We start from the raw sequence: 139,564 nt of genomic DNA on the forward strand, positions 1-139,564 counted from the left end.
TAAGAAAAAGTCGTAGGGTGTTTTTGTGTGTTTCTTCTGCATGTGTGTTTCGGGACCACGTTTGTGAATATGTTAAGGTAATTCCAAGTGTTCATGGCTCTGCTGGAGATCCAATGTGAGTGCTCTGTCGTGAGTGTGACTTTTGTGTGTGTGTGTGTGTGTGTTTGCAGGAAACCATTGTGTATGCCTGCAAGAAAAAGTCGATGGGTGTTTGTGTGTGTTATTTGTATATGTGTGTGTCAGGACCATGTTTGTGATTATGTTAAAGCAGTTCCAAGTGTTAACGGCTGTGTTGGAGACCCAGTGTGAGTGCTGTGTTGTGAGTGTGATAGTGTGTGTGTGTGTGTTTGCGGAAACCATTGTGCATGACTGTACGTAAAAGATAGTGTGAGTGTGATAGTGTGTGTGTGTGTGTTTTCAGGAAACCATTGTGTATGCCTGTAAGAAAAGGTCGATGGGTGTTTGTGTGTGTTATTTGTATATGTGTGTGTCAGGACCATGTTTGTGATTATGTTAAAGCAGTTCCAAGTGTTGACGGCTCTGTTGGAGACCCAATGTGAGTGCTGTGTTGTGAGTGTGATAGTGTGTGTGTGTGTGTGTTTGCGGAAACCATTGTGCATGACTGTACGTAAAAGTCAATGGGAGTTTGTGTGTGTTTCTTGTGTATGTGTGTGTCGGGACCACGTTTGTGAGTATGTTAGGGCAGTTCCAACTGTTGATGGCTATGCCGGGGACCCAGTGTGAGTGCTGTGTTGTGCGTGTGATAGTGTTTGTGTGTGTGTGTGTGAGTGTGTGTTTTGCTGGATACCATTGTGTATGTCTGTAAGAAAAAGTCGTAGGGTGTTTTTGTGTTTCTTCTGCATGTGTGTTTCGGGACGACGTTTGTAAATATGTTAAGGTAATTCCAAGTGTTCATGGCTCTGCTGGAGATCCAATGTGAGTGCTCTGTCGTGAGTGTGACTTTTGTGTGTGTGTGTGTGTGTGTGTGTGTTTGCAGGAAACCATTGTGTATGCCTGCAAGAAAAAGTCGATGGGTGTTTGTGTGTGTTATTTGTATATGTGTGTGTCAGGACCATGTTTGTGATTATGTTAAAGCAGTTCCAAGTGTTGACGGCTGTGTTGGAGACCCAGTGTGAGTGCTGTGTTGTGAGTGTGATAGTGTGTGTGTGTCTGTGTGTGTTTCAGAACCCCCTGTGTACACCTGTAAGAAAAACTCAATGGGTGTTTGTGTGTGTTTCTTGTGTATGTGTGTGTCGGGACCACGTATGTGAGTATGTTGTGGCAGTTCCAAGTGCCAGTGTGAATGCTGTGTTGTGAGTGTGGCAGTGTGTGTTTCTGTGTGTGTTTGTGTTGGCGGGAAAACATTGTGTATGCCTGTAAGAATAAGTCGATGGATGTTTGTGTGAGTTTCATGTGTATGTGTGTGTCGCAACCACATTTGTCAATATTTTAGGACAGTTCCAAGTGTTGATGGTTCTGTTGGATACCCATTGTGAGTGCTGTGTTGTAAGTGTGACTGTGTGTGTGTGTGTTCGCGGGAAACCGTTGTGTATGCCTGTAAGAAAAAGTCGATGGGTGTTTGTGTGTGTTTCTTGTGTATGTTTGTGTCGGTAAAACGTTTGTGAGTATGTTAGGGCAGTTCCAAGTGTTGATGGTTCTGCCGAGGCCCAGTGTGCGTACTGTGCTGTTAGTGTGACAGTGTGTGTGTGTGTGTGTGTGTGTGTGTTTGGGGAAACCCCACTCTGTCTGCCTGTAACAAAAAGTTGATGGGTGTTTGTGTGTGTTTCTTGTGTATGTGTGTGTCGGGACCACGTTTGTGTGTATGTTAGGGCAGATTCAAGTGCCAGTGTGAATGCTGTGTTGTGAGTGTGATAGTGTGTGTGTGTTTGCGGAAACCATTGTGCATGACTGTACGTAAAAGTCAATGGGAGTTTGTGTGTGTTTCTTGTGTATGTGTGTGTCGGGACCACGTTTGTGAGTATGTTAGGGCAGTTCCAACTGTTGATGGCTATGCCGGGGACCCAGTGTGAGTGCTGTGTTGTGCGTGTGATAGTGTTTGTGTGTGTGTGTGTGAGTGTGTGTTTTGCTGGGTACCATTGTGTATGTCTGTAAGAAAAATTCGTAGGATGTTTTTGTGTGTTTCTTCTGCATGTGTGTTTCGGGACCACGTTTGTGAATATGTTAAGGTAATTCCAAGTGTTGATGGCTCTGCTGGAGATCCAATGTGAGTGCTCTGTCGTGAGTGTGACTTTTTTTTGTGTGTGTGTGTGTGTTTGCAGGAAACCATTGTGTATGCCTGCAAGAAAAAGTCGATGGGTGTCTGTGTGTGTTATTTGTATATGTGTGTGTCAGGACCATGTTTGTGATTATGTTAAAGCAGTTCCAAGTGTTGACGGCTGTGTTGGAGACCCAGTGTGAGTGCTGTGTTGTGAGTGTGATAGTGTGTGTGTGTGTGTTTGCGGAAACCTTTGTGCATGACTGTACGTAAAAGATAGTGTGAGTGTGATAGTGTGTGTGTGTGTGTTTTCAGGAAACCATTGTGTATGCCTGCAAGAAAAAGTCGATGGGTGTTTGTGTGTGTTATTTGTATATGTGTGTGTCAGGACCATGTTTGTGATTATGTTAAAGCAGTTCCAAGTGTTGACGGCTCTGTTGGAGACCCAATGTGAGTGCTGTGTTGTGAGTGTGATAGTGTGTGTGTGTGTGTGTTTGCGGAAACCATTGTGCATGACTGTACGTAAAAGTCAATGGGAGTTTGTGTGTGTTTCTTGTGTATGTGTGTGTCGGGAATACGTTTGTGAGTATGTTAGGGCAGTTCCAACTGTTGATGGCTATGCCGGGGACCCAGTGTGAGTGCTGTGTTGTGCGTGTGATAGTGTTTGTGTGTGTGTGTGTGAGTGTGTGTTTTGCTGGATACCATTGTGTATGTCTGTAAGAAAAAGTCGTAGGGTGTTTTTGTGTGTTTCTTCTGCATGTGTGTTTCGGGACGACGTTTGTGAATATGTTAAGGTAATTCCAAGTGTTCATGGCTCTGCTGGAGATCCAATGTGAGTGCTCTGTCGTGAGTGTGACTTTTGTGTGTGTGTGTGTGTGTGTTTGCAGGAAACCATTGTGTATGCCTGCAAGAAAAAGTCGATGGGTGTTTGTGTGTGTTATTTGTATATGTGTGTGTCAGGACCATGTTTGTGATTATGTTAAAGCAGTTCCAAGTGTTGACGGCTGTGTTGGAGACCCAGTGTGAGTGCTGTGTTGTGAGTGTGATAGTGTGTGTGTGTCTGTGTGTGTTTCAGAACTCCCTGTGTACGCCTGTAAGAAAAACTCAATGGGTGTTTGTGTGTGTTTCTTGTGTATGTGTGTGTCGGGACCACGTATGTGAGTATGTTGTGGCAGTTCCAAGTGCCAGTGTGAATGCTGTGTTGTGAGTGTGGCAGTGTGTGTTTCTGTGTGTGTTTGTGTTGGCGGGAAAACATTGTGTATGCCTGTAAGAATAAGTCGATGGATGTTTGTGTGAGTTTCATGTGTATGTGTGTGTCGCAACCACATTTGTCAATATTTTAGGACAGTTCCAAGTGTTGATGGTTCTGTTGGATACCCATTGTGAGTGCTGTGTTGTAAGTGTGACTGTGTGTGTGTGTGTTCGCGGGAAACCGTTGTGTATGCCTGTAAGAAAAAGTCGAAGGGTGTTTGTGTGTGTTTCTTGTGTATGTTTGTGTCGGTAAAACGTTTGTGAGTATGTTAGGGCAGTTCCAAGTGTTGATGGTTCTGCCGAGGCCCAGTGTGCGTACTGTGCTGTTAGTGTGACAGTGTGTGTGTGTGTGTGTGTGTGTTTGGGGAAACCCCACTCTGTCTGCCTGTAACAAAAAGTTGATGGGTGTTTGTGTGTGTTTCTTGTGTATGTGTGTGTCGGGACCACGTTTGTGAGTATGTTAGGGCAGTTCCAACTGTTGATGGCTATGCCGGGGACCCAGTGTGAGTGCTGTGTTGTGCGTGTGATAGTGTTTGTGTGTGTGTGTGTGAGTGTGTGTTTTGCTGGGTACCATTGTGTATGTCTGTAAGAAAAATTCGTAGGATGTTTTTGTGTGTTTCTTCTGCATGTGTGTTTCGGGACCACGTTTGTGAATATGTTAAGGTAATTCCAAGTGTTGATGGCTCTGCTGGAGATCCAATGTGAGTACTCTGTCGTGAGTGTGACTTTTGTGTGTGTGTGTGTGTGTGTTTGCAGGAAACCATTGTGTATGCCTGCAAGAAAAAGTCGATGGGTGTTTGTGTGTGTTATTTGTATATGTGTGTGTCAGGACCATGTTTGTGATTATGTTAAAGCAGTTCCAAGTGTTGACGGCTGTGTTGGAGACCCAGTGTGAGTGCTGTGTTGTGAGTGTGATAGTGTGTGTGTGTGTGTTTGCGGAAACCATTGTGCATGACTGTACGTAAAAGATAGTGTGAGTGTGATAGTGTGTGTGTGTGTGTTTTCAGGAAACCATTGTGTATGCCTGCAAGAAAAAGTCGATGGGTGTTTGTGTGTGTTATTTGTATATGTGTGTGTCAGGACCATGTTTGTGATTATGTTAAAGCAGTTCCAAGTGTTGACGGCTGTGTTGGAGACCCAATGTGAGTGCTGTGTTGTGAGTGTGATAGTGTGTGTGTGTGTGTGTTTGCGGAAACCATTGTGCATGACTGTACGTAAAAGTCAATGGGAGTTTGTGTGTGTTTCTTGTGTATGTGTGTGTCGGGACCACGTTTGTGAGTATGTTTGGGCAGTTCCAACTGTTGATGGCTATGCCGGGGACCCAGTGTGAGTGCTGTGTTGTGCGTGTGATAGTGTTTGTGTGTGTGTGTGTGAGTGTGTGTTTTGCTGGATACCATTGTGTATGTCTGTAAGAAAAAGTCGTAGGGTGTTTTTGTGTGTTTCTTCTGCATGTGTGTTTCGGGACGACGTTTGTGAATATGTTAAGGTAATTCCAAGTGTTGATGGCTCTGCTGGAGATCCAATGTGAGTGCTCTGTCGTGAGTGTGACTTTTGTGTGTGTGTGTGTGTGTGTGTGTGTGTGTTTGCAGGAAACCATTGTGTATGCCTGCAAGAAAAAGTCGATGGGTGTTTGTGTGTGTTATTTGTATATGTGTGTGTCAGGACCATGTTTGTGATTATGTTAAAGCAGTTCCAAGTGTTGACGGCTGTGTTGGAGACCCAGTGTGAGTGCTGTGTTGTGAGTGTGATAGTGTGTGTGTGTCTGTGTGTGTTTCAGAACCCCCTGTGTACGCCTGTAAGAAAAATTCAATGGGTGTTTGTGTGTGTTTCTTGTGTATGTGTGTGTCGGGAAAACGTTTGTGAGTATGTTAGGGCAGTTCCAAGTGTTGATGGCTCTGCCGAGGCCCAGTGTGAGTGCTGTGTTGCGAGTGTGAAAGTGTGTGTGTGTGTGTGTGTGTGTGTTTGGGTAACCATTGTGTATGCCTGTATGAAAAAGTCGATGGGTGTATTTGTGTGTTCTTGCGTATTGTGTTTCAGATCCACATTTGTGAGTGTGTGAGGGCAGTTCCAAGTGTTCATGAGTTTCCTGGATATCCAGTGTGAATGTGTGTTGTGAGTGTGACAGTGTGTGTGCGTGTCTGTGTGTGTGCTTGCAGGAAACTAGTCTGTATGCCTATAAGAAAAATTCGATGGGTCTTTGTGTGTGTTTCTTCTGTATGTGTGTGTCGGGACCACATCTGTGAATATGTTAGGGCAGTTCCAAGTGTTGATGGCTCTGCTGGAGACCCAGTGAGAGTGCTGTGTTGTGAGTGTGACAGTGTGTGTGTGTGTCTCTGTGTGTGTGTGTTTGGGGGAACCCCACAGTGTATGCTTCTAAGAAAAAGTCGATGGGTGTTTCTGTGTGTTTCTTGTGTATGTGTGTGTCGGGACCACGTATGTGAGTATGTTGTGGCAGTTCCAAGTGCCAGTGTGAATGCTGTGTTGTGAGTGTGGCAGTGTGTGTTTCTGTGTGTGTTTGTGTTGGCGGGAAAACATTGTGTATGCCTGTAAGAATAAGTCGATGGATGTTTGTGTGACTTTCATGTGTATGTGTGTGTCGCAACCACATTTGTCAATATTTTAGGGCAGTTCCAAGTGTTGATGGTTCTGCTGGATACCCATTGTGAGTGCTGTGTTGTAAGTGTGACTGTGTGTGTGTGTGTTTGCAGGAAACCATTGTGTATGCCTGCAAGGAAAAGTCGATGGGTGTTTGTGTGTGTTATTTGTATATGTGTGTGTGAGGACCATGTTTGTGATTATGTTAAAGCAGTTCCAAGTGTTGACGGCTGTGTTGGAGGCCCAGTGTGAGTGCTGTGTTGTGAGTGTGATAGTGTGTGTGTGTCTGTGTGTGTTTCAGAACCCCCTGTGTACGCCTGTAAGAAAAACTCAATGGGTGTTTGTGTGTGTTTCTTGTGTATGTGTATGTCGGGACCACATATGTGAGTATGTTGTGGCAGTTCCAAGTGCCAGTGTGAATGCTGTGTTGTGAGTGTGGCAGTGTGTGTTTCTGTGTGTGTTTGTGTTGGCGGGAAAACATTGTGTATGCCTGTAAGAATAAGTCGATGGATGTTTGTGTGAGTTTCATGTGTATGTGTGTGTCGCAACCACATTTGTCAATATTTTAGGGCAGTTCCAAGTGTTGATGGTTCTGCTGGATACCCACTGTGAGTGCTGTGTTGTAAGTGTGACTGTGTGTGTGTGTGTTCGTGGGAAACCATTGTGTATGCCTGTAAGAAAAAGTCGATGGGTGTTTGTGTGTGTTTCTTGTGTATGTGTGTGTCGGTAAAACGTTTGTGAGTATGTTACGGCAGTTCCAAGTGTTGATGGCTCTGCCGAGGCCCAGTGTGCGTACTGTGCTGTTAGTGTGACAGTGTGTGTGTGTGTGTGTGTGTGTTTGGGGAAACCCCACTCTGTCTGCCTGTAACAAAAAGTTGATGGGTGTTTGTGTGTGTTTCTTGTGTATGTGTGTGTCGGGACCACGTTTGTGTGTATGTTAGGGCAGATTCAAGTGCCAGTGTGAATGCTGTGTTGTGAGTGTGATAGTGTGTGTGTGTTTGCGGAAACCATTGTGCATGACTGTAAGTAAAAGTCAATGGGAGTTTGTGTGTGTTTCTTGTGTATGTGTGTGTCGGGACCACATTTGTGAGTATGTTAGGGCAGTTCCAACTGTTGATGGCTATGCCGGGGACCCAGTGTGAGTGCTGTGTTGTGCGTGTGATAGTGTTTGTGTGTGTGTGTGAGTGTGTGTTTTGCTGGATACCATTGTGTATGTCTGTAAGAAAAAGTCGTAGGGTGTTTTTGTGTCTTTCTTCTGCATGTGTGTTTCGGGACCACGTTTGTGAATATGTTAAGGTAATTCCAAGTGTTGATGGCTCTGCTGGAGATCCAATGTGAGTGCTCTGTCATGAGTGTGACTTTTGTGTGTGTGTGTGTGTGTGTTTGCAGGAAACCATTGTGTATGCCTGCAAGAAAAAGTCGATGGGTGTTTGTGTGTGTTATTTGTATATGTGTGTGTCAGGACCATGTTTGTGATTATGTTAAAGCAGTTCCAAGTGTTGACGGCTGTGTTGGAGACCCAATGTGAGTGCTGTGTTGTGAGTGTGATAGTGTGTGTGTGTGTGTGTTTGCGGAAACCATTGTGCATGACTGTACGTAAAAGTCAATGGGAGTTTGTGTGTGTTTCTTGTGTATGTGTGTGTCGGGACCACGTTTGTGAGTATGTTAGGGCAGTTCCAACTGTTGATGGCTATGCCGGGGACCCAGTGTGAGTGCTGTGTTGTGCGTGTGATAGTGTTTGTGTGTGTGTGTGTGAGTGTGTGTTTTGCTGGATACCATTGTGTATGTCTGTAAGAAAAAGTCGTAGGGTGTTTTTGTGTCTTTCTTCTGCATGTGTGTTTCGGGACCACGTTTGTGAATATGTTAAGGTAATTCCAAGTGTTGATGGCTCTGCTGGAGATCCAATGTGAGTGCTCTGTCATGAGTGTGACTTTTGTGTGTGTGTGTGTGTGTGTTTGCAGGAAACCATTGTGTATGCCTGCAAGAAAAAGTCGATGGGTGTTTCTGTGTGTTATTTGTATATGTGTGTGTCAGGACCATGTTTGTGATTATGTTAAAGCAGTTCCAAGTGTTGACGGCTGTGTTGGATACCCTGTGTGAGTGCTGTGTTGTGAGTGTGATAGTGTGTGTGTGTCTGTGTGTGTTTCAGAACCCCCTGTGTACGCCTGTAAGAAAAACTCAATGGGTGTTTGTGTGTGTTTCTTGTGTATGTGTGTGTCGGGAGCACGTATGTGAGTATGTTGTGGCAGTTCCAAGTGCCAGTGTGAATGCTGTGTTGTGAGTGTGGCAGTGTGTGTTTCTGTGTGTGTTTGTGTTGGCGGGAAAACATTGTGTATGCCTGTAAGAATAAGTCGATGGATGTTTGTGTGAGTTTCATGTGTATGTGTGTGTCGCAACCACATTTGTCAATATTTTAGGGCAGTTCCAAGTGTTGATGGTTCTGCTGGATACCCATTGTGAGTGCTGTGTTGTAAGTGTGACTGTGTGTGTGTGGGTTCGCGGGAAACCGTTGTGTATGCCTGTAAGAAAAAGTCGATGGGTGTTTGTGTGTGTTTCTTGTGTATGTGTGTGTCGGTAAAACGTTTGTGAGTATGTTATTGCAGTTCCAAGTGTTGATGGCTCTGCCGAGGCCCAGTGTGCGTACTGTGCTGTTAGTGTGACAGTGTGTGTGTGTGTGTGGGTGTGTGTGTTTGGGGAAACCCCACTCTGTCTGCCTATAACAAAAAGTTGATGGGTGTTTGTGTGTATTTCTTGTGTATGTGTGTGTCGGTAAAACGTTTGTGAGTATGTTAGGGCAGTTCCAAGTGTTGATGGCTCTGCCGAGGCCCAGTGTGCGTACTGTGCTGTTAGTGTGACAGTGTGTGTGTGGTGTGTGTGTGTGTTGGGGGAAACCCCACTCTGTTTGCCTGTAACAAAAAGTTGATGGGTGTTTGTGTGTGTTTCTTGTGTATGTGTGTGTCGGTAAAACGTTTGTGAGTATGTTAGGGCAGTTCCAAGTGTTGATGGCTCTGCCGAGGCCCAGTGTGCGTACTGTGCTTTTAGTGTGACAGTGTGTGTGTGTGTGTGTTGGGGGAAACCCCACTCTGTCTGCCTGTAACAAAAATTTGATGGGTGTTTGTGTGTGTTTCTTGTGTATGTGTGTGTCGGGACCACGTTTGTGTGTATGTTAGGGCAGATTCAAGTGGCAGTGTGAATGCTGTGTTGTGAGTGTGATAGTGTGTGTGTGTGTGTTTGCGGAAACCAGTGTGCATGACTGTACGTAAAAGTCAATGGGCGTTTGTGTGTGTTTCTTGTGTATGTGTGTGTTGGGACCACGTTTGTGAGTATGTTAGGGCAGTTCCAACTGTTGATGGCTATGCCGGGGACCCAGTGTGAATGCTGTGTTGTGCGTGTGATAGTGTTTGTGTGTGTGTGTGTGAGTGTGTGTTTTGCTGGGTACCATTGTGTATGTCTGTAAGAAAAATTCGTAGGATGTTTTTGTGTGTTTCTTCTGCATGTGTGTTTCGGGACCACGTTTGTGAATATGTTAAGGTAATTCCAAGTGTTGATGGCTCTGCTGGAGATCCAATGTGAGTGCTCTGTCGTGAGTGTGACTTTTGTGTGTGTGTGTGTGTGTGTTTGCAGGAAACCATTGTGTATGCCTGCAAGAAAAAGTCGATGGGTGTTTGTGTGTGTTATTTGTATATGTGTGTGTCAGGACCATGTTTGTGATTATGTTAAAGCAGTTCCAAGTGTTGACGGCTGTGTTGGAGACCCAATGTGAGTGCTGTGTTGTGAGTGTGATAGTGTGTGTGTGTGTGTGTTTGCGGAAACCATTGTGCATGACTGTACGTAAAAGTCAATGGGAGTTTGTGTGTGTTTCTTGTGTATGTGTGTGTCGGGACCACGTTTGTGAGTGTGTTAGGGCAGTTCCAACTGTTGATGGCTATGGCGGGGACCCAGTGTGAGTGCTGTGTTGTGCGTGTGATAGTGTTTGTGTGTGTGTGTGTGAGTGTGTGTTTTGCTGGATACCATTGTGTATGTCTGTAAGAAAAAGTCGTAGGGTGTTTTTGTGTGTTTCTTCTGCATGTGTGTTTCGGGACGACGTTTGTGAATATGTTAAGGTAATTCCAAGTGTTCATGGCTCTGCTGGAGATCCAATGTGAGTGCTCTGTCGTGAGTGTGACTTTTGTGTGTGTGTGTGTGTGTGTGTGTGTGTGTGTGTGTGTTTGCAGGAAACCATTGTGTATGCCTGCAAGAAAAAGTCGATGGGTGTTTGTGTGTGTTATTTGTATATGTGTGTGTCAGGACCATGTTTGTGATTAGGTTAAAGCAGTTCCAAGTGTTGACGGCTGTGTTGGAGACCCAGTGTGAGTGCTGTGTTGTGAGTGTGATAGTGTGTGTGTGTGTGTTTGCGGAAACCATTGTGCATGACTGTACGTAAAAGATAGTGTGAGTGTGATAGAGTGTGTGTGTGTGTTTTCAGGAAACCATTGTGTATGCCTGCAAGAAAAAGTCGATGGGTGTTTGTGTGTGTTATTTGTATATGTGTGTGTCAGGACCATGTTTGTGATTATGTTAAAGCAGTTCCAAGTGTTGACGGCTGTGTTGGAGACCCAATGTGAGTGCTGTGTTGTGAGTGTGATAGTGTGTGTGTGTGTGTGTGTTTGCGGAAACCATTGTGCATGACTGTACGTAAAAGTCAATGGGAGTTTGTGTGTGTTTCTTGTGTATGTGTGTGTCGGGACCACGTTTGTGAGTGTGTTAGGGCAGTTCCAACTGTTGATGGCTATGCCGGGGACCCAGTGTGAGTGCTGTGTTGTGCGTGTGATAGTGTTTGTGTGTGTGTGTGTGAGTGTGTGTTTTGCTGGATACCATTGTGTATGTCTGTAAGAAAAAGTCGTAGGGTGTTTTTGTGTGTTTCTTCTGCATGTGTGTTTCGGGACGACGTTTGTGAATATGTTAAGGTAATTCCAAGTGTTGATGGCTCTGCTGGAGATCCAATGTGAGTGCTCTGTCGTGAGTGTGACTTTTGTGTGTGTGTGTGTGTGTGTGTGTGTTTGCAGGAAACCATTGTGTATGCCTGCAAGAAAAAGTCGATGGGTGTTTGTGTGTGTTATTTGTATATGTGTGTGTCAGGACCATGTTTGTGATTATGTTAAAGCAGTTCCAAGTGTTGACGGCTGTGTTGGAGACCCAGTTTGAGTGCTGTGTTGTGAGTGTGATAGTGTGTGTGTGTGTGTTTGCGGAAACCATTGTGCATGACTGTACGTAAAAGATAGTGTGAGTGTGATAGTGTGTGTGTGTGTGTGTTTTCAGGAAACCATTGTGTATGCCTGCAAGAAAAAGTCGATGGGTGTTTGTGTGTGTTTTTTGTATATGTGTGTGTCAGGACCATGTTTGTGATTATGTTAAAGCAGTTCCAAGTGTTGACGGCTGTGTTGGAGACCCAATGTGAGTGCTGTGTTGTGAGTGTGATAGTGTGTGTGTGTGTGTGTTTGCGGAAACCATTGTGCATGACTGTACGTAAAAGTCAATGGGAGTTTGTGTGTGTTTCTTGTGTATGTGTGTGTCGGGACCACGTTTGTGAGTATGTTAGGGCAGTTCCAACTGTTGATGGCTATGCCGAGGACCCAGTGTGAGTGCTGTGTTGTGCGTGTGATAGTGTTTGTGTGTGTGTGTGTGAGTGTGTGTTTTGCTGGATACCATTGTGAATGTCTGTAAGAAAAAGTCGTAGGGTGTTTTTGTGTGTTTCTTCTGCATGTGTGTTTCGGGACGACGTTTGTGAATATGTTAAGGTAATTCCAAGTGTTGATGGCTCTGCTGGAGATCCAATGTGAGTGCTCTGTCGTGAGTGTGACTTTTGTGTGTGTGTGTGTGTGTGTGTGTTTGCAGGAAACCATTGTGTATGCCTGCAAGAAAAAGTCGATGGGTGTTTGTGTGTGTTATTTGTATATGTGTGTGTCAGGACCATGTTTGTGATTATGTTAAAGCAGTTCCAAGTGTTGACGGCTGTGTTGGAGACCCAGTGTGAGTGCTGTGTTGTGAGTGTGATAGTGTGTGTGTGTCTGTGTGTGTTTCAGAACCCCCTGTGTACGCCTGTAAGAAAAACTCAATGGGTGTTTGTGTGTGTTTCTTGTGTATGTGTGTGTCGGGACCACGTATGTGAGTATGTTGTGGCAGTTCCAAGTGCCAGTGTGAATGCTGTGTTGTGAGTGTGGCAGTGTGTGTTTCTGTGTGTGTTTGTGTTGGCGGGAAAACATTGTGTATGCCTGTAAGAATAAGTCGATGGATGTTTGTGTGAGTTTCATGTGTATGTGTGTGTCGCAACCACATTTGTCAATATTTTAGGGCAGTTCCAAGTGTTGATGGTTCTGTTGGATACCCATTGTGAGTGCTGTGTTGTAAGTGTGACTGTGTGTGTGTGTGTTCGCGGGAAACCGTTGTGTATGCCTGTAAGAAAAAGTCGATGGGTGTTTGTGTGTGTTTCTTGTGTATGTTTGTGTCGGTAAAACGTTTGTGAGTATGTTAGGGCAGTTCCAAGTGTTGATGGTTCTGCCGAGGCCCAGTGTGCGTACTGTGCTGTTAGTGTGACAGTGTGTGTGTGTGTGTGTGTGTGTGTTTGGGGAAACCCCACTCTGTCCGCCTGTAACAAAAAGTTGATGGGTGTTTGTGTGTGTTTCTTCTGTATGTGTGTGTCGGGACCACGTTTGTGTGTATGTTAGGGCAGATTCAAGTGCCAGTGTGAATGCTGTGTTGTGAGTGTGATAGTGTGTGTGTGTTTGCGGAAACCATTGTGCATGACTGTACGTAAAAGTCAATGGGAGTTTGTGTGTGTTTCTTGTGTATGTGTGTGTCGGGACCACGTTTGTGAGTATGTTAGGGCAGTTCCAACTGTTGATGGCTATGCCGGGGACCCAGTGTGAGTGCTGTGTTGTGCGTGTGATAGTGTTTGTGTGTGTGTGTGTGTGAGTGTGTGTTTTGCTGGGTACCATTGTGTATGTCTGTAAGAAAAATTCGTAGGATGTTTTTGTGTGTTTCTTCTGCATGTGTGTTTCGGGACCACGTTTGTGAATATGTTAAGGTAATTCCAAGTGTTGATGGCTCTGCTGGAGATCCAATGTGAGTGCTCTGTCGTGAGTGTGACTTTTGTGTGTGTGTGTGTGTGTGTGTGTTTGCAGGAAACCATTGTGTATGCCTGCAAGAAAAAGTCGATGGGTGTTTGTGTGTGTTATTTGTATATGTGTGTGTCAGGACCATGTTTGTGATTAGGTTAAAGCAGTTCCAAATGTTGACGGCTGTGTTGGAGACCCAGTGTGAGTGCTGTGTTGTGAGTGTGATAGTGTGTGTGTGTGTTTGCGGAAACCATTGTGCATGACTGTACGTAAAAGATAGTGTGAGTGTGATAGTGTGTGTGTGTGTGTTTTCAGGAAACCATTGTGTATGCCTGCAAGAAAAAGTCGATGGGTGTTTGTGTGTGTTATTTGTATATGTGTGTGTCAGGACCATGTTTGTGATTATGTTAAAGCAGTTCCAAGTGTTGACGGCTGTGTTGCAGACCCAATGTGAGTGCTGTGTTGTGAGTGTGATAGTGTGTGTGTGTGTGTGTGTTTGCGGAAACCATTGTGCATGACTGTACGTAAAAGTCAATGGGAGTTTGTGTGTGTTTCTGGTGTATGTGTGTGTCGGGACCACGTTTGTGAGTGTGTTAGGGCAGTTCCAACTGTTGATGGCTATGCCGGGGACCCAGTGTGAGTGCTGTGTTGTGCGTGTGATAGTGTTTGTGTGTGTGTGTGTGAGTGTGTGTTTTGCTGGGTACCATTGTGTATGTCTGTAAGAAAAAGTCGTAGGGTGTTTTTGTGTGTTTCTTCTGCATGTGTGTTTCGGGACGACGTTTGTGAATATGTTAAGGTAATTCCAAGTGTTGATGGCTCTGCTGGAGATCCAATGTGAGTGCTCTGTCGTGAGTGTGACTTTTGTGTGTGTGTGTGTGTGTGTGTGTTTGCAGGAAACCATTGTGTATGCCTGCAAGAAAAAGTCGATGGGTGTTTGTGTGTGTTATTTGTATATGTGTGTGTCAGGACCATGTTTGTGATTATGTTAAAGCAGTTCCAAGTGTTGACGGCTGTGTTGGAGACCCAGTGTGAGTGCTGTGTTGTGAGTGTGATAGTGTGTGTGTGTGTTTGCGGAAACCATTGTGCATGACTGTACGTAAAAGATAGTGTGAGTGTGATAGTGTGTGTGTGTGTGTTTTCAGGAAACCATTGTGTATGCCTGCAAGAAAAAGTCGATGGGTGTTTGTGTGTGTTATTTGTATATGTGTGTGTCAGGACCATGTTTGTGATTATGTTAAAGCAGTTGCAAGTGTTGACGGCTGTGTTGGAGACCCAATGTGAGTGCTGTGTTGTGAGTGTGATAGTGTGTGTGTGTGTGTGTTTGCGGAAACCATTGTGCATGACTGTACGTAAAAGTCAATGGGAGTTTGTGTGTGTTTCTTGTGTATGTGTGTGTCGGGACCACGTTTGTGAGTATGTTTGGGCAGTTCCAACTGTTGATGGCTATGCCGGGGACCCAGTGTGAGTGCTGTGTTGTGCGTGTGATAGTGTTTGTGTGTGTGTGTGTGAGTGTGTGTTTTGCTGGATACCATTGTGTATGTCTGTAAGAAAAAGTCGTAGGGTGTTTTTGTGTGTTTCTTCTGCATGTGTGTTTCGGGACGACGTTTGTGAATATGTTAAGGTAATTCCAAGTGTTGATGGCTCTGCTGGAGATCCAATGTGAGTGCTCTGTCGTGAGTGTGACTTTTGTGTGTGTGTGTGTGTGTGTGTGTGTGTGTTTGCAGGAAACCATTGTGTATGCCTGCAAGAAAAAGTCGATGGGTGTTTGTGTGTGTTATTTGTATATGTGTGTGTCAGGACCATGTTTGTGATTATGTTAAAGCAGTTCCAAGTGTTGACGGCTGTGTTGGAGACCCAGTGTGAGTGCTGTGTTGTGAGTGTGATAGTGTGTGTGTGTCTGTGTGTGTTTCAGAACCCCCTGTGTACGCCTGTAAGAAAAACTCAATGGGTGTTTGTGTGTGTTTCTTGTGTATGTGTGTGTCGGGACCACGTATGTGAGTATGTTGTGGCAGTTCCAAGGGCCAGTGTGAATGCTGCGTTGTGAGTGCGGCAGTGTGTGTTTTTGTGTGTGTTTGTGTTGGCGGGAAAACATTGTGTATGCCTGTAAGAATAAGTCGATGGAGGGGCGCCTGGGTAGCGCAGTCGTTAAGCGTCTGCCTTCGGCTCAAGGCGTGATCCTGGCGTTCCGGGATCGAGTCCCACATCGGGCTCCTCGGCTGGGAGCCTGCTTCTTCCTCTCCCTCTCCCCTGCTGTGTTCCCTCTCTCGCTGGCTGTCTCTCTGTCACATAAATAAATAAATAAAATCTTTAAAAAAAAAAAAAGAATAAGTCGATGGATGTTTGTGTGAGTTTCATGTGTATGTGTGTGTCGCGACCACATTTGTCAATATTTTAGGGCAGTTCCAAGTGTTGATGGTTCTGCTGGATACCCATTGTGAGTGCTGTGTTGTAAGTGTGACTGTGTGGGTGTGTGTTCGCGGGAAACCGTTGTGTATGCCTGTAAGAAAAAGTCGATGGGTGTTTGTGTGTGTTTCTTGTGTATGTGTGTGTCGGGACCACGTATGTGAGTATGTTGTGGCAGTTCCAAGTGCCAGTGTGAATGCTGTGTTGTGAGTGTGGCAGTGTGTGTTTCTGTGTGTGTTTGTGTTGGCGGGAAAACATTGTGTATGCCTGTAAGAATAAGTCGATGGATGTTTGTGTGAGTTTCATGTGTATGTGTGTGTCGCAACCACATTTGTCAATATTTCAGGACAGTTCCAAGTGTTGATGGTTCTGTTGGATACCCATTCTGAGTGCTGTGTTGTAAGTGTGACTGTGTGTGTGTGTGTTCGCGGGAAACCGTTGTGTATGCCTGTAAGAAAAAGTCGATGGGTGTTTGTGTGTGTTTCTTGTGTATGTTGGTGTCGGTAAAACGTTTGTGAGTATGTTAGGGCAGTTCCAAGTGTTGATGGTTCTGCCGAGGCCCAGTGTGCGTACTGTGCTGTTAGTGTGACAGTGTGTGTGTGTGTGTGTGTTTGGGGAAACCCCACTCTGTCTGCCTGTAACAAAAAGTTGATGGGTGTTTGTGTGTGTTTCTTGTGTATGTGTGTGTCGGGACCACGTTTGTGTGTATGTTAGGGCAGATTCAAGTGCCAGTGTGAATGCTGTGTTGTGAGTGTGATAGTGTGTGTGTGTTTGCGGAAACCATTGTGCATGACTGTACGTAAAAGTCAATGGGAGTTTGTGTGTGTTTCTTGTGTATGTGTGTGTCGGGACCACGTTTGTGAGTATGTTAGGGCAGTTCCAACTGTTGATGGCTATGCCGGGGACCCAGTGTGAGTGCTGTGTTGTGCGTGTGATAGTGTTTGTGTGTGTGTGTGTGAGTGTGTGTTTTGCTGGGTACCATTGTGTATGTCTGTAAGAAAAATTCGTAGGATGTTTTTGTGTGTTTCTTCTGCATGTGTGTTTCGGGACCACGTTTGTGAATATGTTAAGGTAATTCCAAGTGTTGATGGCTCTGCTGGACATCCAATGTGAGTGCTCTGTCGTGAGTGTGACTTTTGTGTGTGTGTGTGTGTGTGTTTGCAGGAAACCATTGTGTATGCCTGCAATAAAAAGTCGATGGGTGTTTGTGTGTGTTATTTGTATATGTGTGTGTCAGGACCATGTTTGTGATTATGTTAAAGCAGTTCCAAGTGTTGACGGCTGTGTTGGAGACCCAGTGTGAGTGCTGTGTTGTGAGTGTGATAGTGTGTGTGTGTGTTTGCGGAAACCATTGTGCATGACTGTACGTAAAAGATAGTGTGAGTGTGATAGTGTGTGTGTGTGTGTTTTCAGGAAACCATTGTGTATGCCTGCAAGAAAAAGTCGATGGGTGTTTGTGTGTGTTATTTGTATATGTGTGTGTCAGGACCATGTTTGTGATTATGTTAAAGCAGTTCCAAGTGTTGACGGCTGTGTTGGAGACCCAATGTGAGTGCTGTGTTGTGAGTGTGATAGTGTGTGTGTGTGTGTTTGCGGAAACCATTGTGCATGACTGTACGTAAAAGTCAATGGGAGTTTGTGTGTGTTTCTTGTGTATGTGTGTGTCGGGACCACGTTTGTGAGTATGTTAGGGCAGTTCCAACTGTTGATGGCTATGCCGGGGACCCAGTGTGAGTGCTGTGTTGTGCGTGTGATAGTGTTTGTGTGTGTGTGTGTGAGTGTGTGTTTTGCTGGATACCATTGTGTATGTCTGTAAGAAAAAGTCGTAGGGTGTTTTTGTGTGTTTCTTCTGCATGTGTGTTTCGGGACCACGTTTGTGAATATGTTAAGGTAATTCCAAGTGTTCATGGCTCTGCTGGAGATCCAATGTGAGTGCTCTGTCGTGAGTGTGACTTTTGTGTGTGTGTGTGTGTGTGTTTGCAGGAAACCATTGTGTATGCCTGCAAGAAAAAGTCGATGGGTGTTTGTGTGTGTTATTTGTATATGTGTGTGTCAGGACCATGTTTGTGATTATGTTAAAGCAGTTCCAAGTGTTAACGGCTGTGTTGGAGACCCAGTGTGAGTGCTGTGTTGTGAGTGTGATAGTGTGTGTGTGTGTGTTTGCGGAAACCATTGTGCATGACTGTACGTAAAAGATAGTGTGAGTGTGATAGTGTGTGTGTGTGTGTTTTCAGGAAACCATTGTGTATGCCTGTAAGAAAAGGTCGATGGGTGTTTGTGTGTGTTATTTGTATATGTGTGTGTCAGGACCATGTTTGTGATTATGTTAAAGCAGTTCCAAGTGTTGACGGCTCTGTTGGAGACCCAATGTGAGTGCTGTGTTGTGAGTGTGATAGTGTGTGTGTGTGTGTGTTTGCGGAAACCATTGTGCATGACTGTACGTAAAAGTCAATGGGAGTTTGTGTGTGTTTCTTGTGTATGTGTGTGTCGGGACCACGTTTGTGAGTATGTTAGGGCAGTTCCAACTGTTGATGGCTATGCCGGGGACCCAGTGTGAGTGCTGTGTTGTGCGTGTGATAGTGTTTGTGTGTGTGTGTGTGAGTGTGTGTTTTGCTGGATACCATTGTGTATGTCTGTAAGAAAAAGTCGTAGGGTGTTTTTGTGTTTCTTCTGCATGTGTGTTTCGGGACGACGTTTGTAAATATGTTAAGGTAATTCCAAGTGTTCATGGCTCTGCTGGAGATCCAATGTGAGTGCTCTGTCGTGAGTGTGACTTTTGTGTGTGTGTGTGTGTGTGTGTGTGTTTGCAGGAAACCATTGTGTATGCCTGCAAGAAAAAGTCGATGGGTGTTTGTGTGTGTTATTTGTATATGTGTGTGTCAGGACCATGTTTGTGATTATGTTAAAGCAGTTCCAAGTGTTGACGGCTGTGTTGGAGACCCAGTGTGAGTGCTGTGTTGTGAGTGTGATAGTGTGTGTGTGTCTGTGTGTGTTTCAGAACCCCCTGTGTACACCTGTAAGAAAAACTCAATGGGTGTTTGTGTGTGTTTCTTGTGTATGTGTGTGTCGGGACCACGTATGTGAGTATGTTGTGGCAGTTCCAAGTGCCAGTGTGAATGCTGTGTTGTGAGTGTGGCAGTGTGTGTTTCTGTGTGTGTTTGTGTTGGCGGGAAAACATTGTGTATGCCTGTAAGAATAAGTCGATGGATGTTTGTGTGAGTTTCATGTGTATGTGTGTGTCGCAACCACATTTGTCAATATTTTAGGACAGTTCCAAGTGTTGATGGTTCTGTTGGATACCCATTGTGAGTGCTGTGTTGTAAGTGTGACTGTGTGTGTGTGTGTTCGCGGGAAACCGTTGTGTATGCCTGTAAGAAAAAGTCGATGGGTGTTTGTGTGTGTTTCTTGTGTATGTTTGTGTCGGTAAAACGTTTGTGAGTATGTTAGGGCAGTTCCAAGTGTTGATGGTTCTGCCGAGGCCCAGTGTGCGTACTGTGCTGTTAGTGTGACAGTGTGTGTGTGTGTGTGTGTGTGTGTGTTTGGGGAAACCCCACTCTGTCTGCCTGTAACAAAAAGTTGATGGGTGTTTGTGTGTGTTTCTTGTGTATGTGTGTGTCGGGACCACGTTTGTGTGTATGTTAGGGCAGATTCAAGTGCCAGTGTGAATGCTGTGTTGTGAGTGTGATAGTGTGTGTGTGTTTGCGGAAACCATTGTGCATGACTGTACGTAAAAGTCAATGGGAGTTTGTGTGTGTTTCTTGTGTATGTGTGTGTCGGGACCACGTTTGTGAGTATGTTAGGGCAGTTCCAACTGTTGATGGCTATGCCGGGGACCCAGTGTGAGTGCTGTGTTGTGCGTGTGATAGTGTTTGTGTGTGTGTGTGTGAGTGTGTGTTTTGCTGGGTACCATTGTGTATGTCTGTAAGAAAAATTCGTAGGATGTTTTTGTGTGTTTCTTCTGCATGTGTGTTTCGGGACCACGTTTGTGAATATGTTAAGGTAATTCCAAGTGTTGATGGCTCTGCTGGAGATCCAATGTGAGTGCTCTGTCGTGAGTGTGACTTTTTTTTGTGTGTGTGTGTGTGTTTGCAGGAAACCATTGTGTATGCCTGCAAGAAAAAGTCGATGGGTGTCTGTGTGTGTTATTTGTATATGTGTGTGTCAGGACCATGTTTGTGATTATGTTAAAGCAGTTCCAAGTGTTGACGGCTGTGTTGGAGACCCAGTGTGAGTGCTGTGTTGTGAGTGTGATAGTGTGTGTGTGTGTGTTTGCGGAAACCTTTGTGCATGACTGTACGTAAAAGATAGTGTGAGTGTGATAGTGTGTGTGTGTGTGTTTTCAGGAAACCATTGTGTATGCCTGCAAGAAAAAGTCGATGGGTGTTTGTGTGTGTTATTTGTATATGTGTGTGTCAGGACCATGTTTGTGATTATGTTAAAGCAGTTCCAAGTGTTGACGGCTCTGTTGGAGACCCAATGTGAGTGCTGTGTTGTGAGTGTGATAGTGTGTGTGTGTGTGTGTTTGCGGAAACCATTGTGCATGACTGTACGTAAAAGTCAATGGGAGTTTGTGTGTGTTTCTTGTGTATGTGTGTGTCGGGAATACGTTTGTGAGTATGTTAGGGCAGTTCCAACTGTTGATGGCTATGCCGGGGACCCAGTGTGAGTGCTGTGTTGTGCGTGTGATAGTGTTTGTGTGTGTGTGTGTGAGTGTGTGTTTTGCTGGATACCATTGTGTATGTCTGTAAGAAAAAGTCGTAGGGTGTTTTTGTGTGTTTCTTCTGCATGTGTGTTTCGGGACGACGTTTGTGAATATGTTAAGGTAATTCCAAGTGTTCATGGCTCTGCTGGAGATCCAATGTGAGTGCTCTGTCGTGAGTGTGACTTTTGTGTGTGTGTGTGTGTGTGTTTGCAGGAAACCATTGTGTATGCCTGCAAGAAAAAGTCGATGGGTGTTTGTGTGTGTTATTTGTATATGTGTGTGTCAGGACCATGTTTGTGATTATGTTAAAGCAGTTCCAAGTGTTGACGGCTGTGTTGGAGACCCAGTGTGAGTGCTGTGTTGTGAGTGTGATAGTGTGTGTGTGTCTGTGTGTGTTTCAGAACTCCCTGTGTACGCCTGTAAGAAAAACTCAATGGGTGTTTGTGTGTGTTTCTTGTGTATGTGTGTGTCGGGACCACGTATGTGAGTATGTTGTGGCAGTTCCAAGTGCCAGTGTGAATGCTGTGTTGTGAGTGTGGCAGTGTGTGTTTCTGTGTGTGTTTGTGTTGGCGGGAAAACATTGTGTATGCCTGTAAGAATAAGTCGATGGATGTTTGTGTGAGTTTCATGTGTATGTGTGTGTCGCAACCACATTTGTCAATATTTTAGGACAGTTCCAAGTGTTGATGGTTCTGTTGGATACCCATTGTGAGTGCTGTGTTGTAAGTGTGACTGTGTGTGTGTGTGTTCGCGGGAAACCGTTGTGTATGCCTGTAAGAAAAAGTCGAAGGGTGTTTGTGTGTGTTTCTTGTGTATGTTTGTGTCGGTAAAACGTTTGTGAGTATGTTAGGGCAGTTCCAAGTGTTGATGGTTCTGCCGAGGCCCAGTGTGCGTACTGTGCTGTTAGTGTGACAGTGTGTGTGTGTGTGTGTGTGTGTTTGGGGAAACCCCACTCTGTCTGCCTGTAACAAAAAGTTGATGGGTGTTTGTGTGTGTTTCTTGTGTATGTGTGTGTCGGGACCACGTTTGTGAGTATGTTAGGGCAGTTCCAACTGTTGATGGCTATGCCGGGGACCCAGTGTGAGTGCTGTGTTGTGCGTGTGATAGTGTTTGTGTGTGTGTGTGTGAGTGTGTGTTTTGCTGGGTACCATTGTGTATGTCTGTAAGAAAAATTCGTAGGATGTTTTTGTGTGTTTCTTCTGCATGTGTGTTTCGGGACCACGTTTGTGAATATGTTAAGGTAATTCCAAGTGTTGATGGCTCTGCTGGAGATCCAATGTGAGTACTCTGTCGTGAGTGTGACTTTTGTGTGTGTGTGTGTGTGTGTTTGCAGGAAACCATTGTGTATGCCTGCAAGAAAAAGTCGATGGGTGTTTGTGTGTGTTATTTGTATATGTGTGTGTCAGGACCATGTTTGTGATTATGTTAAAGCAGTTCCAAGTGTTGACGGCTGTGTTGGAGACCCAGTGTGAGTGCTGTGTTGTGAGTGTGATAGTGTGTGTGTGTGTGTTTGCGGAAACCATTGTGCATGACTGTACGTAAAAGATAGTGTGAGTGTGATAGTGTGTGTGTGTGTGTTTTCAGGAAACCATTGTGTATGCCTGCAAGAAAAAGTCGATGGGTGTTTGTGTGTGTTATTTGTATATGTGTGTGTCAGGACCATGTTTGTGATTATGTTAAAGCAGTTCCAAGTGTTGACGGCTGTGTTGGAGACCCAATGTGAGTGCTGTGTTGTGAGTGTGATAGTGTGTGTGTGTGTGTGTTTGCGGAAACCATTGTGCATGACTGTACGTAAAAGTCAATGGGAGTTTGTGTGTGTTTCTTGTGTATGTGTGTGTCGGGACCACGTTTGTGAGTGTGTTAGGGCAGTTCCAACTGTTGATGGCTATGCCGGGGACCCAGTGTGAGTGCTGTGTTGTGCGTGTGATAGTGTTTGTGTGTGTGTGTGTGAGTGTGTGTTTTGCTGGATACCATTGTGTATGTCTGTAAGAAAAAGTCGTAGGGTGTTTTTGTGTGTTTCTTCTGCATGTGTGTTTCGGGACGACGTTTGTGAATATGTTAAGGTAATTCCAAGTGTTCATGGCTCTGCTGGAGATCCAATGTGAGTGCTCTGTCGTGAGTGTGACTTTTGTGTGTGTGTGTGTGTGTGTGTGTTTGCGGGAAACCATTGTGTATGCCTGCAAGAAAAAGTCGATGGGTGTTTGTGTGTGTTATTTGTATATGTGTGTGTCAGGACCATGTTTGTGATTATGTTAAAGCAGTTCCAAGTGTTGACGGCTGTGTTGGAGACCCAATGTGAGTGCTGTGTTGTGAGTGTGATAGTGTGTGTGTGTGTGTGTGTGTGTTTGCGGAAACCATTGTGCATGACTGTACGTAAAAGTCAATGGGAGTTTGTGTGTGTTTCTTGTGTATGTGTGTGTCGGGACCACGTTTGTGAGTATGTTAGGGCAGTTCCAACTGTTGATGGCTATGCCGGGGACCCAGTGTGAGTGCTGTGTTGTGCGTGTGATAGTGTTTGTGTGTGTGTGTGTGAGTGTGTGTTTTGCTGGATACCATTGTGTATGTCTGTAAGAAAAAGTCGTAGGGTGTTTTTGTGTGTTTCTTCTGCATGTGTGTTTCGGGACGACGTTTGTGAATATGTTAAGGTAATTCCAAGTGTTGATGGCTCTGCTGGAGATCCAATGTGAGTGCTCTGTCGTGAGTGTGACTTTTGTGTGTGTGTGTGTGTGTGTGTGTGTTTGCAGGAAACCATTGTGTATGCCGGCAAGAAAAAGTCGATGGGTGTTTGTGTGTGTTATTTGTATATGTGTGTGTCAGGACCATGTTTGTGATTAGGTTAAAGCAGTTCCAAGTGTTGACGGCTGTGTTGGAGACCCAGTGTGAGTGCTGTGTTGTGAGTGTGATAGTGTGTGTGTGTCTGTGTGTGTTTCAGAACCCCCTGTGTACGCTTGTAAGAAAAACTCAATGGGTGTTTGTGTGTGTTTCTTGTGTATGTGTGTCGGGACCACGTATGTGAGTATGTTGTGGCAGTTCCAAGTGCCAGTGTGAATGCTGTGTTGTGAGTGTGGCAGTGTGTGTTTCTGTGTGTGTTTGTGTTGGCGGGAAAACATTGTGTATGCCTGTAAGAATAAGTCGATGGATGTTTGTGTGAGTTTCATGTGTATGTGTGTGTCGCAACCACATTTGTCAATATTTTAGGACAGTTCCAAGTGTTGATGGTTCTGTTGGATACCCATTGTGAGTGCTGTGTTGTAAGTGTGACTGTGTGTGTGTGTGTTCGCGGGAAACCGTTGTGTATGCCTGTAAGAAAAAGTCGATGGGTGTTTGTGTGTGTTTCTTGTGTATGTTTGTGTCGGTAAAACGTTTGTGAGTATGTTAGGGCAGTTCCAAGTGTTGATGGTTCTGCCGAGGCCCAGTGTGCGTACTGTGCTGTTAGTGTGACAGTGTGTGTGTGTGTGTGTGTGTGTGTTTGGGGAAACCCCACTCTGTCTGCCTGTAACAAAAAGTTGATGGGTGTTTGTGTGTGTTTCTTGTGAATGTGTGTGTCGGGACCACGTTTGTGTGTATGTTAGGGCAGATTCAAGTGCCAGTGTGAATGCTGTGTTGTGAGTGTGATAGTGTGTGTGTGTTTGCGGAAACCATTGTGCATGACTGTACGTAAAAGTCAATGGGAATTTGTGTGTGTTTCTTGTGTATGTGTGTGTCGGGACCACGTTTGTGAGTATGTTAGGGCAGTTCCAACTGTTGATGGCTATGCCGGGGACCCAGTGTGAGTGCTGTGTTGTGCGTGTGATAGTGTTTGTGTGTGTGTGTGTGAGTGTGTGTTTTGCTGGATACCATTGTGTATGTCTGTAAGAAAAATTCGTAGGATGTTTTTGTGTGTTTCTTCTGCATGTGTGTTTCGGGACCACGTTTGTGAATATGTTAAGGTAATTCCAAGTGTTGATGGCTCTGCTGGAGATCCAATGTGAGTGCTCTGTCGTGAGTGTGACTTTTGTGTGTGTGTGTGTGTGTGTTTGCAGGAAACCATTGTGTATGCCTGCAAGAAAAAGTCGATGGGTGTTTGTGTGTGTTATTTGTATATGTGTGTGTCAGGACCATGTTTGTGATTAGGTTAAAGCAGTTCCAAGTGTTGACGGCTGTGTTGGAGACCCAGTGTGAGTGCTGTGTTGTGAGTGTGATAGTGTGTGTGTGTGTGTTTGCGGAAACCATTGTGCATGACTGTACGTAAAAGATAGTGTGAGTGTGATAGTGTGTGTGTGTGTGTTTTCAGGAAACCATTGTGTATGCCTGCAAGAAAAAGTCGATGGGTGTTTGTGTGTGTTATTTTTATATGTGTGTGTCAGGACCATGTTTGTGATTATGTTAAAGCAGTTCCAAGTGTTGACGGCTGTGTTGGAGACCCAATGTGAGTGCTGTGTTGTGAGTGTGATAGTGTGTGTGTGTGTGTGTTTGCGGAAACCATTGTGCATGACTGTACGTAAAAGTCAATGGGAGTTTGTGTGTGTTTCTTGTGTATGTGTGTGTCGGGACCACGTTTGTGAGTATGTTAGGGCAGTTCCAACTGTTGATGGCTATGCCGGGGACCCAGTGTGAGTGCTGTGTTGTGCGTGTGATAGTGTTTGTGTGTGTGTGTGTGAGTGTGTGTTTTGCTGGGTACCATTGTGTATGTCTGTAAGAAAAAGTCGTAGGGTGTTTTTGTGTGTTTCTTCTGCATGTGTGTTTCGGGACGACGTTTGTGAATATGTTAAGGTAATTCCAAGTGTTGATGGCTCTGCTGGAGATCCAAAGTGAGTGCTCTGTCGTGAGTGTGACATTTGTGTGTGTGTGTGTGTGTGTTTGCAGGAAACCATTGTGTATGCCTGCAAGAAAAAGTCGATGGGTGTTTCTGTGTGTTATTTGTATATGTGTGTGTCAGGACCATGTTTGTGATTATGTTAAAGCAGTTCCAAGTGTTGACGGCTGTGTTGGAGACCCAGGGTGAGTGCTGTGTTGTGAGTGTGATAGTGTGTGTGTGTCTGTGTGTGTTTCAGAACTCCCTGTGTACGCCTGTAAGAAAAACTCAATGGGTGTTTGTGTGTGTTTCTTGTGTATGTGTGTGTCGGGACCACGTATGTGAGTATGTTGTGGCAGTTCCAAGTGCCAGTGTGAATGCTGTGTTGTGAGTGTGGCAGTGTGTGTTTCTGTGTGTGTTTGTGTTGGCGGGAAAACATTGTGTATGCCTGTAAGAATAAGTCGATGGATGTTTGTGTGAGTTTCATGTGTATGTGTGTGTCGCAACCACATTTGTCAATATTTTAGGACAGTTCCAAGTGTTGATGGTTCTGTTGGATACCCATTGTGAGTGCTGTGTTGTAAGTGTGACTGTGTGTGTGTGTGTTCGCGGGAAACCGTTGTGTATGCCTGTAAGAAAAAGTCGATGGGTGTTTGTGTGTGTTTCTTGTGTATGTTTGTGTCGGTAAAACGTTTGTGAGTATGTTAGGGCAGTTCCGAGTGTTGATGGTTCTGCCGAGGCCCAGTGTGCGTACTGTGCTGTTAGTGTGACAGTGTGTGTGTGTGTGTGTGTGTGTGTGTGTGTGTTTGGGGAAACCCCACTCTGTCTGCCTGTAACAAAAAGTTGATGGGTGTTTGTGTGTGTTTCTTGTGTATGTGTGTGTCGGGACCACGTTTGTGTGTATGTTAGGGCAGATTCAAGTGCCAGTGTGAATGCTGTGTTGTGAGTGTGATAGTGTGTGTGTGTTTGCGGAAACCATTGTGCATGACTGTACGTAAAAGTCAATGGGAGTTTGTGTGTGTTTCTTGTGTATGTGTGTGTCGGGACCACGTTTGTGAGTATGTTAGGGCAGTTCCAACTGTTGATGGCTATGCCGGGGACCCAGTGTGAGTGCTGTGTTGTGCGTGTGATAGTGTTTGTGTGTGTGTGTGTGTGAGTGTGTGTTTTGCTGGGTACCATTGTGTATGTCTGTAAGAAAAATTCGTAGGATGTTTTTGTGTATTTCTTCTGCATTTGTGTTTCGGGACCACGTTTGTGAATATGTTAAGGTAATTCCAAGTGTTGATGGCTCTGCTGGAGATCCAATGTGAGTGCTCTGTCGTGAGTGTGACTTTTGTGTGTGTGTGTGTGTGTGTTTGCAGGAAACCATTGTGTATGCCTGCAAGAAAAAGTCGATGGGTGTTTGTGTGTGTTATTTGTATATGTGTGTGTCAGGACCATGTTTGTGATTATGTTAAAGCAGTTCCAAGTGTTGACGGCTGTGTTGGAGACCCAGTGTGAGTGCTGTGTTGTGAGTGTGATAGTGTGTGTGTGTGTGTTTGCGGAAACCATTGTGCATGACTGTACGTAAAAGATAGTGTGAGTGTGATAGTGTGTGTGTGTGTGTTTTCAGGAAACCATTGTGTATGCCTGCAAGAAAAAGTCGATGGGTGTTTGTGTGTGTTATTTGTATATGTGTGTGTCAGGACCATGTTTGTGATTATGTTAAAGCAGTTCCAAGTGTTGACGGCTGTGTTGGAGACCCAATGTGAGTGCTGTGTTGTGAGTGTGATAGTGTGTGTGTGTGTGTTTGCGGAAACCATTGTGCATGACTGTACGTAAAAGTCAATGGGAGTTTGTGTGTGTTTCTTGTGTATGTGTGTGTCGGGACCACGTTTGTGAGTATGTTAGGGCAGTTCCAACTGTTGATGGCTATGCCGGGGACCCAGTGTGAGTGCTGTGTTGTGCGTGTGATAGTGTTTGTGTGTGTGTGTGTGAGTGTGTGTTTTGCTGGATACCATTGTGTATGTCTGTAAGAAAAAGTCGTAGGGTGTTTTTGTGTGTTTCTTCTGCATGTGTGTTTCGGGACGACGTTTGTGAATATGTTAAGGTAATTCCAAGTGTTCATGGCTCTGCTGGAGATCCAATGTGAGTGCTCTGTCGTGAGTGTGACTTTTGTGTGTGTGTGTGTGTGTGTGTGTTTGCAGGAAACCATTGTGTATGCCGGCAAGAAAAAGTCGATGGGTGTTTGTGTGTGTTATTTGTATATGTGTGTGTCAGGACCATGTTTGTGATTATGTTAAAGCAGTTCCAAGTGTTGACGGCTGTGTTGGAGACCCAGTGTGAGTGCTGTGTTGTGAGTGTGATAGTGTGTGTGTGTCTGTGTGTGTTTCAGAACCCCCTGTGTACGCCTGTAAGAAAAACTCAATGGGTGTTTGTGTGTGTTTCTTGTGTATGTGTGTGTCGGGACCACGTATGTGAGTATGTTGTGGCAGTTCCAAGTGCCAGTGTGAATGCTGTGTTGTGAGTGTGGCAGTGTGTGTGTTTGTGTGTGTTTGTGTTGGCGGGAAAACATTGTGTATGCCTGTAAAAATAAGTCGATGGATGTTTGTGTGAGTTTCATCTGTATGTGTGTGTCGCAACCACATTTGTCAATATTTTAGGACAGTTCCAAGAGTTGATGGTTCTGTTGGATACCCATTGTGAGTGCTGTGTTGTAAGTGTGACTGTGTGTGTGTGTGTTCGCGGGAAACCGTTGTGTATGCCTGTAAGAAAAAGTCGATGGGTGCTTGTGTGTGTTTCTTGTGTATGTTTGTGTCGGTAAAACGTTTGTGAGTATGTTAGGGCAGTTCCAAGTGTTGATGGTTCTGCCGAGGCCCAGTGTGCGTACTGTGCTGTTAGTGTGACAGTGTGTGTGTGTGTGTGTGTGTGTGTTTGGGGAAACCCCACTCTGTCTGCCTGTAACAAAAAGTTGATGGGTGTTTGTGTGTGTTTCTTGTGTATGTGTGTGTCGGGACCACGTTTGTGTGTATGTTAGGGCAGATTCAAGTGCCAGTGTGAATGCTGTGTTGTGAGTGTGATAGTGTGTGTGTGTTTGCGGAAACCATTGTGCATGACTGTACGTAAAAGTCAATGGGAGTTTGTGTGTGTTTCTTGTGTATGTGTGTGTCGGGACCATGTTTGTGAGTATGTTAGGGCAGTTCCAACTGTTGATGGCTATGCCGGGGACCCAGTGTGAGTGCTGTGTTGTGCGTGTGATAGTGTTTGTGTGTGTGTGTGTGAGTGTGTGTTTTGCTGGGTACCATTGTGTATGTCTGTAAGAAAAATTCGTAGGATGTTTTTGTGTGTTTCTTCTGCATGTGTGTTTCGGGACCACGTTTGTGAATATGTTAAGGTAATTCCAAGTGTTGATGGCTCTGCTGGAGATCCAATGTGAGGGCTCTGTCGTGAGTGTGACTTTTGTGTGTGTGTGTGTGTGTGTTTGCAGGAAACCATTGTGTATGCCTGCAAGAAAAAGTCGATGGGTGTTTGTGTGTGTTATTTGTATATGTGTGTGTCAGGACCATGTTTGTGATTAGGTTAAAGCAGTTCCAAGTGTTGACGGCTGTGTTGGAGACCCAGTGTGAGTGCTGTGTTGTGAGTGTGATACTGTGTGTGTGTGTTTGCGGAAACCATTGTGCATGACTGTACGTAAAAGATAGTGTGAGTGTGATAGTGTGTGTGTGTGTGTTTTCAGGAAACCATTGTGTATGCCTGCAAGAAAAAGTCGATGGGTGTTTGTGTGTGTTATTTGTATATGTGTGTGTCAGGACCATGTTTGTGATTATGTTAAAGCAGTTCCAAGTGTTGACGGCTGTGTTGGAGACCCAATGTGAGTGCTGTGTTGTGAGTGTGATAGTGTGTGTGTGTGTGTGTTTGTTTGCGGAAACCATTGTGCATGACTGTACGTAAAAGTCAATGGGAGTTTGGTTGTGTTTCTTGTGTATGTGTGTGTCGGGACCACGTTTGTGAGTATGTTAGGGCAGTTCCAACTGTTGATGGCTATGCCGGGGACCCAGTGTGAGTGCTGTGTTGTGCGTGTGATAGTGTTTGTGTGTGTGTGTGTGAGTGTGTGTTTTGCTGGATACCATTGTGTATGTCTGTAAGAAAAAGTCGTAGGGTGTTTTTGTGTGTTTCTTCTGCATGTGTGTTTCGGGACGACGTTTGTGAATATGTTAAGGTAATTCCAAGTGTTCATGGCTCTGCTGGAGATCCAATGTGAGTGCTCTGTCGTGAGTGTGACTTTTGTGTGTGTGTGTGTGTGTGTGTGTTTGCAGGAAACCATTGTGTATGCCGGCAAGAAAAAGTCGATGGGTGTTTGTGTGTGTTATTTGTATATGTGTGTGTCAGGACCATGTTTGTGATTAGGTTAAAGCAGTTCCAAGTGTTGACGGCTGTGTTGGAGACCCAGTGTGAGTGCTGTGTTGTGAGTGTGATAGTGTGTGTGTGTCTGTGTGTGTTTCAGAACCCCCTGTGTACGCCTGTAAGAAAAACTCAATGGGTGTTTGTGTGTGTTTCTTGTGTATGTGTGTGTCGGGACCACGTATGTGAGTATGTTGTGGCAGTTCCAAGTGCCAGTGTGAATGCTGTGTTGTGAGTGTGGCAGTGTGTGTTTCTGTGTGTGTTTGTGTTGGCGGGAAAACATTGTGTATGCCTGTAAGAATAAGTCGATGGATGTTTGTGTGAGTTTCATGTGTATGTGTGTGTCGCAACCACATTTGTCAATATTTTAGGACAGTTCCAAGTGTTGATGGTTCTGTTGGATACCCATTGTGAGTGCTGTGTTGTAAGTGTGACTGTGTGTGTGTGTGTTCGCGGGAAACCGTTGTGTATGCCTGTAAGAAAAAGTCGATGGGTGTTTGTGTGTGTTTCTTGTGTATGTTTGTGTCGGTAAAACGTTTGTGAGTATGTTAGGGCAGTTCCGAGTGTTGATGGTTCTGCCGAGGCCCAGTGTGCGTACTGTGCTGTTAGTGTGACAGTGTGTGTGTGTGTGTGTGTGTGTGTGTGTGTTTGGGGAAACCCCACTCTGTCTGCCTGTAACAAAAAGTTGATGGGTGTTTGTGTGTGTTTCTTGTGTATGTGTGTGTCGGGACCACGTTTGTGTGTATGTTAGGGCAGATTCAAGTGCCAGTGTGAATGCTGTGTTGTGAGTGTGATAGTGTGTGTGTGTTTGCGGAAACCATTGTGCATGACTGTACGTAAAAGTCAATGGGAGTTTGTGTGTGTTTCTTGTGTATGTGTGTGTCGGGACCACGTTTGTGAGTATGTTAGGGCAGTTCCAACTGTTGATGGCTATGCCAGGGACCCAGTGTGAGTGCTGTGTTGTGCGTGTGATAGTGTTTGTGTGTGTGTGTGTGAGTGTGTGTTTTGCTGGGTACCATTGTGTATGTCTGTAAGAAAAATTCGTAGGATGTTTTTGTGTGTTTCTTCTGCATGTGTGTTTCGGGACGACGTTTGTGAATATGTTAAGGTAATTCCAAGTGTTGATGGCTCTGCTGGAGATCCAATGTGAGTGCTCTGTCGTGAGTGTGACTTTTGTGTGTGTGTGTGTGTGTGTGTTTGCAGGAAACCATTGTGTATGCCTGCAAGAAAAAGTCGATGGGTGTTTGTGTGTGTTATTTGTATATGTGTGTGTCAGGACCATGTTTGTGATTATGTTAAAGCAGTTCCAAGTGTTGACGGCTGTGTTGGAGACCCAATGTGAGTGCTGTGTTGTGAGTGTGATAGTGTGTGTGTGTGTGTGTTTGCGGAAACCATTGTGCATGACTGTACGTAAAAGTCAATGGGAGTTTGGTTGTGTTTCTTGTGTATGTGTGTGTCGGGACCACGTTTGTGAGTATGTTAGGGCAGTTCCAACTGTTGATGGCTATGCCGGGGACCCAGTGTGAGTGCTGTGTTGTGCGTGTGATAGTGTTTGTGTGTGTGTGTGTGAGTGTGTGTTTTGCTGGATACCATTGTGTATGTCTGTAAGAAAAAGTCGTAGGGTGTTTTTGTGTGTTTCTTCTGCATGTGTGTTTCGGGACGACGTTTGTGAATATGTTAAGGTAATTCCAAGTGTTCATGGCTCTGCTGGAGATCCAATGTGAGTGCTCTGTCGTGAGTGTGACTTGTGTGTGTGTGTGTGTGTTTGCAGGAAACCATTGTATATGCCTGCAAGAAAAAGTCGATGGGTGTTTGTGTGTGTTATTTGTATATGTGTGTGTCAGGACCATGTTTGTGATTATGTTAAAGCAGTTCCAAGTGTTGACGGCTGTGTTGGAGACCCAGTGTGAGTGCTGTGTTGTGAGTGTGATAGTGTGTGTGTGTCTGTGTGTGTTTCAGAACCCCCTGTGTACGCCTGTAAGAAAAACTCAATGGGTGTTTGTGTGTGTTTCTTGTGTATGTGTGTGTCGGGACCACGTTTGTGAGTATGTTAGGGCAGTTCCAACTGTTGATGGCTATGCCGGGGACCCAGTGTGAGTGCTGTGTTGTGCGTGTGATAGTGTTTGTGTGTGTGTGTGTGAGTGTGTGTTTTGCTGGGTACCATTGTGTATGTCTGTAAGAAAAATTCGTAGAATGTTTTTGTGTGTTTCTTCTGCATGTGTGTTTCGGGACCACGTTTGTGAATATGTTAAGGTAATTCCAAGTGTTGATGGCTCTGCTGGAGATCCAATGTGAGTGCTCTGTCGTGAGTGTGACTTTTGTGTGTGTGTGTGTGTGTGTGTTTGCAGGAAACCATTGTGTATGCCTGCAAGAAAAAGTCGATGGGTGTTTGTGTGTGTTATTTGTATATGTGTGTGTCACGACCATGTTTGAGATTAGGTTAAAGCAGTTCCAAGTGTTGACGGCTGTGTTGGAGACCCAGTGTGAGTGCTGTGTTGTGAGTGTGATAGTGTGTGTGTGTGTGTTTGCGGAAACCATTGTGCATGACTGTACGTAAAAGATAGTGTGAGTGTGATAGTGTGTGTGTGTGTGTTTTCAGGAAACCATTGTGTATGCCTGCAAGAAAAAGTCGATGGGTGTTTGTGTGTGTTATTTGTATATGTGTGTGTCAGGACCATGTTTGTGATTATGTTAAAGCAGTTCCAAGTGTTGACGGCTGTGTTGGAGACCCAATGTGAGTGCTGTGTTGTGAGTGTGATAGTGTGTGTGTGTGTGTGTGTTTGCGGAAACCATTGTGCATGACTGTACGTAAAAGTCAATGGGAGTTTGTGTGTGTTTCTTGTGTATGTGTGTGTCGGGACCACGTTTGTGAGTATGTTAGGGCAGTTCCAACTGTTGATGGCTATGCCGGGGACCCAGTGTGAGTGCTGTGTTGTGCGTGTGATAGTGTTTGTGTGTGTGTGTGTGAGTGTGTGTTTTGCTGGGTACCATTGTGTATGTCTGTAAGAAAAAGTCGTAGGGTGTTTTTGTGTGTTTCTTCTGCATGTGTGTTTCGGGACGACGTTTGTGAATATGTTAAGGTAATTCCAAGTGTTGATGGCTCTGCTGGAGATCCAATGTGAGTGCTCTGTCGTGAGTGTGACTTTTGTGTGTGTGTGTGTGTGTGTGTGTGTTTGCAGGAAACCATTGTGTATGCCTGCAAGAAAAAGTCGATGGGTGTTTGTGTGTGTTATTTGTATATGTGTGTGTCAGGACCATGTTTGTGATTATGTTAAAGCAGTTCCAAGTGTTGACGGCTGTGTTGGAGACCCAGTGTGAGTGCAGTGTTGTGAGTGTGATAGTGTGTGTGTGTCTGTGTGTGTTTCAGAACCTCCTGTGTACGCCTGTAAGAAAAACTCAATGGGTGTTTGTGTGTGTTTCTTGTGTATGTGTGTGTCGGGACCACGTATGTGAGTATGTTGTGGCAGTTCCAAGTGCCAGTGTGAATGCTGTGTTGTGAGTGTGGCAGTGTGTGTTTCTGTGTGTGTTTGTGTTGGCGGGAAAACATTGTGTATGCCTGTAAGAATAAGTCGATGGATGTTTGTGTGAGTTTCATGTGTATGTGTGTGTCGCAACCACATTTGTCAATATTTTAGGACAGTTCCAAGTGTTGATGGTTCTGTTGGATACCCATTGTGAGTGCTGTGTTGTAAGTGTGACTGTGTGTGTGTGTGTTCGCGGGAAACCGTTGTGTATGCCTGTAAGAAAAAGTCGATGGGTGTTTGTGTGTGTTTCTTGTGTATGTTTGTGTCGGTAAAACGTTTGTGAGTATGTTAGGGCAGTTCCGAGTGTTGATGGTTCTGCCGAGGCCCAGTGTGCGTACTGTGCTGTTAGTGTGACAGTGTGTGTGTGTGTGTGTGTGTGTGTGTGTGTTTGGGGAAACCCCACTCTGTCTGCCTGTAACAAAAAGTTGATGGGTGTTTGTGTGTGTTTCTTGTGTATGTGTGTGTCGGGACCACGTTTGTGTGTATGTTAGGGCAGATTCAAGTGCCAGTGTGAATGCTGTGTTGTGAGTGTGATAGTGTCTGTGTGTTTGCGGAAACCATTGTGCATGACTGTACGTAAAAGTCAATGGGAGTTTGTGTGTGTTTCTTGTGTATGTGTGTGTCGGGACCACGTTTGTGAGTATGTTAGGGCAGTTACAACTGTTGATGGCTATGCCAGGGACCCAGTGTGAGTGCTGTGTTGTGCGTGTGATAGTGTTTGTGTGTGTGTGTGTGAGTGTGTGTTTTGCTGGGTACCATTGTGTATGTCTGTAAGAAAAATTCGTAGGATGTTTTTGTGTGTTTCTTCTGCATGTGTGTTTCGGGACCACGTTTGTGAATATGTTAAGGTAATTCCAAGTGTTGATGGCTCTGCTGGAGATCCAATGTGAGTGCTCTGTCGTGAGTGTGACTTTTGTGTGTGTGTGTGTGTGTGTTTGCAGGAAACCATTGTGTATGCCTGCAAGAAAAAGTCGATGGGTGTTTGTGTGTGTTATTTATATATGTGTGTGTCACGACCATGTTTGTGATTAGGTTAAAGCAGTTCCAAGTGTTGACGGCTGTGTTGGAGACCCAGTGTGAGTGCTGTGTTGTGAGTGTGATAGTGTGTGTGTGTGTGTTTGCGGAAACCATTGTGCATGACTTTACGTAAAAGATAGTGTGAGTGTGATAGTGTGTGTGTGTGTGTTTTCAGGAAACCATTGTGTATGCCTGCAAGAAAAAGTCGATGGGTGTTTGTGTGTGTTATTTGTATATGTGTGTGTCAGGACCATGTTTGTGATTATGTTAAAGCAGTTCCAAGTGTTGACGGCTGTGTTGGAGACCCAATGTGAGTGCTGTGTTGTGAGTGTGATAGTGTGTGTGTGTGTGTGTTTGCGGAAACCATTGTGCATGACTGTACGTAAAAGTCAATGGGAGTTTGTGTGTGTTTCTTGTGTATGTGTGTGTCGGGACCACGTTTGTGAGTATGTTAGGGCAGTTCCAACTGTTGATGGCTATGCCGGGGACCCAGTGTGAGTGCTGTGTTGTGCGTGTGATAGTGTTTGTGTGTGTGTGTGTGAGTGTGTGTTTTGCTGGGTACCATTGTGTATGTCTGTAAGAAAAAGTCGTAGGGTGTTTTTGTGTGTTTCTTCTGCATGTGTGTTTCGGGACGACGTTTGTGAATATGTTAAGGTAATTCCAAGTGTTCATGGCTCTGCTGGAGATCCAATGTGAGTGCTCTGTCGTGAGTGTGACTTTTGTGTGTGTGTGTGTGTGTGTGTGTTTGCAGGAAACCATTGTGTATGCCGGCAAGAAAAAGTCGATGGGTGTTTGTGTGTGTTATTTGTATATGTGTGTGTCAGGACCATGTTTGTGATTATGTTAAAGCAGTTCCAAGTGTTGACGGCTGTGTTGGAGACCCAGTGTGAGTGCTGTGTTGTGAGTGTGATAGTGTGTGTGTGTCTGTGTGTGTTTCAGAACCCCCTGTGTACGCCTGTAAGAAAAACTCAATGGGTGTTTGTGTGTGTTTCTTGTGTATGTGTGTGTCGGGACCACGTATGTGAGTATGTTGTGGCAGTTCCAAGTGCCAGTGTGAATGCTGTGTTGTGAGTGTGGCAGTGTGTGTTTTTGTGTGTGTTTGTGTTGGCGGGAAAACATTGTGTATGCCTTTAAGAATAAGTCGATGGATGTTTGTGTGAGTTTCCTGTGTATGTGTGTGTCGCAACCACATTTGTCAATATTTTAGGACAGTTCCAAGTGTTGATGGTTCTGTTGGATACCCATTGTGAGTGCTGTGTTGTAAGTGTGACTGTGTGTGTGTGTGTTCGCGGGAAACCGTTGTGTATGCCTGTAAGAAAAAGTCGATGGGTGCTTGTGTGTGTTTCTTGTGTATGTTTGTGTCGGTAAAACGTTTGTGAGTATGTTAGGGCAGTTCCAAGTGTTGATGGTTCTGCCGAGGCCCAGTGTGCGTACTGTGCTGTTAGTGTGACAGTGTGTGTGTGTGTGTGAGTGTGTGTGTGTGTGTGTGTTTGGGGAAACCCCACTCTGTCTGCCTGTAACAAAAAGTTGATGGGTGTTTGTGTGTGTTTCTTGTGTATGTGTGTGTCGGGACCACGTTTGTGTGTATGTTAGGGCAGATTCAAGTGCCAGTGTGAATGCTGTGTTGTGAGTGTGATAGTGTGTGTGTGTTTGCGGAAACCATTGTGCATGACTGTACGTAAAAGTCAATGGGAGTTTGTGTGTGTTTCTTGTGTATGTGTGTGTCGGGACCACGTTTGTGAGTGTGTTAGGGCAGTTCCAACTGTTGATGGCTATGCCGGGGACCCAGTGTGAGTGCTGTGTTGTGCGTGTGATAGTGTTTGTGTGTGTGTGTGTGAGTGTGTGTTTTGCTGGGTACCATTGTGTATGTCTGTAAGAAAAAGTCGTAGGGTGTTTTTGTGTGTTTCTTCTGCATGTGTGTTTCGGGACGACGTTTGTGAATATGTTAAGGTAATTCCAAGTGTTGATGGCTCTGCTGGAGATCCAATGTGAGTGCTCTGTCGTGAGTGTGACTTTTGTGTGTGTGTGTGTGTGTGTGTGTGTTTGCGGGAAACCATTGTGTATGCCTGCAAGAAAAAGTCGATGGGTGTTTGTGTGTGTTATTTGTATATGTGTGTGTCAGGACCATGTTTGTGATTATGTTAAAGCAGTTCCAAGTGTTGACGGCTGTGTTGGAGACCCAATGTGAGTGCTGTGTTGTGAGTGTGATAGTGTGTGTGTGTGTGTGTGTGTGTTTGCGGAAACCATTGTGCATGACTGTACGTAAAAGTCAATGGGAGTTTGTGTGTGTTTCTTGTGTATGTGTGTGTCGGGACCACGTTTGTGAGTATGTTAGGGCAGTTCCAACTGTTGATGGCTATGCCGGGGACCCAGTGTGAGTGCTGTGTTGTGCGTGTGATAGTGTTTGTGTGTGTGTGTGTGAGTGTGTGTTTTGCTGGATACCATTGTGTATGTCTGTAAGAAAAAGTCGTAGGGTGTTTTTGTGTGTTTCTTCTGCATGTGTGTTTCGGGACGACGTTTGTGAATATGTTAAGGTAATTCCAAGTGTTGATGGCTCTGCTGGAGATCCAATGTGAGTGCTCTGTCGTGAGTGTGACTTTTGTGTGTGTGTGTGTGTGTGTGTGTGTTTGCAGGAAACCATTGTGTATGCCGGCAAGAAAAAGTCGATGGGTGTTTGTGTGTGTTATTTGTATATGTGTGTGTCAGGACCATGTTTGTGATTAGGTTAAAGCAGTTCCAAGTGTTGACGGCTGTGTTGGAGACCCAGTGTGAGTGCTGTGTTGTGAGTGTGATAGTGTGTGTGTGTCTGTGTGTGTTTCAGAACCCCCTGTGTACGCTTGTAAGAAAAACTCAATGGGTGTTTGTGTGTGTTTCTTGTGTATGTGTGTCGGGACCACGTATGTGAGTATGTTGTGGCAGTTCCAAGTGCCAGTGTGAATGCTGTGTTGTGAGTGTGGCAGTGTGTGTTTCTGTGTGTGTTTGTGTTGGCGGGAAAACATTGTGTATGCCTGTAAGAATAAGTCGATGGATGTTTGTGTGAGTTTCATGTGTATGTGTGTGTCGCAACCACATTTGTCAATATTTTAGGACAGTTCCAAGTGTTGATGGTTCTGTTGGATACCCATTGTGAGTGCTGTGTTGTAAGTGTGACTGTGTGTGTGTGTGTTCGCGGGAAACCGTTGTGTATGCCTGTAAGAAAAAGTCGATGGGTGTTTGTGTGTGTTTCTTGTGTATGTTTGTGTCGGTAAAACGTTTGTGAGTATGTTAGGGCAGTTCCAAGTGTTGATGGTTCTGCCGAGGCCCAGTGTGCGTACTGTGCTGTTAGTGTGACAGTGTGTGTGTGTGTGTGTGTGTGTGTTTGGGGAAACCCCACTCTGTCTGCCTGTAACAAAAAGTTGATGGGTGTTTGTGTGTGTTTCTTGTGAATGTGTGTGTCGGGACCACGTTTGTGTGTATGTTAGGGCAGATTCAAGTGCCAGTGTGAATGCTGTGTTGTGAGTGTGATAGTGTGTGTGTGTTTGCGGAAACCATTGTGCATGACTGTACGTAAAAGTCAATGGGAATTTGTGTGTGTTTCTTGTGTATGTGTGTGTCGGGACCACGTTTGTGAGTATGTTAGGGCAGTTCCAACTGTTGATGGCTATGCCGGGGACCCAGTGTGAGTGCTGTGTTGTGCGTGTGATAGTGTTTGTGTGTGTGTGTGTGAGTGTGTGTTTTGCTGGATACCATTGTGTATGTCTGTAAGAAAAATTCGTAGGATGTTTTTGTGTGTTTCTTCTGCATGTGTGTTTCGGGACCACGTTTGTGAATATGTTAAGGTAATTCCAAGTGTTGATGGCTCTGCTGGAGATCCAATGTGAGTGCTCTGTCGTGAGTGTGACTTTTGTGTGTGTGTGTGTGTGTGTTTGCAGGAAACCATTGTGTATGCCTGCAAGAAAAAGTCGATGGGTGTTTGTGTGTGTTATTTGTATATGTGTGTGTCAGGACCATGTTTGTGATTAGGTTAAAGCAGTTCCAAGTGTTGACGGCTGTGTTGGAGACCCAGTGTGAGTGCTGTGTTGTGAGTGTGATAGTGTGTGTGTGTGTGTTTGCGGAAACCATTGTGCATGACTGTACGTAAAAGATAGTGTGAGTGTGATAGTGTGTGTGTGTGTGTTTTCAGGAAACCATTGTGTATGCCTGCAAGAAAAAGTCGATGGGTGTTTGTGTGTGTTATTTTTATATGTGTGTGTCAGGACCATGTTTGTGATTATGTTAAAGCAGTTCCAAGTGTTGACGGCTGTGTTGGAGACCCAATGTGAGTGCTGTGTTGTGAGTGTGATAGTGTGTGTGTGTGTGTGTTTGCGGAAACCATTGTGCATGACTGTACGTAAAAGTCAATGGGAGTTTGTGTGTGTTTCTTGTGTATGTGTGTGTCGGGACCACGTTTGTGAGTATGTTAGGGCAGTTCCAACTGTTGATGGCTATGCCGGGGACCCAGTGTGAGTGCTGTGTTGTGCGTGTGATAGTGTTTGTGTGTGTGTGTGTGAGTGTGTGTTTTGCTGGGTACCATTGTGTATGTCTGTAAGAAAAAGTCGTAGGGTGTTTTTGTGTGTTTCTTCTGCATGTGTGTTTCGGGACGACGTTTGTGAATATGTTAAGGTAATTCCAAGTGTTGATGGCTCTGCTGGAGATCCAATGTGAGTGCTCTGTCGTGAGTGTGACATTTGTGTGTGTGTGTGTGTGTGTTTGCAGGAAACCATTGTGTATGCCTGCAAGAAAAAGTCGATGGGTGTTTCTGTGTGTTATTTGTATATGTGTGTGTCAGGACCATGTTTGTGATTATGTTAAAGCAGTTCCAAGTGTTGACGGCTGTGTTGGAGACCCAGGGTGAGTGCTGTGTTGTGAGTGTGATAGTGTGTGTGTGTCTGTGTGTGTTTCAGAACTCCCTGTGTACGCCTGTAAGAAAAACTCAATGGGTGTTTGTGTGTGTTTCTTGTGTATGTGTGTGTCGGGACCACGTATGTGAGTATGTTGTGGCAGTTCCAAGTGCCAGTGTGAATGCTGTGTTGTGAGTGTGGCAGTGTGTGTTTCTGTGTGTGTTTGTGTTGGCGGGAAAACATTGTGTATGCCTGTAAGAATAAGTCGATGGATGTTTGTGTGAGTTTCATGTGTATGTGTGTGTCGCAACCACATTTGTCAATATTTTAGGACAGTTCCAAGTGTTGATGGTTCTGTTGGATACCCATTGTGAGTGCTGTGTTGTAAGTGTGACTGTGTGTGTGTGTGTTCGCGGGAAACCGTTGTGTATGCCTGTAAGAAAAAGTCGATGGGTGTTTGTGTGTGTTTCTTGTGTATGTTTGTGTCGGTAAAACGTTTGTGAGTATGTTAGGGCAGTTCCGAGTGTTGATGGTTCTGCCGAGGCCCAGTGTGCGTACTGTGCTGTTAGTGTGACAGTGTGTGTGTGTGTGTGTGTGTGTGTGTGTGTTTGGGGAAACCCCACTCTGTCTGCCTGTAACAAAAAGTTGATGGGTGTTTGTGTGTGTTTCTTGTGTATGTGTGTGTCGGGACCACGTTTGTGTGTATGTTAGGGCAGATTCAAGTGCCAGTGTGAATGCTGTGTTGTGAGTGTGATAGTGTGTGTGTGTTTGCGGAAACCATTGTGCATGACTGTACGTAAAAGTCAATGGGAGTTTGTGTGTGTTTCTTGTGTATGTGTGTGTCGGGACCACGTTTGTGAGTATGTTAGGGCAGTTCCAACTGTTGATGGCTATGCCGGGGACCCAGTGTGAGTGCTGTGTTGTGCGTGTGATAGTGTTTGTGTGTGTGTGTGTGTGAGTGTGTGTTTTGCTGGGTACCATTGTGTATGTGTGTAAGAGAAATTCGTAGGATGTTTTTGTGTATTTCTTCTGCATTTGTGTTTCGGGACCACGTTTGTGAATATGTTAAGGTAATTCCAAGTGTTGATGGCTCTGCTGGAGATCCAATGTGAGTGCTCTGTCGTGAGTGTGACTTTTGTGTGTGTGTGTGTGTGTGTTTGCAGGAAACCATTGTGTATGCCTGCAAGAAAAAGTCGATGGGTGTTTGTGTGTGTTATTTGTATATGTGTGTGTCAGGACCATGTTTGTGATTATGTTAAAGCAGTTCCAAGTGTTGACGGCTGTGTTGGAGACCCAGTGTGAGTGCTGTGTTGTGAGTGTGATAGTGTGTGTGTGTGTGTTTGCGGAAACCATTGTGCATGACTGTACGTAAAAGATAGTGTGAGTGTGATAGTGTGTGTGTGTGTGTTTTCAGGAAACCATTGTGTATGCCTGCAAGAAAAAGTCGATGGGTGTTTGTGTGTGTTATTTGTATATGTGTGTGTCAGGACCATGTTTGTGATTATGTTAAAGCAGTTCCAAGTGTTGACGGCTGTGTTGGAGACCCAATGTGAGTGCTGTGTTGTGAGTGTGATAGTGTGTGTGTGTGTGTTTGCGGAAACCATTGTGCATGACTGTACGTAAAAGTCAATGGGAGTTTGTGTGTGTTTCTTGTGTATGTGTGTGTCGGGACCACGTTTGTGAGTATGTTAGGGCAGTTCCAACTGTTGATGGCTATGCCGGGGACCCAGTGTGAGTGCTGTGTTGTGCGTGTGATAGTGTTTGTGTGTGTGTGTGTGAGTGTGTGTTTTGCTGGATACCATTGTGTATGTCTGTAAGAAAAAGTCGTAGGGTGTTTTTGTGTGTTTCTTCTGCATGTGTGTTTCGGGACGACGTTTGTGAATATGTTAAGGTAATTCCAAGTGTTCATGGCTCTGCTGGAGATCCAATGTGAGTGCTCTGTCGTGAGTGTGACTTTTGTGTGTGTGTGTGTGTGTGTGTGTTTGCAGGAAACCATTGTGTATGCCGGCAAGAAAAAGTCGATGGGTGTTTGTGTGTGTTATTTGTATATGTGTGTGTCAGGACCATGTTTGTGATTATGTTAAAGCAGTTCCAAGTGTTGACGGCTGTGTTGGAGACCCAGTGTGAGTGCTGTGTTGTGAGTGTGATAGTGTGTGTGTGTCTGTGTGTGTTTCAGAACCCCCTGTGTACGCCTGTAAGAAAAACTCAATGGGTGTTTGTGTGTGTTTCTTGTGTATGTGTGTGTCGGGACCACGTATGTGAGTATGTTGTGGTAGTTCCAAGTGCCAGTGTGAATGCTGTGTTGTGAGTGTGGCAGTGTGTGTTTTTGTGTGTGTTTGTGTTGGCGGGAAAACATTGTGTATGCCTGTAAAAATAAGTCGATGGATGTTTGTGTGAGTTTCATCTGTATGTGTGTGTCGCAACCACATTTGTCAATATTTTAGGACAGTTCCAAGAGTTGATGGTTCTGTTGGATACCCATTGTGAGTGCTGTGTTGTAAGTGTGACTGTGTGTGTGTGTGTTCGCGGGAAACCGTTGTGTATGCCTGTAAGAAAAAGTCGATGGGTGCTTGTGTGTGTTTCTTGTGTATGTTTGTGTCGGTAAAACGTTTGTGAGTATGTTAGGGCAGTTCCAAGTGTTGATGGTTCTGCCGAGGCCCAGTGTGCGTACTGTGCTGTTAGTGTGACAGTGTGTGTGTGTGTGTGTGTGTGTTTGGGGAAACCCCACTCTGTCTGCCTGTAACAAAAAGTTGATGGGTGTTTGTGTGTGTTTCTTGTGTATGTGTGTGTCGGGACCACGTTTGTGTGTATGTTAGGGCAGATTCAAGTGCCAGTGTGAATGCTGTGTTGTGAGTGTGATAGTGTGTGTGTGTTTGCGGAAACCATTGTGCATGACTGTACGTAAAAGTCAATGGGAGTTTGTGTGTGTTTCTTGTGTATGTGTGTGTCGGGACCATGTTTGTGAGTATGTTAGGGCAGTTCCAACTGTTGATGGCTATGCCGGGGACCCAGTGTGAGTGCTGTGTTGTGCGTGTGATAGTGTTTGTGTGTGTGTGTGTGAGTGTGTGTTTTGCTGGGTACCATTGTGTATGTCTGTAAGAAAAATTCGTAGGATGTTTTTGTGTGTTTCTTCTGCATGTGTGTTTCGGGACGACGTTTGTGAATATGTTAAGGTAATTCCAAGTGTTGATGGCTCTGCTGGAGATCCAATGTGAGGGCTCTGTCGTGAGTGTGACTTTTGTGTGTGTGTGTGTGTGTGTTTGCAGGAAACCATTGTGTATGCCTGCAAGAAAAAGTCGATGGGTGTTTGTGTGTGTTATTTGTATATGTGTGTGTCAGGACCATGTTTGTGATTAGGTTAAAGCAGTTCCAAGTGTTGACGGCTGTGTTGGAGACCCAGTGTGAGTGCTGTGTTGTGAGTGTGATACTGTGTGTGTGTGTTTGCGGAAACCATTGTGCATGACTGTACGTAAAAGATAGTGTGAGTGTGATAGTGTGTGTGTGTGTGTTTTCAGGAAACCATTGTGTATGCCTGCAAGAAAAAGTCGATGGGTGTTTGTGTGTGTTATTTGTATATGTGTGTGTCAGGACCATGTTTGTGATTATGTTAAAGCAGTTCCAAGTGTTGACGGCTGTGTTGGAGACCCAATGTGAGTGCTGTGTTGTGAGTGTGATAGTGTGTGTGTGTGTGTGTGTTTGTTTGCGGAAACCATTGTGCATGACTGTACGTAAAAGTCAATGGGAGTTTGGTTGTGTTTCTTGTGTATGTGTGTGTCGGGACCACGTTTGTGAGTATGTTAGGGCAGTTCCAACTGTTGATGGCTATGCCGGGGACCCAGTGTGAGTGCTGTGTTGTGCGTGTGATAGTGTTTGTGTGTGTGTGTGTGAGTGTGTGTTTTGCTGGATACCATTGTGTATGTCTGTAAGAAAAAGTCGTAGGGTGTTTTTGTGTGTTTCTTCTGCATGTGTGTTTCGGGACGACGTTTGTGAATATGTTAAGGTAATTCCAAGTGTTCATGGCTCTGCTGGAGATCCAATGTGAGTGCTCTGTCGTGAGTGTGACTTTTGTGTGTGTGTGTGTGTGTGTGTGTTTGCAGGAAACCATTGTGTATGCCGGCAAGAAAAAGTCGATGGGTGTTTGTGTGTGTTATTTGTATATGTGTGTGTCAGGACCATGTTTGTGATTAGGTTAAAGCAGTTCCAAGTGTTGACGGCTGTGTTGGAGACCCAGTGTGAGTGCTGTGTTGTGAGTGTGATAGTGTGTGTGTGTCTGTGTGTGTTTCAGAACCCCCTGTGTACGCCTGTAAGAAAAACTCAATGGGTGTTTGTGTGTGTTTCTTGTGTATGTGTGTGTCGGGACCACGTATGTGAGTATGTTGTGGCAGTTCCAAGTGCCAGTGTGAATGCTGTGTTGTGAGTGTGGCAGTGTGTGTTTCTGTGTGTGTTTGTGTTGGCGGGAAAACATTGTGTATGCCTGTAAGAATAAGTCGATGGATGTTTGTGTGAGTTTCATGTGTATGTGTGTGTCGCAACCACATTTGTCAATATTTTAGGACAGTTCCAAGTGTTGATGGTTCTGTTGGATACCCATTGTGAGTGCTGTGTTGTAAGTGTGACTGTGTGTGTGTGTGTTCGCGGGAAACCGTTGTGTATGCCTGTAAGAAAAAGTCGATGGGTGTTTGTGTGTGTTTCTTGTGTATGTTTGTGTCGGTAAAACGTTTGTGAGTATGTTAGGGCAGTTCCGAGTGTTGATGGTTCTGCCGAGGCCCAGTGTGCGTACTGTGCTGTTAGTGTGACAGTGTGTGTGTGTGTGTGTGTGTGTGTGTGTTTGGGGAAACCCCACTCTGTCTGCCTGTAACAAAAAGTTGATGGGTGTTTGTGTGTGTTTCTTGTGTATGTGTGTGTCGGGACCACGTTTGTGTGTATGTTAGGGCAGATTCAAGTGCCAGTGTGAATGCTGTGTTGTGAGTGTGATAGTGTGTGTGTGTTTGCGGAAACCATTGTGCATGACTGTACGTAAAAGTCAATGGGAGTTTGTGTGTGTTTCTTGTGTATGTGTGTGTCGGGACCACGTTTGTGAGTATGTTAGGGCAGTTCCAACTGTTGATGGCTATGCCAGGGACCCAGTGTGAGTGCTGTGTTGTGCGTGTGATAGTGTTTGTGTGTGTGTGTGTGAGTGTGTGTTTTGCTGGGTACCATTGTGTATGTCTGTAAGAAAAATTCGTAGGATGTTTTTGTGTGTTTCTTCTGCATGTGTGTTTCGGGACGACGTTTGTGAATATGTTAAGGTAATTCCAAGTGTTGATGGCTCTGCTGGAGATCCAATGTGAGTGCTCTGTCGTGAGTGTGACTTTTGTGTGTGTGTGTGTGTGTGTGTTTGCAGGAAACCATTGTGTATGCCTGCAAGAAAAAGTCGATGGGTGTTTGTGTGTGTTATTTGTATATGTGTGTGTCAGGACCATGTTTGTGATTATGTTAAAGCAGTTCCAAGTGTTGACGGCTGTGTTGGAGACCCAATGTGAGTGCTGTGTTGTGAGTGTGATAGTGTGTGTGTGTGTGTGTTTGCGGAAACCATTGTGCATGACTGTACGTAAAAGTCAATGGGAGTTTGGTTGTGTTTCTTGTGTATGTGTGTGTCGGGACCACGTTTGTGAGTATGTTAGGGCAGTTCCAACTGTTGATGGCTATGCCGGGGACCCAGTGTGAGTGCTGTGTTGTGCGTGTGATAGTGTTTGTGTGTGTGTGTGTGAGTGTGTGTTTTGCTGGATACCATTGTGTATGTCTGTAAGAAAAAGTCGTAGGGTGTTTTTGTGTGTTTCTTCTGCATGTGTGTTTCGGGACGACGTTTGTGAATATGTTAAGGTAATTCCAAGTGTTCATGGCTCTGCTGGAGATCCAATGTGAGTGCTCTGTCGTGAGTGTGACTTGTGTGTGTGTGTGTGTGTTTGCAGGAAACCATTGTATATGCCTGCAAGAAAAAGTCGATGGGTGTTTGTGTGTGTTATTTGTATATGTGTGTGTCAGGACCATGTTTGTGATTATGTTAAAGCAGTTCCAAGTGTTGACGGCTGTGTTGGAGACCCAGTGTGAGTGCTGTGTTGTGAGTGTGATAGTGTGTGTGTGTCTGTGTGTGTTTCAGAACCCCCTGTGTACGCCTGTAAGAAAAACTCAATGGGTGTTTGTGTGTGTTTCTTGTGTATGTGTGTGTCGGGACCACGTTTGTGAGTATGTTAGGGCAGTTCCAACTGTTGATGGCTATGCCGGGGACCCAGTGTGAGTGCTGTGTTGTGCGTGTGATAGTGTTTGTGTGTGTGTGTGTGAGTGTGTGTTTTGCTGGGTACCATTGTGTATGTCTGTAAGAAAAATTCGTAGAATGTTTTTGTGTGTTTCTTCTGCATGTGTGTTTCGGGACCACGTTTGTGAATATGTTAAGGTAATTCCAAGTGTTGATGGCTCTGCTGGAGATCCAATGTGAGTGCTCTGTCGTGAGTGTGACTTTTGTGTGTGTGTGTGTGTGTGTGTGTTTGCAGGAAACCATTGTGTATGCCTGCAAGAAAAAGTCGATGGGTGTTTGTGTGTGTTATTTGTATATGTGTGTGTCACGACCATGTTTGAGATTAGGTTAAAGCAGTTCCAAGTGTTGACGGCTGTGTTGGAGACCCAGTGTGAGTGCTGTGTTGTGAGTGTGATAGTGTGTGTGTGTGTGTTTGCGGAAACCATTGTGCATGACTGTACGTAAAAGATAGTGTGAGTGTGATAGTGTGTGTGTGTGTGTTTTCAGGAAACCATTGTGTATGCCTGCAAGAAAAAGTCGATGGGTGTTTGTGTGTGTTATTTGTATATGTGTGTGTCAGGACCATGTTTGTGATTATGTTAAAGCAGTTCCAAGTGTTGACGGCTGTGTTGGAGACCCAATGTGAGTGCTGTGTTGTGAGTGTGATAGTGTGTGTGTGTGTGTGTTTGCGGAAACCATTGTGCATGACTGTACGTAAAAGTCAATGGGAGTTTGTGTGTGTTTCTTGTGTATGTGTGTGTCGGGACCACGTTTGTGAGTATGTTAGGGCAGTTCCAACTGTTGATGGCTATGCCGGGGACCCAGTGTGAGTGCTGTGTTGTGCGTGTGATAGTGTTTGTGTGTGTGTGTGTGAGTGTGTGTTTTGCTGGGTACCATTGTGTATGTCTGTAAGAAAAAGTCGTAGGGTGTTTTTGTGTGTTTCTTCTGCATGTGTGTTTCGGGACGACGTTTGTGAATATGTTAAGGTAATTCCAAGTGTTGATGGCTCTGCTGGAGATCCAATGTGAGTGCTCTGTCGTGAGTGTGACTTTTGTGTGTGTGTGTGTGTGTGTGTGTTTGCAGGAAACCATTGTGTATGCCTGCAAGAAAAAGTCGATGGGTGTTTGTGTGTGTTATTTGTATATGTGTGTGTCAGGACCATGTTTGTGATTATGTTAAAGCAGTTCCAAGTGTTGACGGCTGTGTTGGAGACCCAGTGTGAGTGCAGTGTTGTGAGTGTGATAGTGTGTGTGTGTCTGTGTGTGTTTCAGAACCTCCTGTGTACGCCTGTAAGAAAAACTCAATGGGTGTTTGTGTGTGTTTCTTGTGTATGTGTGTGTCGGGACCACGTATGTGAGTATGTTGTGGCAGTTCCAAGTGCCAGTGTGAATGCTGTGTTGTGAGTGTGGCAGTGTGTGTTTCTGTGTGTGTTTGTGTTGGCGGGAAAACATTGTGTATGCCTGTAAGAATAAGTCGATGGATGTTTGTGTGAGTTTCATGTGTATGTGTGTGTCGCAACCACATTTGTCAATATTTTAGGACAGTTCCAAGTGTTGATGGTTCTGTTGGATACCCATTGTGAGTGCTGTGTTGTAAGTGTGACTGTGTGTGTGTGTGTTCGCGGGAAACCGTTGTGTATGCCTGTAAGAAAAAGTCGATGGGTGTTTGTGTGTGTTTCTTGTGTATGTTTGTGTCGGTAAAACGTTTGTGAGTATGTTAGGGCAGTTCCGAGTGTTGATGGTTCTGCCGAGGCCCAGTGTGCGTACTGTGCTGTTAGTGTGACAGTGTGTGTGTGTGTGTGTGTGTGTGCGTGTGTGTGTGTGTTTGGGGAAACCCCACTCTGTCTGCCTGTAACAAAAAGTTGATGGGTGTTTGTGTGTGTTTCTTGTGTATGTGTGTGTCGGGACCACGTTTGTGTGTATGTTAGGGCAGATTCAAGTGCCAGTGTGAATGCTGTGTTGTGAGTGTGATAGTGTCTGTGTGTGTGCGGAAACCATTGTGCATGACTGTACGTAAAAGTCAATGGGAGTTTGTGTGTGTTTCTTGTGTATGTGTGTGTCGGGACCACGTTTGTGAGTATGTTAGGGCAGTTACAACTGTTGATGGCTATGCCAGGGACCCAGTGTGAGTGCTGTGTTGTGCGTGTGATAGTGTTTGTGTGTGTGTGTGTGAGTGTGTGTTTTGCTGGGTACCATTGTGTATGTCTGTAAGAAAAATTCGTAGGATGTTTTTGTGTGTTTCTTCTGCATGTGTGTTTCGGGACCACGTTTGTGAATATGTTAAGGTAATTCCAAGTGTTGATGGCTCTGCTGGAGATCCAATGTGAGTGCTCTGTCGTGAGTGTGACTTTTGTGTGTGTGTGTGTGTGTGTTTGCAGTAAACCATTGTGTATGCCTGCAAGAAAAAGTCGATGGGTGTTTGTGTGTGTTATTTATATATGTGTGTGTCACGACCATGTTTGTGATTAGGTTAAAGCAGTTCCAAGTGTTGACGGCTGTGTTGGAGACCCAGTGTGAGTGCTGTGTTGTGAGTGTGATAGTGTGTGTGTGTGTGTTTGCGGAAACCATTGTGCATGACTTTACGTAAAAGATAGTGTGAGTGTGATAGTGTGTGTGTGTGTGTTTTCAGGAAACCATTGTGTATGCCTGCAAGAAAAAGTCGATGGGTGTTTGTGTGTGTTATTTGTATATGTGTGTGTCAGGACCATGTTTGTGATTATGTTAAAGCAGTTCCAAGTGTTGACGGCTGTGTTGGAGACCCAATGTGAGTGCTGTGTTGTGAGTGTGATAGTGTGTGTGTGTGTGTGTTTGCGGAAACCATTGTGCATGACTGTACGTAAAAGTCAATGGGAGTTTGTGTGTGTTTCTTGTGTATGTGTGTGTCGGGACCACGTTTGTGAGTGTGTTAGGGCAGTTCCAACTGTTGATGGCTATGCCGGGGACCCAGTGTGAGTGCTGTGTTGTGCGTGTGATAGTGTTTGTGTGTGTGTGTGTGAGTGTGTGTTTTGCTGGATACCATTGTGTATGTCTGTAAGAAAAAGTCGTAGGGTGTTTTTGTGTGTTTCTTCTGCATGTGTGTTTCGGGACGACGTTTGTGAATATGTTAAGGTAATTCCAAGTGTTCATGGCTCTGCTGGAGATCCAATGTGAGTGCTCTGTCGTGAGTGTGACTTTTGTGTGTGTGTGTGTGTGTGTGTGTTTGCAGGAAACCATTGTGTATGCCGGCAAGAAAAAGTCGATGGGTGTTTGTGTGTGTTATTTGTATATGTGTGTGTCAGGACCATGTTTGTGATTATGTTAAAGCAGTTCCAAGTGTTGACGGCTGTGTTGGAGACCCAGTGTGAGTGCTGTGTTGTGAGTGTGATAGTGTGTGTGTGTCTGTGTGTGTTTCAGAACCCCCTGTGTACGCCTGTAAGAAAAACTCAATGGGTGTTTGTGTGTGTTTCTTGTGTATGTGTGTGTCGGGACCACGTATGTGAGTATGTTGTGGCAGTTCCAAGTGCCAGTGTGAATGCTGTGTTGTGAGTGTGGCAGTGTGTGTTTTTGTGTGTGTTTGTGTTGGCGGGAAAACATTGTGTATGCCTTTAAGAATAAGTCGATGGATGTTTGTGTGAGTTTCCTGTGTATGTGTGTGTCGCAACCACATTTGTCAATATTTTAGGACAGTTCCAAGTGTTGATGGTTCTGTTGGATACCCATTGTGAGTGCTGTGTTGTAAGTGTGACTGTGTGTGTGTGTGTTCGCGGGAAACCGTTGTGTATGCCTGTAAGAAAAAGTCGATGGGTGCTTGTGTGTGTTTCTTGTGTATGTTTGTGTCGGTAAAACGTTTGTGAGTATGTTAGGGCAGTTCCAAGTGTTGATGGTTCTGCCGAGGCCCAGTGTGCGTACTGTGCTGTTAGTGTGACAGTGTGTGTGTGTGTGTGAGTGTGTGTGTGTGTGTGTGTTTGGGGAAACCCCACTCTGTCTGCCTGTAACAAAAAGTTGATGGGTGTTTGTGTGTGTTTCTTGTGTATGTGTGTGTCGGGACCACGTTTGTGTGTATGTTAGGGCAGATTCAAGTGCCAGTGTGAATGCTGTGTTGTGAGTGTGATAGTGTGTGTGTGTTTGCGGAAACCATTGTGCATGACTGTACGTAAAAGTCAATGGGAGTTTGTGTGTGTTTCTTGTGTATGTGTGTGTCGGGACCACGTTTGTGAGTATGTTAGGGCAGTTCCAACTGTTGATGGCTATGCCGGGGACCCAGTGTGAGTGCTGTGTTGTGCGTGTGATAGTGTTTGTGTGTGTGTGTGTGAGTGTGTGTTTTGCTGGGTACCATTGTGTATGTCTGTAAGAAAAATTCGTAGGATGTTTTTGTGTGTTTCTTCTGCATGTGTGTTTCGGGACCACGTTTGTGAATATGTTAAGGTAATTCCAAGTGTTGATGGCTCTGCTGGAGATCCAATGTGAGTGCTCTGTCGTGAGTGTGACTTTTGTGTGTGTGTGTGTGTGTGTTTGCAGGAAACCATTGTGTATGCCTGCAAGAAAAAGTCGATCGGTGTTTGTGTGTGTTATTTGTATATGTGTGTGTCAGGACCATGTTTGTGATTAGGTTAAAGCAGTTCCAAGTGTTGACGGCTGTGTTGGAGACCCAGTGTGAGTGCTGTGTTGTGAGTGTGATAGTGTGTGTGTGTGTGTTTGCGGAAACCATTGTGCATGACTGTACGTAAAAGATAGTGTGAGTGTGATAGTGTGTGTGTGTGTGTTTTCAGGAAACCATTGTGTATGCCTGCAAGAAAAAGTCGATGGGTGTTTGTGTGTGTTATTTGTATATGTGTGTGTCAGGACCATGTTTGTGATTATGTTAAAGCAGTTCCAAGTGTTGACGGCTGTGTTGGAGACCCAATGTGAGTGCTGTGTTGTGAGTGTGATAGTGTGTGTGTGTGTGTGTTTGCGGAAACCATTGTGCATGACTGTACGTAAAAGTCAATGGGAGTTTGGTTGTGTTTCTTGTGTATGTGTGTGTCGGGACCACGTTTGTGAGTATGTTAGGGCAGTTCCAACTGTTGATGGCTATGCCGGGGACCCAGTGTGAGTGCTGTGTTGTGCGTGTGATAGTGTTTGTGTGTGTGTGTGTGAGTGTGTGTTTTGCTGGATACCATTGTGTATGTCTGTAAGAAAAAGTCGTAGGGTGTTTTTGTGTGTTTCTTCTGCATGTGTGTTTCGGGACGACGTTTGTGAATATGTTAAGGTAATTCCAAGTGTTCATGGCTCTGCTGGAGATCCAATGTGAGTGCTCTGTCGTGAGTGTGACTTGTGTGTGTGTGTGTGTGTTTGCAGGAAACCATTGTATATGCCTGCAAGAAAAAGTCGATGGGTGTTTGTGTGTGTTATTTGTATATGTGTGTGTCAGGACCATGTTTGTGATTATGTTAAAGCAGTTCCAAGTGTTGACGGCTGTGTTGGAGACCCAGTGTGAGTGCTGTGTTGTGAGTGTGATAGTGTGTGTGTGTCTGTGTGTGTTTCAGAACCCCCTGTGTACGCCTGTAAGAAAAACTCAATGGGTGTTTGTGTGTGTTTCTTGTGTATGTGTGTGTCGGGACCACGTTTGTGAGTATGTTAGGGCAGTTCCAACTGTTGATGGCTATGCCGGGGACCCAGTGTGAGTGCTGTGTTGTGCGTGTGATAGTGTTTGTGTGTGTGTGTGTGTGAGTGTGTGTTTTGCTGGGTACCATTGTGTATGTCTGTAAGAAAAATTCGTAGGATGTTTTTGTGTGTTTCTTCTGCATGTGTGTTTCGGGACCACGTTTGTGAATATGTTAAGGTAATTCCAAGTGTTGATGGCTCTGCTGGAGATCCAATGTGAGTGCTCTGTCGTGAGTGTGACTTTTGTGTGTGTGTGTGTGTGTGTGTTTGCAGGAAACCATTGTGTATGCCTGCAAGAAAAAGTCGATGGGTGTTTGTGTGTGTTATTTGTATATGTGTGTGTCAGGACCATGTTTGTGATTAGGTTAAAGCAGTTCCAAATGTTGACGGCTGTGTTGGAGACCCAGTGTGAGGGCTGTGTTGTGAGTGTGATAGTGTGTGTGTGTGTTTGCGGAAACCATTGTGCATGACTGTACGTAAAAGATAGTGTGAGTGTGATAGTGTGTGTGTGTGTGTTTTCAGGAAACCATTGTGTATGCCTGCAAGAAAAAGTCGATGGGTGTTTGTGTGTGTTATTTGTATATGTGTGTGTCAGGACCATGTTTGTGATTATGTTAAAGCAGTTCCAAGTGTTGACGGCTGTGTTGGAGACCCAATGTGAGTGCTGTGTTGTGAGTGTGATAGTGTGTGTGTGTGTGTGTTTGCAGGAAACCATTGTGTATGCCTGCAAGAAAAAGTCGATGGGTGTTTGTGTGTGTTATTTGTATATGTGTGTGTCAGGACCATGTTTGTGATTAGGTTAAAGCAGTTCCAAATGTTGACGGCTGTGTTGGAGACCCAGTGTGAGGGCTGTGTTGTGAGTGTGATAGTGTGTGTGTGTGTTTGCGGAAACCATTGTGCATGACTGTACGTAAAAGATAGTGTGAGTGTGATAGTGTGTGTGTGTGTGTTTTCAGGAAACCATTGTGTATGCCTGCAAGAAAAAGTCGATGGGTGTTTGTGTGTGTTATTTGTATATGTGTGTGTCAGGACCATGTTTGTGATTATGTTAAAGCAGTTCCAAGTGTTGACGGCTGTGTTGGAGACCCAATGTGAGTGCTGTGTTGTGAGTGTGATAGTGTGTGTGTGTGTGTTTGAGGAAACCATTGTGCATGACTGTACGTAAAAGTCAATGGGAGTTTGTGTGTGTTTCTTGTGTATGTGTGTGTCTGGACCACGTTTGTGAGTGTGTTAGGGCAGTTCCAACTGTTGATGGCTATGCCGGGGACCCAGTGTGAGTGCTGTGTTGTGCGTGTGATAGTGTTTGTGTGTGTGTGTGTGAGTGTGTGTTTTGCTGGATACCATTGTGTATGTCTGTAAGAAAAAGTCGTAGGGTGTTTTTGTGTGTTTCTTCTGCATGTGTGTTTCGGGACGACGTTTGTGAATATGTTAAGGTAATTCCAAGTGTTGATGGCTCTGCTGGAGATCCAATGTGAGTGCTCTGTCGTGAGTGTGACTTTTGTGTGTGTGTGTGTGTGTGTGTGTTTGCAGGAAACCATTGTGTATGCCTGCAAGAAAAAGTCGATGGGTGTTTGTGTGTGTTATTTGTATATGTGTGTGTCAGGACCATGTTTGTGATTAGGTTAAAGCAGTTCCAAGTGTTGACGGCTGTGTTGGAGACCCAGTGTGAGTGCTGTGTTGTGAGTGTGATAGTGTGTGTGTGTCTGTGTGTGTTTCAGAACCCCCTGTGTACGCCTGTAAGAAAAACTCAATGGGTGTTTGTGTGTGTTTCTTGTGTATGTGTGTGTCGGGACCACGTATGTGAGTATGTTGTGGTAGTTCCAAGTGCCAGTGTGAATGCTGTGTTGTGAGTGTGGCAGTGTGTGTTTCTGTGTGTGTTTGTGTTGGCGGGAAAACATTGTGTATGCCTGTAAGAATAAGTCGATGGATGTTTGTGTGAGTTTCATGTGTATGTGTGTGTCGGTAAAACGTTTGTGAGTATGTTAGGGCAGTTCCAAGTGTTGATGGCTCTGCCGAGGCCCAGTGTGCGTACTGTGCTGTTAGTGTGACAGTGTGTGTGTGTGTGTGTGTGTGTGTGTGTGTTTGGGGAAACCCCACTCTGTCTGCCTGTAACAAAAAGTTGATAGGTGTTTGTGTGTGTTTCTTGTGTATGTGTGTGTCGGGACCACGTTTGTGTGTATGTTAGGGCAGATTCAAGCGCCAGTGTGAATGCTGTGTTGTGAGTGTGATAGTGTGTGTGTGTTTGCGGAAACCATTGTGCATGACTGTAAGTAAAAGTCAATGGGAGTTTGTGTGTGTTTCTTGTGTATGTGTGTGTCGGGACCACGTTTGTGAGTATGTTAGGGCAGTTCCAACTGTTGATGGCTATGCCGGGACCCAGTGTGAGTGCTGTGTTGTGCGTGTGATAGTGTATCTGTGTGTGTGTGTGTGTGTGTTTTGCTGGATACCATTGTGTATGTCTGTAAGAAAAAGTCGTAGGGTGTTTTTGTGTGTTTCTTCTGCATGTGTGTTTCGGGACGACGTTTGTGAATATGTTAAGGTAATTCCAAGTGTTGATGGCTCTACTGGAGATCCAATGTGAGTGCTCTGTCATGAGTGTGACTTTTGTGTGTGTGTGTGTGTGTGTGTGTGTTTGCAGGAAACCATTGTGTATGCCTGCAAGAAAAAGTCGATGGGTGTTTGTGTGTGTTATTTGTATATGTGTGTGTCAGGACCATGTTTGTGATTATGTTAAAGCAGTTCCAAGTGTTGACGGCTGTGTTGGAGACCCAGTGTGAGTGCTGTGTTGTGAGTGTGATAGTGTGTGTGTGTCTGTGTGTGTTTCAGAACCCCCTGTGTACGCCTGTAAGAAAAAGTCAATGGGTGTTTGTGTGTGTTTCTTGTGTATGTGTGTGTCGGGAAAACGTTTGTGAGTATGTTAGGGCAGTTCCAAGTGTTGATGGCTCTGCCGAGGCCCAGTGTGAGTGCTGTGTTGCGAGTGTGAAAGTGTGTGTGTGTGTGTGTGTGTGTGTTTGGGTAACCATTGTGTATGCCTGTATGAAAAAGTCGATGGGTGTATTTGTGTGTTCTTGCGTATTGTGTTTCAGATCCACATTTGTGAGTGTGTGAGGGCAGTTCCAAGTGTTCATGAGTTTGCTGGATATCCAGTGTGAATGTGTGTTGTGAGTGTGACAGTGTGTGTGCGTGTCTGTGTGTGTGCTTGCAGGAAACTAGTCTGTATGCCTATAAGAAAAATTCGATGGGTCTTTGTGTGTGTTTCTTCTGTATGTGTGTGTCGGGACCACATCTGTGAATATGTTAGGGCAGTTCCAAGTGTTGATGGCTCTGCTGGAGACCCAGTGAGAGTGCTGTGTTGTGAGTGTGACAGTGTGTGTGTGTCTCTGTGTGTGTGTGTTTGGGGGAACCCCACAGTGTATGCTTCTAAGAAAAAGTCGATGGGTGTTTCTGTGTGTTTCTTGTGTATGTGTGTGTCGGGACCACGTATGTGAGTATGTTGTGGCAGTTCCAAGTGCCAGTGTGAATGCTGTGTTGTGAGTGTGGCAGTGTGTGTTTCTGTGTGTGTTTGTGTTGGCGGGAAAACATTGTGTATGCCTGTAAGAATAAGTCGATGGATGTTTGTGTGACTTTCATGTGTATGTGTGTGTCGCAACCACATTTGTCAATATTTTAGGGCAGTTCCAAGTGTTGATGGTTCTGCTGGATACCCATTGTGAGTGCTGTGTTGTAAGTGTGACTGTGTGTGTGTGTGTTTGCAGGAAACCATTGTGTATGCCTGCAAGGAAAAGTCGATGGGTGTTTGTGTGTGTTATTTGTATATGTGTGTGTGAGGACCATGTTTGTGATTATGTTAAAGCAGTTCCAAGTGTTGACGGCTGTGTTGGAGGCCCAGTGTGAGTGCTGTGTTGTGAGTGTGATAGTGTGTGTGTGTCTGTGTGTGTTTCAGAACCCCCTGTGTACGCCTGTAAGAAAAACTCAATGGGTGTTTGTGTGTGTTTCTTGTGTATGTGTATGTCGGGACCACATATGTGAGTATGTTGTGGCAGTTCCAAGTGCCAGTGTGAATGCTGTGTTGTGAGTGTGGCAGTGTGTGTTTCTGTGTGTGTTTGTGTTGGCGGGAAAACATTGTGTATGCCTGTAAGAATAAGTCGATGGATGTTTGTGTGAGTTTCATGTGTATGTGTGTGTCGCAACCACATTTGTCAATATTTTAGGGCAGTTCCAAGTGTTGATGGTTCTGCTGGATACCCACTGTGAGTGCTGTGTTGTAAGTGTGACTGTGTGTGTGTGTGTTCGTGGGAAACCATTGTGTATGCCTGTAAGAAAAAGTCGATGGGTGTTTGTGTGTGTTTCTTGTGTATGTGTGTGTCGGTAAAACGTTTGTGAGTATGTTAGGGCAGTTCCAAGTGTTGATGGTTCTGCCGAGGCCCAGTGTGCGTACTGTGCTGTTAGTGTGACAGTGTGTGTGTGTGTGTGTGTGTGTTTGGGGAAACCCCACTCTGTCTGCCTGTAACAAAAAGTTGATGGGTGTTTGTGTGTGTTTCTTGTGTATGTGTGTGTCGGGACCACGTTTGTGTGTATGTTAGGGCAGATTCAAGTGCCAGTGTGAATGCTGTGTTGTGAGTGTGATAGTGTGTGTGTGTTTGCGGAAACCATTGTGCATGACTGTAAGTAAAAGTCAATGGGAGTTTGTGTGTGTTTCTTGTGTATGTGTGTGTCGGGACCACATTTGTGAGTATGTTAGGGCAGTTCCAACTGTTGATGGCTATGCCGGGGACCCAGTGTGAGTGCTGTGTTGTGCGTGTGATAGTGTTTGTGTGTGTGTGTGAGTGTGTGTTTTGCTGGATACCATTGTGTATGTCTGTAAGAAAAAGTCGTAGGGTGTTTTTGTGTCTTTCTTCTGCATGTGTGTTTCGGGACCACGTTTGTGAATATGTTAAGGTAATTCCAAGTGTTGATGGCTCTGCTGGAGATCCAATGTGAGTGCTCTGTCATGAGTGTGACTTTTGTGTGTGTGTGTGTGTGTGTTTGCAGGAAACCATTGTGTATGCCTGCAAGAAAAAGTCGATGGGTGTTTGTGTGTGTTATTTGTATATGTGTGTGTCAGGACCATGTTTGTGATTATGTTAAAGCAGTTCCAAGTGTTGACGGCTGTGTTGGAGACCCAATGTGAGTGCTGTGTTGTGAGTGTGATAGTGTGTGTGTGTGTGTGTTTGCGGAAACCATTGTGCATGACTGTACGTAAAAGTCAATGGGAGTTTGTGTGTGTTTCTTGTGTATGTGTGTGTCGGGACCACGTTTGTGAGTATGTTAGGGCAGTTCCAACTGTTGATGGCTATGCCGGGGACCCAGTGTGAGTGCTGTGTTGTGCGTGTGATAGTGTTTGTGTGTGTGTGTGTGAGTGTGTGTTTTGCTGGATACCATTGTGTATGTCTGTAAGAAAAAGTCGTAGGGTGTTTTTGTGTCTTTCTTCTGCATGTGTGTTTCGGGACCACGTTTGTGAATATGTTAAGGTAATTCCAAGTGTTGATGGCTCTGCTGGAGATCCAATGTGAGTGCTCTGTCATGAGTGTGACTTTTGTGTGTGTGTGTGTGTGTGTTTGCAGGAAACCATTGTGTATGCCTGCAAGAAAAAGTCGATGGGTGTTTCTGTGTGTTATTTGTATATGTGTGTGTCAGGACCATGTTTGTGATTATGTTAAAGCAGTTCCAAGTGTTGACGGCTGTGTTGGATACCCTGTGTGAGTGCTGTGTTGTGAGTGTGATAGTGTGTGTGTGTCTGTGTGTGTTTCAGAACCCCCTGTGTACGCCTGTAAGAAAAACTCAATGGGTGTTTGTGTGTGTTTCTTGTGTATGTGTGTGTCGGGAGCACGTATGTGAGTATGTTGTGGCAGTTCCAAGTGCCAGTGTGAATGCTGTGTTGTGAGTGTGGCAGTGTGTGTTTCTGTGTGTGTTTGTGTTGGCGGGAAAACATTGTGTATGCCTGTAAGAATAAGTCGATGGATGTTTGTGTGAGTTTCATGTGTATGTGTGTGTCGCAACCACATTTGTCAATATTTTATGGCAGTTCCAAGTGTTGATGGTTCTGCTGGATACCCATTGTGAGTGCTGTGTTGTAAGTGTGACTGTGTGTGTGTGGGTTCGCGGGAAACCGTTGTGTATGCCTGTAAGAAAAAGTCGATGGGTGTTTGTGTGTGTTTCTTGTGTATGTGTGTGTCGGTAAAACGTTTGTGAGTATGTTATTGCAGTTCCAAGTGTTGATGGCTCTGCCGAGGCCCAGTGTGCGTACTGTGCTGTTAGTGTGACAGTGTGTGTGTGTGTGTGGGTGTGTGTGTTTGGGGAAACCCCACTCTGTCTGCCTATAACAAAAAGTTGATGGGTGTTTGTGTGTATTTCTTGTGTATGTGTGTGTCGGTAAAACGTTTGTGAGTATGTTAGGGCAGTTCCAAGTGTTGATGGCTCTGCCGAGGCCCAGTGTGCGTACTGTGCTGTTAGTGTGACAGTGTGTGTGTGGTGTGTGTGTGTGTTGGGGGAAACCCCACTCTGTTTGCCTGTAACAAAAAGTTGATGGGTGTTTGTGTGTGTTTCTTGTGTATGTGTGTGTCGGTAAAACGTTTGTGAGTATGTTAGGGCAGTTCCAAGTGTTGATGGCTCTGCCGAGGCCCAGTGTGCGTACTGTGCTTTTAGTGTGACAGTGTGTGTGTGTGTGTGTTGGGGGAAACCCCACTCTGTCTGCCTGTAACAAAAATTTGATGGGTGTTTGTGTGTGTTTCTTGTGTATGTGTGTGTCGGGACCACGTTTGTGTGTATGTTAGGGCAGATTCAAGTGGCAGTGTGAATGCTGTGTTGTGAGTGTGATAGTGTGTGTGTGTGTGTGTTTGCGGAAACCAGTGTGCATGACTGTACGTAAAAGTCAATGGGCGTTTGTGTGTGTTTCTTGTGTATGTGTGTGTTGGGACCACGTTTGTGAGTATGTTAGGGCAGTTCCAACTGTTGATGGCTATGCCGGGGACCCAGTGTGAATGCTGTGTTGTGCGTGTGATAGTGTTTGTGTGTGTGTGTGTGAGTGTGTGTTTTGCTGGGTACCATTGTGTATGTCTGTAAGAAAAATTCGTAGGATGTTTTTGTGTGTTTCTTCTGCATGTGTGTTTCGGGACCACGTTTGTGAATATGTTAAGGTAATTCCAAGTGTTGATGGCTCTGCTGGAGATCCAATGTGAGTGCTCTGTCGTGAGTGTGACTTTTGTGTGTGTGTGTGTGTGTGTTTGCAGGAAACCATTGTGTATGCCTGCAAGAAAAAGTCGATGGGTGTTTGTGTGTGTTATTTGTATATGTGTGTGTCAGGACCATGTTTGTGATTATGTTAAAGCAGTTCCAAGTGTTGACGGCTGTGTTGGAGACCCAGTGTGAGTGCTGTGTTGTGAGTGTGATAGTGTGTGTGTGTGTTTGCGGAAACCATTGTGCATGACTGTACGTAAAAGATAGTGTGAGTGTGATAGTGTGTGTGTGTGTGTTTTCAGGAAACCATTGTGTATGCCTGCAAGAAAAAGTCGATGGGTGTTTGTGTGTGTTATTTGTATATGTGTGTGTCAGGACCATGTTTGTGATTATGTTAAAGCAGTTCCAAGTGTTGACGGCTGTGTTGGAGACCCAATGTGAGTGCTGTGTTGTGAGTGTGATAGTGTGTGTGTGTGTGTGTTTGCGGAAACCATTGTGCATGACTGTACGTAAAAGTCAATGGGAGTTTGTGTGTGTTTCTTGTGTATGTGTGTGTCGGGACCACGTTTGTGAGTGTGTTAGGGCAGTTCCAACTGTTGATGGCTATGGCGGGGACCCAGTGTGAGTGCTGTGTTGTGCGTGTGATAGTGTTTGTGTGTGTGTGTGTGAGTGTGTGTTTTGCTGGATACCATTGTGTATGTCTGTAAGAAAAAGTCGTAGGGTGTTTTTGTGTGTTTCTTCTGCATGTGTGTTTCGGGACGACGTTTGTGAATATGTTAAGGTAATTCCAAGTGTTCATGGCTCTGCTGGAGATCCAATGTGAGTGCTCTGTCGTGAGTGTGACTTTTGTGTGTGTGTGTGTGTGTGTGTGTGTGTTTGCAGGAAACCATTGTGTATGCCTGCAAGAAAAAGTCGATGGGTGTTTGTGTGTGTTATTTGTATATGTGTGTGTCAGGACCATGTTTGTGATTATGTTAAAGCAGTTCCAAGTGTTGACGGCTGTGTTGGAGACCCAGTGTGAGTGCTGTGTTGTGAGTGTGATAGTGTGTGTGTGTGTGTTTGCGGAAACCATTGTGCATGACTGTACGTAAAAGATAGTGTGAGTGTGATAGTGTGTGTGTGTGTGTGTTTTCAGGAAACCATTGTGTATGCCTGCAAGAAAAAGTCGATGGGTGTTTGTGTGTGTTATTTGTATATGTGTGTGTCAGGACCATGTTTGTGATTATGTTAAAGCAGTTCCAAGTGTTGACGGCTGTGTTGGAGACCCAATGTGAGTGCTGTGTTGTGAGTGTGATAGTGTGTGTGTGTGTGTGTTTGCGGAAACCATTGTGCATGACTGTACGTAAAAGTCAATGGGAGTTTGTGTGTGTTTCTTGTGTATGTGTGTGTCGGGACCACGTTTGTGAGTATGTTAGGGCAGTTCCAACTGTTGATGGCTATGCCGGGGACCCAGTGTGAGTGCTGTGTTGTGCGTGTGATAGTGTTTGTGTGTGTGTGTGTGAGTGTGTGTTTTGCTGGATACCATTGTGAATGTCTGTAAGAAAAAGTCGTAGGGTGTTTTTGTGTGTTTCTTCTGCATGTGTGTTTCGGGACGACGTTTGTGAATATGTTAAGGTAATTCCAAGTGTTGATGGCTCTGCTGGAGATCCAATGTGAGTGCTCTGTCGTGAGTGTGACTTTTGTGTGTGTGTGTGTGTGTGTGTCTGTTTGCAGGAAACCATTGTGTATGCCTGCAAGAAAAAGTCGATGGGTGTTTGTGTGTGTTATTTGTATATGTGTGTGTCAGGACCATGTTTGTGATTATGTTAAAGCAGTTCCAAGTGTTGACGGCTGTGTTGGAGACCCAGTGTGAGTGCTGTGTTGTGAGTGTGATAGTGTGTGTGTGTCTGTGTGTGTTTCAGAACCCCCTGTGTACGCCTGTAAGAAAAACTCAATGGGTGTTTGTGTGTGTTTCTTGTGTATGTGTGTGTCGGGACCACGTATGTGAGTATGTTGTGGCAGTTCCAAGTGCCAGTGTGAATGCTGTGTTGTGAGTGTGGCAGTGTGTGTTTCTGTGTGTGTTTGTGTTGGCGGGAAAACATTGTGTATGCCTGTAAGAATAAGTCGATGGATGTTTGTGTGAGTTTCATGTGTATGTGTGTGTCGCAACCACATTTGTCAATATTTTAGGGCAGTTCCAAGTGTTGATGGTTCTGTTGGATACCCATTGTGAGTGCTGTGTTGTAAGTGTGACTGTGTGTGTGTGTGTTCGCGGGAAACCGTTGTGTATGCCTGTAAGAAAAAGTCGATGGGTGTTTGTGTGTGTTTCTTGTGTATGTTTGTGTCGGTAAAACGTTTGTGAGTATGTTAGGGCAGTTCCAAGTGTTGATGGTTCTGCCGAGGCCCAGTGTGCGTACTGTGCTGTTAGTGTGACAGTGTGTGTGTGTGTGTGTGTGTGTGTTTGGGGAAACCCCACTCTGTCTGCCTGTAACAAAAAGTTGATGGGTGTTTGTGTGTGTTTCTTGTGTATGTGTGTGTCGGGACCACGTTTGTGTGTATGTTAGGGCAGATTCAAGTGCCAGTGTGAATGCTGTGTTGTGAGTGTGATAGTGTCTGTGTGTTTGCGGAAACCATTGTGCATGACTGTACGTAAAAGTCAATGGGAGTTTGTGTGTGTTTCTTGTGTATGTGTGTGTCGGGACCACGTTTGTGAGTATGTTAGGGCAGTTCCAACTGTTGATGGCTATGCCGGGGACCCAGTGTGAGTGCTGTGTTGTGCGTGTGATAGTGTTTGTGTGTGTGTGTGTGTGAGTGTGTGTTTTGCTGGGTACCATTGTGTATGTCTGTAAGAAAAATTCGTAGGATGTTTTTGTGTGTTTCTTCTGCATGTGTGTTTCGGGACCACGTTTGTGAATATGTTAAGGTAATTCCAAGTGTTGATGGCTCTGCTGGAGATCCAATGTGAGTGCTCTGTCGTGAGTGTGACTTTTGTGTGTGTGTGTGTGTGTGTGTGTTTGCAGGAAACCATTGTGTATGCCTGCAAGAAAAAGTCGATGGGTGTTTGTGTGTGTTATTTGTATATGTGTGTGTCAGGACCATGTTTGTGATTAGGTTAAAGCAGTTCCAAATGTTGACGGCTGTGTTGGAGACCCAGTGTGAGGGCTGTGTTGTGAGTGTGATAGTGTGTGTGTCTGTTTGCGGAAACCATTGTGCATGACTGTACGTAAAAGATAGTGTGAGTGTGATAGTGTGTGTGTGTGTGTTTTCAGGAAACCATTGTGTATGCCTGCAAGAAAAAGTCGATGGGTGTTTGTGTGTGTTATTAGTATATGTGTGTGTCAGGACCATGTTTGTGATTATGTTAAAGCAGTTCCAAGTGTTGACGGCTGTGTTGGAGACCCAATGTGAGTGCTGTGTTGTGAGTGTGATAGTGTGTGTGTGTGTGTGTTTGCGGAAACCATTGTGCATGACTGTACGTAAAAGTCAATGGGAGTTTGTGTGTGTTTCTTGTGTATGTGTGTGTCGGGACCACGTTTGTGAGTGTGTTAGGGCAGTTCCAACTGTTGATGGCTATGCCGGGGACCCAGTGTGAGTGCTGTGTTGTGCGTGTGATAGTGTTTGTGTGTGTGTGTGTGAGTGTGTGTTTTGCTGGATACCATTGTGTATGTCTGTAAGAAAAAGTCGTAGGGTGTTTTTGTGTGTTTCTTCTGCATGTGTGTTTCGGGACGACGTTTGTGAATATGTTAAGGTAATTCCAAGTGTTGATGGCTCTGCTGGAGATCCAATGTGAGTGCTCTGTCGTGAGTGTGACTTTTGTGTGTGTGTGTGTGTGTGTGTGTGTTTGCAGGAAACCATTGTGTATGCCTGCAAGAAAAAGTCGATGGGTGTTTGTGTGTGTTATTTGTATATGTGTGTGTCAGGACCATGTTTGTGATTATGTTAAAGCAGTTCCAAGTGTTGACGGCTGTGTTGGAGACCCAGTTTGAGTGCTGTGTTGTGAGTGTGATAGTGTGTGTGTGTGTGTTTGCGGAAACCATTGTGCATGACTGTACGTAAAAGATAGTGTGAGTGTGATAGTGTGTGTGTGTGTGTTTTCAGGAAACCATTGTGTATGCCTGCAAGAAAAAGTCGATGGGTGTTTGTGTGTGTTATTTGTATATGTGTGTGTCAGGACCATGTTTGTGATTATGTTAAAGCAGTTCCAAGTGTTGACGGCTGTGTTGGAGACCCAATGTGAGTGCTGTGTTGTGAGTGTGATAGTGTGTGTGTGTGTGTGTTTGCGGAAACCATTGTGCATGACTGTACGTAAAAGTCAATGGGAGTTTGTGTGTGTTTCTTGTGTATGTGTGTGTCGGGACCACGTTTGTGAGTATGTTAGGGCAGTTCCAACTGTTGATGGCTATGCCGGGGACCCAGTGTGAGTGCTGTGTTGTGCGTGTGATAGTGTTTGTGTGTGTGTGTGTGAGTGTGTGTTTTGCTGGATACCATTGTGAATGTCTGTAAGAAAAAGTCGTAGGGTGTTTTTGTGTGTTTCTTCTGCATGTGTGTTTCGGGACGACGTTTGTGAATATGTTAAGGTAATTCCAAGTGTTGATGGCTCTGCTGGAGATCCAATGTGAGTGCTCTGTCGTGAGTGTGACTTTTGTGTGTGTGTGTGTGTGTGTGTGTTTGCAGGAAACCATTGTGTATGCCGGCAAGAAAAAGTCGATGGGTGTTTGTGTGTGTTATTTGTATATGTGTGTGTCAGGACCATGTTTGTGATTATGTTAAAGCAGTTCCAAGTGTTGACGGCTGTGTTGGAGACCCAGTGTGAGTGCTGTGTTGTGAGTGTGATAGTGTGTGTGTGTCTGTGTGTGTTTCAGAACCCCCTGTGTACGCCTGTAAGAAAAACTCAATGGGTGTTTGTGTGTGTTTCTTGTGTATGTGTGTGTCGGGACCACGTATGTGAGTATGTTGTGGCAGTTCCAAGTGCCAGTGTGAATGCTGTGTTGTGAGTGTGGCAGTGTGTGTTTCTGTGTGTGTTTGTGTTGGCGGGAAAACATTGTGTATGCCTGTAAGAATAAGTCGATGGATGTTTGTGTGAGTTTCATGTGTATGTGTGTGTCGCAACCACATTTGTCAATATTTTAGGGCAGTTCCAAGTGTTGATGGTTCTGTTGGATACCCATTGTGAGTGCTGTGTTGTAAGTGTGACTGTGTGTGTGTGTGTTCGCGGGAAACCGTTGTGTATGCCTGTAAGAAAAAGTCGATGGGTGTTTGTGTGTGTTTCTTGTGTATGTTTGTGTCGGTAAAACGTTTGTGAGTATGTTAGGGCAGTTCCAAGTGTTGATGGTTCTGCCGAGGCCCAGTGTGCGTACTGTGCTGTTAGTGTGACAGTGTGTGTGTGTGTGTGTGTGTGTTTGGGGAAACCCCACTCTGTCCGCCTGTAACAAAAAGTTGATGGGTGTTTGTGTGTGTTTCTTCTGTATGTGTGTGTCGGGACCACGTTTGTGTGTATGTTAGGGCAGATTCAAGTGCCAGTGTGAATGCTGTGTTGTGAGTGTGATAGTGTGTGTGTGTTTGCGGAAACCATTGTGCATGACTGTACGTAAAAGTCAATGGGAGTTTGTGTGTGTTTCTTGTGTATGTGTGTGTCGGGACCACGTTTGTGAGTATGTTAGGGCAGTTCCAACTGTTGATGGCTATGCCGGGGACCCAGTGTGAGTGCTGTGTTGTGCGTGTGATAGTGTTTGTGTGTGTGTGTGTGTGAGTGTGTGTTTTGCTGGGTACCATTGTGTATGTCTGTAAGAAAAATTCGTAGGATGTTTTTGTGTGTTTCTTCTGCATGTGTGTTTCGGGACCACGTTTGTGAATATGTTAAGGTAATTCCAAGTGTTGATGGCTCTGCTGGAGATCCAATGTGAGTGCTCTGTCGTGAGTGTGACTTTTGTGTGTGTGTGTGTGTGTGTGTGTTTGCAGGAAACCATTGTGTATGCCTGCAAGAAAAAGTCGATGGGTGTTTGTGTGTGTTATTTGTATATGTGTGTGTCAGGACCATGTTTGTGATTAGGTTAAAGCAGTTCCAAATGTTGACGGCTGTGTTGGAGACCCAGTGTGAGTGCTGTGTTGTGAGTGTGATAGTGTGTGTGTGTGTTTGCGGAAACCATTGTGCATGACTGTACGTAAAAGATAGTGTGAGTGTGATAGTGTGTGTGTGTGTGTTTTCAGGAAACCATTGTGTATGCCTGCAAGAAAAAGTCGATGGGTGTTTGTGTGTGTTATTTGTATATGTGTGTGTCAGGACCATGTTTGTGATTATGTTAAAGCAGTTCCAAGTGTTGACGGCTGTGTTGCAGACCCAATGTGAGTGCTGTGTTGTGAGTGTGATAGTGTGTGTGTGTGTGTGTGTTTGCGGAAACCATTGTGCATGACTGTACGTAAAAGTCAATGGGAGTTTGTGTGTGTTTCTTGTGTATGTGTGTGTCGGGACCACGTTTGTGAGTGTGTTAGGGCAGTTCCAACTGTTGATGGCTATGCCGGGGACCCAGTGTGAGTGCTGTGTTGTGCGTGTGATAGTGTTTGTGTGTGTGTGTGTGAGTGTGTGTTTTGCTGGATACCATTGTGTATGTCTGTAAGAAAAAGTCGTAGGGTGTTTTTGTGTGTTTCTTCTGCATGTGTGTTTCGGGACGACGTTTGTGAATATGTTAAGGTAATTCCAAGTGTTGATGGCTCTGCTGGAGATCCAATGTGAGTGCTCTGTCGTGAGTGTGACTTTTGTGTGTGTGTGTGTGTGTGTGTGTTTGCAGGAAACCATTGTGTATGCCTGCAAGAAAAAGTCGATGGGTGTTTGTGTGTGTTATTTGTATATGTGTGTGTCAGGACCATGTTTGTGATTATGTTAAAGCAGTTCCAAGTGTTGACGGCTGTGTTGGAGACCCAGTGTGAGTGCTGTGTTGTGAGTGTGATAGTGTGTGTGTGTGTTTGCGGAAACCATTGTGCATGACTGTACGTAAAAGATAGTGTGAGTGTGATAGTGTGTGTGTGTGTGTTTTCAGGAAACCATTGTGTATGCCTGCAAGAAAAAGTCGATGGGTGTTTGTGTGTGTTATTTGTATATGTGTGTGTCAGGACCATGTTTGTGATTATGTTAAAGCAGTTGCAAGTGTTGACGGCTGTGTTGGAGACCCAATGTGAGTGCTGTGTTGTGAGTGTGATAGTGTGTGTGTGTGTGTGTTTGCGGAAACCATTGTGCATGACTGTACGTAAAAGTCAATGGGAGTTTGTGTGTGTTTCTTGTGTATGTGTGTGTCGGGACCACGTTTGTGAGTATGTTTGGGCAGTTCCAACTGTTGATGGCTATGCCGGGGACCCAGTGTGAGTGGTGTGTTGTGCGTGTGATAGTGTTTGTGTGTGTGTGTGTGAGTGTGTGTTTTGCTGGATACCATTGTGTATGTCTGTAAGAAAAAGTCGTAGGGTGTTTTTGTGTGTTTCTTCTGCATGTGTGTTTCGGGACGACGTTTGTGAATATGTTAAGGTAATTCCAAGTGTTGATGGCTCTGCTGGAGATCCAATGTGAGTGCTCTGTCGTGAGTGTGACTTTTGTGTGTGTGTGTGTGTGTGTGTGTGTTTGCAGGAAACCATTGTGTATGCCTGCAAGAAAAAGTCGATGGGTGTTTGTGTGTGTTATTTGTATATGTGTGTGTCAGGACCATGTTTGTGATTATGTTAAAGCAGTTCCAAGTGTTGACGGCTGTGTTGGAGACCCAGTGTGAGTGCTGTGTTGTGAGTGTGATAGTGTGTGTGTGTCTGTGTGTGTTTCAGAACCCCCTGTGTACGCCTGTAAGAAAAACTCAATGGGTGTTTGTGTGTGTTTCTTGTGTATGTGTGTGTCGGGACCACGTATGTGAGTATGTTGTGGCAGTTCCAAGGGCCAGTGAGCATGCTGCGTTGTGAGTGCGGCAGTGTGTGTTTTTGTGTGTGTTTGTGTTGGCGGGAAAACATTGTGTATGCCTGTAAGAATAAGTCGATGGAGGGGCGCCTGGGTAGCGCAGTCGTTAAGCGTCTGCCTTCGGCTCAAGGCGTGATCCTGGCGTTCCGGGATCGAGTCCCACATCGGGCTCCTCGGCTGGGAGCCTGCTTCTTCCTCTCCCTCTCCCCTGCTGTGTTCCCTCTCTCGCTGGCTGTCTCTCTGTCACATAAATAAATAAATAAAATCTTTAAAAAAAAAAAAAGAATAAGTCGATGGATGTTTGTGTGAGTTTCATGTGTATGTGTGTGTCGCGACCACATTTGTCAATATTTTAGGGCAGTTCCAAGTGTTGATGGTTCTGCTGGATACCCATTGTGAGTGCTGTGTTGTAAGTGTGACTGTGTGTGTGTGTGTTCGCGGGAAACCGTTGTGTATGCCTGTAAGAAAAAGTCGATGGGTGTTTGTGTGTGTTTCTTGTGTATGTGTGTGTCGGGACCACGTATGTGAGTATGTTGTGGCAGTTCCAAGTGCCAGTGTGAATGCTGTGTTGTGAGTGTGGCAGTGTGTGTTTCTGTGTGTGTTTGTGTTGGCGGGAAAACATTGTGTATGCCTGTAAGAATAAGTCGATGGATGTTTGTGTGAGTTTCATGTGTATGTGTGTGTCGCAACCACATTTGTCAATATTTTAGGACAGTTCCAAGTGTTGATGGTTCTGTTGGATACCCATTGTGAGTGCTGTGTTGTAAGTGTGACTGTGTGTGTGTGTGTTCGCGGGAAACCGTTGTGTATGCCTGTAAGAAAAAGTCGATGGGTGTTTGTGTGTGTTTCTTGTGTATGTTGGTGTCGGTAAAACGTTTGTGAGTATGTTAGGGCAGTTCCAAGTGTTGATGGTTCTGCCGAGGCCCAGTGTGCGTACTGTGCTGTTAGTGTGACAGTGTGTGTGTGTGTGTGTTTGGGGAAACCCCACTCTGTCTGCCTGTAACAAAAAGTTGATGGGTGTTTGTGTGTGTTTCTTGTGTATGTGTGTGTCGGGACCACGTTTGTGTGTATGTTAGGGCAGATTCAAGTGCCAGTGTGAATGCTGTGTTGTGAGTGTGATAGTGTGTGTGTGTTTGCGGAAACCATTGTGCATGACTGTACGTAAAAGTCAATGGGAGTTTGTGTGTGTTTCTTGTGTATGTGTGTGTCGGGACCACGTTTGTGAGTATGTTAGGGCAGTTCCAACTGTTGATGGCTATGCCGGGGACCCAGTGTGAGTGCTGTGTTGTGCGTGTGATAGTGTTTGTGTGTGTGTGTGTGAGTGTGTGTTTTGCTGGGTACCATTGTGTATGTCTGTAAGAAAAATTCGTAGGATGTTTTTGTGTGTTTCTTCTGCATGTGTGTTTCGGGACCACGTTTGTGAATATGTTAAGGTAATTCCAAGTGTTGATGGCTCTGCTGGACATCCAATGTGAGTGCTCTGTCGTGAGTGTGACTTTTGTGTGTGTGTGTGTGTGTGTTTGCAGGAAACCATTGTGTATGCCTGCAAGAAAAAGTCGATGGGTGTTTGTGTGTGTTATTTGTATATGTGTGTGTCAGGACCATGTTTGTGATTATGTTAAAGCAGTTCCAAGTGTTGACGGCTGTGTTGGAGACCCAGTGTGAGTGCTGTGTTGTGAGTGTGATAGTGTGTGTGTGTCTGTGTGTGTTTCAGAACCCCCTGTGTACGCCTGTAAGAAAAACTCAATGGGTGTTTGTGTGTGTTTCTTGTGTATGTGTGTGTCGGGACCACGTATGTGAGTATGTTGTGGCAGTTCCAAGTGCCAGTGTGAATGCTGTGTTGTGAGTGTGGCAGTGTGTGTGTTTGTGTGTGTTTGTGTTGGCGGGAAAACATTGTGTATGCCTGTAAAAATAAGTCGATGGATGTTTGTGTGAGTTTCATCTGTATGTGTGTGTCGCAACCACATTTGTCAATATTTTAGGACAGTTCCAAGAGTTGATGGTTCTGTTGGATACCCATTGTGAGTGCTGTGTTGTAAGTGTGACTGTGTGTGTGTGTGTTCGCGGGAAACCGTTGTGTATGCCTGTAAGAAAAAGTCGATGGGTGCTTGTGTGTGTTTCTTGTGTATGTTTGTGTCGGTAAAACGTTTGTGAGTATGTTAGGGCAGTTCCAAGTGTTGATGGTTCTGCCGAGGCCCAGTGTGCGTACTGTGCTGTTAGTGTGACAGTGTGTGTGTGTGTGTGTGTGTGTGTTTGGGGAAACCCCACTCTGTCTGCCTGTAACAAAAAGTTGATGGGTGTTTGTGTGTGTTTCTTGTGTATGTGTGTGTCGGGACCACGTTTGTGTGTATGTTAGGGCAGATTCAAGTGCCAGTGTGAATGCTGTGTTGTGAGTGTGATAGTGTGTGTGTGTTTGCGGAAACCATTGTGCATGACTGTACGTAAAAGTCAATGGGAGTTTGTGTGTGTTTCTTGTGTATGTGTGTGTCGGGACCATGTTTGTGAGTATGTTAGGGCAGTTCCAACTGTTGATGGCTATGCCGGGGACCCAGTGTGAGTGCTGTGTTGTGCGTGTGATAGTGTTTGTGTGTGTGTGTGTGAGTGTGTGTTTTGCTGGGTACCATTGTGTATGTCTGTAAGAAAAATTCGTAGGATGTTTTTGTGTGTTTCTTCTGCATGTGTGTTTCGGGACCACGTTTGTGAATATGTTAAGGTAATTCCAAGTGTTGATGGCTCTGCTGGAGATCCAATGTGAGGGCTCTGTCGTGAGTGTGACTTTTGTGTGTGTGTGTGTGTGTGTTTGCAGGAAACCATTGTGTATGCCTGCAAGAAAAAGTCGATGGGTGTTTGTGTGTGTTATTTGTATATGTGTGTGTCAGGACCATGTTTGTGATTAGGTTAAAGCAGTTCCAAGTGTTGACGGCTGTGTTGGAGACCCAGTGTGAGTGCTGTGTTGTGAGTGTGATACTGTGTGTGTGTGTTTGCGGAAACCATTGTGCATGACTGTACGTAAAAGATAGTGTGAGTGTGATAGTGTGTGTGTGTGTGTTTTCAGGAAACCATTGTGTATGCCTGCAAGAAAAAGTCGATGGGTGTTTGTGTGTGTTATTTGTATATGTGTGTGTCAGGACCATGTTTGTGATTATGTTAAAGCAGTTCCAAGTGTTGACGGCTGTGTTGGAGACCCAATGTGAGTGCTGTGTTGTGAGTGTGATAGTGTGTGTGTGTGTGTGTTTGTTTGCGGAAACCATTGTGCATGACTGTACGTAAAAGTCAATGGGAGTTTGGTTGTGTTTCTTGTGTATGTGTGTGTCGGGACCACGTTTGTGAGTATGTTAGGGCAGTTCCAACTGTTGATGGCTATGCCGGGGACCCAGTGTGAGTGCTGTGTTGTGCGTGTGATAGTGTTTGTGTGTGTGTGTGTGAGTGTGTGTTTTGCTGGATACCATTGTGTATGTCTGTAAGAAAAAGTCGTAGGGTGTTTTTGTGTGTTTCTTCTGCATGTGTGTTTCGGGACGACGTTTGTGAATATGTTAAGGTAATTCCAAGTGTTGATGGCTCTGCTGGAGATCCAATGTGAGTGCTCTGTCGTGAGTGTGACTTTTGTGTGTGTGTGTGTGTGTGTGTGTGTTTGCAGGAAACCATTGTGTATGCCGGCAAGAAAAAGTCGATGGGTGTTTGTGTGTGTTATTTGTATATGTGTGTGTCAGGACCATGTTTGTGATTAGGTTAAAGCAGTTCCAAGTGTTGACGGCTGTGTTGGAGACCCAGTGTGAGTGCTGTGTTGTGAGTGTGATAGTGTGTGTGTGTCTGTGTGTGTTTCAGAACCCCCTGTGTACGCCTGTAAGAAAAACTCAATGGGTGTTTGTGTGTGTTTCTTGTGTATGTGTGTGTCGGGACCACGTATGTGAGTATGTTGTGGCAGTTCCAAGTGCCAGTGTGAATGCTGTGTTGTGAGTGTGGCAGTGTGTGTTTCTGTGTGTGTTTGTGTTGGCGGGAAAACATTGTGTATGCCTGTAAGAATAAGTCGATGGATGTTTGTGTGAGTTTCATGTGTATGTGTGTGTCGCAACCACATTTGTCAATATTTTAGGACAGTTCCAAGTGTTGATGGTTCTGTTGGATACCCATTGTGAGTGCTGTGTTGTAAGTGTGACTGTGTGTGTGTGTGTTCGCGGGAAACCGTTGTGTATGCCTGTAAGAAAAAGTCGATGGGTGTTTGTGTGTGTTTCTTGTGTATGTTTGTGTCGGTAAAACGTTTGTGAGTATGTTAGGGCAGTTCCGAGTGTTGATGGTTCTGCCGAGGCCCAGTGTGCGTACTGTGCTGTTAGTGTGACAGTGTGTGTGTGTGTGTGTGTGTGTGTGTGTTTGGGGAAACCCCACTCTGTCTGCCTGTAACAAAAAGTTGATGGGTGTTTGTGTGTGTTTCTTGTGTATGTGTGTGTCGGGACCACGTTTGTGTGTATGTTAGGGCAGATTCAAGTGCCAGTGTGAATGCTGTGTTGTGAGTGTGATAGTGTGTGTGTGTTTGCGGAAACCATTGTGCATGACTGTACGTAAAAGTCAATGGGAGTTTGTGTGTGTTTCTTGTGTATGTGTGTGTCGGGACCACGTTTGTGAGTATGTTAGGGCAGTTCCAACTGTTGATGGCTATGCCAGGGACCCAGTGTGAGTGCTGTGTTGTGCGTGTGATAGTGTTTGTGTGTGTGTGTGTGAGTGTGTGTTTTGCTGGGTACCATTGTGTATGTCTGTAAGAAAAATTCGTAGGATGTTTTTGTGTGTTTCTTCTGCATGTGTGTTTCGGGACGACGTTTGTGAATATGTTAAGGTAATTCCAAGTGTTGATGGCTCTGCTGGAGATCCAATGTGAGTGCTCTGTCGTGAGTGTGACTTTTGTGTGTGTGTGTGTGTGTGTGTTTGCAGGAAACCATTGTGTATGCCTGCAAGAAAAAGTCGATGGGTGTTTGTGTGTGTTATTTGTATATGTGTGTGTCAGGACCATGTTTGTGATTATGTTAAAGCAGTTCCAAGTGTTGACGGCTGTGTTGGAGACCCAATGTGAGTGCTGTGTTGTGAGTGTGATAGTGTGTGTGTGTGTGTGTTTGCGGAAACCATTGTGCATGACTGTACGTAAAAGTCAATGGGAGTTTGGTTGTGTTTCTTGTGTATGTGTGTGTCGGGACCACGTTTGTGAGTATGTTAGGGCAGTTCCAACTGTTGATGGCTATGCCGGGGACCCAGTGTGAGTGCTGTGTTGTGCGTGTGATAGTGTTTGTGTGTGTGTGTGTGAGTGTGTGTTTTGCTGGATACCATTGTGTATGTCTGTAAGAAAAAGTCGTAGGGTGTTTTTGTGTGTTTCTTCTGCATGTGTGTTTCGGGACGACGTTTGTGAATATGTTAAGGTAATTCCAAGTGTTCATGGCTCTGCTGGAGATCCAATGTGAGTGCTCTGTCGTGAGTGTGACTTGTGTGTGTGTGTGTGTGTTTGCAGGAAACCATTGTATATGCCTGCAAGAAAAAGTCGATGGGTGTTTGTGTGTGTTATTTGTATATGTGTGTGTCAGGACCATGTTTGTGATTATGTTAAAGCAGTTCCAAGTGTTGACGGCTGTGTTGGAGACCCAGTGTGAGTGCTGTGTTGTGAGTGTGATAGTGTGTGTGTGTCTGTGTGTGTTTCAGAACCCCCTGTGTACGCCTGTAAGAAAAACTCAATGGGTGTTTGTGTGTGTTTCTTGTGTATGTGTGTGTCGGGACCACGTTTGTGAGTATGTTAGGGCAGTTCCAACTGTTGATGGCTATGCCGGGGACCCAGTGTGAGTGCTGTGTTGTGCGTGTGATAGTGTTTGTGTGTGTGTGTGTGAGTGTGTGTTTTGCTGGGTACCATTGTGTATGTCTGTAAGAAAAATTCGTAGAATGTTTTTGTGTGTTTCTTCTGCATGTGTGTTTCGGGACCACGTTTGTGAATATGTTAAGGTAATTCCAAGTGTTGATGGCTCTGCTGGAGATCCAATGTGAGTGCTCTGTCGTGAGTGTGACTTTTGTGTGTGTGTGTGTGTGTGTGTTTGCAGGAAACCATTGTGTATGCCTGCAAGAAAAAGTCGATGGGTGTTTGTGTGTGTTATTTGTATATGTGTGTGTCACGACCATGTTTGAGATTAGGTTAAAGCAGTTCCAAGTGTTGACGGCTGTGTTGGAGACCCAGTGTGAGTGCTGTGTTGTGAGTGTGATAGTGTGTGTGTGTGTGTTTGCGGAAACCATTGTGCATGACTGTACGTAAAAGATAGTGTGAGTGTGATAGTGTGTGTGTGTGTGTTTTCAGGAAACCATTGTGTATGCCTGCAAGAAAAAGTCGATGGGTGTTTGTGTGTGTTATTTGTATATGTGTGTGTCAGGACCATGTTTGTGATTATGTTAAAGCAGTTCCAAGTGTTGACGGCTGTGTTGGAGACCCAATGTGAGTGCTGTGTTGTGAGTGTGATAGTGTGTGTGTGTGTGTGTGTTTGCGGAAACCATTGTGCATGACTGTACGTAAAAGTCAATGGGAGTTTGTGTGTGTTTCTTGTGTATGTGTGTGTCGGGACCACGTTTGTGAGTATGTTAGGGCAGTTCCAACTGTTGATGGCTATGCCGGGGACCCAGTGTGAGTGCTGTGTTGTGCGTGTGATAGTGTTTGTGTGTGTGTGTGTGAGTGTGTGTTTTGCTGGGTACCATTGTGTATGTCTGTAAGAAAAAGTCGTAGGGTGTTTTTGTGTGTTTCTTCTGCATGTGTGTTTCGGGACGACGTTTGTGAATATGTTAAGGTAATTCCAAGTGTTGATGGCTCTGCTGGAGATCCAATGTGAGTGCTCTGTCGTGAGTGTGACTTTTGTGTGTGTGTGTGTGTGTGTGTGTGTTTGCAGGAAACCATTGTGTATGCCTGCAAGAAAAAGTCGATGGGTGTTTGTGTGTGTTATTTGTATATGTGTGTGTCAGGACCATGTTTGTGATTATGTTAAAGCAGTTCCAAGTGTTGACGGCTGTGTTGGAGACCCAGTGTGAGTGCAGTGTTGTGAGTGTGATAGTGTGTGTGTGTCTGTGTGTGTTTCAGAACCTCCTGTGTACGCCTGTAAGAAAAACTCAATGGGTGTTTGTGTGTGTTTCTTGTGTATGTGTGTGTCGGGACCACGTATGTGAGTATGTTGTGGCAGTTCCAAGTGCCAGTGTGAATGCTGTGTTGTGAGTGTGGCAGTGTGTGTTTCTGTGTGTGTTTGTGTTGGCGGGAAAACATTGTGTATGCCTGTAAGAATAAGTCGATGGATGTTTGTGTGAGTTTCATGTGTATGTGTGTGTCGCAACCACATTTGTCAATATTTTAGGACAGTTCCAAGTGTTGATGGTTCTGTTGGATACCCATTGTGAGTGCTGTGTTGTAAGTGTGACTGTGTGTGTGTGTGTTCGCGGGAAACCGTTGTGTATGCCTGTAAGAAAAAGTCGATGGGTGTTTGTGTGTGTTTCTTGTGTATGTTTGTGTCGGTAAAACGTTTGTGAGTATGTTAGGGCAGTTCCGAGTGTTGATGGTTCTGCCGAGGCCCAGTGTGCGTACTGTGCTGTTAGTGTGACAGTGTGTGTGTGTGTGTGTGTGTGTGTGTGTGTTTGGGGAAACCCCACTCTGTCTGCCTGTAACAAAAAGTTGATGGGTGTTTGTGTGTGTTTCTTGTGTATGTGTGTGTCGGGACCACGTTTGTGTGTATGTTAGGGCAGATTCAAGTGCCAGTGTGAATGCTGTGTTGTGAGTGTGATAGTGTCTGTGTGTTTGCGGAAACCATTGTGCATGACTGTACGTAAAAGTCAATGGGAGTTTGTGTGTGTTTCTTGTGTATGTGTGTGTCGGGACCACGTTTGTGAGTATGTTAGGGCAGTTACAACTGTTGATGGCTATGCCAGGGACCCAGTGTGAGTGCTGTGTTGTGCGTGTGATAGTGTTTGTGTGTGTGTGTGTGAGTGTGTGTTTTGCTGGGTACCATTGTGTATGTCTGTAAGAAAAATTCGTAGGATGTTTTTGTGTGTTTCTTCTGCATGTGTGTTTCGGGACCACGTTTGTGAATATGTTAAGGTAATTCCAAGTGTTGATGGCTCTGCTGGAGATCCAATGTGAGTGCTCTGTCGTGAGTGTGACTTTTGTGTGTGTGTGTGTGTGTGTTTGCAGGAAACCATTGTGTATGCCTGCAAGAAAAAGTCGATGGGTGTTTGTGTGTGTTATTTATATATGTGTGTGTCACGACCATGTTTGTGATTAGGTTAAAGCAGTTCCAAGTGTTGACGGCTGTGTTGGAGACCCAGTGTGAGTGCTGTGTTGTGAGTGTGATAGTGTGTGTGTGTGTGTTTGCGGAAACCATTGTGCATGACTTTACGTAAAAGATAGTGTGAGTGTGATAGTGTGTGTGTGTGTGTTTTCAGGAAACCATTGTGTATGCCTGCAAGAAAAAGTCGATGGGTGTTTGTGTGTGTTATTTGTATATGTGTGTGTCAGGACCATGTTTGTGATTATGTTAAAGCAGTTCCAAGTGTTGACGGCTGTGTTGGAGACCCAATGTGAGTGCTGTGTTGTGAGTGTGATAGTGTGTGTGTGTGTGTGTTTGCGGAAACCATTGTGCATGACTGTACGTAAAAGTCAATGGGAGTTTGTGTGTGTTTCTTGTGTATGTGTGTGTCGGGACCACGTTTGTGAGTATGTTAGGGCAGTTCCAACTGTTGATGGCTATGCCGGGGACCCAGTGTGAGTGCTGTGTTGTGCGTGTGATAGTGTTTGTGTGTGTGTGTGTGAGTGTGTGTTTTGCTGGGTACCATTGTGTATGTCTGTAAGAAAAAGTCGTAGGGTGTTTTTGTGTGTTTCTTCTGCATGTGTGTTTCGGGACGACGTTTGTGAATATGTTAAGGTAATTCCAAGTGTTCATGGCTCTGCTGGAGATCCAATGTGAGTGCTCTGTCGTGAGTGTGACTTTTGTGTGTGTGTGTGTGTGTGTGTGTTTGCAGGAAACCATTGTGTATGCCGGCAAGAAAAAGTCGATGGGTGTTTGTGTGTGTTATTTGTATATGTGTGTGTCAGGACCATGTTTGTGATTATGTTAAAGCAGTTCCAAGTGTTGACGGCTGTGTTGGAGACCCAGTGTGAGTGCTGTGTTGTGAGTGTGATAGTGTGTGTGTGTCTGTGTGTGTTTCAGAACCCCCTGTGTACGCCTGTAAGAAAAACTCAATGGGTGTTTGTGTGTGTTTCTTGTGTATGTGTGTGTCGGGACCACGTATGTGAGTATGTTGTGGCAGTTCCAAGTGCCAGTGTGAATGCTGTGTTGTGAGTGTGGCAGTGTGTGTTTTTGTGTGTGTTTGTGTTGGCGGGAAAACATTGTGTATGCCTTTAAGAATAAGTCGATGGATGTTTGTGTGAGTTTCCTGTGTATGTGTGTGTCGCAACCACATTTGTCAATATTTTAGGACAGTTCCAAGTGTTGATGGTTCTGTTGGATACCCATTGTGAGTGCTGTGTTGTAAGTGTGACTGTGTGTGTGTGTGTTCGCGGGAAACCGTTGTGTATGCCTGTAAGAAAAAGTCGATGGGTGCTTGTGTGTGTTTCTTGTGTATGTTTGTGTCGGTAAAACGTTTGTGAGTATGTTAGGGCAGTTCCAAGTGTTGATGGTTCTGCCGAGGCCCAGTGTGCGTACTGTGCTGTTAGTGTGACAGTGTGTGTGTGTGTGTGAGTGTGTGTGTGTGTGTGTGTTTGGGGAAACCCCACTCTGTCTGCCTGTAACAAAAAGTTGATGGGTGTTTGTGTGTGTTTCTTGTGTATGTGTGTGTCGGGACCACGTTTGTGTGTATGTTAGGGCAGATTCAAGTGCCAGTGTGAATGCTGTGTTGTGAGTGTGATAGTGTGTGTGTGTTTGCGGAAACCATTGTGCATGACTGTACGTAAAAGTCAATGGGAGTTTGTGTGTGTTTCTTGTGTATGTGTGTGTCGGGACCACGTTTGTGAGTGTGTTAGGGCAGTTCCAACTGTTGATGGCTATGCCGGGGACCCAGTGTGAGTGCTGTGTTGTGCGTGTGATAGTGTTTGTGTGTGTGTGTGTGAGTGTGTGTTTTGCTGGGTACCATTGTGTATGTCTGTAAGAAAAAGTCGTAGGGTGTTTTTGTGTGTTTCTTCTGCATGTGTGTTTCGGGACGACGTTTGTGAATATGTTAAGGTAATTCCAAGTGTTGATGGCTCTGCTGGAGATCCAATGTGAGTGCTCTGTCGTGAGTGTGACTTTTGTGTGTGTGTGTGTGTGTGTGTGTGTTTGCGGGAAACCATTGTGTATGCCTGCAAGAAAAAGTCGATGGGTGTTTGTGTGTGTTATTTGTATATGTGTGTGTCAGGACCATGTTTGTGATTATGTTAAAGCAGTTCCAAGTGTTGACGGCTGTGTTGGAGACCCAATGTGAGTGCTGTGTTGTGAGTGTGATAGTGTGTGTGTGTGTGTGTGTGTGTTTGCGGAAACCATTGTGCATGACTGTACGTAAAAGTCAATGGGAGTTTGTGTGTGTTTCTTGTGTATGTGTGTGTCGGGACCACGTTTGTGAGTATGTTAGGGCAGTTCCAACTGTTGATGGCTATGCCGGGGACCCAGTGTGAGTGCTGTGTTGTGCGTGTGATAGTGTTTGTGTGTGTGTGTGTGAGTGTGTGTTTTGCTGGATACCATTGTGTATGTCTGTAAGAAAAAGTCGTAGGGTGTTTTTGTGTGTTTCTTCTGCATGTGTGTTTCGGGACGACGTTTGTGAATATGTTAAGGTAATTCCAAGTGTTGATGGCTCTGCTGGAGATCCAATGTGAGTGCTCTGTCGTGAGTGTGACTTTTGTGTGTGTGTGTGTGTGTGTGTGTGTTTGCAGGAAACCATTGTGTATGCCGGCAAGAAAAAGTCGATGGGTGTTTGTGTGTGTTATTTGTATATGTGTGTGTCAGGACCATGTTTGTGATTAGGTTAAAGCAGTTCCAAGTGTTGACGGCTGTGTTGGAGACCCAGTGTGAGTGCTGTGTTGTGAGTGTGATAGTGTGTGTGTGTCTGTGTGTGTTTCAGAACCCCCTGTGTACGCTTGTAAGAAAAACTCAATGGGTGTTTGTGTGTGTTTCTTGTGTATGTGTGTCGGGACCACGTATGTGAGTATGTTGTGGCAGTTCCAAGTGCCAGTGTGAATGCTGTGTTGTGAGTGTGGCAGTGTGTGTTTCTGTGTGTGTTTGTGTTGGCGGGAAAACATTGTGTATGCCTGTAAGAATAAGTCGATGGATGTTTGTGTGAGTTTCATGTGTATGTGTGTGTCGCAACCACATTTGTCAATATTTTAGGACAGTTCCAAGTGTTGATGGTTCTGTTGGATACCCATTGTGAGTGCTGTGTTGTAAGTGTGACTGTGTGTGTGTGTGTTCGCGGGAAACCGTTGTGTATGCCTGTAAGAAAAAGTCGATGGGTGTTTGTGTGTGTTTCTTGTGTATGTTTGTGTCGGTAAAACGTTTGTGAGTATGTTAGGGCAGTTCCAAGTGTTGATGGTTCTGCCGAGGCCCAGTGTGCGTACTGTGCTGTTAGTGTGACAGTGTGTGTGTGTGTGTGTGTGTGTGTTTGGGGAAACCCCACTCTGTCTGCCTGTAACAAAAAGTTGATGGGTGTTTGTGTGTGTTTCTTGTGAATGTGTGTGTCGGGACCACGTTTGTGTGTATGTTAGGGCAGATTCAAGTGCCAGTGTGAATGCTGTGTTGTGAGTGTGATAGTGTGTGTGTGTTTGCGGAAACCATTGTGCATGACTGTACGTAAAAGTCAATGGGAATTTGTGTGTGTTTCTTGTGTATGTGTGTGTCGGGACCACGTTTGTGAGTATGTTAGGGCAGTTCCAACTGTTGATGGCTATGCCGGGGACCCAGTGTGAGTGCTGTGTTGTGCGTGTGATAGTGTTTGTGTGTGTGTGTGTGAGTGTGTGTTTTGCTGGATACCATTGTGTATGTCTGTAAGAAAAATTCGTAGGATGTTTTTGTGTGTTTCTTCTGCATGTGTGTTTCGGGACCACGTTTGTGAATATGTTAAGGTAATTCCAAGTGTTGATGGCTCTGCTGGAGATCCAATGTGAGTGCTCTGTCGTGAGTGTGACTTTTGTGTGTGTGTGTGTGTGTGTTTGCAGGAAACCATTGTGTATGCCTGCAAGAAAAAGTCGATGGGTGTTTGTGTGTGTTATTTGTATATGTGTGTGTCAGGACCATGTTTGTGATTAGGTTAAAGCAGTTCCAAGTGTTGACGGCTGTGTTGGAGACCCAGTGTGAGTGCTGTGTTGTGAGTGTGATAGTGTGTGTGTGTGTGTTTGCGGAAACCATTGTGCATGACTGTACGTAAAAGATAGTGTGAGTGTGATAGTGTGTGTGTGTGTGTTTTCAGGAAACCATTGTGTATGCCTGCAAGAAAAAGTCGATGGGTGTTTGTGTGTGTTATTTTTATATGTGTGTGTCAGGACCATGTTTGTGATTATGTTAAAGCAGTTCCAAGTGTTGACGGCTGTGTTGGAGACCCAATGTGAGTGCTGTGTTGTGAGTGTGATAGTGTGTGTGTGTGTGTGTTTGCGGAAACCATTGTGCATGACTGTACGTAAAAGTCAATGGGAGTTTGTGTGTGTTTCTTGTGTATGTGTGTGTCGGGACCACGTTTGTGAGTATGTTAGGGCAGTTCCAACTGTTGATGGCTATGCTGGGGACCCAGTGTGAGTGCTGTGTTGTGCGTGTGATAGTGTTTGTGTGTGTGTGTGTGAGTGTGTGTTTTGCTGGGTACCATTGTGTATGTCTGTAAGAAAAAGTCGTAGGGTGTTTTTGTGTGTTTCTTCTGCATGTGTGTTTCGGGACGACGTTTGTGAATATGTTAAGGTAATTCCAAGTGTTGATGGCTCTGCTGGAGATCCAATGTGAGTGCTCTGTCGTGAGTGTGACATTTGTGTGTGTGTGTGTGTGTGTTTGCAGGAAACCATTGTGTATGCCTGCAAGAAAAAGTCGATGGGTGTTTCTGTGTGTTATTTGTATATGTGTGTGTCAGGACCATGTTTGTGATTATGTTAAAGCAGTTCCAAGTGTTGACGGCTGTGTTGGAGACCCAGGGTGAGTGCTGTGTTGTGAGTGTGATAGTGTGTGTGTGTCTGTGTGTGTTTCAGAACTCCCTGTGTACGCCTGTAAGAAAAACTCAATGGGTGTTTGTGTGTGTTTCTTGTGTATGTGTGTGTCGGGACCACGTATGTGAGTATGTTGTGGCAGTTCCAAGTGCCAGTGTGAATGCTGTGTTGTGAGTGTGGCAGTGTGTGTTTCTGTGTGTGTTTGTGTTGGCGGGAAAACATTGTGTATGCCTGTAAGAATAAGTCGATGGATGTTTGTGTGAGTTTCATGTGTATGTGTGTGTCGCAACCACATTTGTCAATATTTTAGGACAGTTCCAAGTGTTGATGGTTCTGTTGGATACCCATTGTGAGTGCTGTGTTGTAAGTGTGACTGTGTGTGTGTGTGTTCGCGGGAAACCGTTGTGTATGCCTGTAAGAAAAAGTCGATGGGTGTTTGTGTGTGTTTCTTGTGTATGTTTGTGTCGGTAAAACGTTTGTGAGTATGTTAGGGCAGTTCCGAGTGTTGATGGTTCTGCCGAGGCCCAGTGTGCGTACTGTGCTGTTAGTGTGACAGTGTGTGTGTGTGTGTGTGTGTGTGTGTGTGTTTGGGGAAACCCCACTCTGTCTGCCTGTAACAAAAAGTTGATGGGTGTTTGTGTGTGTTTCTTGTGTATGTGTGTGTCGGGACCACGTTTGTGTGTATGTTAGGGCAGATTCAAGTGCCAGTGTGAATGCTGTGTTGTGAGTGTGATAGTGTGTGTGTGTTTGCGGAAACCATTGTGCATGACTGTACGTAAAAGTCAATGGGAGTTTGTGTGTGTTTCTTGTGTATGTGTGTGTCGGGACCACGTTTGTGAGTATGTTAGGGCAGTTCCAACTGTTGATGGCTATGCCGGGGACCCAGTGTGAGTGCTGTGTTGTGCGTGTGATAGTGTTTGTGTGTGTGTGTGTGTGAGTGTGTGTTTTGCTGGGTACCATTGTGTATGTGTGTAAGAAAAATTCGTAGGATGTTTTTGTGTATTTCTTCTGCATTTGTGTTTCGGGACCACGTTTGTGAATATGTTAAGGTAATTCCAAGTGTTGATGGCTCTGCTGGAGATCCAATGTGAGTGCTCTGTCGTGAGTGTGACTTTTGTGTGTGTGTGTGTGTGTGTTTGCAGGAAACCATTGTGTATGCCTGCAAGAAAAAGTCGATGGGTGTTTGTGTGTGTTATTTGTATATGTGTGTGTCAGGACCATGTTTGTGATTATGTTAAAGCAGTTCCAAGTGTTGACGGCTGTGTTGGAGACCCAGTGTGAGTGCTGTGTTGTGAGTGTGATAGTGTGTGTGTGTGTGTTTGCGGAAACCATTGTGCATGACTGTACGTAAAAGATAGTGTGAGTGTGATAGTGTGTGTGTGTGTGTTTTCAGGAAACCATTGTGTATGCCTGCAAGAAAAAGTCGATGGGTGTTTGTGTGTGTTATTTGTATATGTGTGTGTCAGGACCATGTTTGTGATTATGTTAAAGCAGTTCCAAGTGTTGACGGCTGTGTTGGAGACCCAATGTGAGTGCTGTGTTGTGAGTGTGATAGTGTGTGTGTGTGTGTTTGCGGAAACCATTGTGCATGACTGTACGTAAAAGTCAATGGGAGTTTGTGTGTGTTTCTTGTGTATGTGTGTGTCGGGACCACGTTTGTGAGTATGTTAGGGCAGTTCCAACTGTTGATGGCTATGCCGGGGACCCAGTGTGAGTGCTGTGTTGTGCGTGTGATAGTGTTTGTGTGTGTGTGTGTGAGTGTGTGTTTTGCTGGATACCATTGTGTATGTCTGTAAGAAAAAGTCGTAGGGTGTTTTTGTGTGTTTCTTCTGCATGTGTGTTTCGGGACGACGTTTGTGAATATGTTAAGGTAATTCCAAGTGTTCATGGCTCTGCTGGAGATCCAATGTGAGTGCTCTGTCGTGAGTGTGACTTTTGTGTGTGTGTGTGTGTGTGTGTGTTTGCAGGAAACCATTGTGTATGCCGGCAAGAAAAAGTCGATGGGTGTTTGTGTGTGTTATTTGTATATGTGTGTGTCAGGACCATGTTTGTGATTATGTTAAAGCAGTTCCAAGTGTTGACGGCTGTGTTGGAGACCCAGTGTGAGTGCTGTGTTGTGAGTGTGATAGTGTGTGTGTGTCTGTGTGTGTTTCAGAACCCCCTGTGTACGCCTGTAAGAAAAACTCAATGGGTGTTTGTGTGTGTTTCTTGTGTATGTGTGTGTCGGGACCACGTATGTGAGTATGTTGTGGTAGTTCCAAGTGCCAGTGTGAATGCTGTGTTGTGAGTGTGGCAGTGTGTGTTTTTGTGTGTGTTTGTGTTGGCGGGAAAACATTGTGTATGCCTGTAAAAATAAGTCGATGGATGTTTGTGTGAGTTTCATCTGTATGTGTGTGTCGCAACCACATTTGTCAATATTTTAGGACAGTTCCAAGAGTTGATGGTTCTGTTGGATACCCATTGTGAGTGCTGTGTTGTAAGTGTGACTGTGTGTGTGTGTGTTCGCGGGAAACCGTTGTGTATGCCTGTAAGAAAAAGTCGATGGGTGCTTGTGTGTGTTTCTTGTGTATGTTTGTGTCGGTAAAACGTTTGTGAGTATGTTAGGGCAGTTCCAAGTGTTGATGGTTCTGCCGAGGCCCAGTGTGCGTACTGTGCTGTTAGTGTGACAGTGTGTGTGTGTGTGTGTGTGTGTGTTTGGGGAAACCCCACTCTGTCTGCCTGTAACAAAAAGTTGATGGGTGTTTGTGTGTGTTTCTTGTGTATGTGTGTGTCGGGACCACGTTTGTGTGTATGTTAGGGCAGATTCAAGTGCCAGTGTGAATGCTGTGTTGTGAGTGTGATAGTGTGTGTGTGTTTGCGGAAACCATTGTGCATGACTGTACGTAAAAGTCAATGGGAGTTTGTGTGTGTTTCTTGTGTATGTGTGTGTCGGGACCATGTTTGTGAGTATGTTAGGGCAGTTCCAACTGTTGATGGCTATGCCGGGGACCCAGTGTGAGTGCTGTGTTGTGCGTGTGATAGTGTTTGTGTGTGTGTGTGTGAGTGTGTGTTTTGCTGGGTACCATTGTGTATGTCTGTAAGAAAAATTCGTAGGATGTTTTTGTGTGTTTCTTCTGCATGTGTGTTTCGGGACGACGTTTGTGAATATGTTAAGGTAATTCCAAGTGTTGATGGCTCTGCTGGAGATCCAATGTGAGGGCTCTGTCGTGAGTGTGACTTTTGTGTGTGTGTGTGTGTGTGTTTGCAGGAAACCATTGTGTATGCCTGCAAGAAAAAGTCGATGGGTGTTTGTGTGTGTTATTTGTATATGTGTGTGTCAGGACCATGTTTGTGATTAGGTTAAAGCAGTTCCAAGTGTTGACGGCTGTGTTGGAGACCCAGTGTGAGTGCTGTGTTGTGAGTGTGATACTGTGTGTGTGTGTTTGCGGAAACCATTGTGCATGACTGTACGTAAAAGATAGTGTGAGTGTGATAGTGTGTGTGTGTGTGTTTTCAGGAAACCATTGTGTATGCCTGCAAGAAAAAGTCGATGGGTGTTTGTGTGTGTTATTTGTATATGTGTGTGTCAGGACCATGTTTGTGATTATGTTAAAGCAGTTCCAAGTGTTGACGGCTGTGTTGGAGACCCAATGTGAGTGCTGTGTTGTGAGTGTGATAGTGTGTGTGTGTGTGTGTGTTTGTTTGCGGAAACCATTGTGCATGACTGTACGTAAAAGTCAATGGGAGTTTGGTTGTGTTTCTTGTGTATGTGTGTGTCGGGACCACGTTTGTGAGTATGTTAGGGCAGTTCCAACTGTTGATGGCTATGCCGGGGACCCAGTGTGAGTGCTGTGTTGTGCGTGTGATAGTGTTTGTGTGTGTGTGTGTGAGTGTGTGTTTTGCTGGATACCATTGTGTATGTCTGTAAGAAAAAGTCGTAGGGTGTTTTTGTGTGTTTCTTCTGCATGTGTGTTTCGGGACGACGTTTGTGAATATGTTAAGGTAATTCCAAGTGTTCATGGCTCTGCTGGAGATCCAATGTGAGTGCTCTGTCGTGAGTGTGACTTTTGTGTGTGTGTGTGTGTGTGTGTGTTTGCAGGAAACCATTGTGTATGCCGGCAAGAAAAAGTCGATGGGTGTTTGTGTGTGTTATTTGTATATGTGTGTGTCAGGACCATGTTTGTGATTAGGTTAAAGCAGTTCCAAGTGTTGACGGCTGTGTTGGAGACCCAGTGTGAGTGCTGTGTTGTGAGTGTGATAGTGTGTGTGTGTCTGTGTGTGTTTCAGAACCCCCTGTGTACGCCTGTAAGAAAAACTCAATGGGTGTTTGTGTGTGTTTCTTGTGTATGTGTGTGTCGGGACCACGTATGTGAGTATGTTGTGGCAGTTCCAAGTGCCAGTGTGAATGCTGTGTTGTGAGTGTGGCAGTGTGTGTTTCTGTGTGTGTTTGTGTTGGCGGGAAAACATTGTGTATGCCTGTAAGAATAAGTCGATGGATGTTTGTGTGAGTTTCATGTGTATGTGTGTGTCGCAACCACATTTGTCAATATTTTAGGACAGTTCCAAGTGTTGATGGTTCTGTTGGATACCCATTGTGAGTGCTGTGTTGTAAGTGTGACTGTGTGTGTGTGTGTTCGCGGGAAACCGTTGTGTATGCCTGTAAGAAAAAGTCGATGGGTGTTTGTGTGTGTTTCTTGTGTATGTTTGTGTCGGTAAAACGTTTGTGAGTATGTTAGGGCAGTTCCGAGTGTTGATGGTTCTGCCGAGGCCCAGTGTGCGTACTGTGCTGTTAGTGTGACAGTGTGTGTGTGTGTGTGTGTGTGTGTGTGTTTGGGGAAACCCCACTCTGTCTGCCTGTAACAAAAAGTTGATGGGTGTTTGTGTGTGTTTCTTGTGTATGTGTGTGTCGGGACCACGTTTGTGTGTATGTTAGGGCAGATTCAAGTGCCAGTGTGAATGCTGTGTTGTGAGTGTGATAGTGTGTGTGTGTTTGCGGAAACCATTGTGCATGACTGTACGTAAAAGTCAATGGGAGTTTGTGTGTGTTTCTTGTGTATGTGTGTGTCGGGACCACGTTTGTGAGTATGTTAGGGCAGTTCCAACTGTTGATGGCTATGCCAGGGACCCAGTGTGAGTGCTGTGTTGTGCGTGTGATAGTGTTTGTGTGTGTGTGTGTGAGTGTGTGTTTTGCTGGGTACCATTGTGTATGTCTGTAAGAAAAATTCGTAGGATGTTTTTGTGTGTTTCTTCTGCATGTGTGTTTCGGGACGACGTTTGTGAATATGTTAAGGTAATTCCAAGTGTTGATGGCTCTGCTGGAGATCCAATGTGAGTGCTCTGTCGTGAGTGTGACTTTTGTGTGTGTGTGTGTGTGTGTGTTTGCAGGAAACCATTGTGTATGCCTGCAAGAAAAAGTCGATGGGTGTTTGTGTGTGTTATTTGTATATGTGTGTGTCAGGACCATGTTTGTGATTATGTTAAAGCAGTTCCAAGTGTTGACGGCTGTGTTGGAGACCCAATGTGAGTGCTGTGTTGTGAGTGTGATAGTGTGTGTGTGTGTGTGTTTGCGGAAACCATTGTGCATGACTGTACGTAAAAGTCAATGGGAGTTTGGTTGTGTTTCTTGTGTATGTGTGTGTCGGGACCACGTTTGTGAGTATGTTAGGGCAGTTCCAACTGTTGATGGCTATGCCGGGGACCCAGTGTGAGTGCTGTGTTGTGCGTGTGATAGTGTTTGTGTGTGTGTGTGTGAGTGTGTGTTTTGCTGGATACCATTGTGTATGTCTGTAAGAAAAAGTCGTAGGGTGTTTTTGTGTGTTTCTTCTGCATGTGTGTTTCGGGACGACGTTTGTGAATATGTTAAGGTAATTCCAAGTGTTCATGGCTCTGCTGGAGATCCAATGTGAGTGCTCTGTCGTGAGTGTGACTTGTGTGTGTGTGTGTGTGTTTGCAGGAAACCATTGTATATGCCTGCAAGAAAAAGTCGATGGGTGTTTGTGTGTGTTATTTGTATATGTGTGTGTCAGGACCATGTTTGTGATTATGTTAAAGCAGTTCCAAGTGTTGACGGCTGTGTTGGAGACCCAGTGTGAGTGCTGTGTTGTGAGTGTGATAGTGTGTGTGTGTCTGTGTGTGTTTCAGAACCCCCTGTGTACGCCTGTAAGAAAAACTCAATGGGTGTTTGTGTGTGTTTCTTGTGTATGTGTGTGTCGGGACCACGTTTGTGAGTATGTTAGGGCAGTTCCAACTGTTGATGGCTATGCCGGGGACCCAGTGTGAGTGCTGTGTTGTGCGTGTGATAGTGTTTGTGTGTGTGTGTGTGAGTGTGTGTTTTGCTGGGTACCATTGTGTATGTCTGTAAGAAAAATTCGTAGAATGTTTTTGTGTGTTTCTTCTGCATGTGTGTTTCGGGACCACGTTTGTGAATATGTTAAGGTAATTCCAAGTGTTGATGGCTCTGCTGGAGATCCAATGTGAGTGCTCTGTCGTGAGTGTGACTTTTGTGTGTGTGTGTGTGTGTGTGTGTTTGCAGGAAACCATTGTGTATGCCTGCAAGAAAAAGTCGATGGGTGTTTGTGTGTGTTATTTGTATATGTGTGTGTCACGACCATGTTTGAGATTAGGTTAAAGCAGTTCCAAGTGTTGACGGCTGTGTTGGAGACCCAGTGTGAGTGCTGTGTTGTGAGTGTGATAGTGTGTGTGTGTGTGTTTGCGGAAACCATTGTGCATGACTGTACGTAAAAGATAGTGTGAGTGTGATAGTGTGTGTGTGTGTGTTTTCAGGAAACCATTGTGTATGCCTGCAAGAAAAAGTCGATGGGTGTTTGTGTGTGTTATTTGTATATGTGTGTGTCAGGACCATGTTTGTGATTATGTTAAAGCAGTTCCAAGTGTTGACGGCTGTGTTGGAGACCCAATGTGAGTGCTGTGTTGTGAGTGTGATAGTGTGTGTGTGTGTGTGTTTGCGGAAACCATTGTGCATGACTGTACGTAAAAGTCAATGGGAGTTTGTGTGTGTTTCTTGTGTATGTGTGTGTCGGGACCACGTTTGTGAGTATGTTAGGGCAGTTCCAACTGTTGATGGCTATGCCGGGGACCCAGTGTGAGTGCTGTGTTGTGCGTGTGATAGTGTTTGTGTGTGTGTGTGTGAGTGTGTGTTTTGCTGGGTACCATTGTGTATGTCTGTAAGAAAAAGTCGTAGGGTGTTTTTGTGTGTTTCTTCTGCATGTGTGTTTCGGGACGACGTTTGTGAATATGTTAAGGTAATTCCAAGTGTTGATGGCTCTGCTGGAGATCCAATGTGAGTGCTCTGTCGTGAGTGTGACTTTTGTGTGTGTGTGTGTGTGTGTGTGTTTGCAGGAAACCATTGTGTATGCCTGCAAGAAAAAGTCGATGGGTGTTTGTGTGTGTTATTTGTATATGTGTGTGTCAGGACCATGTTTGTGATTATGTTAAAGCAGTTCCAAGTGTTGACGGCTGTGTTGGAGACCCAGTGTGAGTGCAGTGTTGTGAGTGTGATAGTGTGTGTGTGTCTGTGTGTGTTTCAGAACCTCCTGTGTACGCCTGTAAGAAAAACTCAATGGGTGTTTGTGTGTGTTTCTTGTGTATGTGTGTGTCGGGACCACGTATGTGAGTATGTTGTGGCAGTTCCAAGTGCCAGTGTGAATGCTGTGTTGTGAGTGTGGCAGTGTGTGTTTCTGTGTGTGTTTGTGTTGGCGGGAAAACATTGTGTATGCCTGTAAGAATAAGTCGATGGATGTTTGTGTGAGTTTCATGTGTATGTGTGTGTCGCAACCACATTTGTCAATATTTTAGGACAGTTCCAAGTGTTGATGGTTCTGTTGGATACCCATTGTGAGTGCTGTGTTGTAAGTGTGACTGTGTGTGTGTGTGTTCGCGGGAAACCGTTGTGTATGCCTGTAAGAAAAAGTCGATGGGTGTTTGTGTGTGTTTCTTGTGTATGTTTGTGTCGGTAAAACGTTTGTGAGTATGTTAGGGCAGTTCCGAGTGTTGATGGTTCTGCCGAGGCCCAGTGTGCGTACTGTGCTGTTAGTGTGACAGTGTGTGTGTGTGTGTGTGTGTGTGCGTGTGTGTGTGTGTTTGGGGAAACCCCACTCTGTCTGCCTGTAACAAAAAGTTGATGGGTGTTTGTGTGTGTTTCTTGTGTATGTGTGTGTCGGGACCACGTTTGTGTGTATGTTAGGGCAGATTCAAGTGCCAGTGTGAATGCTGTGTTGTGAGTGTGATAGTGTCTGTGTGTGTGCGGAAACCATTGTGCATGACTGTACGTAAAAGTCAATGGGAGTTTGTGTGTGTTTCTTGTGTATGTGTGTGTCGGGACCACGTTTGTGAGTATGTTAGGGCAGTTACAACTGTTGATGGCTATGCCAGGGACCCAGTGTGAGTGCTGTGTTGTGCGTGTGATAGTGTTTGTGTGTGTGTGTGTGAGTGTGTGTTTTGCTGGGTACCATTGTGTATGTCTGTAAGAAAAATTCGTAGGATGTTTTTGTGTGTTTCTTCTGCATGTGTGTTTCGGGACCACGTTTGTGAATATGTTAAGGTAATTCCAAGTGTTGATGGCTCTGCTGGAGATCCAATGTGAGTGCTCTGTCGTGAGTGTGACTTTTGTGTGTGTGTGTGTGTGTGTTTGCAGTAAACCATTGTGTATGCCTGCAAGAAAAAGTCGATGGGTGTTTGTGTGTGTTATTTATATATGTGTGTGTCACGACCATGTTTGTGATTAGGTTAAAGCAGTTCCAAGTGTTGACGGCTGTGTTGGAGACCCAGTGTGAGTGCTGTGTTGTGAGTGTGATAGTGTGTGTGTGTGTGTTTGCGGAAACCATTGTGCATGACTTTACGTAAAAGATAGTGTGAGTGTGATAGTGTGTGTGTGTGTGTTTTCAGGAAACCATTGTGTATGCCTGCAAGAAAAAGTCGATGGGTGTTTGTGTGTGTTATTTGTATATGTGTGTGTCAGGACCATGTTTGTGATTATGTTAAAGCAGTTCCAAGTGTTGACGGCTGTGTTGGAGACCCAATGTGAGTGCTGTGTTGTGAGTGTGATAGTGTGTGTGTGTGTGTGTTTGCGGAAACCATTGTGCATGACTGTACGTAAAAGTCAATGGGAGTTTGTGTGTGTTTCTTGTGTATGTGTGTGTCGGGACCACGTTTGTGAGTGTGTTAGGGCAGTTCCAACTGTTGATGGCTATGCCGGGGACCCAGTGTGAGTGCTGTGTTGTGCGTGTGATAGTGTTTGTGTGTGTGTGTGTGAGTGTGTGTTTTGCTGGATACCATTGTGTATGTCTGTAAGAAAAAGTCGTAGGGTGTTTTTGTGTGTTTCTTCTGCATGTGTGTTTCGGGACGACGTTTGTGAATATGTTAAGGTAATTCCAAGTGTTCATGGCTCTGCTGGAGATCCAATGTGAGTGCTCTGTCGTGAGTGTGACTTTTGTGTGTGTGTGTGTGTGTGTGTGTTTGCAGGAAACCATTGTGTATGCCGGCAAGAAAAAGTCGATGGGTGTTTGTGTGTGTTATTTGTATATGTGTGTGTCAGGACCATGTTTGTGATTATGTTAAAGCAGTTCCAAGTGTTGACGGCTGTGTTGGAGACCCAGTGTGAGTGCTGTGTTGTGAGTGTGATAGTGTGTGTGTGTCTGTGTGTGTTTCAGAACCCCCTGTGTACGCCTGTAAGAAAAACTCAATGGGTGTTTGTGTGTGTTTCTTGTGTATGTGTGTGTCGGGACCACGTATGTGAGTATGTTGTGGCAGTTCCAAGTGCCAGTGTGAATGCTGTGTTGTGAGTGTGGCAGTGTGTGTTTTTGTGTGTGTTTGTGTTGGCGGGAAAACATTGTGTATGCCTTTAAGAATAAGTCGATGGATGTTTGTGTGAGTTTCCTGTGTATGTGTGTGTCGCAACCACATTTGTCAATATTTTAGGACAGTTCCAAGTGTTGATGGTTCTGTTGGATACCCATTGTGAGTGCTGTGTTGTAAGTGTGACTGTGTGTGTGTGTGTTCGCGGGAAACCGTTGTGTATGCCTGTAAGAAAAAGTCGATGGGTGCTTGTGTGTGTTTCTTGTGTATGTTTGTGTCGGTAAAACGTTTGTGAGTATGTTAGGGCAGTTCCAAGTGTTGATGGTTCTGCCGAGGCCCAGTGTGCGTACTGTGCTGTTAGTGTGACAGTGTGTGTGTGTGTGTGAGTGTGTGTGTGTGTGTGTGTTTGGGGAAACCCCACTCTGTCTGCCTGTAACAAAAAGTTGATGGGTGTTTGTGTGTGTTTCTTGTGTATGTGTGTGTCGGGACCACGTTTGTGTGTATGTTAGGGCAGATTCAAGTGCCAGTGTGAATGCTGTGTTGTGAGTGTGATAGTGTGTGTGTGTTTGCGGAAACCATTGTGCATGACTGTACGTAAAAGTCAATGGGAGTTTGTGTGTGTTTCTTGTGTATGTGTGTGTCGGGACCACGTTTGTGAGTATGTTAGGGCAGTTCCAACTGTTGATGGCTATGCCGGGGACCCAGTGTGAGTGCTGTGTTGTGCGTGTGATAGTGTTTGTGTGTGTGTGTGTGAGTGTGTGTTTTGCTGGGTACCATTGTGTATGTCTGTAAGAAAAATTCGTAGGATGTTTTTGTGTGTTTCTTCTGCATGTGTGTTTCGGGACCACGTTTGTGAATATGTTAAGGTAATTCCAAGTGTTGATGGCTCTGCTGGAGATCCAATGTGAGTGCTCTGTCGTGAGTGTGACTTTTGTGTGTGTGTGTGTGTGTGTTTGCAGGAAACCATTGTGTATGCCTGCAAGAAAAAGTCGATCGGTGTTTGTGTGTGTTATTTGTATATGTGTGTGTCAGGACCATGTTTGTGATTAGGTTAAAGCAGTTCCAAGTGTTGACGGCTGTGTTGGAGACCCAGTGTGAGTGCTGTGTTGTGAGTGTGATAGTGTGTGTGTGTGTGTTTGCGGAAACCATTGTGCATGACTGTACGTAAAAGATAGTGTGAGTGTGATAGTGTGTGTGTGTGTGTTTTCAGGAAACCATTGTGTATGCCTGCAAGAAAAAGTCGATGGGTGTTTGTGTGTGTTATTTGTATATGTGTGTGTCAGGACCATGTTTGTGATTATGTTAAAGCAGTTCCAAGTGTTGACGGCTGTGTTGGAGACCCAATGTGAGTGCTGTGTTGTGAGTGTGATAGTGTGTGTGTGTGTGTGTTTGCGGAAACCATTGTGCATGACTGTACGTAAAAGTCAATGGGAGTTTGGTTGTGTTTCTTGTGTATGTGTGTGTCGGGACCACGTTTGTGAGTATGTTAGGGCAGTTCCAACTGTTGATGGCTATGCCGGGGACCCAGTGTGAGTGCTGTGTTGTGCGTGTGATAGTGTTTGTGTGTGTGTGTGTGAGTGTGTGTTTTGCTGGATACCATTGTGTATGTCTGTAAGAAAAAGTCGTAGGGTGTTTTTGTGTGTTTCTTCTGCATGTGTGTTTCGGGACGACGTTTGTGAATATGTTAAGGTAATTCCAAGTGTTCATGGCTCTGCTGGAGATCCAATGTGAGTGCTCTGTCGTGAGTGTGACTTGTGTGTGTGTGTGTGTGTTTGCAGGAAACCATTGTATATGCCTGCAAGAAAAAGTCGATGGGTGTTTGTGTGTGTTATTTGTATATGTGTGTGTCAGGACCATGTTTGTGATTATGTTAAAGCAGTTCCAAGTGTTGACGGCTGTGTTGGAGACCCAGTGTGAGTGCTGTGTTGTGAGTGTGATAGTGTGTGTGTGTCTGTGTGTGTTTCAGAACCCCCTGTGTACGCCTGTAAGAAAAACTCAATGGGTGTTTGTGTGTGTTTCTTGTGTATGTGTGTGTCGGGACCACGTTTGTGAGTATGTTAGGGCAGTTCCAACTGTTGATGGCTATGCCGGGGACCCAGTGTGAGTGCTGTGTTGTGCGTGTGATAGTGTTTGTGTGTGTGTGTGTGTGAGTGTGTGTTTTGCTGGGTACCATTGTGTATGTCTGTAAGAAAAATTCGTAGGATGTTTTTGTGTGTTTCTTCTGCATGTGTGTTTCGGGACCACGTTTGTGAATATGTTAAGGTAATTCCAAGTGTTGATGGCTCTGCTGGAGATCCAATGTGAGTGCTCTGTCGTGAGTGTGACTTTTGTGTGTGTGTGTGTGTGTGTGTTTGCAGGAAACCATTGTGTATGCCTGCAAGAAAAAGTCGATGGGTGTTTGTGTGTGTTATTTGTATATGTGTGTGTCAGGACCATGTTTGTGATTAGGTTAAAGCAGTTCCAAATGTTGACGGCTGTGTTGGAGACCCAGTGTGAGGGCTGTGTTGTGAGTGTGATAGTGTGTGTGTGTGTTTGCGGAAACCATTGTGCATGACTGTACGTAAAAGATAGTGTGAGTGTGATAGTGTGTGTGTGTGTGTTTTCAGGAAACCATTGTGTATGCCTGCAAGAAAAAGTCGATGGGTGTTTGTGTGTGTTATTTGTATATGTGTGTGTCAGGACCATGTTTGTGATTATGTTAAAGCAGTTCCAAGTGTTGACGGCTGTGTTGGAGACCCAATGTGAGTGCTGTGTTGTGAGTGTGATAGTGTGTGTGTGTGTGTGTTTGCAGGAAACCATTGTGTATGCCTGCAAGAAAAAGTCGATGGGTGTTTGTGTGTGTTATTTGTATATGTGTGTGTCAGGACCATGTTTGTGATTAGGTTAAAGCAGTTCCAAATGTTGACGGCTGTGTTGGAGACCCAGTGTGAGGGCTGTGTTGTGAGTGTGATAGTGTGTGTGTGTGTTTGCGGAAACCATTGTGCATGACTGTACGTAAAAGATAGTGTGAGTGTGATAGTGTGTGTGTGTGTGTTTTCAGGAAACCATTGTGTATGCCTGCAAGAAAAAGTCGATGGGTGTTTGTGTGTGTTATTTGTATATGTGTGTGTCAGGACCATGTTTGTGATTATGTTAAAGCAGTTCCAAGTGTTGACGGCTGTGTTGGAGACCCAATGTGAGTGCTGTGTTGTGAGTGTGATAGTGTGTGTGTGTGTGTTTGAGGAAACCATTGTGCATGACTGTACGTAAAAGTCAATGGGAGTTTGTGTGTGTTTCTTGTGTATGTGTGTGTCTGGACCACGTTTGTGAGTGTGTTAGGGCAGTTCCAACTGTTGATGGCTATGCCGGGGACCCAGTGTGAGTGCTGTGTTGTGCGTGTGATAGTGTTTGTGTGTGTGTGTGTGAGTGTGTGTTTTGCTGGATACCATTGTGTATGTCTGTAAGAAAAAGTCGTAGGGTGTTTTTGTGTGTTTCTTCTGCATGTGTGTTTCGGGACGACGTTTGTGAATATGTTAAGGTAATTCCAAGTGTTGATGGCTCTGCTGGAGATCCAATGTGAGTGCTCTGTCGTGAGTGTGACTTTTGTGTGTGTGTGTGTGTGTGTGTGTTTGCAGGAAACCATTGTGTATGCCTGCAAGAAAAAGTCGATGGGTGTTTGTGTGTGTTATTTGTATATGTGTGTGTCAGGACCATGTTTGTGATTAGGTTAAAGCAGTTCCAAGTGTTGACGGCTGTGTTGGAGACCCAGTGTGAGTGCTGTGTTGTGAGTGTGATAGTGTGTGTGTGTCTGTGTGTGTTTCAGAACCCCCTGTGTACGCCTGTAAGAAAAACTCAATGGGTGTTTGTGTGTGTTTCTTGTGTATGTGTGTGTCGGGACCACGTATGTGAGTATGTTGTGGTAGTTCCAAGTGCCAGTGTGAATGCTGTGTTGTGAGTGTGGCAGTGTGTGTTTCTGTGTGTGTTTGTGTTGGCGGGAAAACATTGTGTATGCCTGTAAGAATAAGTCGATGGATGTTTGTGTGAGTTTCATGTGTATGTGTGTGTCGGTAAAACGTTTGTGAGTATGTTAGGGCAGTTCCAAGTGTTGATGGCTCTGCCGAGGCCCAGTGTGCGTACTGTGCTGTTAGTGTGACAGTGTGTGTGTGTGTGTGTGTGTGTGTGTGTGTTTGGGGAAACCCCACTCTGTCTGCCTGTAACAAAAAGTTGATAGGTGTTTGTGTGTGTTTCTTGTGTATGTGTGTGTCGGGACCACGTTTGTGTGTATGTTAGGGCAGATTCAAGCGCCAGTGTGAATGCTGTGTTGTGAGTGTGATAGTGTGTGTGTGTTTGCGGAAACCATTGTGCATGACTGTAAGTAAAAGTCAATGGGAGTTTGTGTGTGTTTCTTGTGTATGTGTGTGTCGGGACCACGTTTGTGAGTATGTTAGGGCAGTTCCAACTGTTGATGGCTATGCCGGGACCCAGTGTGAGTGCTGTGTTGTGCGTGTGATAGTGTATCTGTGTGTGTGTGTGTGTGTGTTTTGCTGGATACCATTGTGTATGTCTGTAAGAAAAAGTCGTAGGGTGTTTTTGTGTGTTTCTTCTGCATGTGTGTTTCGGGACGACGTTTGTGAATATGTTAAGGTAATTCCAAGTGTTGATGGCTCTACTGGAGATCCAATGTGAGTGCTCTGTCATGAGTGTGACTTTTGTGTGTGTGTGTGTGTGTGTGTGTGTTTGCAGGAAACCATTGTGTATGCCTGCAAGAAAAAGTCGATGGGTGTTTGTGTGTGTTATTTGTATATGTGTGTGTCAGGACCATGTTTGTGATTATGTTAAAGCAGTTCCAAGTGTTGACGGCTGTGTTGGAGACCCAGTGTGAGTGCTGTGTTGTGAGTGTGATAGTGTGTGTGTGTCTGTGTGTGTTTCAGAACCCCCTGTGTACGCCTGTAAGAAAAAGTCAATGGGTGTTTGTGTGTGTTTCTTGTGTATGTGTGTGTCGGGAAAACGTTTGTGAGTATGTTAGGGCAGTTCCAAGTGTTGATGGCTCTGCCGAGGCCCAGTGTGAGTGCTGTGTTGCGAGTGTGAAAGTGTGTGTGTGTGTGTGTGTGTGTGTTTGGGTAACCATTGTGTATGCCTGTATGAAAAAGTCGATGGGTGTATTTGTGTGTTCTTGCGTATTGTGTTTCAGATCCACATTTGTGAGTGTGTGAGGGCAGTTCCAAGTGTTCATGAGTTTGCTGGATATCCAGTGTGAATGTGTGTTGTGAGTGTGACAGTGTGTGTGCGTGTCTGTGTGTGTGCTTGCAGGAAACTAGTCTGTATGCCTATAAGAAAAATTCGATGGGTCTTTGTGTGTGTTTCTTCTGTATGTGTGTGTCGGGACCACATCTGTGAATATGTTAGGGCAGTTCCAAGTGTTGATGGCTCTGCTGGAGACCCAGTGAGAGTGCTGTGTTGTGAGTGTGACAGTGTGTGTGTGTCTCTGTGTGTGTGTGTTTGGGGGAACCCCACAGTGTATGCTTCTAAGAAAAAGTCGATGGGTGTTTCTGTGTGTTTCTTGTGTATGTGTGTGTCGGGACCACGTATGTGAGTATGTTGTGGCAGTTCCAAGTGCCAGTGTGAATGCTGTGTTGTGAGTGTGGCAGTGTGTGTTTCTGTGTGTGTTTGTGTTGGCGGGAAAACATTGTGTATGCCTGTAAGAATAAGTCGATGGATGTTTGTGTGACTTTCATGTGTATGTGTGTGTCGCAACCACATTTGTCAATATTTTAGGGCAGTTCCAAGTGTTGATGGTTCTGCTGGATACCCATTGTGAGTGCTGTGTTGTAAGTGTGACTGTGTGTGTGTGTGTTTGCAGGAAACCATTGTGTATGCCTGCAAGGAAAAGTCGATGGGTGTTTGTGTGTGTTATTTGTATATGTGTGTGTGAGGACCATGTTTGTGATTATGTTAAAGCAGTTCCAAGTGTTGACGGCTGTGTTGGAGGCCCAGTGTGAGTGCTGTGTTGTGAGTGTGATAGTGTGTGTGTGTCTGTGTGTGTTTCAGAACCCCCTGTGTACGCCTGTAAGAAAAACTCAATGGGTGTTTGTGTGTGTTTCTTGTGTATGTGTATGTCGGGACCACATATGTGAGTATGTTGTGGCAGTTCCAAGTGCCAGTGTGAATGCTGTGTTGTGAGTGTGGCAGTGTGTGTTTCTGTGTGTGTTTGTGTTGGCGGGAAAACATTGTGTATGCCTGTAAGAATAAGTCGATGGATGTTTGTGTGAGTTTCATGTGTATGTGTGTGTCGCAACCACATTTGTCAATATTTTAGGGCAGTTCCAAGTGTTGATGGTTCTGCTGGATACCCACTGTGAGTGCTGTGTTGTAAGTGTGACTGTGTGTGTGTGTGTTCGTGGGAAACCATTGTGTATGCCTGTAAGAAAAAGTCGATGGGTGTTTGTGTGTGTTTCTTGTGTATGTGTGTGTCGGTAAAACGTTTGTGAGTATGTTAGGGCAGTTCCAAGTGTTGATGGTTCTGCCGAGGCCCAGTGTGCGTACTGTGCTGTTAGTGTGACAGTGTGTGTGTGTGTGTGTGTGTGTTTGGGGAAACCCCACTCTGTCTGCCTGTAACAAAAAGTTGATGGGTGTTTGTGTGTGTTTCTTGTGTATGTGTGTGTCGGGACCACGTTTGTGTGTATGTTAGGGCAGATTCAAGTGCCAGTGTGAATGCTGTGTTGTGAGTGTGATAGTGTGTGTGTGTTTGCGGAAACCATTGTGCATGACTGTAAGTAAAAGTCAATGGGAGTTTGTGTGTGTTTCTTGTGTATGTGTGTGTCGGGACCACATTTGTGAGTATGTTAGGGCAGTTCCAACTGTTGATGGCTATGCCGGGGACCCAGTGTGAGTGCTGTGTTGTGCGTGTGATAGTGTTTGTGTGTGTGTGTGAGTGTGTGTTTTGCTGGATACCATTGTGTATGTCTGTAAGAAAAAGTCGTAGGGTGTTTTTGTGTCTTTCTTCTGCATGTGTGTTTCGGGACCACGTTTGTGAATATGTTAAGGTAATTCCAAGTGTTGATGGCTCTGCTGGAGATCCAATGTGAGTGCTCTGTCATGAGTGTGACTTTTGTGTGTGTGTGTGTGTGTGTTTGCAGGAAACCATTGTGTATGCCTGCAAGAAAAAGTCGATGGGTGTTTGTGTGTGTTATTTGTATATGTGTGTGTCAGGACCATGTTTGTGATTATGTTAAAGCAGTTCCAAGTGTTGACGGCTGTGTTGGAGACCCAATGTGAGTGCTGTGTTGTGAGTGTGATAGTGTGTGTGTGTGTGTGTTTGCGGAAACCATTGTGCATGACTGTACGTAAAAGTCAATGGGAGTTTGTGTGTGTTTCTTGTGTATGTGTGTGTCGGGACCACGTTTGTGAGTATGTTAGGGCAGTTCCAACTGTTGATGGCTATGCCGGGGACCCAGTGTGAGTGCTGTGTTGTGCGTGTGATAGTGTTTGTGTGTGTGTGTGTGAGTGTGTGTTTTGCTGGATACCATTGTGTATGTCTGTAAGAAAAAGTCGTAGGGTGTTTTTGTGTCTTTCTTCTGCATGTGTGTTTCGGGACCACGTTTGTGAATATGTTAAGGTAATTCCAAGTGTTGATGGCTCTGCTGGAGATCCAATGTGAGTGCTCTGTCATGAGTGTGACTTTTGTGTGTGTGTGTGTGTGTGTTTGCAGGAAACCATTGTGTATGCCTGCAAGAAAAAGTCGATGGGTGTTTCTGTGTGTTATTTGTATATGTGTGTGTCAGGACCATGTTTGTGATTATGTTAAAGCAGTTCCAAGTGTTGACGGCTGTGTTGGATACCCTGTGTGAGTGCTGTGTTGTGAGTGTGATAGTGTGTGTGTGTCTGTGTGTGTTTCAGAACCCCCTGTGTACGCCTGTAAGAAAAACTCAATGGGTGTTTGTGTGTGTTTCTTGTGTATGTGTGTGTCGGGAGCACGTATGTGAGTATGTTGTGGCAGTTCCAAGTGCCAGTGTGAATGCTGTGTTGTGAGTGTGGCAGTGTGTGTTTCTGTGTGTGTTTGTGTTGGCGGGAAAACATTGTGTATGCCTGTAAGAATAAGTCGATGGATGTTTGTGTGAGTTTCATGTGTATGTGTGTGTCGCAACCACATTTGTCAATATTTTATGGCAGTTCCAAGTGTTGATGGTTCTGCTGGATACCCATTGTGAGTGCTGTGTTGTAAGTGTGACTGTGTGTGTGTGGGTTCGCGGGAAACCGTTGTGTATGCCTGTAAGAAAAAGTCGATGGGTGTTTGTGTGTGTTTCTTGTGTATGTGTGTGTCGGTAAAACGTTTGTGAGTATGTTATTGCAGTTCCAAGTGTTGATGGCTCTGCCGAGGCCCAGTGTGCGTACTGTGCTGTTAGTGTGACAGTGTGTGTGTGTGTGTGGGTGTGTGTGTTTGGGGAAACCCCACTCTGTCTGCCTATAACAAAAAGTTGATGGGTGTTTGTGTGTATTTCTTGTGTATGTGTGTGTCGGTAAAACGTTTGTGAGTATGTTAGGGCAGTTCCAAGTGTTGATGGCTCTGCCGAGGCCCAGTGTGCGTACTGTGCTGTTAGTGTGACAGTGTGTGTGTGGTGTGTGTGTGTGTTGGGGGAAACCCCACTCTGTTTGCCTGTAACAAAAAGTTGATGGGTGTTTGTGTGTGTTTCTTGTGTATGTGTGTGTCGGTAAAACGTTTGTGAGTATGTTAGGGCAGTTCCAAGTGTTGATGGCTCTGCCGAGGCCCAGTGTGCGTACTGTGCTTTTAGTGTGACAGTGTGTGTGTGTGTGTGTTGGGGGAAACCCCACTCTGTCTGCCTGTAACAAAAATTTGATGGGTGTTTGTGTGTGTTTCTTGTGTATGTGTGTGTCGGGACCACGTTTGTGTGTATGTTAGGGCAGATTCAAGTGGCAGTGTGAATGCTGTGTTGTGAGTGTGATAGTGTGTGTGTGTGTGTGTTTGCGGAAACCAGTGTGCATGACTGTACGTAAAAGTCAATGGGCGTTTGTGTGTGTTTCTTGTGTATGTGTGTGTTGGGACCACGTTTGTGAGTATGTTAGGGCAGTTCCAACTGTTGATGGCTATGCCGGGGACCCAGTGTGAATGCTGTGTTGTGCGTGTGATAGTGTTTGTGTGTGTGTGTGTGAGTGTGTGTTTTGCTGGGTACCATTGTGTATGTCTGTAAGAAAAATTCGTAGGATGTTTTTGTGTGTTTCTTCTGCATGTGTGTTTCGGGACCACGTTTGTGAATATGTTAAGGTAATTCCAAGTGTTGATGGCTCTGCTGGAGATCCAATGTGAGTGCTCTGTCGTGAGTGTGACTTTTGTGTGTGTGTGTGTGTGTGTTTGCAGGAAACCATTGTGTATGCCTGCAAGAAAAAGTCGATGGGTGTTTGTGTGTGTTATTTGTATATGTGTGTGTCAGGACCATGTTTGTGATTATGTTAAAGCAGTTCCAAGTGTTGACGGCTGTGTTGGAGACCCAGTGTGAGTGCTGTGTTGTGAGTGTGATAGTGTGTGTGTGTGTTTGCGGAAACCATTGTGCATGACTGTACGTAAAAGATAGTGTGAGTGTGATAGTGTGTGTGTGTGTGTTTTCAGGAAACCATTGTGTATGCCTGCAAGAAAAAGTCGATGGGTGTTTGTGTGTGTTATTTGTATATGTGTGTGTCAGGACCATGTTTGTGATTATGTTAAAGCAGTTCCAAGTGTTGACGGCTGTGTTGGAGACCCAATGTGAGTGCTGTGTTGTGAGTGTGATAGTGTGTGTGTGTGTGTGTTTGCGGAAACCATTGTGCATGACTGTACGTAAAAGTCAATGGGAGTTTGTGTGTGTTTCTTGTGTATGTGTGTGTCGGGACCACGTTTGTGAGTGTGTTAGGGCAGTTCCAACTGTTGATGGCTATGGCGGGGACCCAGTGTGAGTGCTGTGTTGTGCGTGTGATAGTGTTTGTGTGTGTGTGTGTGAGTGTGTGTTTTGCTGGATACCATTGTGTATGTCTGTAAGAAAAAGTCGTAGGGTGTTTTTGTGTGTTTCTTCTGCATGTGTGTTTCGGGACGACGTTTGTGAATATGTTAAGGTAATTCCAAGTGTTCATGGCTCTGCTGGAGATCCAATGTGAGTGCTCTGTCGTGAGTGTGACTTTTGTGTGTGTGTGTGTGTGTGTGTGTGTGTTTGCAGGAAACCATTGTGTATGCCTGCAAGAAAAAGTCGATGGGTGTTTGTGTGTGTTATTTGTATATGTGTGTGTCAGGACCATGTTTGTGATTATGTTAAAGCAGTTCCAAGTGTTGACGGCTGTGTTGGAGACCCAGTGTGAGTGCTGTGTTGTGAGTGTGATAGTGTGTGTGTGTGTGTTTGCGGAAACCATTGTGCATGACTGTACGTAAAAGATAGTGTGAGTGTGATAGTGTGTGTGTGTGTGTGTTTTCAGGAAACCATTGTGTATGCCTGCAAGAAAAAGTCGATGGGTGTTTGTGTGTGTTATTTGTATATGTGTGTGTCAGGACCATGTTTGTGATTATGTTAAAGCAGTTCCAAGTGTTGACGGCTGTGTTGGAGACCCAATGTGAGTGCTGTGTTGTGAGTGTGATAGTGTGTGTGTGTGTGTGTTTGCGGAAACCATTGTGCATGACTGTACGTAAAAGTCAATGGGAGTTTGTGTGTGTTTCTTGTGTATGTGTGTGTCGGGACCACGTTTGTGAGTATGTTAGGGCAGTTCCAACTGTTGATGGCTATGCCGGGGACCCAGTGTGAGTGCTGTGTTGTGCGTGTGATAGTGTTTGTGTGTGTGTGTGTGAGTGTGTGTTTTGCTGGATACCATTGTGAATGTCTGTAAGAAAAAGTCGTAGGGTGTTTTTGTGTGTTTCTTCTGCATGTGTGTTTCGGGACGACGTTTGTGAATATGTTAAGGTAATTCCAAGTGTTGATGGCTCTGCTGGAGATCCAATGTGAGTGCTCTGTCGTGAGTGTGACTTTTGTGTGTGTGTGTGTGTGTGTGTCTGTTTGCAGGAAACCATTGTGTATGCCTGCAAGAAAAAGTCGATGGGTGTTTGTGTGTGTTATTTGTATATGTGTGTGTCAGGACCATGTTTGTGATTATGTTAAAGCAGTTCCAAGTGTTGACGGCTGTGTTGGAGACCCAGTGTGAGTGCTGTGTTGTGAGTGTGATAGTGTGTGTGTGTCTGTGTGTGTTTCAGAACCCCCTGTGTACGCCTGTAAGAAAAACTCAATGGGTGTTTGTGTGTGTTTCTTGTGTATGTGTGTGTCGGGACCACGTATGTGAGTATGTTGTGGCAGTTCCAAGTGCCAGTGTGAATGCTGTGTTGTGAGTGTGGCAGTGTGTGTTTCTGTGTGTGTTTGTGTTGGCGGGAAAACATTGTGTATGCCTGTAAGAATAAGTCGATGGATGTTTGTGTGAGTTTCATGTGTATGTGTGTGTCGCAACCACATTTGTCAATATTTTAGGGCAGTTCCAAGTGTTGATGGTTCTGTTGGATACCCATTGTGAGTGCTGTGTTGTAAGTGTGACTGTGTGTGTGTGTGTTCGCGGGAAACCGTTGTGTATGCCTGTAAGAAAAAGTCGATGGGTGTTTGTGTGTGTTTCTTGTGTATGTTTGTGTCGGTAAAACGTTTGTGAGTATGTTAGGGCAGTTCCAAGTGTTGATGGTTCTGCCGAGGCCCAGTGTGCGTACTGTGCTGTTAGTGTGACAGTGTGTGTGTGTGTGTGTGTGTGTGTTTGGGGAAACCCCACTCTGTCTGCCTGTAACAAAAAGTTGATGGGTGTTTGTGTGTGTTTCTTGTGTATGTGTGTGTCGGGACCACGTTTGTGTGTATGTTAGGGCAGATTCAAGTGCCAGTGTGAATGCTGTGTTGTGAGTGTGATAGTGTCTGTGTGTTTGCGGAAACCATTGTGCATGACTGTACGTAAAAGTCAATGGGAGTTTGTGTGTGTTTCTTGTGTATGTGTGTGTCGGGACCACGTTTGTGAGTATGTTAGGGCAGTTCCAACTGTTGATGGCTATGCCGGGGACCCAGTGTGAGTGCTGTGTTGTGCGTGTGATAGTGTTTGTGTGTGTGTGTGTGTGAGTGTGTGTTTTGCTGGGTACCATTGTGTATGTCTGTAAGAAAAATTCGTAGGATGTTTTTGTGTGTTTCTTCTGCATGTGTGTTTCGGGACCACGTTTGTGAATATGTTAAGGTAATTCCAAGTGTTGATGGCTCTGCTGGAGATCCAATGTGAGTGCTCTGTCGTGAGTGTGACTTTTGTGTGTGTGTGTGTGTGTGTGTGTTTGCAGGAAACCATTGTGTATGCCTGCAAGAAAAAGTCGATGGGTGTTTGTGTGTGTTATTTGTATATGTGTGTGTCAGGACCATGTTTGTGATTAGGTTAAAGCAGTTCCAAATGTTGACGGCTGTGTTGGAGACCCAGTGTGAGGGCTGTGTTGTGAGTGTGATAGTGTGTGTGTCTGTTTGCGGAAACCATTGTGCATGACTGTACGTAAAAGATAGTGTGAGTGTGATAGTGTGTGTGTGTGTGTTTTCAGGAAACCATTGTGTATGCCTGCAAGAAAAAGTCGATGGGTGTTTGTGTGTGTTATTAGTATATGTGTGTGTCAGGACCATGTTTGTGATTATGTTAAAGCAGTTCCAAGTGTTGACGGCTGTGTTGGAGACCCAATGTGAGTGCTGTGTTGTGAGTGTGATAGTGTGTGTGTGTGTGTGTTTGCGGAAACCATTGTGCATGACTGTACGTAAAAGTCAATGGGAGTTTGTGTGTGTTTCTTGTGTATGTGTGTGTCGGGACCACGTTTGTGAGTGTGTTAGGGCAGTTCCAACTGTTGATGGCTATGCCGGGGACCCAGTGTGAGTGCTGTGTTGTGCGTGTGATAGTGTTTGTGTGTGTGTGTGTGAGTGTGTGTTTTGCTGGATACCATTGTGTATGTCTGTAAGAAAAAGTCGTAGGGTGTTTTTGTGTGTTTCTTCTGCATGTGTGTTTCGGGACGACGTTTGTGAATATGTTAAGGTAATTCCAAGTGTTGATGGCTCTGCTGGAGATCCAATGTGAGTGCTCTGTCGTGAGTGTGACTTTTGTGTGTGTGTGTGTGTGTGTGTGTGTTTGCAGGAAACCATTGTGTATGCCTGCAAGAAAAAGTCGATGGGTGTTTGTGTGTGTTATTTGTATATGTGTGTGTCAGGACCATGTTTGTGATTATGTTAAAGCAGTTCCAAGTGTTGACGGCTGTGTTGGAGACCCAGTTTGAGTGCTGTGTTGTGAGTGTGATAGTGTGTGTGTGTGTGTTTGCGGAAACCATTGTGCATGACTGTACGTAAAAGATAGTGTGAGTGTGATAGTGTGTGTGTGTGTGTTTTCAGGAAACCATTGTGTATGCCTGCAAGAAAAAGTCGATGGGTGTTTGTGTGTGTTATTTGTATATGTGTGTGTCAGGACCATGTTTGTGATTATGTTAAAGCAGTTCCAAGTGTTGACGGCTGTGTTGGAGACCCAATGTGAGTGCTGTGTTGTGAGTGTGATAGTGTGTGTGTGTGTGTGTTTGCGGAAACCATTGTGCATGACTGTACGTAAAAGTCAATGGGAGTTTGTGTGTGTTTCTTGTGTATGTGTGTGTCGGGACCACGTTTGTGAGTATGTTAGGGCAGTTCCAACTGTTGATGGCTATGCCGGGGACCCAGTGTGAGTGCTGTGTTGTGCGTGTGATAGTGTTTGTGTGTGTGTGTGTGAGTGTGTGTTTTGCTGGATACCATTGTGAATGTCTGTAAGAAAAAGTCGTAGGGTGTTTTTGTGTGTTTCTTCTGCATGTGTGTTTCGGGACGACGTTTGTGAATATGTTAAGGTAATTCCAAGTGTTGATGGCTCTGCTGGAGATCCAATGTGAGTGCTCTGTCGTGAGTGTGACTTTTGTGTGTGTGTGTGTGTGTGTGTGTTTGCAGGAAACCATTGTGTATGCCTGCAAGAAAAAGTCGATGGGTGTTTGTGTGTGTTATTTGTATATGTGTGTGTCAGGACCATGTTTGTGATTATGTTAAAGCAGTTCCAAGTGTTGACGGCTGTGTTGGAGACCCAGTGTGAGTGCTGTGTTGTGAGTGTGATAGTGTGTGTGTGTCTGTGTGTGTTTCAGAACCCCCTGTGTACGCCTGTAAGAAAAACTCAATGGGTGTTTGTGTGTGTTTCTTGTGTATGTGTGTGTCGGGACCACGTATGTGAGTATGTTGTGGCAGTTCCAAGTGCCAGTGTGAATGCTGTGTTGTGAGTGTGGCAGTGTGTGTTTCTGTGTGTGTTTGTGTTGGCGGGAAAACATTGTGTATGCCTGTAAGAATAAGTCGATGGATGTTTGTGTGAGTTTCATGTGTATGTGTGTGTCGCAACCACATTTGTCAATATTTTAGGGCAGTTCCAAGTGTTGATGGTTCTGTTGGATACCCATTGTGAGTGCTGTGTTGTAAGTGTGACTGTGTGTGTGTGTGTTCGCGGGAAACCGTTGTGTATGCCTGTAAGAAAAAGTCGATGGGTGTTTGTGTGTGTTTCTTGTGTATGTTTGTGTCGGTAAAACGTTTGTGAGTATGTTAGGGCAGTTCCAAGTGTTGATGGTTCTGCCGAGGCCCAGTGTGCGTACTGTGCTGTTAGTGTGACAGTGTGTGTGTGTGTGTGTGTGTGTTTGGGGAAACCCCACTCTGTCCGCCTGTAACAAAAAGTTGATGGGTGTTTGTGTGTGTTTCTTCTGTATGTGTGTGTCGGGACCACGTTTGTGTGTATGTTAGGGCAGATTCAAGTGCCAGTGTGAATGCTGTGTTGTGAGTGTGATAGTGTGTGTGTGTTTGCGGAAACCATTGTGCATGACTGTACGTAAAAGTCAATGGGAGTTTGTGTGTGTTTCTTGTGTATGTGTGTGTCGGGACCACGTTTGTGAGTATGTTAGGGCAGTTCCAACTGTTGATGGCTATGCCGGGGACCCAGTGTGAGTGCTGTGTTGTGCGTGTGATAGTGTTTGTGTGTGTGTGTGTGTGAGTGTGTGTTTTGCTGGGTACCATTGTGTATGTCTGTAAGAAAAATTCGTAGGATGTTTTTGTGTGTTTCTTCTGCATGTGTGTTTCGGGACCACGTTTGTGAATATGTTAAGGTAATTCCAAGTGTTGATGGCTCTGCTGGAGATCCAATGTGAGTGCTCTGTCGTGAGTGTGACTTTTGTGTGTGTGTGTGTGTGTGTGTGTTTGCAGGAAACCATTGTGTATGCCTGCAAGAAAAAGTCGATGGGTGTTTGTGTGTGTTATTTGTATATGTGTGTGTCAGGACCATGTTTGTGATTAGGTTAAAGCAGTTCCAAATGTTGACGGCTGTGTTGGAGACCCAGTGTGAGTGCTGTGTTGTGAGTGTGATAGTGTGTGTGTGTGTTTGCGGAAACCATTGTGCATGACTGTACGTAAAAGATAGTGTGAGTGTGATAGTGTGTGTGTGTGTGTTTTCAGGAAACCATTGTGTATGCCTGCAAGAAAAAGTCGATGGGTGTTTGTGTGTGTTATTTGTATATGTGTGTGTCAGGACCATGTTTGTGATTATGTTAAAGCAGTTCCAAGTGTTGACGGCTGTGTTGCAGACCCAATGTGAGTGCTGTGTTGTGAGTGTGATAGTGTGTGTGTGTGTGTGTGTTTGCGGAAACCATTGTGCATGACTGTACGTAAAAGTCAATGGGAGTTTGTGTGTGTTTCTTGTGTATGTGTGTGTCGGGACCACGTTTGTGAGTGTGTTAGGGCAGTTCCAACTGTTGATGGCTATGCCGGGGACCCAGTGTGAGTGCTGTGTTGTGCGTGTGATAGTGTTTGTGTGTGTGTGTGTGAGTGTGTGTTTTGCTGGATACCATTGTGTATGTCTGTAAGAAAAAGTCGTAGGGTGTTTTTGTGTGTTTCTTCTGCATGTGTGTTTCGGGACGACGTTTGTGAATATGTTAAGGTAATTCCAAGTGTTGATGGCTCTGCTGGAGATCCAATGTGAGTGCTCTGTCGTGAGTGTGACTTTTGTGTGTGTGTGTGTGTGTGTGTGTTTGCAGGAAACCATTGTGTATGCCTGCAAGAAAAAGTCGATGGGTGTTTGTGTGTGTTATTTGTATATGTGTGTGTCAGGACCATGTTTGTGATTATGTTAAAGCAGTTCCAAGTGTTGACGGCTGTGTTGGAGACCCAGTGTGAGTGCTGTGTTGTGAGTGTGATAGTGTGTGTGTGTGTTTGCGGAAACCATTGTGCATGACTGTACGTAAAAGATAGTGTGAGTGTGATAGTGTGTGTGTGTGTGTTTTCAGGAAACCATTGTGTATGCCTGCAAGAAAAAGTCGATGGGTGTTTGTGTGTGTTATTTGTATATGTGTGTGTCAGGACCATGTTTGTGATTATGTTAAAGCAGTTGCAAGTGTTGACGGCTGTGTTGGAGACCCAATGTGAGTGCTGTGTTGTGAGTGTGATAGTGTGTGTGTGTGTGTGTTTGCGGAAACCATTGTGCATGACTGTACGTAAAAGTCAATGGGAGTTTGTGTGTGTTTCTTGTGTATGTGTGTGTCGGGACCACGTTTGTGAGTATGTTTGGGCAGTTCCAACTGTTGATGGCTATGCCGGGGACCCAGTGTGAGTGGTGTGTTGTGCGTGTGATAGTGTTTGTGTGTGCGTGTGTGAGTGTGTGTTTTGCTGGATACCATTGTGTATGTCTGTAAGAAAAAGTCGTAGGGTGTTTTTGTGTGTTTCTTCTGCATGTGTGTTTCGGGACGACGTTTGTGAATATGTTAAGGTAATTCCAAGTGTTGATGGCTCTGCTGGAGATCCAATGTGAGTGCTCTGTCGTGAGTGTGACTTTTGTGTGTGTGTGTGTGTGTGTGTGTGTTTGCAGGAAACCATTGTGTATGCCTGCAAGAAAAAGTCGATGGGTGTTTGTGTGTGTTATTTGTATATGTGTGTGTCAGGACCATGTTTGTGATTATGTTAAAGCAGTTCCAAGTGTTGACGGCTGTGTTGGAGACCCAGTGTGAGTGCTGTGTTGTGAGTGTGATAGTGTGTGTGTGTCTGTGTGTGTTTCAGAACCCCCTGTGTACGCCTGTAAGAAAAACTCAATGGGTGTTTGTGTGTGTTTCTTGTGTATGTGTGTGTCGGGACCACGTATGTGAGTATGTTGTGGCAGTTCCAAGGGCCAGTGTGAATGCTGCGTTGTGAGTGCGGCAGTGTGTGTTTTTGTGTGTGTTTGTGTTGGCGGGAAAACATTGTGTATGCCTGTAAGAATAAGTCGATGGAGGGGCGCCTGGGTAGCGCAGTCGTTAAGCGTCTGCCTTCGGCTCAAGGCGTGATCCTGGCGTTCCGGGATCGAGTCCCACATCGGGCTCCTCGGCTGGGAGCCTGCTTCTTCCTCTCCCTCTCCCCTGCTGTGTTCCCTCTCTCGCTGGCTGTCTCTCTGTCACATAAATAAATAAATAAAATCTTTAAAAAAAAAAAAAGAATAAGTCGATGGATGTTTGTGTGAGTTTCATGTGTATGTGTGTGTCGCGACCACATTTGTCAATATTTTAGGGCAGTTCCAAGTGTTGATGGTTCTGCTGGATACCCATTGTGAGTGCTGTGTTGTAAGTGTGACTGTGTGTGTGTGTGTTCGCGGGAAACCGTTGTGTATGCCTGTAAGAAAAAGTCGATGGGTGTTTGTGTGTGTTTCTTGTGTATGTGTGTGTCGGGACCACGTATGTGAGTATGTTGTGGCAGTTCCAAGTGCCAGTGTGAATGCTGTGTTGTGAGTGTGGCAGTGTGTGTTTCTGTGTGTGTTTGTGTTGGCGGGAAAACATTGTGTATGCCTGTAAGAATAAGTCGATGGATGTTTGTGTGAGTTTCATGTGTATGTGTGTGTCGCAACCACATTTGTCAATATTTTAGGACAGTTCCAAGTGTTGATGGTTCTGTTGGATACCCATTGTGAGTGCTGTGTTGTAAGTGTGACTGTGTGTGTGTGTGTTCGCGGGAAACCGTTGTGTATGCCTGTAAGAAAAAGTCGATGGGTGTTTGTGTGTGTTTCTTGTGTATGTTGGTGTCGGTAAAACGTTTGTGAGTATGTTAGGGCAGTTCCAAGTGTTGATGGTTCTGCCGAGGCCCAGTGTGCGTACTGTGCTGTTAGTGTGACAGTGTGTGTGTGTGTGTGTTTGGGGAAACCCCACTCTGTCTGCCTGTAACAAAAAGTTGATGGGTGTTTGTGTGTGTTTCTTGTGTATGTGTGTGTCGGGACCACGTTTGTGTGTATGTTAGGGCAGATTCAAGTGCCAGTGTGAATGCTGTGTTGTGAGTGTGATAGTGTGTGTGTGTTTGCGGAAACCATTGTGCATGACTGTACGTAAAAGTCAATGGGAGTTTGTGTGTGTTTCTTGTGTATGTGTGTGTCGGGACCACGTTTGTGAGTATGTTAGGGCAGTTCCAACTGTTGATGGCTATGCCGGGGACCCAGTGTGAGTGCTGTGTTGTGCGTGTGATAGTGTTTGTGTGTGTGTGTGTGAGTGTGTGTTTTGCTGGGTACCATTGTGTATGTCTGTAAGAAAAATTCGTAGGATGTTTTTGTGTGTTTCTTCTGCATGTGTGTTTCGGGACCACGTTTGTGAATATGTTAAGGTAATTCCAAGTGTTGATGGCTCTGCTGGACATCCAATGTGAGTGCTCTGTCGTGAGTGTGACTTTTGTGTGTGTGTGTGTGTGTGTTTGCAGGAAACCATTGTGTATGCCTGCAATAAAAAGTCGATGGGTGTTTGTGTGTGTTATTTGTATATGTGTGTGTCAGGACCATGTTTGTGATTATGTTAAAGCAGTTCCAAGTGTTGACGGCTGTGTTGGAGACCCAGTGTGAGTGCTGTGTTGTGAGTGTGATAGTGTGTGTGTGTGTTTGCGGAAACCATTGTGCATGACTGTACGTAAAAGATAGTGTGAGTGTGATAGTGTGTGTGTGTGTGTTTTCAGGAAACCATTGTGTATGCCTGCAAGAAAAAGTCGATGGGTGTTTGTGTGTGTTATTTGTATATGTGTGTGTCAGGACCATGTTTGTGATTATGTTAAAGCAGTTCCAAGTGTTGACGGCTCTGTTGGAGACCCAATGTGAGTGCTGTGTTGTGAGTGTGATAGTGTGTGTGTGTGTGTGTTTGCGGAAACCATTGTGCATGACTGTACGTAAAAGTCAATGGGAGTTTGTGTGTGTTTCTTGTGTATGTGTGTGTCGGGACCACGTTTGTGAGTATGTTAGGGCAGTTCCAACTGTTGATGGCTATGCCGGGGACCCAGTGTGAGTGCTGTGTTGTGCGTGTGATAGTGTTTGTGTGTGTGTGTGTGAGTGTGTGTTTTGCTGGATACCATTGTGTATGTCTGTAAGAAAAAGTCGTAGGGTGTTTTTGTGTTTCTTCTGCATGTGTGTTTCGGGACGACGTTTGTAAATATGTTAAGGTAATTCCAAGTGTTCATGGCTCTGCTGGAGATCCAATGTGAGTGCTCTGTCGTGAGTGTGACTTTTGTGTGTGTGTGTGTGTGTGTGTGTGTTTGCAGGAAACCATTGTGTATGCCTGCAAGAAAAAGTCGATGGGTGTTTCTGTGTGTTATTTGTATATGTGTGTGTCAGGACCATGTTTGTGATTATGTTAAAGCAGTTCCAAGTGTTGACGGCTGTGTTGGAGACCCAGTGTGAGTGCTGTGTTGTGAGTGTGATAGTGTGTGTGTGTCTGTGTGTGTTTCAGAACCCCCTGTGTACACCTGTAAGAAAAACTCAATGGGTGTTTGTGTGTGTTTCTTGTGTATGTGTGTGTCGGGACCACGTATGTGAGTATGTTGTGGCAGTTCCAAGTGCCAGTGTGAATGCTGTGTTGTGAGTGTGGCAGTGTGTGTTTCTGTGTGTGTTTGTGTTGGCGGGAAAACATTGTGTATGCCTGTAAGAATAAGTCGATGGATGTTTGTGTGAGTTTCATGTGTATGTGTGTGTCGCAACCACATTTGTCAATATTTTAGGACAGTTCCAAGTGTTGATGGTTCTGTTGGATACCCATTGTGAGTGCTGTGTTGTAAGTGTGACTGTGTGTGTGTGTGTTCGCGGGAAACCGTTGTGTATGCCTGTAAGAAAAAGTCGATGGGTGTTTGTGTGTGTTTCTTGTGTATGTTTGTGTCGGTAAAACGTTTGTGAGTATGTTAGGGCAGTTCCAAGTGTTGATGGTTCTGCCGAGGCCCAGTGTGCGTACTGTGCTGTTAGTGTGACAGTGTGTGTGTGTGTGTGTGTGTGTGTGTTTGGGGAAACCCCACTCTGTCTGCCTGTAACAAAAAGTTGATGGGTGTTTGTGTGTGTTTCTTGTGTATGTGTGTGTCGGGACCACGTTTGTGTGTATGTTAGGGCAGATTCAAGTGCCAGTGTGAATGCTGTGTTGTGAGTGTGATAGTGTGTGTGTGTTTGCGGAAACCATTGTGCATGACTGTACGTAAAAGTCAATGGGAGTTTGTGTGTGTTTCTTGTGTATGTGTGTGTCGGGACCACGTTTGTGAGTATGTTAGGGCAGTTCCAACTGTTGATGGCTATGCCGGGGACCCAGTGTGAGTGCTGTGTTGTGCGTGTGATAGTGTTTGTGTGTGTGTGTGTGAGTGTGTGTTTTGCTGGGTACCATTGTGTATGTCTGTAAGAAAAATTCGTAGGATGTTTTTGTGTGTTTCTTCTGCATGTGTGTTTCGGGACCACGTTTGTGAATATGTTAAGGTAATTCCAAGTGTTGATGGCTCTGCTGGAGATCCAATGTGAGTGCTCTGTCGTGAGTGTGACTTTTTTTTGTGTGTGTGTGTGTGTTTGCAGGAAACCATTGTGTATGCCTGCAAGAAAAAGTCGATGGGTGTCTGTGTGTGTTATTTGTATATGTGTGTGTCAGGACCATGTTTGTGATTATGTTAAAGCAGTTCCAAGTGTTGACGGCTGTGTTGGAGACCCAGTGTGAGTGCTGTGTTGTGAGTGTGATAGTGTGTGTGTGTGTGTTTGCGGAAACCTTTGTGCATGACTGTACGTAAAAGATAGTGTGAGTGTGATAGTGTGTGTGTGTGTGTTTTCAGGAAACCATTGTGTATGCCGGCAAGAAAAAGTCGATGGGTGTTTGTGTGTGTTATTTGTATATGTGTGTGTCAGGACCATGTTTGTGATTATGTTAAAGCAGTTCCAAGTGTTGACGGCTCTGTTGGAGACCCAATGTGAGTGCTGTGTTGTGAGTGTGATAGTGTGTGTGTGTGTGTGTTTGCGGAAACCATTGTGCATGACTGTACGTAAAAGTCAATGGGAGTTTGTGTGTGTTTCTTGTGTATGTGTGTGTCGGGAATACGTTTGTGAGTATGTTAGGGCAGTTCCAACTGTTGATGGCTATGCCGGGGACCCAGTGTGAGTGCTGTGTTGTGCGTGTGATAGTGTTTGTGTGTGTGTGTGTGAGTGTGTGTTTTGCTGGATACCATTGTGTATGTCTGTAAGAAAAAGTCGTAGGGTGTTTTTGTGTGTTTCTTCTGCATGTGTGTTTCGGGACGACGTTTGTGAATATGTTAAGGTAATTCCAAGTGTTCATGGCTCTGCTGGAGATCCAATGTGAGTGCTCTGTCGTGAGTGTGACTTTTGTGTGTGTGTGTGTGTGTGTTTGCAGGAAACCATTGTGTATGCCTGCAAGAAAAAGTCGATGGGTGTTTGTGTGTGTTATTTGTATATGTGTGTGTCAGGACCATGTTTGTGATTATGTTAAAGCAGTTCCAAGTGTTGACGGCTGTGTTGGAGACCCAGTGTGAGTGCTGTGTTGTGAGTGTGATAGTGTGTGTGTGTCTGTGTGTGTTTCAGAACTCCCTGTGTACGCCTGTAAGAAAAACTCAATGGGTGTTTGTGTGTGTTTCTTGTGTATGTGTGTGTCGGGACCACGTATGTGAGTATGTTGTGGCAGTTCCAAGTGCCAGTGTGAATGCTGTGTTGTGAGTGTGGCAGTGTGTGTTTCTGTGTGTGTTTGTGTTGGCGGGAAAACATTGTGTATGCCTGTAAGAATAAGTCGATGGATGTTTGTGTGAGTTTCATGTGTATGTGTGTGTCGCAACCACATTTGTCAATATTTTAGGACAGTTCCAAGTGTTGATGGTTCTGTTGGATACCCATTGTGAGTGCTGTGTTGTAAGTGTGACTGTGTGTGTGTGTGTTCGCGGGAAACCGTTGTGTATGCCTGTAAGAAAAAGTCGAAGGGTGTTTGTGTGTGTTTCTTGTGTATGTTTGTGTCGGTAAAACGTTTGTGAGTATGTTAGGGCAGTTCCAAGTGTTGATGGTTCTGCCGAGGCCCAGTGTGCGTACTGTGCTGTTAGTGTGACAGTGTGTGTGTGTGTGTGTGTGTGTTTGGGGAAACCCCACTCTGTCTGCCTGTAACAAAAAGTTGATGGGTGTTTGTGTGTGTTTCTTGTGTATGTGTGTGTCGGGACCACGTTTGTGAGTATGTTAGGGCAGTTCCAACTGTTGATGGCTATGCCGGGGACCCAGTGTGAGTGCTGTGTTGTGCGTGTGATAGTGTTTGTGTGTGTGTGTGTGAGTGTGTGTTTTGCTGGGTACCATTGTGTATGTCTGTAAGAAAAATTCGTAGGATGTTTTTGTGTGTTTCTTCTGCATGTGTGTTTCGGGACCACGTTTGTGAATATGTTAAGGTAATTCCAAGTGTTGATGGCTCTGCTGGAGATCCAATGTGAGTACTCTGTCGTGAGTGTGACTTTTGTGTGTGTGTGTGTGTGTGTTTGCAGGAAACCATTGTGTATGCCTGCAAGAAAAAGTCGATGGGTGTTTGTGTGTGTTATTTGTATATGTGTGTGTCAGGACCATGTTTGTGATTATGTTAAAGCAGTTCCAAGTGTTGACGGCTGTGTTGGAGACCCAGTGTGAGTGCTGTGTTGTGAGTGTGATAGTGTGTGTGTGTGTGTTTGCGGAAACCATTGTGCATGACTGTACGTAAAAGATAGTGTGAGTGTGATAGTGTGTGTGTGTGTGTTTTCAGGAAACCATTGTGTATGCCTGCAAGAAAAAGTCGATGGGTGTTTGTGTGTGTTATTTGTATATGTGTGTGTCAGGACCATGTTTGTGATTATGTTAAAGCAGTTCCAAGTGTTGACGGCTGTGTTGGAGACCCAATGTGAGTGCTGTGTTGTGAGTGTGATAGTGTGTGTGTGTGTGTGTTTGCGGAAACCATTGTGCATGACTGTACGTAAAAGTCAATGGGAGTTTGTGTGTGTTTCTTGTGTATGTGTGTGTCGGGACCACGTTTGTGAGTGTGTTAGGGCAGTTCCAACTGTTGATGGCTATGCCGGGGACCCAGTGTGAGTGCTGTGTTGTGCGTGTGATAGTGTTTGTGTGTGTGTGTGTGAGTGTGTGTTTTGCTGGATACCATTGTGTATGTCTGTAAGAAAAAGTCGTAGGGTGTTTTTGTGTGTTTCTTCTGCATGTGTGTTTCGGGACGACGTTTGTGAATATGTTAAGGTAATTCCAAGTGTTCATGGCTCTGCTGGAGATCCAATGTGAGTGCTCTGTCGTGAGTGTGACTTTTGTGTGTGTGTGTGTGTGTGTGTTTGCGGGAAACCATTGTGTATGCCTGCAAGAAAAAGTCGATGGGTGTTTGTGTGTGTTATTTGTATATGTGTGTGTCAGGACCATGTTTGTGATTATGTTAAAGCAGTTCCAAGTGTTGACGGCTGTGTTGGAGACCCAATGTGAGTGCTGTGTTGTGAGTGTGATAGTGTGTGTGTGTGTGTGTGTGTGTGTTTGCGGAAACCATTGTGCATGACTGTACGTAAAAGTCAATGGGAGTTTTTGTGTGTTTCTTGTGTATGTGTGTGTCGGGACCACGTTTGTGAGTATGTTAGGGCAGTTCCAACTGTTGATGGCTATGCCGGGGACCCAGTGTGAGTGCTGTGTTGTGCGTGTGATAGTGTTTGTGTGTGTGTGTGTGAGTGTGTGTTTTGCTGGATACCATTGTGTATGTCTGTAAGAAAAAGTCGTAGGGTGTTTTTGTGTGTTTCTTCTGCATGTGTGTTTCGGGACGACGTTTGTGAATATGTTAAGGTAATTCCAAATGTTGATGGCTCTGCTGGAGATCCAATGTGAGTGCTCTGTCGTGAGTATGACTTTTGTGTGTGTGTGTGTGTGTGTGTGTGTTTGCAGGAAACCATTGTGTATGCCGGCAAGAAAAAGTCGATGGGTGTTTGTGTGTGTTATTTGTATATGTGTGTGTCAGGACCATGTTTGTGATTAGGTTAAAGCAGTTCCAAGTGTTGACGGCTGTGTTGGAGACCCAGTGTGAGTGCTGTGTTGTGAGTGTGATAGTGTGTGTGTGTCTGTGTGTGTTTCAGAACCCCCTGTGTACGCTTGTAAGAAAAACTCAATGGGTGTTTGTGTGTGTTTCTTGTGTATGTGTGTCGGGATCACGTATGTGAGTATGTTGTGGCAGTTCCAAGTGCCAGTGTGAATGCTGTGTTGTGAGTGTGGCAGTGTGTGTTTCTGTGTGTGTTTGTGTTGGCGGGAAAACATTGTGTATGCCTGTAAGAATAAGTCGATGGATGTTTGTGTGAGTTTCATGTGTATGTGTGTGTCGCAACCACATTTGTCAATATTTTAGGACAGTTCCAAGTGTTGATGGTTCTGTTGGATACCCATTGTGAGTGCTGTGTTGTAAGTGTGACTGTGTGTGTGTGTGTTCGCGGGAAACCGTTGTGTATGCCTGTAAGAAAAAGTCGATGGGTGTTTGTGTGTGTTTCTTGTGTATGTTTGTGTCGGTAAAACGTTTGTGAGTATGTTAGGGCAGTTCCAAGTGTTGATGGTTCTGCCGAGGCCCAGTGTGCGTACTGTGCTGTTAGTGTGACAGTGTGTGTGTGTGTGTGTGTGTGTGTGTTTGGGGAAACCCCACTCTGTCTGCCTGTAACAAAAAGTTGATGGGTGTTTGTGTGTGTTTCTTGTGTATGTGTGTGTCGGGACCACGTTTGTGTGTATGTTAGGGCAGATTCAAGTGCCAGTGTGAATGCTGTGTTGTGAGTGTGATAGTGTGTGTGTGTTTGCGGAAACCATTGTGCATGACTGTACGTAAAAGTCAATGGGAGTTTGTGTGTGTTTCTTGTGTATGTGTGTGTCGGGACCACGTTTGTGAGTATGTTAGGGCAGTTCCAACTGTTGATGGCTATGCCGGGGACCCAGTGTGAGTGCTGTGTTGTGCGTGTGATAGTGTTTGTGTGTGTGTGTGTGAGTGTGTGTTTTGCTGGATACCATTGTGTATGTCTGTAAGAAAAATTCGTAGGATGTTTTTGTGTGTTTCTTCTGCATGTGTGTTTCGGGACCACGTTTGTGAATATGTTAAGGTAATTCCAAGTGTTGATGGCTCTGCTGGAGATCCAATGTGAGTGCTCTGTCGTGAGTGTGACTTTTGTGTGTGTGTGTGTGTGTGTTTGCAGGAAACCATTGTGTATGCCTGCAAGAAAAAGTCGATGGGTGTTTGTGTGTGTTATTTGTATATGTGTGTGTCAGGACCATGTTTGTGATTAGGTTAAAGGAGTTCCAAGTGTTGACGGCTGCGTTGGAGACCCAGTGTGAGTGCTGTGTTGTGAGTGTGATAGTGTGTGTGTGTGTGTTTGCGGAAACCATTGTGCATGACTGTACGTAAAAGATAGTGTGAGTGTGATAGTGTGTGTGTGTGTGTTTTCAGGAAACCATTGTGTATGCCTGCAAGAAAAAGTCGATGGGTGTTTGTGTGTGTTATTTTTATATGTGTGTGTCAGGACCATGTTTGTGATTATGTTAAAGCAGTTCCAAGTGTTGACGGCTGTGTTGGAGACCCAATGTGAGTGCTGTGTTGTGAGTGTGATAGTGTGTGTGTGTGTGTGTTTGCGGAAACCATTGTGCATGACTGTACGTAAAAGTCAATGGGAGTTTGTGTGTGTTTCTTGTGTATGTGTGTGTCGGGACCACGTTTGTGAGTATGTTAGGGCAGTTCCAACTGTTGATGGCTATGCCGGGGACCCAGTGTGAGTGCTGTGTTGTGCGTGTGATAGTGTTTGTGTGTGTGTGTGTGAGTGTGTGTTTTGCTGGGTACCATTGTGTATGTCTGTAAGAAAAAGTCGTAGGGTGTTTTTGTGTGTTTCTTCTGCATGTGTGTTTCGGGACGACGTTTGTGAATATGTTAAGGTAATTCCAAGTGTTGATGGCTCTGCTGGAGATCCAATGTGAGTGCTCTGTCGTGAGTGTGACATTTGTGTGTGTGTGTGTGTGTGTTTGCAGGAAACCATTGTGTATGCCTGCAAGAAAAAGTCGATGGGTGTTTCTGTGTGTTATTTGTATATGTGTGTGTCAGGACCATGTTTGTGATTATGTTAAAGCAGTTCCAAGTGTTGACGGCTGTGTTGGAGACCCAGGGTGAGTGCTGTGTTGTGAGTGTGATAGTGTGTGTGTGTCTGTGTGTGTTTCAGAACTCCCTGTGTACGCCTGTAAGAAAAACTCAATGGGTGTTTGTGTGTGTTTCTTGTGTATGTGTGTGTCGGGACCACGTATGTGAGTATGTTGTGGCAGTTCCAAGTGCCAGTGTGAATGCTGTGTTGTGAGTGTGGCAGTGTGTGTTTCTGTGTGTGTTTGTGTTGGCGGGAAAACATTTTGTATGCCTGTAAGAATAAGTCGATGGATGTTTGTGTGAGTTTCATGTGTATGTGTGTGTCGCAACCACATTTGTCAATATTTTAGGACAGTTCCAAGTGTTGATGGTTCTGTTGGATACCCATTGTGAGTGCTGTGTTGTAAGTGTGACTGTGTGTGTGTGTGTTCGCGGGAAACCGTTGTGTATGCCTGTAAGTAAAAGTCGATGGGTGTTTGTGTGTGTTTCTTGTGTATGTTTGTGTCGGTAAAACGTTTGTGAGTATGTTAGGGCAGTTCCGAGTGTTGATGGTTCTGCCGAGGCCCAGTGTGCGTACTGTGCAGTTAGTGTGACAGTGTGTGTGTGTGTGTGTGTGTGTGTGTGTGTGTGTTTGGGGAAACCCCACTCTGTCTGCCTGTAACAAAAAGTTGATGGGTGTTTGTGTGTGTTTCTTGTGTATGTGTGTGTCGGGACCACGTTTGTGTGTATGTTAGGGCAGATTCAAGTGCCAGTGTGAATGCTGTGTTGTGAGTGTGATAGTGTGTGTGTGTTTGCGGAAACCATTGTGCATGACTGTACGTAAAAGTCAATGGGAGTTTGTGTGTGTTTCTTGTGTATGTGTGTGTCGGGACCACGTTTGTGAGTATGTTAGGGCAGTTCCAACTGTTGATGGCTATGCCGGGGACCCAGTGTGAGTGCTGTGTTGTGCGTGTGATAGTGTTTGTGTGTGTGTGTGTGAGTGTGTGTTTTGCTGGGTACCATTGTGTATGTCTGTAAGAAAAATTCGTAGGATGTTTTTGTGTGTTTCTTCTGCATTTGTGTTTCGGGACCACGTTTGTGAATATGTTAAGGTAATTCCAAGTGTTGATGGCTCTGCTGGAGATCCAATGTGAGTGCTCTGTCGTGAGTGTGACTTTTGTGTGTGTGTGTGTGTGTGTTTGCAGGAAACCATTGTGTATGCCTGCAAGAAAAAGTCGATGGGTGTTTGTGTGTGTTATTTGTATATGTGTGTGTCAGGACCATGTTTGTGATTATGTTAAAGCAGTTCCAAGTGTTGACGGCTGTGTTGGAGACCCAGTGTGAGTGCTGTGTTGTGAGTGTGATAGTGTGTGTGTGTGTGTGTTTGCGGAAACCATTGTGCATGACTGTACGTAAAAGATAGTGTGAGTGTGATAGTGTGTGTGTGTGTGTTTTCAGGAAACCATTGTGTATGCCTGCAAGAAAAAGTCGATGGGTGTTTGTGTGTGTTATTTGTATATGTGTGTGTCAGGACCATGTTTGTGATTATGTTAAAGCAGTTCCAAGTGTTGACGGCTGTGTTGGAGACCCAATGTGAGTGCTGTGTTGTGAGTGTGATAGTGTGTGTGTGTGTGTTTGCGGAAACCATTGTGCATGACTGTACGTAAAAGTCAATGGGAGTTTGTGTGTGTTTCTTGTGTATGTGTGTGTCGGGACCACGTTTGTGAGTATGTTAGGGCAGTTCCAACTGTTGATGGCTATGCCGGGGACCCAGTGTGAGTGCTGTGTTGTGCGTGTGATAGTGTTTGTGTGTGTGTGTGTGAGTGTGTGTTTTGCTGGATACCATTGTGTATGTCTGTAAGAAAAAGTCGTAGGGTGTTTTTGTGTGTTTCTTCTGCATGTGTGTTTCGGGACGACGTTTGTGAATATGTTAAGGTAATTCCAAGTGTTCATGGCTCTGCTGGAGATCCAATGTGAGTGCTCTGTCGTGAGTGTGACTTTTGTGTGTGTGTGTGTGTGTGTGTGTTTGCAGGAAACCATTGTGTATGCCTGCAAGAAAAAGTCGATGGGTGTTTGTGTGTGTTATTTGTATATGTGTGTGTCAGGACCATGTTTGTGATTATGTTAAAGCAGTTCCAAGTGTTGACGGCTGTGTTGGAGACCCAGTGTGAGTGCTGTGTTGTGAGTGTGATAGTGTGTGTGTGTCTGTGTGTGTTTCAGAACCCCCTGTGTACGCCTGTAAGAAAAACTCAATGGGTGTTTGTGTGTGTTTCTTGTGTATGTGTGTGTCGGGACCACGTATGTGAGTATGTTGTGGCAGTTCCAAGTGCCAGTGTGAATGCTGTGTTGTGAGTGTGGCAGTGTGTGTTTTTGTGTGTGTTTGTGTTGGCGGGAAAACATTGTGTATGCCTGTAAAAATAAGTCGATGGATGTTTGTGTGAGTTTCATCTGTATGTGTGTGTCGCAACCACATTTGTCAATATTTTAGGACAGTTCCAAGAGTTGATGGTTCTGTTGGATACCCATTGTGAGTGCTGTGTTGTAAGTGTGACTGTGTGTGTGTGTGTTCGCGGGAAACCGTTGTGTATGCCTGTAAGAAAAAGTCGATGGGTGCTTGTGTGTGTTTCTTGTGTATGTTTGTGTCGGTAAAACGTTTGTGAGTATGTTAGGGCAGTTCCAAGTGTTGATGGTTCTGCCGAGGCCCAGTGTGCGTACTGTGCTGTTAGTGTGACAGTGTGTGTGTGTGTGTGTGTGTGTGTTTGGGGAAACCCCACTCTGTCTGCCTGTAACAAAAAGTTGATGGGTGTTTGTGTGTGTTTCTTGTGTATGTGTGTGTCGGGACCACGTTTGTGTGTATGTTAGGGCAGATTCAAGTGCCAGTGTGAATGCTGTGTTGTGAGTGTGATAGTGTGTGTGTGTTTGCGGAAACCATTGTGCATGACTGTACGTAAAAGTCAATGGGAGTTTGTGTGTGTTTCTTGTGTATGTGTGTGTCGGGACCATGTTTGTGAGTATGTTAGGGCAGTTCCAACTGTTGATGGCTATGCCGGGGACCCAGTGTGAGTGCTGTGTTGTGCGTGTGATAGTGTTTGTGTGTGTGTGTGTGAGTGTGTGTTTTGCTGGGTACCATTGTGTATGTCTGTAAGAAAAATTCGTAGGATGTTTTTGTGTGTTTCTTCTGCATGTGTGTTTCGGGACCACGTTTGTGAATATGTTAAGGTAATTCCAAGTGTTGATGGCTCTGCTGGAGATCCAATGTGAGGGCTCTGTCGTGAGTGTGACTTTTGTGTGTGTGTGTGTGTGTGTTTGCAGGAAACCATTGTGTATGCCTGCAAGAAAAAGTCGATGGGTGTTTGTGTGTGTTATTTGTATATGTGTGTGTCAGGACCATGTTTGTGATTAGGTTAAAGCAGTTCCAAGTGTTGACGGCTGTGTTGGAGACCCAGTGTGAGTGCTGTGTTGTGAGTGTGATACTGTGTGTGTGTGTTTGCGGAAACCATTGTGCATGACTGTACGTAAAAGATAGTGTGAGTGTGATAGTGTGTGTGTGTGTGTTTTCAGGAAACCATTGTGTATGCCTGCAAGAAAAAGTCGATGGGTGTTTGTGTGTGTTATTTGTATATGTGTGTGTCAGGACCATGTTTGTGATTATGTTAAAGCAGTTCCAAGTGTTGACGGCTGTGTTGGAGACCCAATGTGAGTGCTGTGTTGTGAGTGTGATAGTGTGTGTGTGTGTGTGTTTGTTTGCGGAAACCATTGTGCATGACTGTACGTAAAAGTCAATGGGAGTTTGGTTGTGTTTCTTGTGTATGTGTGTGTCGGGACCACGTTTGTGAGTATGTTAGGGCAGTTCCAACTGTTGATGGCTATGCCGGGGACCCAGTGTGAGTGCTGTGTTGTGCGTGTGATAGTGTTTGTGTGTGTGTGTGAGTGTGTGTTTTGCTGGATACCATTGTGTATGTCTGTAAGAAAAAGTCGTAGGGTGTTTTTGTGTGTTTCTTCTGCATGTGTGTTTCGGGACGACGTTTGTGAATATGTTAAGGTAATTCCAAGTGTTCATGGCTCTGCTGGAGATCCAATGTGACTGCTCTGTCGTGAGTGTGACTTTTGTGTGTGTGTGTGTGTGTGTGTGTTTGCAGGAAACCATTGTGTATGCCGGCAAGAAAAAGTCGATGGGTGTTTGTGTGTGTTATTTGTATATGTGTGTGTCAGGACCATGTTTGTGATTAGGTTAAAGCAGTTCCAAGTGTTGACGGCTGTGTTGGAGACCCAGTGTGAGTGCTGTGTTGTGAGTGTGATAGTGTGTGTGTGTCTGTGTGTGTTTCAGAACCCCCTGTGTACGCCTGTAAGAAAAACTCAATGGGTGTTTGTGTGTGTTTCTTGTGTATGTGTGTGTCGGGACCACGTATGTGAGTATGTTGTGGCAGTTCCAAGTGCCAGTGTGAATGCTGTGTTGTGAGTGTGGCAGTGTGTGTTTCTGTGTGTGTTTGTGTTGGCGGGAAAACATTGTGTATGCCTGTAAGAATAAGTCGATGGATGTTTGTGTGAGTTTCATGTGTATGTGTGTGTCGCAACCACATTTGTCAATATTTTAGGACAGTTCCAAGTGTTGATGGTTCTGTTGGATACCCATTGTGAGTGCTGTGTTGTAAGTGTGACTGTGTGTGTGTGTGTTCGCGGGAAACCGTTGTGTATGCCTGTAAGAAAAAGTCGATGGGTGCTTGTGTGTGTTTCTTGTGTATGTTTGTGTCGGTAAAACGTTTGTGAGTATGTTAGGGCAGTTCCGAGTGTTGATGGTTCTGCCGAGGCCCAGTGTGCGTACTGTGCTGTTAGTGTGACAGTGTGTGTGTGTGTGTGTGTGTGTGTGTGTGTTTGGGGAAACCCCACTCTGTCTGCCTGTAACAAAAAGTTGATGGGTGTTTGTGTGTGTTTCTTGTGTATGTGTGTGTCGGGACCACGTTTGTGTGTATGTTAGGGCAGATTCAAGTGCCAGTGTGAATGCTGTGTTGTGAGTGTGATAGTGTGTGTGTGTTTGCGGAAACCATTGTGCATGACTGTACGTAAAAGTCAATGGGAGTTTGTGTGTGTTTCTTGTGTATGTGTGTGTCGGGACCACGTTTGTGAGTATGTTAGGGCAGTTCCAACTGTTGATGGCTATGCCAGGGACCCAGTGTGAGTGCTGTGTTGTGCGTGTGATAGTGTTTGTGTGTGTGTGTGTGAGTGTGTGTTTTGCTGGGTACCATTGTGTATGTCTGTAAGAAAAATTCGTAGGATGTTTTTGTGTGTTTCTTCTGCATGTGTGTTTCGGGACGACGTTTGTGAATATGTTAAGGTAATTCCAAGTGTTGATGGCTCTGCTGGAGATCCAATGTGAGTGCTCTGTCGTGAGTGTGACTTTTGTGTGTGTGTGTGTGTGTGTGTTTGCAGGAAACCATTGTGTATGCCTGCAAGAAAAAGTCGATGGGTGTTTGTGTGTGTTATTTGTATATGTGTGTGTCAGGACCATGTTTGTGATTATGTTAAAGCAGTTCCAAGTGTTGACGGCTGTGTTGGAGACCCAATGTGAGTGCTGTGTTGTGAGTGTGATAGTGTGTGTGTGTGTGTGTTTGCGGAAACCATTGTGCATGACTGTACGTAAAAGTCAATGGGAGTTTGGTTGTGTTTCTTGTGTATGTGTGTGTCGGGACCACGTTTGTGAGTATGTTAGGGCAGTTCCAACTGTTGATGGCTATGCCGGGGACCCAGTGTGAGTGCTGTGTTGTGCGTGTGATAGTGTTTGTGTGTGTGTGTGTGAGTGTGTGTTTTGCTGGATACCATTGTGTATGTCTGTAAGAAAAAGTCGTAGGGTGTTTTTGTGTGTTTCTTCTGCATGTGTGTTTCGGGACGACGTTTGTGAATATGTTAAGGTAATTCCAAGTGTTCATGGCTCTGCTGGAGATCCAATGTGAGTGCTCTGTCGTGAGTGTGACTTGTGTGTGTGTGTGTGTGTTTGCAGGAAACCATTGTATATGCCTGCAAGAAAAAGTCGATGGGTGTTTGTGTGTGTTATTTGTATATGTGTGTGTCAGGACCATGTTTGTGATTATGTTAAAGCAGTTCCAAGTGTTGACGGCTGTGTTGGAGACCCAGTGTGAGTGCTGTGTTGTGAGTGTGATAGTGTGTGTGTGTCTGTGTGTGTTTCAGAACCCCCTGTGTACGCCTGTAAGAAAAACTCAATGGGTGTTTGTGTGTGTTTCTTGTGTATGTGTGTGTCGGGACCACGTTTGTGAGTATGTTAGGGCAGTTCCAACTGTTGATGGCTATGCCGGGGACCCAGTGTGAGTGCTGTGTTGTGCGTGTGATAGTGTTTGTGTGTGTGTGTGTGAGTGTGTGTTTTGCTGGGTACCATTGTGTATGTCTGTAAGAAAAATTCGTAGAATGTTTTTGTGTGTTTCTTCTGCATGTGTGTTTCGGGACCACGTTTGTGAATATGTTAAGGTAATTCCAAGTGTTGATGGCTCTGCTGGAGATCCAATGTGAGTGCTCTGTCGTGAGTGTGACTTTTGTGTGTGTGTGTGTGTGTGTGTGTTTGCAGGAAACCATTGTGTATGCCTGCAAGAAAAAGTCGCTGGGTGTTTGTGTGTGTTATTTGTATATGTGTGTGTCACGACCATGTTTGAGATTAGGTTAAAGCAGTTCCAAGTGTTGACGGCTGTGTTGGAGACCCAGTGTGAGTGCTGTGTTGTGAGTGTGATAGTGTGTGTGTGTGTGTTTGCGGAAACCATTGTGCATGACTGTACGTAAAAGATAGTGTGAGTGTGATAGTGTGTGTGTGTGTGTTTTCAGGAAACCATTGTGTATGCCTGCAAGAAAAAGTCGATGGGTGTTTGTGTGTGTTATTTGTATATGTGTGTGTCAGGACCATGTTTGTGATTATGTTAAAGCAGTTCCAAGTGTTGACGGCTGTGTTGGAGACCCAATGTGAGTGCTGTGTTGTGAGTGTGATAGTGTGTGTGTGTGTGTGTGTTTGCGGAAACCATTGTGCATGACTGTACGTAAAAGTCAATGGGAGTTTGTGTGTGTTTCTTGTGTATGTGTGTGTCGGGACCACGTTTGTGAGTATGTTAGGGCAGTTCCAACTGTTGATGGCTATGCCGGGGACCCAGTGTGAGTGCTGTGTTGTGCGTGTGATAGTGTTTGTGTGTGTGTGTGTGAGTGTGTGTTTTGCTGGGTACCATTGTGTATGTCTGTAAGAAAAAGTCGTAGGGTGTTTTTGTGTGTTTCTTCTGCATGTGTGTTTCGGGACGACGTTTGTGAATATGTTAAGGTAATTCCAAGTGTTGATGGCTCTGCTGGAGATCCAATGTGAGTGCTCTGTCGTGAGTGTGACTTTTGTGTGTGTGTGTGTGTGTGTGTGTTTGCAGGAAACCATTGTGTATGCCTGCAAGAAAAAGTCGATGGGTGTTTGTGTGTGTTATTTGTATATGTGTGTGTCAGGACCATGTTTGTGATTATGTTAAAGCAGTTCCAAGTGTTGACGGCTGTGTTGGAGACCCAGTGTGAGTGCTGTGTTGTGAGTGTGATAGTGTGTGTGTGTCTGTGTGTGTTTCAGAACCTCCTGTGTACGCCTGTAAGAAAAACTCAATGGGTGTTTGTGTGTGTTTCTTGTGTATGTGTGTGTCGGGACCACGTATGTGAGTATGTTGTGGCAGTTCCAAGTGCCAGTGTGAATGCTGTGTTGTGAGTGTGGCAGTGTGTGTTTCTGTGTGTGTTTGTGTTGGCGGGAAAACATTGTGTATGCCTGTAAGAATAAGTCGATGGATGTTTGTGTGAGTTTCATGTGTATGTGTGTGTCGCAACCACATTTGTCAATATTTTAGGACAGTTCCAAGTGTTGATGGTTCTGTTGGATACCCATTGTGAGTGCTGTGTTGTAAGTGTGACTGTGTGTGTGTGTGTTCGCGGGAAACCGTTGTGTATGCCTGTAAGAAAAAGTCGATGGGTGTTTGTGTGTGTTTCTTGTGTATGTTTGTGTCGGTAAAACGTTTGTGAGTATGTTAGGGCAGTTCCGAGTGTTGATGGTTCTGCCGAGGCCCAGTGTGCGTACTGTGCTGTTAGTGTGACAGTGTGTGTGTGTGTGTGTGTGTGTGTGTGTGTGTTTGGGGAAACCCCACTCTGTCTGCCTGTAACAAAAAGTTGATGGGTGTTTGTGTGTGTTTCTTGTGTATGTGTGTGTCGGGACCACGTTTGTGTGTATGTTAGGGCAGATTCAAGTGCCAGTGTGAATGCTGTGTTGTGAGTGTGATAGTGTCTGTGTGTTTGCGGAAACCATTGTGCATGACTGTACGTAAAAGTCAATGGGAGTTTGTGTGTGTTTCTTGTGTATGTGTGTGTCGGGACCACGTTTGTGAGTATGTTAGGGCAGTTACAACTGTTGATGGCTATGCCAGGGACCCAGTGTGAGTGCTGTGTTGTGCGTGTGATAGTGTTTGTGTGTGTGTGTGTGAGTGTGTGTTTTGCTGGGTACCATTGTGTATGTCTGTAAGAAAAATTCGTAGGATGTTTTTGTGTGTTTCTTCTGCATGTGTGTTTCGGGACCACGTTTGTGAATATGTTAAGGTAATTCCAAGTGTTGATGGCTCTGCTGGAGATCCAATGTGAGTGCTCTGTCGTGAGTGTGACTTTTGTGTGTGTGTGTGTGTGTGTTTGCAGGAAACCATTGTGTATGCCTGCAAGAAAAAGTCGATGGGTGTTTGTGTGTGTTATTTATATATGTGTGTGTCACGACCATGTTTGTGATTAGGTTAAAGCAGTTCCAAGTGTTGACGGCTGTGTTGGAGACCCAGTGTGAGTGCTGTGTTGTGAGTGTGATAGTGTGTGTGTGTGTGTTTGCGGAAACCATTGTGCATGACTTTACGTAAAAGATAGTGTGAGTGTGATAGTGTGTGTGTGTGTGTTTTCAGGAAACCATTGTGTATGCCTGCAAGAAAAAGTCGATGGGTGTTTGTGTGTGTTATTTGTATATGTGTGTGTCAGGACCATGTTTGTGATTATGTTAAAGCAGTTCCAAGTGTTGACGGCTGTGTTGGAGACCCAATGTGAGTGCTGTGTTGTGAGTGTGATAGTGTGTGTGTGTGTGTGTTTGCGGAAACCATTGTGCATGACTGTACGTAAAAGTCAATGGGAGTTTGTGTGTGTTTCTTGTGTATGTGTGTGTCGGGACCACGTTTGTGAGTATGTTAGGGCAGTTCCAACTGTTGATGGCTATGCCGGGGACCCAGTGTGAGTGCTGTGTTGTGCGTGTGATAGTGTTTGTGTGTGTGTGTGTGAGTGTGTGTTTTGCTGGGTACCATTGTGTATGTCTGTAAGAAAAAGTCGTAGGGTGTTTTTGTGTGTTTCTTCTGCATGTGTGTTTCGGGACGACGTTTGTGAATATGTTAAGGTAATTCCAAGTGTTCATGGCTCTGCTGGAGATCCAATGTGAGTGCTCTGTCGTGAGTGTGACATTTGTGTGTGTGTGTGTGTGTGTTTGCAGGAAACCATTGTGTATGCCTGCAAGAAAAAGTCGATGGGTGTTTGTGTGTGTTATTTGTATATGTGTGTGTCAGGACCATGTTTGTGATTATGTTAAAGCAGTTCCAAGTGTTGACGGCTGTGTTGGATACCCAGTGTGAGTGCTGTGTTGTGAGTGTGATAGTGTGTGTGTGTCTGTGTGTGTTTCAGAACTCCCTGTGTACGCCTGTAAGAAAAACTCAATGGGTGTTTGTGTGTGTTTATTGTGTATGTGTGTGTCGGGACCACGTATGTGAGTATGTTGTGGCAGTTCCAAGTGCCAGTGTGAATGCTGTGTTGTGAGTGTGGCAGTGTGTGTTTCTGTGTGTGTTTGTGTTGGCGGGAAAACATTGTGTATGCCTGTAAGAATAAGTCGATGGATGTTTGTGTGAGTTTCATGTGTATGTGTGTGTCGCAACCACATTTGTCAATATTTTAGGACAGTTCCAAGTGTTGATGGTTCTGTTGGATACCCATTGTGAGTGCTGTGTTGTAAGTGTGACTGTGTGTGTGTGTGTTCGCGGGAAACCGTTGTGTATGCCTGTAAGAAAAAGTCGATGGGTGTTTGTGTGTGTTTCTTGTGTATGTTTGTGTCGGTAAAACGTTTGTGAGTATGTTAGGGCAGTTCCGAGTGTTGATGGTTCTGCCGAGGCCCAGTGTGCGTACTGTGCTGTTAGTGTGACAGTGTGTGTGTGTGTGTGTGTGTGTGTGTTTGGGGAAACCCCACTCTGTCTGCCTGTAACAAAAAGTTGATGGGTGTTTGTGTGTGTTTCTTGTGTATGTGTGTGTCGGGACCACGTTTGTGTGTATGTTAGGGCAGATTCAAGTGCCAGTGTGAATGCTGTGTTGTGAGTGTGATAGTGTGTGTGTGTTTGCGGAAACCATTGTGCATGACTGTACGTAAAAGTCAATGGGAGTTTGTGTGTGTTTCTTGTGTATGTGTGTGTCGGGACCACGTTTGTGAGTATGTTAGGGCAGTTCCAACTGTTGATGGCTATGCCGGGGACCCAGTGTGAGTGCTGTGTTGTGCGTGTGATAGTGTTTGTGTGTGTGTGTGTGAGTGTGTGTTTTGCTGGGTACCATTGTGTATGTCTGTAAGAAAAATTCGTAGGATGTTTTTGTGTGTTTCTTCTGCATGTGTGTTTCGGGACCACGTTTGTGAATATGTTAAGGTAATTCCAAGTGTTGATGGCTCTGCTGGAGATCCAATGTGAGTGCTCTGTCGTGAGTGTGACTTTTGTGTGTGTGTGTGTGTGTGTTTGCAGGAAACCATTGTGTATGCCTGCAAGAAAAAGTCGATGGGTGTCTGTGTGTGTTATTTGTATATGTGTGTGTCAGGACCATGTTTGTGATTATGTTAAAGCAGTTCCAAGTGTTGACGGCTGTGTTGGAGACCCAGTGTGAGTGCTGTGTTGTGAGTGTGATAGTGTGTGTGTGTGTGTTTGCGGAAACCTTTGTGCATGACTGTACGTAAAAGATAGTGTGAGTGTGATAGTGTGTGTGTGTGTGTTTTCAGGAAACCATTGTGTATGCCGGCAAGAAAAAGTCGATGGGTGTTTGTGTGTGTTATTTGTATATGTGTGTGTCAGGACCATGTTTGTGATTATGTTAAAGCAGTTCCAAGTGTTGACGGCTCTGTTGGAGACCCAATGTGAGTGCTGTGTTGTGAGTGTGATAGTGTGTGTGTGTGTGTGTTTGCGGAAACCATTGTGCATGACTGTACGTAAAAGTCAATGGGAGTTTGTGTGTGTTTCTTGTGTATGTGTGTGTCGGGAATACGTTTGTGAGTATGTTAGGGCAGTTCCAACTGTTGATGGCTATGCCGGGGACCCAGTGTGAGTGCTGTGTTGTGCGTGTGATAGTGTTTGTGTGTGTGTGTGTGAGTGTGTGTTTTGCTGGATACCATTGTGTATGTCTGTAAGAAAAAGTCGTAGGGTGTTTTTGTGTGTTTCTTCTGCATGTGTGTTTCGGGACGACGTTTGTGAATATGTTAAGGTAATTCCAAGTGTTCATGGCTCTGCTGGAGATCCAATGTGAGTGCTCTGTCGTGAGTGTGACTTTTGTGTGTGTGTGTGTGTGTGTTTGCAGGAAACCATTGTGTATGCCTGCAAGAAAAAGTCGATGGGTGTTTGTGTGTGTTATTTGTATATGTGTGTGTCAGGACCATGTTTGTGATTATGTTAAAGCAGTTCCAAGTGTTGACGGCTGTGTTGGAGACCCAGTGTGAGTGCTGTGTTGTGAGTGTGATAGTGTGTGTGTGTCTGTGTGTGTTTCAGAACTCCCTGTGTACGCCTGTAAGAAAAACTCAATGGGTGTTTGTGTGTGTTTCTTGTGTATGTGTGTGTCGGGACCACGTATGTGAGTATGTTGTGGCAGTTCCAAGTGCCAGTGTGAATGCTGTGTTGTGAGTGTGGCAGTGTGTGTTTCTGTGTGTGTTTGTGTTGGCGGGAAAACATTGTGTATGCCTGTAAGAATAAGTCGATGGATGTTTGTGTGAGTTTCATGTGTATGTGTGTGTCGCAACCACATTTGTCAATATTTTAGGACAGTTCCAAGTGTTGATGGTTCTGTTGGATACCCATTGTGAGTGCTGTGTTGTAAGTGTGACTGTGTGTGTGTGTGTTCGCGGGAAACCGTTGTGTATGCCTGTAAGAAAAAGTCGAAGGGTGTTTGTGTGTGTTTCTTGTGTATGTTTGTGTCGGTAAAACGTTTGTGAGTATGTTAGGGCAGTTCCAAGTGTTGATGGTTCTGCCGAGGCCCAGTGTGCGTACTGTGCTGTTAGTGTGACAGTGTGTGTGTGTGTGTGTGTGTGTTTGGGGAAACCCCACTCTGTCTGCCTGTAACAAAAAGTTGATGGGTGTTTGTGTGTGTTTCTTGTGTATGTGTGTGTCGGGACCACGTTTGTGAGTATGTTAGGGCAGTTCCAACTGTTGATGGCTATGCCGGGGACCCAGTGTGAGTGCTGTGTTGTGCGTGTGATAGTGTTTGTGTGTGTGTGTGTGAGTGTGTGTTTTGCTGGGTACCATTGTGTATGTCTGTAAGAAAAATTCGTAGGATGTTTTTGTGTGTTTCTTCTGCATGTGTGTTTCGGGACCACGTTTGTGAATATGTTAAGGTAATTCCAAGTGTTGATGGCTCTGCTGGAGATCCAATGTGAGTACTCTGTCGTGAGTGTGACTTTTGTGTGTGTGTGTGTGTGTGTTTGCAGGAAACCATTGTGTATGCCTGCAAGAAAAAGTCGATGGGTGTTTGTGTGTGTTATTTGTATATGTGTGTGTCAGGACCATGTTTGTGATTATGTTAAAGCAGTTCCAAGTGTTGACGGCTGTGTTGGAGACCCAGTGTGAGTGCTGTGTTGTGAGTGTGATAGTGTGTGTGTGTGTGTTTGCGGAAACCATTGTGCATGACTGTACGTAAAAGATAGTGTGAGTGTGATAGTGTGTGTGTGTGTGTTTTCAGGAAACCATTGTGTATGCCTGCAAGAAAAAGTCGATGGGTGTTTGTGTGTGTTATTTGTATATGTGTGTGTCAGGACCATGTTTGTGATTATGTTAAAGCAGTTCCAAGTGTTGACGGCTGTGTTGGAGACCCAATGTGAGTGCTGTGTTGTGAGTGTGATAGTGTGTGTGTGTGTGTGTTTGCGGAAACCATTGTGCATGACTGTACGTAAAAGTCAATGGGAGTTTGTGTGTGTTTCTTGTGTATGTGTGTGTCGGGACCACGTTTGTGAGTGTGTTAGGGCAGTTCCAACTGTTGATGGCTATGCCGGGGACCCAGTGTGAGTGCTGTGTTGTGCGTGTGATAGTGTTTGTGTGTGTGTGTGTGAGTGTGTGTTTTGCTGGATACCATTGTGTATGTCTGTAAGAAAAAGTCGTAGGGTGTTTTTGTGTGTTTCTTCTGCATGTGTGTTTCGGGACGACGTTTGTGAATATGTTAAGGTAATTCCAAGTGTTCATGGCTCTGCTGGAGATCCAATGTGAGTGCTCTGTCGTGAGTGTGACTTTTGTGTGTGTGTGTGTGTGTGTGTTTGCGGGAAACCATTGTGTATGCCTGCAAGAAAAAGTCGATGGGTGTTTGTGTGTGTTATTTGTATATGTGTGTGTCAGGACCATGTTTGTGATTATGTTAAAGCAGTTCCAAGTGTTGACGGCTGTGTTGGAGACCCAATGTGAGTGCTGTGTTGTGAGTGTGATAGTGTGTGTGTGTGTGTGTGTGTGTGTTTGCGGAAACCATTGTGCATGACTGTACGTAAAAGTCAATGGGAGTTTTTGTGTGTTTCTTGTGTATGTGTGTGTCGGGACCACGTTTGTGAGTATGTTAGGGCAGTTCCAACTGTTGATGGCTATGCCGGGGACCCAGTGTGAGTGCTGTGTTGTGCGTGTGATAGTGTTTGTGTGTGTGTGTGTGAGTGTGTGTTTTGCTGGATACCATTGTGTATGTCTGTAAGAAAAAGTCGTAGGGTGTTTTTGTGTGTTTCTTCTGCATGTGTGTTTCGGGACGACGTTTGTGAATATGTTAAGGTAATTCCAAATGTTGATGGCTCTGCTGGAGATCCAATGTGAGTGCTCTGTCGTGAGTGTGACTTTTGTGTGTGTGTGTGTGTGTGTGTGTGTTTGCAGGAAACCATTGTGTATGCCGGCAAGAAAAAGTCGATGGGTGTTTGTGTGTGTTATTTGTATATGTGTGTGTCAGGACCATGTTTGTGATTAGGTTAAAGCAGTTCCAAGTGTTGACGGCTGTGTTGGAGACCCAGTGTGAGTGCTGTGTTGTGAGTGTGATAGTGTGTGTGTGTCTGTGTGTGTTTCAGAACCCCCTGTGTACGCTTGTAAGAAAAACTCAATGGGTGTTTGTGTGTGTTTCTTGTGTATGTGTGTCGGGATCACGTATGTGAGTATGTTGTGGCAGTTCCAAGTGCCAGTGTGAATGCTGTGTTGTGAGTGTGGCAGTGTGTGTTTCTGTGTGTGTTTGTGTTGGCGGGAAAACATTGTGTATGCCTGTAAGAATAAGTCGATGGATGTTTGTGTGAGTTTCATGTGTATGTGTGTGTCGCAACCACATTTGTCAATATTTTAGGACAGTTCCAAGTGTTGATGGTTCTGTTGGATACCCATTGTGAGTGCTGTGTTGTAAGTGTGACTGTGTGTGTGTGTGTTCGCGGGAAACCGTTGTGTATGCCTGTAAGAAAAAGTCGATGGGTGTTTGTGTGTGTTTCTTGTGTATGTTTGTGTCGGTAAAACGTTTGTGAGTATGTTAGGGCAGTTCCAAGTGTTGATGGTTCTGCCGAGGCCCAGTGTGCGTACTGTGCTGTTAGTGTGACAGTGTGTGTGTGTGTGTGTGTGTGTGTGTTTGGGGAAACCCCACTCTGTCTGCCTGTAACAAAAAGTTGATGGGTGTTTGTGTGTGTTTCTTGTGTATGTGTGTGTCGGGACCACGTTTGTGTGTATGTTAGGGCAGATTCAAGTGCCAGTGTGAATGCTGTGTTGTGAGTGTGATAGTGTGTGTGTGTTTGCGGAAACCATTGTGCATGACTGTACGTAAAAGTCAATGGGAGTTTGTGTGTGTTTCTTGTGTATGTGTGTGTCGGGACCACGTTTGTGAGTATGTTAGGGCAGTTCCAACTGTTGATGGCTATGCCGGGGACCCAGTGTGAGTGCTGTGTTGTGCGTGTGATAGTGTTTGTGTGTGTGTGTGTGAGTGTGTGTTTTGCTGGATACCATTGTGTATGTCTGTAAGAAAAATTCGTAGGATGTTTTTGTGTGTTTCTTCTGCATGTGTGTTTCGGGACCACGTTTGTGAATATGTTAAGGTAATTCCAAGTGTTGATGGCTCTGCTGGAGATCCAATGTGAGTGCTCTGTCGTGAGTGTGACTTTTGTGTGTGTGTGTGTGTGTGTTTGCAGGAAACCATTGTGTATGCCTGCAAGAAAAAGTCGATGGGTGTTTGTGTGTGTTATTTGTATATGTGTGTGTCAGGACCATGTTTGTGATTAGGTTAAAGGAGTTCCAAGTGTTGACGGCTGCGTTGGAGACCCAGTGTGAGTGCTGTGTTGTGAGTGTGATAGTGTGTGTGTGTGTGTTTGCGGAAACCATTGTGCATGACTGTACGTAAAAGATAGTGTGAGTGTGATAGTGTGTGTGTGTGTGTTTTCAGGAAACCATTGTGTATGCCTGCAAGAAAAAGTCGATGGGTGTTTGTGTGTGTTATTTTTATATGTGTGTGTCAGGACCATGTTTGTGATTATGTTAAAGCAGTTCCAAGTGTTGACGGCTGTGTTGGAGACCCAATGTGAGTGCTGTGTTGTGAGTGTGATAGTGTGTGTGTGTGTGTGTTTGCGGAAACCATTGTGCATGACTGTACGTAAAAGTCAATGGGAGTTTGTGTGTGTTTCTTGTGTATGTGTGTGTCGGGACCACGTTTGTGAGTATGTTAGGGCAGTTCCAACTGTTGATGGCTATGCCGGGGACCCAGTGTGAGTGCTGTGTTGTGCGTGTGATAGTGTTTGTGTGTGTGTGTGTGAGTGTGTGTTTTGCTGGGTACCATTGTGTATGTCTGTAAGAAAAAGTCGTAGGGTGTTTTTGTGTGTTTCTTCTGCATGTGTGTTTCGGGACGACGTTTGTGAATATGTTAAGGTAATTCCAAGTGTTGATGGCTCTGCTGGAGATCCAATGTGAGTGCTCTGTCGTGAGTGTGACATTTGTGTGTGTGTGTGTGTGTGTTTGCAGGAAACCATTGTGTATGCCTGCAAGAAAAAGTCGATGGGTGTTTCTGTGTGTTATTTGTATATGTGTGTGTCAGGACCATGTTTGTGATTATGTTAAAGCAGTTCCAAGTGTTGACGGCTGTGTTGGAGACCCAGGGTGAGTGCTGTGTTGTGAGTGTGATAGTGTGTGTGTGTCTGTGTGTGTTTCAGAACTCCCTGTGTACGCCTGTAAGAAAAACTCAATGGGTGTTTGTGTGTGTTTCTTGTGTATGTGTGTGTCGGGACCACGTATGTGAGTATGTTGTGGCAGTTCCAAGTGCCAGTGTGAATGCTGTGTTGTGAGTGTGGCAGTGTGTGTTTCTGTGTGTGTTTGTGTTGGCGGGAAAACATTTTGTATGCCTGTAAGAATAAGTCGATGGATGTTTGTGTGAGTTTCATGTGTATGTGTGTGTCGCAACCACATTTGTCAATATTTTAGGACAGTTCCAAGTGTTGATGGTTCTGTTGGATACCCATTGTGAGTGCTGTGTTGTAAGTGTGACTGTGTGTGTGTGTGTTCGCGGGAAACCGTTGTGTATGCCTGTAAGTAAAAGTCGATGGGTGTTTGTGTGTGTTTCTTGTGTATGTTTGTGTCGGTAAAACGTTTGTGAGTATGTTAGGGCAGTTCCGAGTGTTGATGGTTCTGCCGAGGCCCAGTGTGCGTACTGTGCAGTTAGTGTGACAGTGTGTGTGTGTGTGTGTGTGTGTGTGTGTGTGTTTGGGGAAACCCCACTCTGTCTGCCTGTAACAAAAAGTTGATGGGTGTTTGTGTGTGTTTCTTGTGTATGTGTGTGTCGGGACCACGTTTGTGTGTATGTTAGGGCAGATTCAAGTGCCAGTGTGAATGCTGTGTTGTGAGTGTGATAGTGTGTGTGTGTTTGCGGAAACCATTGTGCATGACTGTACGTAAAAGTCAATGGGAGTTTGTGTGTGTTTCTTGTGTATGTGTGTGTCGGGACCACGTTTGTGAGTATGTTAGGGCAGTTCCAACTGTTGATGGCTATGCCGGGGACCCAGTGTGAGTGCTGTGTTGTGCGTGTGATAGTGTTTGTGTGTGTGTGTGTGAGTGTGTGTTTTGCTGGGTACCATTGTGTATGTCTGTAAGAAAAATTCGTAGGATGTTTTTGTGTGTTTCTTCTGCATTTGTGTTTCGGGACCACGTTTGTGAATATGTTAAGGTAATTCCAAGTGTTGATGGCTCTGCTGGAGATCCAATGTGAGTGCTCTGTCGTGAGTGTGACTTTTGTGTGTGTGTGTGTGTGTGTTTGCAGGAAACCATTGTGTATGCCTGCAAGAAAAAGTCGATGGGTGTTTGTGTGTGTTATTTGTATATGTGTGTGTCAGGACCATGTTTGTGATTATGTTAAAGCAGTTCCAAGTGTTGACGGCTGTGTTGGAGACCCAGTGTGAGTGCTGTGTTGTGAGTGTGATAGTGTGTGTGTGTGTGTGTTTGCGGAAACCATTGTGCATGACTGTACGTAAAAGATAGTGTGAGTGTGATAGTGTGTGTGTGTGTGTTTTCAGGAAACCATTGTGTATGCCTGCAAGAAAAAGTCGATGGGTGTTTGTGTGTGTTATTTGTATATGTGTGTGTCAGGACCATGTTTGTGATTATGTTAAAGCAGTTCCAAGTGTTGACGGCTGTGTTGGAGACCCAATGTGAGTGCTGTGTTGTGAGTGTGATAGTGTGTGTGTGTGTGTTTGCGGAAACCATTGTGCATGACTGTACGTAAAAGTCAATGGGAGTTTGTGTGTGTTTCTTGTGTATGTGTGTGTCGGGACCACGTTTGTGAGTATGTTAGGGCAGTTCCAACTGTTGATGGCTATGCCGGGGACCCAGTGTGAGTGCTGTGTTGTGCGTGTGATAGTGTTTGTGTGTGTGTGTGTGAGTGTGTGTTTTGCTGGATACCATTGTGTATGTCTGTAAGAAAAAGTCGTAGGGTGTTTTTGTGTGTTTCTTCTGCATGTGTGTTTCGGGACGACGTTTGTGAATATGTTAAGGTAATTCCAAGTGTTCATGGCTCTGCTGGAGATCCAATGTGAGTGCTCTGTCGTGAGTGTGACTTTTGTGTGTGTGTGTGTGTGTGTGTGTTTGCAGGAAACCATTGTGTATGCCTGCAAGAAAAAGTCGATGGGTGTTTGTGTGTGTTATTTGTATATGTGTGTGTCAGGACCATGTTTGTGATTATGTTAAAGCAGTTCCAAGTGTTGACGGCTGTGTTGGAGACCCAGTGTGAGTGCTGTGTTGTGAGTGTGATAGTGTGTGTGTGTCTGTGTGTGTTTCAGAACCCCCTGTGTACGCCTGTAAGAAAAACTCAATGGGTGTTTGTGTGTGTTTCTTGTGTATGTGTGTGTCGGGACCACGTATGTGAGTATGTTGTGGCAGTTCCAAGTGCCAGTGTGAATGCTGTGTTGTGAGTGTGGCAGTGTGTGTTTTTGTGTGTGTTTGTGTTGGCGGGAAAACATTGTGTATGCCTGTAAAAATAAGTCGATGGATGTTTGTGTGAGTTTCATCTGTATGTGTGTGTCGCAACCACATTTGTCAATATTTTAGGACAGTTCCAAGAGTTGATGGTTCTGTTGGATACCCATTGTGAGTGCTGTGTTGTAAGTGTGACTGTGTGTGTGTGTGTTCGCGGGAAACCGTTGTGTATGCCTGTAAGAAAAAGTCGATGGGTGCTTGTGTGTGTTTCTTGTGTATGTTTGTGTCGGTAAAACGTTTGTGAGTATGTTAGGGCAGTTCCAAGTGTTGATGGTTCTGCCGAGGCCCAGTGTGCGTACTGTGCTGTTAGTGTGACAGTGTGTGTGTGTGTGTGTGTGTGTGTTTGGGGAAACCCCACTCTGTCTGCCTGTAACAAAAAGTTGATGGGTGTTTGTGTGTGTTTCTTGTGTATGTGTGTGTCGGGACCACGTTTGTGTGTATGTTAGGGCAGATTCAAGTGCCAGTGTGAATGCTGTGTTGTGAGTGTGATAGTGTGTGTGTGTTTGCGGAAACCATTGTGCATGACTGTACGTAAAAGTCAATGGGAGTTTGTGTGTGTTTCTTGTGTATGTGTGTGTCGGGACCATGTTTGTGAGTATGTTAGGGCAGTTCCAACTGTTGATGGCTATGCCGGGGACCCAGTGTGAGTGCTGTGTTGTGCGTGTGATAGTGTTTGTGTGTGTGTGTGTGAGTGTGTGTTTTGCTGGGTACCATTGTGTATGTCTGTAAGAAAAATTCGTAGGATGTTTTTGTGTGTTTCTTCTGCATGTGTGTTTCGGGACCACGTTTGTGAATATGTTAAGGTAATTCCAAGTGTTGATGGCTCTGCTGGAGATCCAATGTGAGGGCTCTGTCGTGAGTGTGACTTTTGTGTGTGTGTGTGTGTGTGTTTGCAGGAAACCATTGTGTATGCCTGCAAGAAAAAGTCGATGGGTGTTTGTGTGTGTTATTTGTATATGTGTGTGTCAGGACCATGTTTGTGATTAGGTTAAAGCAGTTCCAAGTGTTGACGGCTGTGTTGGAGACCCAGTGTGAGTGCTGTGTTGTGAGTGTGATAGTGTGTGTGTGTGTGTTTGCGGAAACCATTGTGCATGACTGTACGTAAAAGATAGTGTGAGTGTGATAGTGTGTGTGTGTGTGTTTTCAGGAAACCATTGTGTATGCCTGCAAGAAAAAGTCGATGGGTGTTTGTGTGTGTTATTTGTATATGTGTGTGTCAGGACCATGTTTGTGATTATGTTAAAGCAGTTCCAAGTGTTGACGGCTGTGTTGGAGACCCAATGTGAGTGCTGTGTTGTGAGTGTGATAGTGTGTGTGTGTGTGTGTTTGTTTGCGGAAACCATTGTGCATGACTGTACGTAAAAGTCAATGGGAGTTTGGTTGTGTTTCTTGTGTATGTGTGTGTCGGGACCACGTTTGTGAGTATGTTAGGGCAGTTCCAACTGTTGATGGCTATGCCGGGGACCCAGTGTGAGTGCTGTGTTGTGCGTGTGATAGTGTTTGTGTGTGTGTGTGAGTGTGTGTTTTGCTGGATACCATTGTGTATGTCTGTAAGAAAAAGTCGTAGGGTGTTTTTGTGTGTTTCTTCTGCATGTGTGTTTCGGGACGACGTTTGTGAATATGTTAAGGTAATTCCAAGTGTTCATGGCTCTGCTGGAGATCCAATGTGAGTGCTCTGTCGTGAGTGTGACTTTTGTGTGTGTGTGTGTGTGTGTGTGTTTGCAGGAAACCATTGTGTATGCCGGCAAGAAAAAGTCGATGGGTGTTTGTGTGTGTTATTTGTATATGTGTGTGTCAGGACCATGTTTGTGATTAGGTTAAAGCAGTTCCAAGTGTTGACGGCTGTGTTGGAGACCCAGTGTGAGTGCTGTGTTGTGAGTGTGATAGTGTGTGTGTGTCTGTGTGTGTTTCAGAACCCCCTGTGTACGCCTGTAAGAAAAACTCAATGGGTGTTTGTGTGTGTTTCTTGTGTATGTGTGTGTCGGGACCACGTATGTGAGTATGTTGTGGCAGTTCCAAGTGCCAGTGTGAATGCTGTGTTGTGAGTGTGGCAGTGTGTGTTTCTGTGTGTGTTTGTGTTGGCGGGAAAACATTGTGTATGCCTGTAAGAATAAGTCGATGGATGTTTGTGTGAGTTTCATGTGTATGTGTGTGTCGCAACCACATTTGTCAATATTTTAGGACAGTTCCAAGTGTTGATGGTTCTGTTGGATACCCATTGTGAGTGCTGTGTTGTAAGTGTGACTGTGTGTGTGTGTGTTCGCGGGAAACCGTTGTGTATGCCTGTAAGAAAAAGTCGATGGGTGTTTGTGTGTGTTTCTTGTGTATGTTTGTGTCGGTAAAACGTTTGTGAGTATGTTAGGGCAGTTCCGAGTGTTGATGGTTCTGCCGAGGCCCAGTGTGCGTACTGTGCTGTTAGTGTGACAGTGTGTGTGTGTGTGTGTGTGTGTGTGTGTGTTTGGGGAAACCCCACTCTGTCTGCCTGTAACAAAAAGTTGATGGGTGTTTGTGTGTGTTTCTTGTGTATGTGTGTGTCGGGACCACGTTTGTGTGTATGTTAGGGCAGATTCAAGTGCCAGTGTGAATGCTGTGTTGTGAGTGTGATAGTGTGTGTGTGTTTGCGGAAACCATTGTGCATGACTGTACGTAAAAGTCAATGGGAGTTTGTGTGTGTTTCTTGTGTATGTGTGTGTCGGGACCACGTTTGTGAGTATGTTAGGGCAGTTCCAACTGTTGATGGCTATGCCAGGGACCCAGTGTGAGTGCTGTGTTGTGCGTGTGATAGTGTTTGTGTGTGTGTGTGTGAGTGTGTGTTTTGCTGGGTACCATTGTGTATGTCTGTAAGAAAAATTCGTAGGATGTTTTTGTGTGTTTCTTCTGCATGTGTGTTTCGGGACGACGTTTGTGAATATGTTAAGGTAATTCCAAGTGTTGATGGCTCTGCTGGAGATCCAATGTGAGTGCTCTGTCGTGAGTGTGACTTTTGTGTGTGTGTGTGTGTGTGTGTTTGCAGGAAACCATTGTGTATGCCTGCAAGAAAAAGTCGATGGGTGTTTGTGTGTGTTATTTGTATATGTGTGTGTCAGGACCATGTTTGTGATTATGTTAAAGCAGTTCCAAGTGTTGACGGCTGTGTTGGAGACCCAATGTGAGTGCTGTGTTGTGAGTGTGATAGTGTGTGTGTGTGTGTGTTTGCGGAAACCATTGTGCATGACTGTACGTAAAAGTCAATGGGAGTTTGGTTGTGTTTCTTGTGTATGTGTGTGTCGGGACCACGTTTGTGAGTATGTTAGGGCAGTTCCAACTGTTGATGGCTATGCCGGGGACCCAGTGTGAGTGCTGTGTTGTGCGTGTGATAGTGTTTGTGTGTGTGTGTGTGAGTGTGTGTTTTGCTGGATACCATTGTGTATGTCTGTAAGAAAAAGTCGTAGGGTGTTTTTGTGTGTTTCTTCTGCATGTGTGTTTCGGGACGACGTTTGTGAATATGTTAAGGTAATTCCAAGTGTTCATGGCTCTGCTGGAGATCCAATGTGAGTGCTCTGTCGTGAGTGTGACTTGTGTGTGTGTGTGTGTGTTTGCAGGAAACCATTGTATATGCCTGCAAGAAAAAGTCGATGGGTGTTTGTGTGTGTTATTTGTATATGTGTGTGTCAGGACCATGTTTGTGATTATGTTAAAGCAGTTCCAAGTGTTGACGGCTGTGTTGGAGACCCAGTGTGAGTGCTGTGTTGTGAGTGTGATAGTGTGTGTGTGTCTGTGTGTGTTTCAGAACCCCCTGTGTACGCCTGTAAGAAAAACTCAATGGGTGTTTGTGTGTGTTTCTTGTGTATGTGTGTGTCGGGACCACGTTTGTGAGTATGTTAGGGCAGTTCCAACTGTTGATGGCTATGCCGGGGACCCAGTGTGAGTGCTGTGTTGTGCGTGTGATAGTGTTTGTGTGTGTGTGTGTGAGTGTGTGTTTTGCTGGGTACCATTGTGTATGTCTGTAAGAAAAATTCGTAGAATGTTTTTGTGTGTTTCTTCTGCATGTGTGTTTCGGGACCACGTTTGTGAATATGTTAAGGTAATTCCAAGTGTTGATGGCTCTGCTGGAGATCCAATGTGAGTGCTCTGTCGTGAGTGTGACTTTTGTGTGTGTGTGTGTGTGTGTGTGTTTGCAGGAAACCATTGTGTATGCCTGCAAGAAAAAGTCGCTGGGTGTTTGTGTGTGTTATTTGTATATGTGTGTGTCACGACCATGTTTGAGATTAGGTTAAAGCAGTTCCAAGTGTTGACGGCTGTGTTGGAGACCCAGTGTGAGTGCTGTGTTGTGAGTGTGATAGTGTGTGTGTGTGTGTTTGCGGAAACCATTGTGCATGACTGTACGTAAAAGATAGTGTGAGTGTGATAGTGTGTGTGTGTGTGTTTTCAGGAAACCATTGTGTATGCCTGCAAGAAAAAGTCGATGGGTGTTTGTGTGTGTTATTTGTATATGTGTGTGTCAGGACCATGTTTGTGATTATGTTAAAGCAGTTCCAAGTGTTGACGGCTGTGTTGGAGACCCAATGTGAGTGCTGTGTTGTGAGTGTGATAGTGTGTGTGTGTGTGTGTGTTTGCGGAAACCATTGTGCATGACTGTACGTAAAAGTCAATGGGAGTTTGTGTGTGTTTCTTGTGTATGTGTGTGTCGGGACCACGTTTGTGAGTATGTTAGGGCAGTTCCAACTGTTGATGGCTATGCCGGGGACCCAGTGTGAGTGCTGTGTTGTGCGTGTGATAGTGTTTGTGTGTGTGTGTGTGAGTGTGTGTTTTGCTGGGTACCATTGTGTATGTCTGTAAGAAAAAGTCGTAGGGTGTTTTTGTGTGTTTCTTCTGCATGTGTGTTTCGGGACGACGTTTGTGAATATGTTAAGGTAATTCCAAGTGTTGATGGCTCTGCTGGAGATCCAATGTGAGTGCTCTGTCGTGAGTGTGACTTTTGTGTGTGTGTGTGTGTGTGTGTGTTTGCAGGAAACCATTGTGTATGCCTGCAAGAAAAAGTCGATGGGTGTTTGTGTGTGTTATTTGTATATGTGTGTGTCAGGACCATGTTTGTGATTATGTTAAAGCAGTTCCAAGTGTTGACGGCTGTGTTGGAGACCCAGTGTGAGTGCTGTGTTGTGAGTGTGATAGTGTGTGTGTGTCTGTGTGTGTTTCAGAACCTCCTGTGTACGCCTGTAAGAAAAACTCAATGGGTGTTTGTGTGTGTTTCTTGTGTATGTGTGTGTCGGGACCACGTATGTGAGTATGTTGTGGCAGTTCCAAGTGCCAGTGTGAATGCTGTGTTGTGAGTGTGGCAGTGTGTGTTTCTGTGTGTGTTTGTGTTGGCGGGAAAACATTGTGTATGCCTGTAAGAATAAGTCGATGGATGTTTGTGTGAGTTTCATGTGTATGTGTGTGTCGCAACCACATTTGTCAATATTTTAGGACAGTTCCAAGTGTTGATGGTTCTGTTGGATACCCATTGTGAGTGCTGTGTTGTAAGTGTGACTGTGTGTGTGTGTGTTCGCGGGAAACCGTTGTGTATGCCTGTAAGAAAAAGTCGATGGGTGTTTGTGTGTGTTTCTTGTGTATGTTTGTGTCGGTAAAACGTTTGTGAGTATGTTAGGGCAGTTCCGAGTGTTGATGGTTCTGCCGAGGCCCAGTGTGCG

The sequence above is a fragment of the Ursus arctos genome, chromosome Y (assembly GCF_023065955.2).
Source record: "Ursus arctos isolate Adak ecotype North America chromosome Y, UrsArc2.0, whole genome shotgun sequence".
NCBI classification, from domain to species: Eukaryota; Metazoa; Chordata; class Mammalia; order Carnivora; family Ursidae; genus Ursus; species Ursus arctos.